The 144,179-nt window shown below is 31.6% G+C and overlaps 3 protein-coding genes across 4 annotated transcripts in view; 1 reads left to right on the top strand and 2 right to left on the bottom strand.

Moving 5' to 3' along the window:
* Positions 1–14,797: 14,797 nt before the first annotated feature.
* Positions 14,798–84,704, bottom strand: LOC147078952 (uncharacterized). 2 transcript variants are annotated; one of them, XM_085948609.1, is made up of 7 exons: positions 84,585–84,704; positions 82,718–82,832; positions 42,388–42,542; positions 40,594–40,768; positions 28,676–29,003; positions 26,483–26,668; positions 14,798–16,505 (listed from the first exon to the last, which is right to left on the bottom strand). In XM_085948609.1, exons 2-7 carry the CDS (start codon positions 82,721–82,723, stop codon positions 16,471–16,473), a joined length of 885 nt encoding a protein of 294 aa, XP_085804735.1. In that variant the 5' UTR covers positions 82,724–82,832; positions 84,585–84,704; the 3' UTR covers positions 14,798–16,470. The 2 variants fall into 2 exon arrangements, with proteins under 2 accessions (XP_085804735.1, XP_085804744.1); XM_085948618.1 differs by having other exon boundaries at positions 84,595–84,635.
* A 42,535-nt stretch (positions 84,705–127,239) lies between these two features.
* On the top strand, positions 127,240–135,263 carry Vps60 (vacuolar protein sorting 60). The gene is made up of 5 exons (XM_085951639.1): positions 127,240–127,405; positions 127,490–127,641; positions 129,410–129,575; positions 130,979–131,102; positions 134,017–135,263. Exons 1-5 carry the CDS (start codon positions 127,337–127,339, stop codon positions 134,181–134,183), a joined length of 678 nt encoding a protein of 225 aa, XP_085807765.1. The 5' UTR covers positions 127,240–127,336; the 3' UTR covers positions 134,184–135,263.
* A 7,043-nt stretch (positions 135,264–142,306) lies between these two features.
* LOC147078954 (uncharacterized) overlaps positions 142,307–144,179 on the bottom strand; it is a 3,244-nt gene continuing 1,371 nt past the window's right edge. The window contains exons 3-5 of the mRNA XM_085951648.1: positions 143,707–143,796; positions 143,128–143,238; positions 142,307–142,491 (exon numbers count right to left, since the gene is read on the bottom strand). Coding sequence (XP_085807774.1) covers positions 142,443–142,491; positions 143,128–143,238; positions 143,707–143,796 — 250 coding nt within the window. The 3' untranslated portion in view covers positions 142,307–142,442. The remainder of the gene's footprint in view (positions 142,492–143,127; positions 143,239–143,706; positions 143,797–144,179) is intronic.

The following is a 144,179-nucleotide window of genomic DNA, read 5'->3' on the forward strand; positions in this document are numbered from 1 at the left end:
TGATATTTATTTTGCAAAAAATACAGTTAGTTACTAAATATTGTTTTTGACATTTATTGTGTTTATTATCTAACTATTTTAAATATTGACCCAAACAAACTGTTTTGTGTTTGTAATACGAGTATGTACATAGGTACGAGTACCATTAAAAAAAAAAGGCGTTTTTTTTATCTCAGTGCAGCCCAGGCAAATAAATCTATCCTTACGAGAGTGTGAATATTGTTACGAATAAATCTGTAATGTAAAATGATTTCAGATTTTTTTAGACTCTAGAGGTTTTCTTCAACACCTTTGGTAGAAAAGGAGTACTTTAAATGTGTAAATACATTCGCGTTTACATTTTGACGAATTATGCTTATTACCATAATAATATAGCAGGTGGCCAATGACATATTAATGTGATTGCAGGTGGCGCTCTAAATGGAAAATTTTACGAACAGGAGCGCTAAATAATATATCAAGTGACTAACATCCATTAACCAATACGTTAAGAAACCTTTAAGTGAGGTGGCTCAGATCCACATTACATCCACAACTGTAGAGCTATTTAAAAAAGATAATTATGAATATGTCTCCAAGTCGATGATCTTTTTTCAATAGTAAAGTTAATTTTATTAATCTACATACTCGTATTACTTTTTAGAATAGCGTAGCGATAGTGTGAAATGGCGCCTTTATCAGTCAAGCATACGTATGACGTAGGCCGTTTGAAATTTTGTTGATTTGCTTCATGTAACAATTTACATATCCCCTTATTTGATATGCATGATTGATTATACTATGATTTTATTCGGAGTGGGGCTAGAATTGACATGTTTACATAATATTACAAAATACTGCAATATTGTATCAGCACGTATTTTGTTGACTAATGATTGTAGAAAAATTCTAATAGAATATGACCGATTCACTAATTATATATACTAATTATGCATAAAACAGGCAAGAGCAGAAGAGACCTACGAGATTCAAGAGAGTAAAAATTAGGCATGCCTTGTAGAAAGGCAGTCGGAAAATAATTATTTGACGAATTATCGAAAGGAAAATAGTTAAATGTCTTAAAATAAAGACATCGAAGAAATTTCTGCTTGACGCGTTCTAAAATAAGCTTATAGAAAACCGTATAAGGACACCAGATAATCGACCCATATTCAAGAATGCTACGCACTAATGAGACGTAGAGTGTCCGTAAGACATTTGGATTCTTGAAAGATAACACGTAATGTCAACAGTATATTGTGTAAATGGGCTCTAATTTTATTTTCATCTGGCTGTGATTTGACTTTAAATATTTCGAAGTAAATATTCTATTGAAAAGATAGCACGATTAAGTTATAATAGTAAATGTGTAAATAATGTTAGTTAAATGAAAACTAGATTTAAAGCAAACTGGTGAATACAACTGGAATAACATCGCCTAATCTGAGCAGTGCGATTGAACCAATGTAGGTTTATGGAACACACACTGAGTAGTAAGTACGAGCAGTATACGATAGTCCGATATTCAATATTGAGTAGGCAGGTGAATCTGGAAACGGTAAGTCTAATAATACTGAAACAACTTTGCTTAGATAACCAACATCAGTGGCGCACCCAGGAATTATTATTGAGGGGGGCCCAAGGAGGAGAATGTAAATTAGTCCCATAGGTTCTTTTTCTTCTTCATATAAATATTTTAATTTTTACATATGTTCACAATACATGGCGATATACATAGGGACATTTTCAACTAATTGAAAATGTCCCTCTGAGGCGGACGAAACCGGCCCTAATCTATTTAATAAAAGTGGAATAAGTACTAAAAAAAAAATTGCGTTTTATTAAATTAAAATAACAATACAATATTTATTCCGAATTCCACCGAAAAAAATGTTCTTTTGATTTATACCACCACCGTAGTGGGTGTAGTCGTTCTTTTCGCAGAATGTTTATCGCAGATTTTTGGTTTTTTAATATTGAGGTTCCAACATATTAATTGAAAATGGACAAAAAAAGTATTATTGCATTTAAATTGTACACAACCTACTTAATACAACACAGCCTTATATCTCGTTTATCGATCTTTTGTCTATTGCACTCGGTGAACCTACACCATGGCCCCCACATCCTAAAACGGGCCCTCAGGCTAGGGCAGTGGTCGGTAAACTGCGGCTCTGCCACAGATGCTCTCTGTCATATTTGACATGGCTACAAAGAAGAAGCAAAGAAAATGGAAGAGGATAACCGTAAATGTAATGTTGAATAGACCGAGACTTCGCGTTTATTCAAAACTTAAATGGCTTCCCGACCTGTATTTATGTGTCAGGAAAAATTGGCGCATTCAAATTTAGAGAGATACTACAACTAAAAACTAGTAATTTTGCGCTAAATATTCTGTCGATGATGCAAGGAAGAAAGCAGCTGAGAAGAAGAGTCAAGAAAAATAAAGTTCTTTATTTAATTAGGTACTGAATAAAATCTTTCAACAATGTTAATATTGCAAGTTTTGTGGTTAGTAAAAAGATTTCCAAGAGAGGAAATCAAGAGTAAATTGAGAAATCGATTTATTGATGTGAACCAGGAATCATGTTTAAAATTAAATCAACAACATACGAACCTGACTTACCCAAACATTACAAGGAGATGCAAGGCCATTATTCGCATTGAGTTTGTCAGTCATTGTCATGATTCGATTTTATGGATACCTTACTTACAATTTAATTTTTATTAATAAATAAGATCATTATTACGTATGATATTCAGTTTTATACAGTGTACCTACCTATAATTTAATTAGGACTTTAACTAAAGTTTATTAAGTAAATTAGCAGTGTACCTACTTACTACCTACGTATATAATTTAAGATTAAGAAATTTGGCTCTCAAAAGAAATCTCAATCATTGTACTGTTGATATTTGGCTCTATTGACTAATGAGTTTGCCGACCACTGGGCTAGGGTATTTGACGGGCCCCCTATCCACCGCTTAGATTAAAGGCAGTGTAAAACACTACATTAACGTTTTTCAAATTGTGTTTTAGTTCAGATTGAGGGTACTTATACAGTGAATTATTGGCGATTTTCAATACATCTACTTTAATAATGGAGTTGTCGAGTATCAACACATAATAATCAGAAAATATATTGGACATTTATATAAATTAAAATGTTCATAGTCATGAAGTATAATAGCGCTGCAAGCGACTTTTTTACTATTAAAGCTAATTTATGATGTGTGTTTATCTCACTTATCTGGTCAACCCGACACGCCGGGCCCCCCACAGCCGGGACACCGAGAATTTCATTAGGAAACGGGTTTCTAAAAAAACCTGACATTAGTGTTTCGAAATTTTTGTATTATAAATTAAAATCTAAGAAATATTACTAAAAAGGGTGCTGGAGAATTAAAAATCATTTTTGCCGTGTTTGTCTAAGCCCAAGGTATAGTTTATTGGCTTTCGATTTCAAAATGTAAAATCATTCTGATGATTTTTATATTTTGGGGGGGCCAAGGCTCCCTGCCCCCCCCCCTGCCCCCCCCCCCCCCCTGCCCCCCCCCCTGCCCCCCCCCCTGGGTGCGCCACTGACCAACATCATCGTAATACTGGGTCGATAGACTGTTCGATTATAATCCAGTGTTTCCTAAATAGGTCCGCAAAAATAGTAAATTAAAAATATTGGTAGTGCGTTTATATCTGTCGGAAAGCGCACACGCTCCAAAAATACAAATTATTTAGATTAATGGGATATTACTTCACATATTATTCTTCGTTATGGCATCATGACTAACATGACCATTTAATTTTTTCTTCAAAATGGGACATCTACCAATTATTAGGTATTAGTATATAAATTGTGTATTCAAGAAAACGCTAGTGGTCTTACATTTTTCTAAAGATAAAAATATTATTTGATTTTAATTTCAAATAAGAATGAAATTCTTAGCTGGACTTTTGGCTGGTGTTTTTTTCTATCGAGTTTTTGATTTTTCGCGCCTCTTTTTGAAATTGTTACCGTGGGTTGCACTCTTTCTAAAAATGGAACATTTCGGTCATTTAGTCATGACAGAGAATCATGGCCTGGATGATTTGGCTAATGAACAATATTTATTTATTTATTTATTTAAGAAAACAAAACATTGTGGACATAACAAATCTAAATTCAAGACGTACCTACACAGCATGAGATTTACATTATAACACATATTACCATCACAAGGCACAAGAGAGAAGAAGAGAATATAGAAAATAATAATTATATTAAAAAAATTAAAACATACTTTTTTACATACAATTTAATATAGAAAAATTAAATTTTGAAAACAAAAAACATACAATTTTATACAGAAATAATTACAAGATAAAAAGAACATATAAATTTGACTTGACTAACTTAAAGATCAAAAAAAATTGTACTTGACATGTCATATTGATCTCCATAGTAACGCACGTATATATTAATAATTAATGTGTTGAAATAACTTTTCATACAAAACAGAATTAACTGAAAATGAATTCAATTCTACTTAAAGATGGCTAAAAGTATTAAAAAAATGCATCGGTATCATGTTCTGATATATTATAAAAGTTTCAAATGTCTAGCTAGTTGAGAAATTAGCTAAAAATCGATTGCAAGATTTGTACCGGACAAAGAACCACCGGAAAAATAAGAATACGAGCTAAGAAAAACGTTGTAAAATAAAGTTTCAAAAACAAAATGCAAAGTACATCATTGAAAATGTCTATGTCTAGGGAGCGTATTTATCAACGTATATATCTTGCATCTTGCACCTCTCGCTAATGGTGCCTGATAGTCTAATTATTTCTAATATATGAGAGGGTTCTCCTCATTCTTCTCGGTAATCTACGACACGCAAAACCTGTGGCCAGCGGAAAACCCGTGGCGCTCATAAATTGGTACAACTATGTGTGGCATCTAATGTTTATTTTAATATTCCGATGTCTAAAAGACGAGACTGCGCGGACGACACAAGCGGACACTAACGATCACAATAAGTATGACCGTTGAGCCGTGCGCATTTGATAATATATTATGGATGCGATAGCTCGCAATAACACGTATGTGAACACCCTTAGTGTTATACCTGCAGGTCAGGTGTTTATCGTTGGACTCAAAAGCTCTCTACGGTTGAAGCAACAAGAAGCTATAAGTAGTAGGCAAACATAACAATAAACCGAAAAAAGTGGAAAGAGCTTTCGAGATACCTTCGTCCAATAGTGGATTGAAATAAGTTGACGATACTTTGTCATTCAGATTTACAAGCGTCGAAAATGAACATTGCCTTGAAGTAAAATGGCTACGTTAGGTGTTAGTAGAGCTCCCTTGTCCAGATGGTGCTTGTCTCTCCGCACTTTACGCTCGAGTACCAAAAATGTACTGCGTCCATATAACGCGTTTCATTTGGCAGTGAATAAACCAGGTGACGTAATTCATTATTGAATGGGCATAAAAAACAAGCGCAAGTACGAGAAGAAAAACAGACAACTCAGTCGTGACACACAGTTCCTTTGAGATTTAGTATGTCGCGATAACTGGCAAGATATATTCTCGGCAGTGTACAAACTAGGGTGACATAATTAATTTTGGAGTGGCTATTAAAACATCGTGTTTTCGACAATCTAGCGAGTGCTTGCACTTGTCGCAGCGACAGATGACATGCCACGAGTAAACGTGGATGGCTCAATGAGGTCACTTGTAGCTGGAATGCGTGCGAGTCAAATCGCGCCATCAGGACAAGGCCAAGTTCGTTAGCACCTGCTAAATTACCTCTGTCAAAATGTAAATTTAAACGTCATTCGACCAAATATAAAATATTTAAGGGGATCTCTTACTCCGTTATAAGACTGTTTAGTATCGTTTTGTAACGAACTTGGGTATCGTGTGTTTTCAAAGTCAAGCTCCGTTATACATTATTTTATTTAATTTTACCTGTTTACAAGTTTTCACCTGACGGAGCCGCGCCGATACGATATATCACCATAACAATTCAACCATAATTTTTTAATTCGTCAGCTAATAATTTTACCGTTTTAATTGCAATATTGTTAGCTAATTACTATGCAATAAATATTTAATTATTATTTTGTATTTAAGATATGCGAGCGAATAAAAATAGATGTCGTGCACGAAGTCGCATGCAGTTTTGTAATTAAATAGCAGAGAAAACATTTTTATTAACATAGCGAAGCAGATTTCCTTATTATTTAAAAAATCATTGACTAAGACAGAACATGTAAGATACTGATACTCAACCTGCGGTCCACCGAAATTTGCAATTAATTTATTATTATTTTCGAAGCAGGTTTGAGAATGGGTCTATTATTTGGACCTAGCAGTGGCGAAGACTCCATACTAGGCGATTATTTGAAGCCTACCTTCTTAAGAAAATATTTTTTAATTTCATATTGACTTATTTATATAATCACTTATATTATATATTCTATAAAATAATTTATTTTGCCAACGAGAGATGCCGTATGTGTAGGAATATATTACACAGATACTGCAAAGGTTTTAAAAAATATACCACGCCGCGCCATCTGTCTTGACGTAAATAAAGGTCGGATTATGTTTCAAATAATTCTCAATTTTTTTCATATGGACTTAACGTCATATAGACCACCCAGTCTATCGAATTGTATGAACTAATGTAAGCTCCGATCGCAGAGCCTAACACTAAATAATTAGTAATTAGATAGATAATTAATTTAAAAAAAATCTATGGTGTTTAATCAAATATTAATAAAATATAGACTGTTTTTCAAAATAAAAAGAACTTTTATCTAATGATTTTTGATGTGTATAAATGTTTTGAAAAAATACGTAATTTAAACTGATCGCTTAATTTTATGTCGTCAGTGAGTTTTTGAAGTTTCATTAAATTAGTGTGTCGTTGTCATTAGTGTGTACCTATCATTAGTAGTAATATCGTATTACTTTCTTATTTCTCGTAAGTATACCTGACAAGTGTGTTTTTTTTTATCAGATCTCCACAGTCTACCTCTTTCCAAAAGTTACCCTTTGCCACTGGGATCCGGTATCAGTTGAAGTACGTCATTATTGCGAGGGTTAAAAATATATTTTCGAGACGTCTTTACTTGACTCTATTGGATACTATTCGTGGCTTTATTCAACTGTCTATCTCTTAGGTATACGCATATCATCATCATCCTGGGTTGATTCACTGCTGGATGAAGGGCTCCTCTATATCCCCAGTTCTTTGCTGCCACGTACATCCACCAAAATTTATGAGTTCGTCTATCCAGTGGGTTTTAGGGCGTCCCTGTGGGCGTTTTGTTCCACTTGGGTACCACTGTATGACGGTATTTGTCCAGCAGTGATCCACTCGCCGAGCGACATGTCCAGCCCATTGCCCAGCCCAGCCCACTTAGTGACCGCTTTTAATCGCGTAATTTACTCCCAACTTCAGTTATTGTTTATCAATTTATGGCTACGGCCGTATGTTGTAGCTTAACCACTGGGAAATGCCAATAGAAATGGCGTATTTCAAAAAAATAGGTCAATAATTAGTATAAAACAATCATTATTCGTAGGATGTTTATCACATTTGAATGGTCAAAAACATAGCTTTTAATCAGTATCTTTATAATTATCTTCAAATGTGTTAATCGTGCCCATTTTTAAATAATAAAATGCCTAATTCTTGTCAAATTTGGGATCACAGAGATTATAAAATATAATTTTTTATCGTAATTATTTCACTATATAATGTTAACATTAATTTTACTAATGGTTTTATAAATGCGTTTAAAAATTAATAAATCTAAAAAATCTTAACACCACTGCACATGGATGTACTGAAATATGACTATATTCTAAAACATTAGATTGAGAGGTTTAAAAGAATACTATTTTATTCTATTATAGTCAACAAATGTTTAAAATAAATATAAAGGATAATAAGGCTTCAAAATTATATAAAAAGATTATCTACAACGTTTAAGGAATGTCCAGGATTATGCTCAGAAAATACCACCTACGTGGCGCACGTGGGCCCTTAATGCGTTATGTCCAAGATGCACGTTCCCATGGCACGTTGCGTTACCCGTATTTTTTGAATTTCTATTACATTAAGAGTTCGTATTTCACATGCATATATGGCCGTTGGTAGCACACATTGGTAGAATACTGTACACTTAAAATATAATGGGAGGTCACTTTTGAAGATAATATTCAGGCGCCCAAATTCACTCCATGCCAATTTGGTTCTGCGGGCAATCTCGTCATACATAGCACCGTTAATGAGCGTCATTGATGATGATTGCCTTTGCTTCAGCAAAGCAGTTTATCATTGATACTTACATAGCGTAGTCTAAAAGTGAACAGTAATATATATTAAATTTAGCTGCGTATTGTTTTGACTTATACATGGTGTACTTGAGAATATTAAGGTGAAGCCTTTGCTGAGCCGTTTTTAAAGAGGCACCTAGCGGAAAGATACGAAGCTTGCAATTTGAGATTTTTTTTTTGATAATTTACAATTTCAACTGTATTAATTAAAAAATATGTTTTTGAAAACATTGAAAAGAAAAATATTTTTTATTTTAAGTCAAAGATAAACTTACAATAGTGAAAAATGTAATAAAATGTGAATTTGTTGAATCGGACCGTACCCTATTATTACATATATTTTATGGTCATATTTATTATTAAAATTTAGTTTATTAAGTTTTCTTAGCATCACTTAAGCGATTTTTGACTAATTCATAGTTTTCATATTTTTTATATCTACTTTAAAAAACATCGATTTTTACAAAAAATATAAATGTGTATAACTTGAAATCCTTTTTATTTATATATTCTCTTTAAAAAAGGCTCAGTAAAGACTTCGCCTTAATAAGATCAGTCATCATGAATGGTTCGAAGACTTGGTGCATGACTAAAAGCATGAAAAGAGTTTTGGGTTCATTTGAGCGGAGCGTATTGCGTGGTATCTTCGAACCCATCAATGACACACAGTTGGGGTGGAGACGAAGATTCAATTATTATATTATGTATATGTGCGGCCTGCGAGTAATATTAAAAGATAATTAAATTATCCCTACTGATAAAAATGTTGTGCATCACTTTTGTAAGGTGTCTAATGTAACACATCGGTGTTTAATTGAAAAACGCATATAACTAAAGTAAACAAGATATTATCTAGTGCTTAAGAATTTTATCTTTAATTTCCAGACTTAAATCGATAAATCAAAAAATAAATAAAAACGATCGAAATAAAAATTCATTTTTTTGACATGTGAGATTGATTTATATTTTGATTTATTCCCATCATAATCAATTACGCGTAGTAAGTAAGTCTTGGCTGCTGCGGCTAGTTGAATATTTTTTGTAATTTATTATTAACGATCTGCGCTGGTTTTACTGCTAACCCAGGTTCATTCTGGCCAGTGACGTCCCAAGACAAAATGCCCCCCCATTTTTATACCGTATTTTTTATCATCCTTTCATGACACCAATATTTAAGTAATTCATTGTATGGATACATTACTAACAAGACCTATAATACCATCAAATATAATTTTTATGCCATCTCTGCTTCAATAGACAAATATTGCGAGTCAACGGTTTCAGATAGGTACATTTAAAAATACATGTAACAACTTCCAAAACTCGAGTGACTGGCAAAAATATTTGAATAAATTTTAAATTAGTATGTCCCTACCTATAATTCAAAGGAAATTCGCAAATCTGCGTATGTCATTGCCAATCACCAAGGATGCGATTTCCAAGGACAACGGAAGTAAACTAGGCGTCGCTTACCCGACAAAAAATTACAGTCCTGTTAAATCATTTATATACCTAATACACTTTGTTTCCAACCAGTGAGCTGATTTTCTTTAATGGAAAGATATTTCCGTTATTACTAAGTTCAGGTAAGTAGCTATTTCTATATATACCTAATAATTTTCCTCAATTTGCCGCCCTTAGAGTATGTGCCGCCCCCAAGCGACGCTCAATCTGCCTACCCACACGGGACGTCACTGATTCTGACAACTTCAAAGTGTTCAAGTCACTACCTACTACGAAATACTACTATTTATTATTCTTAGTTAATGACAGGGATTTAAAGATTCTGATCAGTTCGGTACATCCAGGCGCATACAGAACATGGTTTGAGGTTTGTTAATTTATAATTCGTTTGACGTCCAGGTTTACCCCGTCTACCAGTTCTAGCATCTCGTCGCTTCAACCGTGAACACCAGAACTTTCCGGATACATTCTCCATCCTAGACACTCCACAGTTTGAGTCATGTGATAAATACCCGATCTGCAGGTATAGCTAAAGATGCTCGTCTACGAGTTATAACGAGGTGTCGCATCCACAAGTGGTTATCTAATGATTATGGCCTAACGGTCATAATCATTAGGATCGTTGATGTCCGTTTATGTTATTTGTGGTGTTTTACCAATTCATGGGTGCCATGGGTCTTGCGCGTGGTTGAATGATGAGAGAAATGTCGGCCAACCCGTTGAGAAGGCTGTTCGATGGCCTAATAATCCAGATCACGATCCTCAGACATGAGATGCTGAAAAAGAGGAGGAACAAGTTATATTCAATTAACTTTAAAAAATGTATTTTTTCCATTCTTGTGGGAGGGGGGACCTAAACCTCAACACAATTTGTTGGGCACAATTATTATAATAGAAGCGACCTATGAGTAGTCCAAGAATCAGGTTATGTGAATGTCTAGAGAAGGACTGGAGCAGGATGGGAAGGTTTAGAAACTGGATAGTACTGGCGAGGAATATAAGTTAGTGGAGACCACAATATGACGTAGTACTAAGGAAAAACATTTTCACGTAATGATTTGCTTTGCAACACTAATACAAATCTGTACTACAATCAATAGTGATGTCCATAAATTATGATAAGAAAGTGTTCATCATGTATTTAGACGTATGTATTTGTTATACAGATAGTTCGAAATTTAATATGACGTGACTGGCGAATTTTCACAAAAGCTCTTTAATACAAAGGAAATCTTTCGACTAACTATTTTATAACTTTACTACATAAACATTCTTGTTTTCTAATAAGTATGAGAAAAATTAAACAGATGTCACTGCAAACATAATAATATTTATTCTCAGTATTGAATAATTATTCGGAAATTTAACATAATATTATATATTTTTTAAATCAAAGCCTCGTGAATGAGAATGGCATATAATTATTACTTATTTTTTAACACCATATAAATTAATTGCACCTATGACAGTACATAATATAGGACAATAATCGATGTTTTAAATTTATAAAAAATACATTACACAACTATCAATTTTATTTTATACCACTGCTAAAAATGAATATTAAACTACCATTGATAGAAAATATTATAAAATAAATATGTACCTACCTAATAATAAAAAAGTTCGGCCGAACGAACTCTCGAAAATATTTATTATTTTTATTATTGTTTTAGTGATAGGCACTAACTTATAAATTGTATTTTTTTTAAATTGTATTTAATCAGATGTTTTAAAAATCTATCACAATATTTCCCTAGTGCATATTACAACCCTCCACACTGTTGAAGCTTTATAGAAATATATATATATATATTGACTATTATTATGACGGTATGTAAAATTTATTGAACTGGTTAGGATCCTAAAGTTGTAACCGAATTGTTGTCATATAACCAGAGTTTTTACAATCCTCATTAATAAAAAATGGTTTCAGGTAAATATTTTGAGTAATGCCATCTCCACCTGTCATGTATATGCAGCCGCGATTTGTGCACGGCTGCCTTCCATGATGCTATAAACGTGTCAGAATAAAAAGATTTTAGGTCCACACTTCCTTGTCCCGAAACGAACCTGCACGAGACTCGTGTAACAACCATGCACCTTGGTGCTTAAAGAAAAAGTTTAAAAATTTAAAACGCGTCTTTATACCCATGTACTGACACTTTGCCGAAACAGAGGAGTCAGGAGTTGAAAAAAGATGAATCTAAGAAAGGATCGGAGTTATTTCGTCCTCCGTACGACGCAGCAAAGTTTTCAAATGCTACAAAGTTGGCCATGGTTGATATCAAGTCGGTGTGGTCCATTGGGTCCGTGTGTGGACTGAACCTGGAAAACAGCTCCGTTCGGTCGGATCTTATCAACAGTCAGTCCCAAAGAACGCGTTTAATAGTCGTGGGAAAAATCGAATAGAGGTTAGTTCCAGGGTTCATTTCCATCACATCAACAACTGAAACACTGGTAATAGGTCCAGTTCCGGCTCTTTAAGACAACAATATTCTTGCCAATAAGTAATAGGTATATTATGGATATTTTAATAAAATTTTGGTACTGTTCGGTTATCAGGAATACAGTGGAAAACACTTTTTGAAAATAGCCGATAAACTGGATTATTTGTTAGGTTAACCTAACTAAATCTAACCTAACCTAACCTAACCTAACCCAACTTAACCTAACCTAAACTAACCCAAACTAACAAATAATCCAGTGAGTATATCGGGTATTTTCATAATGTGTTTTCCGCTGTATTCCTGATAACCGAACAGTACCAAAATTTTATAGTTAGATGTCTGTTCCTATTTTTTTAAAGTATTTAAAAAAAACACGTAGGTGCTCAGTGACATTAGTAAAATTTTTATCTAATATATTATGTCGGAATTTAATGTTTAATATTATGCATAATGTTCCTGACAATTTTATTAAGGAGTCTCAGTCCAGTTAAGGTTCGGCATTATTCAAATTTAGAATTTCAAAATAATTAATAGATTCTCATTGGGTCAGGGTTTGCTTACTGTCCCATTTCTAGCTCTTTATCCCAATAGTTAACTGTCTAGTAGGAAAATGCATGTTAATTATTGATAGTTTAGAATAATCGTTTTAATGCTCAATGTCTTTATATTTGAGTGTATATATTAGTAATAATAATAGTAATAATTCGTTTCGTGTTCATTGCAATCGGTCTCGTATATGGTTGTTGATTTTGGTTGCTATGGTTTTCTACTCTTTTGTTTTGCCGCCTGTCGCCGGTGTTGCCATCTCTGCTGTCACAATAGTTTTAAATATACTGCAAATATTTATATGCATTTTGACGATCTAAGAAGTGACAGTTTTATGTATTTGCACATTCAAATAAAATTTGACAATATTAGTTTACTTTTATTTATTTCTGTGATTTCTGTCATGAAAAACATTTGTAAATAACGTAAAGGTTTGCGCCAATAGTGTTACTAATAATTGATGTAGGAAGAAACCTACTTATATGAGATAGAATATTTATTTGTGGATAAAGGTGAAGCCGAAAAATAAAAAAAACATTTTTTTCAAAATGCTAACTTTACAAAGGGACCAAACCACTATAAAATAGGAAGGTATTGTAAGTACTAATAGTAATTGTTGTTCATTGAATCAATGGTTAAACTAATTTATAATCGCATATTAATATTATGTTAAACCTATCATAAATATTCCATCGTCATAGATGAAAGCATTTTTTTGTATATTGAATTAGGGTCTAGATACTCTTCTTAATAATATGAGGTCTGGAATTTTTATTAACTTCTCAAATTATTCTTCTGCAGTCTATTTTTGGTTGTTAGCTTCTTGCTCAAAATATTTGTAAAACATATACCTATTGTTTAAACAATATCCGTTAATTCATCTGTGACAATGACATATAAACTGTGGGTTTAGGTTTGAAACATACCCAAATCTTTATTCAATATTGAGACTATTCGTTTGAAAATAATATTAACCTCCATTTCTACTTTTTTTGTTTTTTTTTCCGTAAATAGGTACGTTTTCATCAAATATATATTCATAAAAAAATCAAATCTAGCTCCTTTTTTTTGATATATAGAATTAAGATTGATCGATTGCAAAGTTGTTTATACCATTAGCCGCATTTTTTATATTTTTCGAATAACTTATACTTTATAGAATGATTTTTTTTTAAATTTTAATGACGTTAGGGACATTTTATTTCACTACTCATTTTTTCTAATTGTTTACTAATATGTTTGTTAAAAGAAAATTTTTAGTCCTACATATGCTTGACGATTTTTTGAGATTATCTCAACCAAGCTAACATTGAAACTACAGTCTCATGTTGTTTGAACATATTCTAATGTGTACATAATTATTATTGATTAATTTATTAGTGTTTTTTTTTATTAACCATACCCTTGCTTTTTTGTACAAGGCAGTTGAGAGAGTTAATTATTGCATTGAGTCATTTACATATTATTCGCATTTATGGTGATATTGAAAAATACAATTTCTATGTGTACGGTTAATTATGTTGCTCTATTTACGTCTCTTTCCTTATAGCCAAAATTAAATACTTTATCCAGTGCTCTTGTGTTGTTTTGTTGTTTAGTATTAAGTAGCATTGATTAACTCTACTCTAATATTTTCATTATTATTTTCTGACGTTTCGGTTTGTTTATAATATGACTAGGATGTTGAAAACTTGTTTTTGATTAATTTTCAATGACTTATAATGTACATAAAACCCTTCAAAATAAAACTGTGTAATTATTTTAATCTGCATATCTCAATATGTAGGTAATGGATAGTTACATTTTACTTTTAACTTACTCAATTTTGAAATCGTTTATTTTCAAAAAATGTACATATGTTCTCGGATTGTCGTTGTTGTATGTGTACAAAATAAAAATGCATTTTTACTTTTCTAAGAAGTCTTTATTACAAAAAGTATAAATGTACAAACGAGAAGACAAAAAAACCAAGGTAACTTTTTCAGAGAAAATTTCCCCCTTATATCATTTACAAAAAAGAACCACATAACTAAAATTTACATAAATAAATTATCCACAAACTGTACATCACCTAATTAAAATAATTAATTATTACTCGTCCATACGAATAAGTATATTAATCAAAATAATTTATTAAAAATGAATTAGATTCATTTCAATATAAATTTAGCCCAATTATAATGAAATTGAAATCATTTTAAATTTAATAAAAATACCCTAAAACTAATATCATGATTATCATTTTCATTTTAAACCTATACTCTACATTCATTCCATAATACTATGGCAAATTCTAAATGTATCTGATTTACTTAATTTCCCTCTTTTTAGGAAAATCAATGACACTGTTTTTTTTATTAACTTTACAATATAACTAATATTTTTGCTAATTGATTTTGGATATAATTTTGGTTAATTTTAATTTTTATATTTTTTTGAGAATGGAAATCTTGATGAATATAATGCACGTATTTTTTTAAAATAATATTACCAGTTCAACGGTAAAATTAACAGTTATTCATATATAGCACGAAAATAAATCATATTTTCTTAGAAATTGTAAGCTTGTGATACTATGGTTAGTATATTTACAATTTTGATGTTATTTATATGTAAATAGTATAAAGATTATTATAAAATTTATAAATTTTTAAAATAATATACCTACTCGTCGAATAAAATTTGAATATTTCATAAAAAACTTCGATATTATTTCTCTAATATTTTTTAAGTTTAACATTTAACATTTAGTGAAATTATCGATCTATTATTATTAGATGCAAAGATTATCCGCGTGGTTACTGCCAAAGGTTGGTAAGTCTCGAAATCATGTTATGGATTAATTATAATTTGAAGTTTGACACTCACTCAAATCAAGCAAAATGCTAATTTCTTTGTGCGTTATTTGCATGTTCTATATTATATCAGATGACATTGATTTTTTTTCTAGCATCATATTTATAGATACATAATCCATTGTTAACTCTAAATACCTAAATTATCGACTTACCAACTTTTGGCAGTAACAATTTATCATTATATATTTTGAGAAATAATGTTTGCCTTCGAAAATATATACACTTAATGACTTTTGCCTGTCAACTGGTAATATTATGTTTTCGCTGAGTAAATCATATTTAAAAAAAACCTTAGTTCTGTCTATTGAGCAAATATCAAACCAAACTCACTCTTATTATATTAAGCTTTAACACAAACAGTATTGTAAAGAGACTTTCAACAAGTGAAAATTCACAAAATTATTCATGTATACTTGCGACCTTATCTACAAACATAATCCTACTTCTTACGAATAAAACAATACAATTGAGTATTCTATTCGCTACCTACTTACATGACTTTATGAAAAACATACATATTATTATAATATTATAGATGAAGCATTTAAATAGTAAGCATGAGATTTAGTACACTTTTGATTTCTAAATTTATAGTGCCAATGAAATTAAAGTAAGAATGACAATAGATTAAAATAAATAATTATGCATTAAAAAATATTTTAAAGAAATGATTCGAAAGATTGAGAATTTTTTTAATAAGTTATACTGGGCCGAAAAAATGTTGAATATTATTTTTGGTGCGTGAAATAATATGGAATAATATTCGTTGACTCAAAGGACCGGGTCGGGGTGCCATTGTGATGATGGAAAGCCTCTCGTCCAGGGATGATCCTTCATATTTGTCTACTTCTGCCAGTGCACAACATTGGAGTAATTGTCTGAAAGTAAAAATAATAGAATAAATTATCAAGGAATTATATGGAATGTTAAATAGTGGTTAAAATTTATTTGAATTTTATGTAAACCGAGGGTTTTAATAATGTATCCACATTTAGGGAAAGAACGCAAATGAATTGCTTTATAGATTGACATAGATTGTGCCTTACGTCACACTTATGTACGTACCTACATACGAATTTGACGTATACATTTTCAATGCAGGTTGTAATAGTTAAAAGAGAACAAAACGTCATTATATAGAAGGCTGTGAAAGTATATCCCAGTAAGATACTGCATAAACATAACCTGGTGTATTCTATATTATACACTATGAGGTTTGTCATTGCCGACTGAAGTAGAAAGCCGAGACATTCACAACGACTGGTCCTACTTTTTCCGGCCCTCCCGTTGTTGTCTATGGATGACCTGTCATTGTTCTATAGCGTGCTCACACTGAAGCGTCTGTCGTGTTCACACAGGGAATGGTTTGATTTGAATAGATGAGTTACATGATAAATAATACACTAGTATTAACACACCTTCTACAAATGTAATGCAGAGATCAATGCTACATATTTTTTGGAAATCGATATTACCAGCGGTTTTTGTGTGTCTGACTTTCCTGAATAACAGGAATGTATATTATTTATAAATAACACTGATAGTTAATATGTTTGATTTGAGAATGTTATATAATTCAATTTGAAACGAGGAAGGGCGAATCAATATGTCAAGCAATCTGGGATCTGATTTTGACAGCTGGAGAGTGGACCACTCGTTGCTTGTGCAAAAAGTTATGCTCAGGCTTTATTAATCCAAAGATGGCGCTGGGTTTGTTCGACTGTCCTACATCAACCAAATTAGCATTGTTTTTTCCAGGTCGTTTGTTGCGTTTACAATGAGGGCCAGGTGTGAGACGGCATTTCAGTGAAGGTAAATAGTGGCATGGGGGGAAATTATTTAATAATTTCGTAGGAAGTAAAGAACGTATATACGAAAAAAACCTTATGTGAGTATAGAAAATGCAATTAAATTTTGACGCAGGGGAATTTTGAAAAACAATTTGAAATTTGGAATTATAATAAAAAAAGCATACGATAACCAAGCTCCCTTATATAGCAATAAACATCAGTTTTTGAGAGGAACCAGAAGAAAAAAAAGTTCATGATTTGTGTCATTTATATTTACTTGTTGCTTTTGGATTTTAATTATAGTCAAATATACCCAGCATTAATTATAATTGTTCGTAATAAGAGGATATATTATGAACACCACAATAATATCAGGATAGAATTTTCTATGATACAAATAAATTCAAAAACATCAAGTAAATTTAATATTGTTAGAGATGAGAATTGTAAAAAAAACACAGCTAAAAAATGACAAGTAAATTGTTATATAAAAAAAATGTAGATGAAGACGTGGGTAATCGAAAATATAATAGTTGGGGATGAAATAATTAAGTCAGCATAATAAGAGTCAGTCAGAAATAGTCAACAGTCGTAAACAGCGAAGACGACGACTCTCCAAGATGATGGTAATAAAAGCATTGTTATTTGAAGGGAAAACGAGGAAGAAGTGTTGTCCGCCTTGCAGCGTACGATGTTCGTTACCTTGTGTCTAGAGTCAGTCGGTCAGTCAAACGTCAGCAATACCATCAGTCAATCGAATGATCTTATTCCCTCGTAATTCATACGAGATGGATTTTTCAACTCCTACATATGTTTTGGAGCCGCTGTTATAATATTCTTGAGGTTCTTGTGTTGTCGTCGTTATAATTGTCGTTTTTTCTGTCGTCGCTGGTACTTCCACTTCTTCTTCTTCGTATTCTTTATCAGCAGCGACAGCTTCTTTTGCTAATGCCATTCTGTGATACAGATTGAATGGATTAAGCCCTGTATCATCATTTCTGTCTACTTTTTGATTCAGTTTATCAACATTCGCATTGATTTTAGCCAATGTGAGATGACTTAAAGAGCGTTGTTTCCATTGTGAATTTTTGGCAGGTGGGTAACCAGTGTGAGTTTCAGGGAAGGAAGCAAGATAAGATTCAAACGAAGGTCCTGACTCTTTCATTTGGGAAACTACAAGATTATCTACCATTGATTGGAAATTGTGAGATGATGGTGCAATTATATCATGGGAAACTGGTGCACCGTATGAATTAATTTGACTTGAATGACCGTCGCTTGAAGGGGAGCCAAGAGGTTTAAAAGTGGGGATATTATTGGAGTATGAGTTGTATGATGAATCTATTGGAGGTGGTGGATGGTAAAGTGTGTCGCTCTGTTGAGAATGCGATGGACCAGCTGTATGGCCCCCGACTATTCCTTTGAGTGCTTGAAGGGCGGTGGAGACAAATGATGATGGGGGTCCGGTCGGAGCGCTATGTGAATCAGATGCTGTGTCTATCGGCTGGAGGAGGATGAATCCGGCTTGGGCTCCCTGTTGCGCTTTCCCTCTTCCTGCGCTCACAACATTACCACATTCATTTAGTTGCTGCAGGTAAATTAGAAGGTATAATTTGCTATTTTACGATGTCGTGGTTAGCTACATTCATAAACTACATGTTGCTATTTAACACTACTGTGCATTTTAAGTTTTACTATGTTATTAACCTTGCCCATTCTGTGATTATAATATGTAACGTTACGCGGATTATTAAAAAAATATATATCAGTGTTAATAATATTATACACTGTTTATTTTAGTTATTCCTAAAATAATTAAAAAAAAACAGTTAAAAATAATAGTAACATATTATTTATAAATCTTTCTAATATTATATAATGCCAAAACCAAAATATCTACTGAAAAATGCTATTATTTTGTAAAACTAGTAAGGTAATGTAATGCAGTACATTATGAAAAACTTCTATTATAGAACGGAATTTATTTGCACAGTAAGAGGAAGGTTAATAAAAACCATATTAATAATATCTATTAATATACATGAAAAAAAAACTATGCAGATGGAACTTTTTATATACATACACTAATATGACACTAAAGTTGATCAAATAACGTTACTAAAACTAATAATTAAATTCCGCAAGTCATTTTATATTGTAAGTTCGTTTGAATAATAATTTTAATGCAATAATGTATTCGCCAAGTTGTCTGCACTATAACTAAGTTTTTTTTTTAAATTTACAACCAAAAGAAGAGACTCAATATTTGTGAAACTAGATTTATACTAATAGAGGCGGCTGTTTAAGGAATCTAAGGATACAATATTTCACGGTGAAATGTAATACGGCTAAATGCATAGGTACAAATTTCCAGAGACGATATCGTCGACGGTAACGCCATTTATATACGTACTTGAAATGACAATCATTAAAAAATGTCTTATTCAGAATAAACATTATGATATTATTTTGAATTAGGTAATGTAAATTTCAATACTAATCTAACAATCGAGGAAACTATTAACGAGCAATGTTTTGTTTCTTAAAGAAATTTTGCGTATTGTCTCGCCTGACGACATCAAAGGTCGTTTTACGCATTATTTAGCCATAAAACGGTTCTCAAATTTCAACGCAGCCACTTTCTCTTGGTCTTGGCGGATAAAGGCAAAACATATACAAATAAAAACTTAAGAGACTCCCAACTTGTGTTATGTTAAGTATGGACGAGTAAATGCTGCACAAAAGTTATGAAAAAATAGTTAAAAAGCTTATTAAGCATTTAAAAATTGTGACAATAATTATGCCATGTAGCGAGTAGCTTTGAAACAAAAAAGGATACAACGCGAGGTATTATTATTCGGTTATATGTGCACGTGGACTTCTATAATATAATTTTATTAAGAGATTGCATACTATGGTGGTAAGTTTAACAGTTTTTTAAACTCTGCGGTACTTACCGTATTGTAACAATTCAATAGTTAAAATTTATTTAGATTTATTTTACTTTTGGAGGTCGACAATAGTTGAGTTTTCCTGTTAATATTTTTTAGATACCTGTTGATTATTTAAAACCTGACCAGTGCCACGAACGAGTTAACTCGCGGGTTATTGTAAGCGTCGTAACTTCTGAATTAACTATTCGTGTATACTTTTTAAACAATATTCGTGATTTTAGTGTAAAAATATTCACGATAAACTCTAGAAACATGTTGATTTGGTAAGTTTTCGCTAATATTTATCATTGTGTTCCTATTCCATGTTTTTAAGAGATTTATTTTATTCCAAAAATAGCTGGCCTACAAGTGTCCACCTAGTAAAAATTGGCTGGCAGTGATAAGGTTGATGAAAACTATCAATAAATTATTAGTATTAAATAAATTTAGTATTAATAATTACAATATTTTCTGTTGAATCATATAAACTTCACTTGACTAGCTAGCTTAAACGATCAAAAAATTTTGTACTTAATAGAAATACTGAATAATGGAATGTCATTTCATATTGATTTCCATAGTAACACACGTATATATTATTTAATAATTTAGTTGCTAGGACCCCTAGCAACCAATAATGGTATCGAAATAACTTTTCATACAAAACAGAAATAACTAAAAATGAATTCAATTCTACTTAAAGATGGCTAAAAGTATTAAAAAAATGCATTGGCATCGTGTTCTGATATATTATAAAAGTTTCAAATGTCTAGCTAGTCGCGAAGTTAGTTAAAAATCGATTGCAAGATTTATACTGGACAAACAACAACCAATGGACAAATAAGAATACGACCTAAGAAAAACGTTGTAATAATAAAATGTCTTTTAACTATATTTTTTTAGTGAAAAAATTATGTAAGCACGCTGCCGAGGTCGATCATGGACTACTCAAACGTGTCGCTACGTCACGTGTACTATAATAATTATCATTACCTACTAATAAAAACAGGTTTAACATACATAATTTGGAAATACCTCAGAAACACAAATATTTGAAAAAAAATATGACACTGAACAGGACTCCGACTTACATTCACAGGATTTCGGCGAATATGCTCAACCAATTAAGCTACTTGCAAGTGATTATATTTCTCTAGGGTGTTTTGTAAATTATTCATTGAATATAAAATAGTTTATTATAATATTATATAATAAATTGCAACACAATAAACATTATGATTACCGATTTTAAAGTAAGAATTAAATGAAAAATGCCAAAACATAACAATAAAAGTATTTGTCTGGTTGAGCGGGCTGTTGCTATATTCTAACATTACATAATATATTAAAATTGTAATTATTTTTCGCGTTTTTATAAATAATTAATAAAAAATGCCAACGTGACTTTTGGATATTCTGTACTTTTACGCGCGCTGTCTCTTGAGTTCCGGTACAAGTTCAAGGTATGTATTATTGTGATTCGGGTGAGAGAGTATTATATTAAAGCAAATAACAAAAACTGCCGTATAAAAATATACTATAGGTGTGTAATTCGCTTGCCTATATTTTTTTCTATTTGATTTAAAAACGTTCATTTTAAACGACAGGCATGAAATAAAATAATTTTAACTCATAATGGCATCTAGATTACATATTACAAAGAAGTATGACCAGATTTTTTTAAAGTTATCGTTCTGAAATAGTGTTGTAAGCGTGCGTTTTTTGGCGATAAATTTAATTTTCTAAATAATAATAATTTACTTGTAATAAAAAAATTGATAAATAGCGGAATCTATGCACAATATTTAAAAGATTGTTTTAAATGGCCAAGACATGATTGAGTCAATACTTCCGTAGTTAGGGCATTTGACCGGTAAGCCAACTATGTGTTTGACTCTTGCCGACCCAAGATTTTTATGAGGATTTTTCTTATATATTATGTTTCAGAGTATTTTCCAAATTGTGTTTATTGGATAAAGACATAGATATAGTTTTTATCCAGATTGTGATCATACCACAAATATTGTCAAATTATGATGACTAGTTTATGGGACTGGGAGAAACGTCCTTTTTGCCTGACGTGCAACTGAAATTAAACATTGATTTTTCTTTACTCTTGTTCAGTCCTCCGCACGAGCCGATTTTAGTGAGCAATGTTTTACCAAGTGCATAGCCAATACGCCAGTGTTGCCATAATATAATTTATAAAAACATCGCTTGTAAAATTATAACATTGGAATAAATATTCGATATCTGGCAACACTACGACACGCACACTGTCACACATATTTCCGAATAAACCAGGAAAGGGTTCCGGAGGAAGCGTGAAAGGGGCGAAGCAAGTGCGTGAAAAAAGTTCGTCATGTTTTGAAGGAAAAACACATGCAATAGCTCTATCTATATTTTTCTATAATCTAAGCCTTTGTTATTAAATTCTCATTTTATTCTATGCTTGATAATATAATAAACATTCAAATTTTAATTATTTGATAAATGAAACAGAGCTGTAGAATTTCAACATTTAAAAAAATGTTGCAGATCTACTACAGTGAATGTCGATGTCGAAAAGCGGTTTTGTCGTTCTCTGGATTTAAAAAAAATCTATTTAAAACTCAAAAAAATACATACCTACCTAATTACATATATTTTATTTTAAATGATTATGTAGATGTGTATGGAGGTGATTGATTTTACGATTTATTTACTTATTTTTCCCTCCTCACATAAATAAAGTGGTACCTATTCAAATTATTCACATGAACGTGAGAAAAAATGTAACCACGGCTTTTTCCATAAATAATTTTTACATGGTTGAATGAATTATTAAATAATATGTAGTATTTAGTGGCGTCCCTGTGAGAGTATTCTATTCAGGTCATGCGTTGCTTAGGGGCGGCAAATGAAGAAACGAATATGATCATTCCAACTTTTCAAAGCAGCAGTAGACAATGCGATCGTTTCGTTAAAAAGTACAGACATATTAGTTTAAAAAAATCACAAGGGGGCCTCCAAAATTGTCAGTGCCAAAGACCTCTATGAAACTAAAACCTCCGTTATTTACCTCCGAGATATTATAGAAAATTTTGGTTGTATCTGTTTAAGATTTGCGTACAATTTGATATTAAAAATGAAAGAGGACAGCTTTCTTAGTATGTAGATATCATTGATAGTATCTAAAAAATATAGTGTATAAAAATAGTCTTAGAAAGGTTACAGAATAGTTGCAAACCCATTATTTAATGGTTTCTACCGGTTACGAAATGATCATGGGTTCGGTCCTTGATCAGTTCCCAGCTCTTGTTCTAATGGAGACAATAATAATAAAATGTGGTCTGAAGATTGAAAGGAAGAAGAATAAAAATGCTTTCGAAGAAAGTGACATCATTCAGTTCTGTTTTACGATGTGGTGTGAGTATATCTGCGAGAGAAAATTTTATGATTCAACCAGCGAACACAAAAGAAATATTGAAAAACAGATCTAAATTTTATCGTTGTATTTCAGTTATAGTTGTATTCCCATATTATATATTTTGTTTTTTATTGATAATTTTGTAGCTATTTTAAAAATATTTTTCGACACATTCAACACTTGAGAAAATCTGGTAATCATTGAAAATAAATATAAGAAATAAAAACGACAGTGACCTCACAAGAATTATATTAATAGCATCATTTTTGTTTATTTGACATATTGACATAAATATTCAAAAAACTTTTTAAATATTCATGTTTTCTTCTTAAAAAAAATTGAATATTTAATAATTCGAGGATGCGGCCGTGATCTTGCAAAAGTGACATGCATAATATTATCATAATGACGTATTCAAACGGTATGCGAAACCCGACATCCTTTCATTGAATATATTATAATGCCACCGTATATCCACTCTACTATTGCAATTTACTTTATACTAGGAGGTCACTTAAACTATCGATATGACATGGAAGAAAGAATTTAATAATATTTTCGTAGCACAAATATATTAAGTATGTACAACTAATTTAAAAAATAACAATATTCTAAATTATTGTCATAATTCATTTATCCATCGTATATTATAGTATCTTATGAATAAAATAAGTATCCTTTAGTGGCAAAGAGTGGAGGTAGGTTGAATGTTGATAAGATCCGACATAAATAGTACCCATTGAACTTTGTCAGTCAAATGTATTTGTTTTAGTGTTTGTTAGTTTTTTAAATTTAATTAAACGCTGCCTAATTCAAGCCATAGTAGATAAAAATATTCGTGTATCTATAAAACATCTATAATTATGCCATTAAACTATATATATTTTTTGATATTCTATTGATAATGCTTTAGTTCAGGTGGAGCTTAATGAATTTAAATAAATTAACCAACACCTTCTGTAATAATATTATGTATTCTTAATTCAATGAAAACAAATAAATATGACTGAAAAAGTTTTCACGATTATTGTCAGATCGCCCATAGCATACCTAAACTATTTTGGTTTGGTTTAGGCAGAGTTTAATTGATTTTTGAAAAACTAACTAGCACCATCTGCAAATTGTATTCAGTTCAATTAAAACAAATATGTTTAACTAACAAAGTTTAGTGTGCATTATTTCTGTCGTATCTTAACAGCTTACATCCACCCCTCGCCACTGGTGTCCTTACTTTTCTTGTTTATTGAATATTATTTTAATTTATATTTAATAATATTTTTGGATTACAAATAACGTATGTAGCTAATAAGATAATTTAAGTATTGGTTGATTGTTTATATAGTATTATGTAAACTAGTGGAAAATATAAAATTGTCATTAATTTAATTTAATTAAGAAATATAAAATCGTATTGAAAGAATTTGTGGATCCCAATTTAGTGTTAGATTTAAATTATCAATTTAAAAATTAAATATTATTATGATAATAAAAAACGGATTATATATTTAATAATCATCATTGAAAATACCCACGATGTGAAATCTATTGTCGGCTTTAAAATCGCCTTAAAAACATGTCAAAGATGATTGAGTTAATTAAATTTACACGATTAGCGAGAGAAGTTCAATGCTGGGATTGTCATTTGCACAAATTAAATGCTAAAAAGTGAGAGTTGTACAAATGCGAGAATTTAGAAATTTTTAATGTCAAGGTGCACCGTTAATATGTAAAGAAATCGAATGATGCCGTGTCTAAACGCCTTTGCGGAAATTCATGATCATTTTTGGTTCAATAATTGGAGTATCCCGATTCTGATCAAGAGATATCTCGGAGAGTTAAAGCTTTCGAAATGTAATTTTATAAAAGTAGTCTAAAACTTTTTTGGACTGATAGAGTGACACATTTTGATCATTAGTGTTAATTCCAATCTGGAAACTTATATATTCATTTTGTTCTGGCGACCAAATTAATCACATTAAAAATGTTTCAAAAATGCCGTCAAGTGTTTTCACGAAAGCAGTGAGAACCCTCGATTTTTAAAGGTTCGGTTCCAGGATTTGATTTAAATAAATTAAAAATCGGAATCGCGTTCATTAGTGTTCCAGTTTTTTTTTTAAAACTTACTCAATTACTTGTATCTAACTAATTGTCTAGTTTTTGTTATGGTTTTTTATTTTTATTTTAAGACTCAAAAATAGTCTGTACTTACCTACTATTTTTGGAGATATCTTTACGAGGTGAAACTTATCGCTACAATTTGTAAGTATTCAACGACGTTAGTGAAAAATGTTTGTAAGGCATTACGTCGAAATTTCTTGTTTTTAATATTGTTTTCAAAATAATTGGCTTTATACAATATATTATGTAGTAGTATAGTATGAGTTAAAATTTAACAAAATAATATTTAAAGAAAAACAATGGAACTTCTGGAACTCCAACACTTTTAAAGTATTCGGATCACGGTTTTTAAAAATCGGTATTTCCGATTTCAAAATAATTAGGCGATTCTTAGGTTCCGGGTTCGGTTTTGTTCCATTATCAGTTCTGGTTTTCATAAAGCTCCCTTTTGCTATAGTCAAATTAGTGGTCACATCATATTCAACAATATAATTAACTTTTAAAACGAATCCCTGAAAGAAAAATATATTAATTTCATGCTTCACTCGAAATATAAACGAATTAATTTCATGCTTTATCCAATACAATATTATGAGTTTGTATACCTTCGAATGGAGATGCGTATTTGGTTGGGGCGCTATAGATGGCATTGTGTGAAGGAGGTCCATATTGGTATGTTGGTGCTGGTGCGGAGGGTCCATCGTAGTGGATTGCTGGGGATGAACTGTAGCTGTGACTTGATGATGGACCGGTGGGTGGGCCATAGCTGGCGGATCCGGATCCGGAGGGACCTGGAATTTGATGCAATAATTTGTGTTTTAATAACAATCGTGTCAATGTTTTTTTAATTTAGTTATTATGATTTTTTGTAAAAAAGTAAACTATATTTACAATACCCAGAACAATTAACAAATATGAAATCATTCTCTACTAAAATTCAAATTTAACTAAAGGAAACAAATCAATTAAATGATATTCAATGCCTGTATCCAAAAGTAAATATATAATTTAATAGCAATACATAATTAATAATATAATAAAAAAAACTATAAAATTGAAAACAAGCCCTTCCTCCCACATCCTTCTGGTATTTTGAAATGCATCATGTAAAAGAAAATATTTAGAATTGGTTCTAAAAATCTAGTACACAATTATATAAGGTATAAACTAAATATAACTTGTGGTTGGAGACTATTTCCTCAGTTTGCATTCAATTAAAAGCTAATCTTGTCTTACAGGTGATTTCTAAAGCCTAGCTAAATGCATTTCTGTACTTAATTATATATTCCGTATCCAGTTTCACCATTTAAGCGAATTCTTCAAATTAATAATAAAATAATTATTACTATTTTACATAAGTATACAAATCGCTTAGTTGCATTATAATTAACAAGTTTTCCAACTGTCATATCGCAGAATCAATATTTACGGAGTGAAAGCCTTTTGGCATGCCGAGAACATTTATTATTGAGAAAAATTAGTTAATATGGTAATAATATGTAATCAATGTTATATTATATTTTATTTGATGATATCGTCAATATAGAAGTTATACGAGACACATCCTGGAGCTATTATGGTATATTTTCTTTTCTCCTTAGTCTCCTTAGGTGAATCATATTAACACCACACGGTGCCTTCAACAATCCCTATTGCTAACCAGTATTCTTGTATTTTCTCAGGATATGTCAGCATCTGTAACTCCGCCGTATATAATATGTAGATGATATTTAGTGGCTTTTTAGGATGCTAGAATTTGGTCCACTTGAAGAAAATGCAGGACAAGCTAAAACTCTCTTTATAAATCTGTAACACACGGCCGAGCCAGGACTAACGTTGCATATACACTTTCAATGTGACAAAAGGTTGAATGTCTGTTGTATTTTCGTGTTACTTTTCATTTTATATATCAATTCTATATGTTGTAATACTGACATAGAAACAAATATCAATCATTCATGTAGTTTTTTTCATACATTTCACATTGATGGACAGTAACAAAGGCGAGAAAAAAAGTGATGGCTGTTTTTAAGACAAAATATCCTGCGAAAAATCTATAACTATAACCCAACTCAAGATGATGTATTAACTGTTATAATCATCAATTTTGTACATTGTAGAAGAATGAGGCATTCCCGATGGCAAGAGAAGACCTGGATGGCCGAAATTGAGATGGCTGGACTACACTACGGGAGATTTAAAAACGCTCAGTCAAAGCAACTGAAAAGTGATGGCGCTGGATCATCCAGGATGGAGGAAGTTGTTGAAGGAGGCCAAGACTCCCCAAGTGTTATAAATGGGGAGAATGAGGGCACTCCATATATCAATTAGACGACTTCTGTGGGCACAGCGCATGGATAACGGTTAGTCATGGAAGCTGGTATTATTTTAGACGTCCTAGGCATCCATGGGCTGGTGGCGTCAGCGCTGATACATAGATAAGTTGTACTTAGTGATAAAACAATGTATGATATTTTTATCTCTGTAGGGGTTAATTTTTTGCTCGACTTCCTTGGAACGAAAGTAATAATTCAGTACGTACTCTCTCATCATGATTTTGTATTTCGTATGTTTAATAGTTGGTACTGATAATACGGTAATTATTTGATTTTTTTAAAATAACAATGCAATAATTCAATCGATTTGTGTCTGTCATCTATCTATAACGAAGAATTTGTGATATTTGATTTAGGTATCACACGTCTTTTTTTAATAATATAAACAAACCTAATTATACACAATGTCGGTATGTTAGATATAATATCTGAGCTATATTATAGCTTGTAAACAATTTTTACCGCTTGGTGAAGTGTGATGGTGAACCACGGGTGCTGGAGAGTGGTGGTGAATCACAGCTGGTGCAGTAACATGGATGGAAGCCGAAGAATGAGAAGACTTCTTAGGGACGAGAGACGCTGAGTTCACAATGTGTCTGCCAAGGTTAGTGACGCTATCTCCCTTGCTGGAAACGATTCTGCCCACTCCGCTAACCAGGGCGCCGCCTCCCTTAAGGAGTTGTCCCTTCAGGATTGTGACTCCTCCGGTGATAGCTTTGACTGCCTGGAAGAGGGTGTTGAGGATGGAGCTCTTCAGTGTCCAGAAATCGAAACCCTTTGTATGGACCATCTAGAAAAGAATACATAACTCTTTAATTTAATGATAAAGAATATCAAGGGACATTGTCAACCCTTCGAAGCGAAAAAACTGGTCCAGTTAATAAAAAAAAGTGGAATTAGTTACTAAATATTGCGTTTAATTTAATTATTAATACAATGCATTTCTAACATGAATTGACGGTTAAAAACAAAGTTAAAATTACGAGGAAAATTTCTCAGCTTTTAAAAAGTTTGCGGCAGTTTACAGCGAGTGAGAAAGTCTTTTCTTGTCGAGAATTAACCCAAATACATTATATCGAAATAGGAATCACGCACACTCTAGTGCACGCCAACCAAGGTTTTGGGAAATTGCTCCTGGAACAATTTTTAAGAGCGCCTAACGTTCGTTACGCCACGGTATATGTCTACATAGCGGGTGTGGAGACTTGGCAGGCGGTAAAGGGAAAACCATGCTAAAAACATTAAAGAAATTAATGCGTTTGTAACAATTCTTCAGGAGTCTGTAGGTTTTGGGGTCAGCAAAATTGCAGCGGTGGACTGGTGAGAGGGAGTATGGGTATTTATCGATCGTACGAATAGTTAGATCTAATATAAAATTGAAGTGGATTTTAAAAATACTAATATGTGTATAAATTACATTAAAATAGAAACAGTTTATTTATTAGTTATGTATATTATCTGTTATTTTTATCTTGTATTTCTCGCGGACGATCCCTGTTTCAATATAAAATTATCCGTATAGTAGAAAATATGATAGTTAAAATTCTGAAAAGTCAACATGATGATAATAATATTATATCACAAGGATTAAAACAAAATGACAGAAAATCACAAGAAATAAATTGTCTAAACTCTAAACTAATAATAATATGAAATATTTAAATATCGATAGTAATAATATTAAATTGAAATGTACTTTTGCTAGTTAAATTTACCGGATAAGTGTTAAATACATGCAATTCAATTTTAAATAATAATTACGTATTGCTAATTAAACAAATGTAACAAACTTCAATGTAAACATACTATAACAATGCATGATTGTAACATTGCTATACTTAATTGCAATAATTTGGTGAGAGATCACAGCAGTTTTATGTATTCTGAAAGTTGATTATTTGGGATCGAGAAAGTTAAACTGGTTTTAGAAGAAAAAGCAAATTTGACGAAATATACTGGCTTCATGTTAAAATCTCATGAAAACCGAGACTGCCAATTATAGTATACAGATCATTAATATTGCATAATCGTATTACGAATAAAAAAAATGTTATGGATATCCTCGTAACACCTGAACACAGTACTAAGCATGACATATTAATATTATTACCTAAGCAAAAAACAAAGATTTTTAATTTTAATGTTGTCTGTTTTATTTTCCGTTATAACTCAAAAACTACTAAACCAATATCGATGGAACTTAAGTCAAACACTGTAATAATGATAATAATTTACTAGTTTCATCTTGATATCTTAAAAGGTTCTGAAGTTACGATAAAACAACGCACACGAATATTGCACCGGAAATAAATAATTACGAACATAAATAAAGTAGTAAGATAGTGGAGGTGGAAAAGTGCCTACATCCAACCGTTGTCAATAATAAAATTGAATCAATCATCAGCGATGGAATGGTGAGGTAAGGTGCACTTAGAAAGGTGCGCGTTAATATTCAACCGCTGTATATTATCTCATTGATTTTAAAAGAAAAAAAAGGAATCAGTTTTTGTATTGCACGACAATTTTGATAGTTTACAACCATAAATCTTGATATATATATAGCTACTACAGTACCTTTTTTGTATTTACGAGCATATGCACATAATTCAAATAATATATAACATACATAAATAATAGTTTTATTTGACAGTAGTAATAATATCTTAAATAGGGATTTATTGTTAAGTGCTTGTAGACTGATGCTTGGTCATTTCATAGTTTAATGCACCGTCAAACAGAGTATATTTTTTCTACTTTCTTTAATGGGGCGACAGTTTTAATATTCAGTATATAAACATTCAGTGACGTGCTATCAAATAGATACCTAGCTAATTGGAATAAATATGCATCATAATAATTGAATAAATAAAAAAACGCCAACTAATTTTAGTACCTACTCTCGAATAAATTTACTTATTCACTTAGTATTTTAAATATTATGGGATAATTTGAATATTTTAATTTTCTAAACGGAATTTATTAATATATGGTATGCTGAACATTTTCAAATCGTATCGACCTATTCATAAAAAAAGATAACGACTAATATAAAAGTTTGGAATGAAACATTAAACTGTAATGACAATTATTCTTATGTTTGAGTTACTTAATTTCAGGCGTTGACTCAGTGAAACAAAAGCTTTTCAATTAAGCCGATATGAATCCAGAGCAATGTTAGTAATAGGCTCTCAAAGCTGTGTGTAGACAACACAACCTACGAAATTGAGCTTCAACAGTCTCAAGAAATACAAGAAAAAACACAGGAACACTATACAAAGTGTCTATAAAGTCTATATAAATATTAAGAGAACAAATGGAGGGATGTTCAAATTGGGTTTGTAATTTTATTAAATTTATAACTTTAATATACGCGCTATTTTGTGTATTTATAAATATAAATATAAACTATCCTTTTTTGTTTTTAATTGTCAAATCCAAGATTCAAACCAATGTTTAGTTTTTAAACATCCATTTCAAATAAAAGAGGTTAAATTTTGAACCACTTTATGTACCGAAGTTGCCGATAGTATCATAATATAATATAGGTATTATTAGTCTATGAAAATGATTATCACCTGCTCTTGGATTAGGCTGAAGATAATCGCTGTTATGGGTGTAAATACCATTCAATACAAATATGTTTCAAGTTTATATTTTTGGTTTTCCAAATTAATTAATCAGCCGTTTCTATATTAAAGAGTCAAATGTATTAAATTTTTCTCATTATTATCGTCCGTGGGAAATAATATGTAAATACAAGCACACCACTGGTAGTATTCTCACAAATTAGTGAGTTCGACCAGAGACATTGACATTTATTATGCTAGTTTTATAATAGAGAAAGTGATACAATCACTCCGACAAATAATGATATCTGTCGACTCTGTTATGTGCACTTGATTTTTTTAATCACTGGATATTTAACCACAATAGAGACAATAGAAAAATTATATCGTTAGAGTTTATTTAAAGAAAAATAATTATTGTTTATGCAAATAAATATAATATATTTATAATTGATAGATTTAAATAATGAAATAATATAATATAAGATTTGTTTTGCATGTAGATGTAACGTATTCTATTGAATATTTGCGCAGGAATCCATGCTCGTCGTATGCATGAGATTCCCAAAAACCTTATATACTGCACGTTTGTATGCATGAGTACAAACGTAATTCGTTGTTTATTGTGACGTCATCATGTGTCATGGTGTCCGTATAATAGCAATCTTATAAAATTTTATTCCCCGATCAATAATTCAAAATTTTGAAATTGTAAATGTGTCTGAAAGTATGCGAACGGTACCATATAAATTTAATAATTATAAATGAATAATTATTATGAACTTTAAATAATTTATCAGTTATTTTATCACATTTATTTTATAATTCTACTGTACGAAAGAATTAAGTATTGCCAGTAAACATTTCCATTTGGTGGAAATACTGAATACATACATATTATTATGACTAACTTCACTTCAATTATGAGATGTCAAATCAGAATAAGAATAAATGACAGAAATGCAAATGGATTTAGATAATAATATGTAAAGATCTCTGTATAATATTATCATTTATACCAATCACCGTACGACACTAATGATGTATCCAGTGTATTTGAGAGTTGTGCCTTGTTTATTACAGTTATCTTACAATGATTAACTAGGTAGGTAGGTACCATAATATTTTGAAGAATGCAGAATGCTTCCAATTGCATATTTTAATGCCAGATACAGCAGTAGGTCTCTATTTTTGCGGTCGGATCGAGATATTTTATTGTAATCTTACGTAAATCGATCTTATATCTCCATGAGAAATATTGCGCTTTGACATTTGGCATTTGAAAGTGACAGATAAAGCAGCCATTTTGAATGGCGTGTGACGTCAGATTGCTTACGTCATAAACAGTGCTATACGCTATATGATGGAAAATCGATTAAATAGCTTATAAAGAATTTGGGAATCTCATACATACGATGATAATGAATTAACATTTTTATCCCAGTGGTATTTAAACCTTGCATTATTCAAGACTATTCAAGCTTTAAGAACGCAGCATCATTTTTATTGAATATTATTAAATTAATTTATCTTGTAGTATTCTGGTGATAGATTTATTATATAGCTCTATCAATTGTTCTTAAAATTATACGATGTCACAATTAAAACAGGCCATGATGCCCAGAGACAGTAGTGTAGTGAAACAATATTGTAAGTAGTCATAGAAGTGAAACAATTACAAACACACACGGTTTGAGAAAATCACGTAAATATATTGTAACCTCACCGGAATCGAATTTGGAGCACCTAGATGAAAGGCCATTTAACGATAAACGTAGAAGGACTCAACAACCTAATGCATTATAACAGTATTAAAAGTGATACGGTCACAGAAAATTCCCAGGCTTTGCAAATCATACAAATATATTTTTACCTCACCGTAAATCAAACCTGGAGCCCCCAGATGAGACCAGCGCATGATGCACTGAACTACGAGTTCCGGTGAATTATAAATAAGTACTTATATTTTGAATTATTACAAGGTATCTTGGACAGGTGACCCTCGTAGTCTCGTGCGTAAGGCATTGGCCTTTCATCCCGGGGCTCCGGGTTTTATTCCCAGTGAGGTTAAAACACATTTTGTGATTATACCAAATCTTGAGTGTTTTTAATTGTTTCATTTAACTACTAACTGTCACCGAGCTTCATGACTTGCTGTAGTATTAAAGATACCTATATCTCTATAATTAAAAAAATACATCTTCATGATTCTAATAGATCATTTTATCTTGTAAAAAAAGTTGAGTACCAAACAGTAATTATACTCGTACATTTGAAGTTCATTCGCAATTAGACAGCTGTTGTAGTTAAATTAAAAATAATATGCAAGTGTATTTACCTCACTTAACATTATCTATTGAGAAACTGTCAATCGTAATTTCGACGACATTGTGCTGATTCTAGGATAATTATAAACTTTTTAATTCCCAGTGTAATAGCTATAAAAGTGTTGCCCAATACAAAGTTTTTAAAAGACGTGAAATGATGTCAGTCTATGGTAATAATTTATAATAATTATTGACGTACAAAGGCACCCGTTTGGCTGGTCGCAAAAAATCAGGCAAAGGTGATAAAATTACGATTAAAAGAACTCCTTTCTCTTTATGCAGAAGATGTTATTTATTTATTTTATACCATTCCCCGCAAACGTGATGGGTTTACTTTTTAATTATTTTTCCGCCTTTCATATTATTATTATTTCGGGTATAGAATATTTTTTTTAAATGCTACAGAAAGAATTAAAAAGTGTCAAGAGTTGTAAAATATATTACAACGATACAAAAACTTCAATTGCGTCATAACACAATAGCGTTCATATAATTAAAAAAAATAAGACATTCTTTTTTGTGCATAATAAGTATTTTATAACTTTTGAGAATAAGTAAAATAGACCGAAGACCATTTTTATGATATCATAAACTAAATATTTCTAAAAAGTCTAAAAAAGGGGCGATAAGGAAGTATAAAAGAAACATCGTATATTGTATAATAATTTTAAAAAAATTGGAGAATTATATATATTTTTTAAAAGATATTATGGTGGTAGGTAACGTAAAAGTTTAGTATGAATAATAAAAAAATTCAATATTTGTAATTTTGCAGGGTTGTAAATATAGTAAAGTTTTTCAGTATTTTTAATATACGGTCTCACGGTTGAGCAGTTAATAGAATATTTATCATTGAAATGATTATCTGTGGGTTGCGGGTTCGACTCCACGTCTAGAAAAAATGATTTATTGTAGTTAATTAATTACATGGTGTGTTTGATCCAAAGCTAGGCAGGATTATGTTGGTAGCTATCTAGCAAAATCATGTTCATCGTAAAAATGTCATAATTATAGTCTACATACGGTGGAAACCCACATGCATCGCTTAGGAGAAAATATCATAATATACTATATACGAAAACCTTAGTGTATCAAATTATGCTACATTTTAGTTAATTTCGTATGTCGTTTATTCTTCAATAAAATTGATACATGTGTTTAGATACAATTTATGAAACCAATGATTTGATCAAGATATTCAGACTGTGGCAGTGTATGTATTCCGAATTATGATAGAAATGCTACTTATTGATAATCTTCGAATGAAATGCGGTAACCTGTTAGCAATAAATGTAGGTTTTCAATACCGTTTTTTTGAATATGCAACAATCGTAATTTTTACAAACACTTTACTATAATATTGCATTTGAAGTTTGAGCTATAACTAGCACTACCATTGAAATTTACAGTTTCGCGCCACGGCTTAACTATAATGAGCCTTTAGTTTGAGCAAATGATAAGCAATCTAATTACTCTCTCCAGGTAGGTACCTACCTCTATATGGATTTAAGACGATTCGGCGCCGAGACAACTGGGCGTCACGCAATCGAATGAAATTCGAAAATAAATAGACGTCCGTGAATTCTTTGTTATTTTAAAATAAATAATTTATTATTTATATTTAAATTATTACATTATTATTTAATACTTAGAAAATTTAAATATGCACACGTAAATAATGATTTAAGTTCCAACGAGAAGAGATAATAAATATAAAGCCTCAGGCATCATGATTTTCAATTTGCATTAAAAAACATTATATTAAGAACAAAATGAATTTAAACTACTAAGTAGTAGATAAAATTCTTTGTCTACTTTCTGTATAAAATCGTAACGAATGCATATTTATTTCATTCGACAGTGCGGCGCCCAATTGTCCTGGCGCCCAGTTGTCCCATTCCCATCTACATTGGACGTATATTAAAATACTAAATCACACTTACTTACTATATATATCTTATGTCAATATCTGCTTACACGTATAACATTAAAAAATAAGAAGTTTTAAGCTTGAACTGTTTAAAATAAATTGCAAGTTGTTTAAACATTTCATTTTTAAATTGCCTCGCGTGTGATAGAGTAATGAATAAACATTTAAACAACAATATAAATATATGTAATATTGCGTTTTTAAGTCATTTAATACCATAAATACACACGATTAGATACAAAATAGATGAAAATTGTCTAGACTGATTACCTAAATGTTTTTTTTGTAACTGTCGCCTGTCATAATAACTTACTGATGTATTAATGATATTTATAGTTGTATAATAATTCCAGTTTTTACATTAACCACAAACATATCAATTTATAGCAAAAAAATAATTGATACATTCAATACAAATTAAATAAAATCGATTTGTAATATTCGAAGTGGTATTTATTTATTGACGCTTAAGGCATTAATCGAGTGACGTTAATGTTTTTATTTATTTTGTTATTCGTGCAAAAATTTCTTGCAAATATTAATCTATTTTGGTATTAAGTTATATTAAACGAAGGTTTATAAATTTCTCAATACTTATCGTTTTTCACCAGTTAGATAAAGTATTAATTGAACTATAAATATATTATATTAGTCTCGATAATAATGATGATAAAAGTAAAATAGCTATAGACTAAAATAGTAATATTGGGAAGTTTAATATACATAATATAATTAATATTGTACATCTATAATATTATATAACTCAATGATGAGAATGAATGCAATTAAATTAACAAATTATTGTTTAGTAGATTTAAAAGTAATATAATAAGAATATTATAAAAGCAATTTTTGGTCGAAGAAAAAATGGTTAGATTAAGTTAAATAAACAGATGTGTGTTTCTATACAGAAATATTACGAAATAATTTACCAGAATATTTATAGTGTGACCAACTTTTCTATTTTTTCAGTAGTTATCAGCGCAAATAACATACTAACAGTTATTTCGATTTAAGTTGATATATACCACGAAATTTTATTAAATTTCATTTCACTTCAAAGAGTGTTAATAACTATAAAGCAAAGTTATGTTTAAGGTGACATACTATGCGACAGTCGCATCACCAAGAAAGAGTCGTTGAGGTCACAAGAACTGCTAGTTCTTATTGAGGTAAGCTGCATTTTATGAGATGGCGTCTATAGCAGGGAACGCAGAAATAATGGGAACTGAAATACCTAACGGGTAAGGAGAAGCAGGCAACTGATCTCGAGTAAGGAAGAATACAGGATCAATTTAAACACGTGTCAAAAATACGTCATACGTCGAATACTGACAACTGCTCTCGGTTTATGCATTGGCGGTCCTTTAATATTGGTATATTACACATACTATTGCACGTATATAATGCGTGGCTAATTTTCGTAAGACAATCACACATTCAAAACCCTGCGTCAAAATTTACTGTATTGGTATATAGCCAATCGGAATTCTATTTATTATCTGTTCTGTGGTCTGTAGTTAATATTATGATTCGTTACTACTCATCATGGAGACCGTAGACTGTAGAGGAATAAAGGACGCGGGAGACGAATTCTTGCAGGGTTGTTGAAGAATACATTCTATTGGTACAGGAATTTGAGATGAACCTAGTTATTGGTTTATAGAATTATTTTAATAGAAGACATCGTTTCAATACGAAGAAAAACGAATGCTGTAGGTATAACAAACAGACACTATCAATCTAATTAAAATTGTGCAATTCGTGACACCTTTAGATATTATTAAATTATTTGATCAGTAGTCGTAAGTATTTTTTGTTTAAACATAATATGATATTAGGACAACACTTTGGTAAAATAGTAAAGATCAGTTTTTAAATGATAAGTCAATCACTGTGTTCTGATTTTTTTATACCACGTCTGATCCGAAGAGAATCATATAGATTTACCTCCAGAGGATGAATGTTGTATTAATTATGAGATTTTTGTTTCTACGATAAATATAAATTTGACCCATATACTGATTACAAATACACATTGAAAAACAAGTATTATTCTTGTTGTAAACAATATTTGCCACAACCATTGTGATAGATGATAGAAATAAGTTGTAATTTTCTATGTATAATTGCCGGACATATTAATCACCCACTTATAAGCACAGTAGGAGTAACATGCATCTCCATTACATAATAATTTAAAAAGACAAGTTAACTGCATTCGGTTCTAATAATATGCACAGTAAATTGAATAGAGTTTCTTGTCCACTTGCATTTCCTGGTGTAGAAATGCAGTTTTTGATTAGGCAGTGTTTTAGACTACATTTTATTAATGCCAAAGCAGTTATTACTAAGTTTCCAGCTAACTATGGTGTTAATGGACTTGCGTCATTATTTCACTAATAATTGCATATAATCATTTTGTGTTTATTGCAATTATATTACAATGTTGCACTATGAAAAAAGCAATTAACGATTAATATATTTACGCATTTTGTATTGGTCTATTTAAGTAATATAAATTCCTGCGATAATGTTGCTAATATTTTTATATTAATGGTACTATCTATAAAGCATTTGCAATAAGCATTTATGTTAAAAAATAAAGATTTGAACTTTATATTACAATAATAGTAACTGCAAAAAAATCGAAAATTAAATTATTAATTAAAATTAAAGATTATAAATACCATTTTTCTGTATAATTTATTAAAGAATAACGCCATAAATGACTCACTCGTCGTATTTACGTAACACCTTTGAATTATATCTTATTCAAACCCCTCACCACCCTAAAATGCATGGTGTTGCCTTTCAGCAACAAACTGTAGTTTTATTGATATATTTTTTCTAATAATAAAATTTTATTTAAAAACTTGCAGTTCTCTACAGTGGATAAAGTATGCTGACGAAATAGTTATAATTTTTATTCACAGTTTATAATAATATAAAACGTTAAATTTGATTGATTAGAAAGGTTATATATTAATGGGTTTCCATCATGCATTTATGAGTTTAAATATCCTGCGTGTTCAAGTAATCCTAAATCTTTTCAATATTGTCATCACAAAAATATTTTTATTTTACCAGTGGCAGTAAGAAGACAACTTTAAAAAAATAAAACATAATTATATGTTTTCTCTGAATGCATGGGTTTCATAATAATTTCACACTGCTTAACTAGTGTGTGACATTTTCTTGACGGAAAGTGATTTTCTTTCACATGCGATCTTGCCAGGATGGAAAACTGTTCTATTTTGCAATGCGTACATCGCGAGCTTCTGAGAAACCTGCTGCAATATTATTTGCAAATAAGAACAATTATTTTCATGCTAATGCATTTTCAACTACTCACTGCTAGTTAGTATGTATGTATCTACAATTAATTTTAATCATTTTACGTAATTTGCGCATGTTAAAATACTTACTATGCCATAAAAAATATTTTTTTCGTATTACTGTAACACAAAAAAATGTTTCCTTTTGTTACATCTAAATAATGTTTATTACTTGCGGTTACATTCACAAAGTATATTTTAATTTGCTTACGTTTAGTTATTTTTTTTATCAAACAATAATAATTATGTTATTAGTTATCAATATAAAAATCATAAATTTCAATTTCACGTAATAAAAATTATTAATAACAATAAATAATTACGACCGTAATAAACAGCAAGTATTTTTTTTTATTTATAAAAGGGTATTGGAAATTTTATTTTCAAATAATGGCAAGGTTTTTGTTTTACGACACTTTATGGAAATATTAATTTACAATGTGAGTAATCATTCGAAAAATATTTAAAAATAACTCAACTAAAATGGCAATGCGGAAGGTGACAGTATTGCTAAGATTATATTATGGCATTTTTTTACGTGAATAAACGCAATCGACTCGTCAGAAGATTTAAAAAAGGGCCATAAAACAGTTAAACCTTTAACTTTGTTAGGAGCTTGTATTTGATTAAATACACACAGTTTCAAGTAAATTGAGGGGTAAATGGCAATTAGCAACTTTACAAAAGAGCAATTATTTATTTAAAACAGAATTCAATTGGTTCTAACTACCCTGTCAAAAATTGTTGTGACTTCTTCAAATAATGACCCTTTTTGTCTACAGTAGATGGTAGTAATTGATATCTTTATCACTGTATATTGCTTTGAACTTTAATGCATATTATGTAACAGACGTACCTAATTATTAAAAATAACGTATTCTCTGACACGTGTTTATTCCATATTTTTCCATAACTGAGATTTTACCCTGTAGGGTAAGCCGGTTCCTATTAATTTTGTGTTCCCTGATTATACTCACTCAACTCAATAATCCCATCGCATATATTCCACTTGTGATGGGTATAATGGAATAAAGGCAAGACGTTTAGTTTCGGAACGATCTTTTCGTGGCGATTTCATATAAGGATTTTTCTTCACCTAACTTATGTAATTAGATAGTTTTTTATAATCTTTAGCATATATTACAATTTGCGATATATTATATAGTTAATTTGATTTATATACATCAAATATTTGGTTATGTTAGGTTAGGTAACAAACCTCAGGGGGTCCATAACTCTCGTGGTCGTAAGAGTGTGACTTGGAAGAACCTCCGCTGAAGAGTGAGGATGCTCCCGCTGAGGCAGATCCAATGAGACTCAGTTTACTGCTCAGGCCTGAAGAAATTGTCCTAGATACGTGGCCCAAGATGTCGCCAGACCCTGAACGTTTCGTTCTAAAGAAAAACAACTTATTAGTAGGCATGGATGTATATTGTTATTGGGAAATACAAATTCACCATATTTCATGAAAAGTTACTAAACTAAACTAAACTGTTATTTTTATGGCAGAATATTGTAACGTTATTATTAATTAGTATTACTACAGTATTTTAATAAAAAGTCAGGACAAATTTTGTTTTCATATATGAGATTTAAATAATCGTATTAGTTTGATGTCATTCAATAAAAGATTATCAAGTTGATTCATAATCGGCTAAAATCTTATAGTCGTCGCCTGAGGACTATAGTGGAATATCTAAAAAAACTTATTTTTTTATACACTTATAAAATTCATTATTTTTCATTGTGTTAAGTATCGTACTGAGATATTTAAAATTTCTTTGTATGAGAAATATACCACTATAACATTGAATAAAAAATCTCACTATGTAAAATGTTATGACTGGGATAACATACATGTTTTGCTATAGCACTCAAACAATTAAATGAAAATATTTTACTGACAAAATATATGGTCGTATGCCTTTGGATTTTCTTTAAATATATGAGATGATTAACAAGTTTTAATTTTATTAAGAATATAAAATAATGAATTTCTTTAAACCTCAATATCTCAATACTATCTTTTTTTGATGTCCCACTACAGTTCTCAGGCGACGTAGATTGGTGTATATTTTCCAAAAAATATTTAAAAAACATACTCCGATATCTCCTAAATCTGCCAGTGGTTTGTGCTATTACACTTGTCTTCCTCTAATTGTTTGTAATACCGAAATAAAATGAATTGCATAATGTTAGTCATCATTATTATCAGAAACTACTCTATAATCCTTGGTTCCTGGAGAGGTTTATGCACAGATTTTTTACGAAGCATGGATATTAGACATTTGTTCAATCTATCAAGTATATAACATACATAATTTTGAACACACTTCTGTCGGGCACACTCAAATCGAACCTGCATCTCTCGGGTATTGTGCCCATGCACATAGAACCACTATGCTAAAGGAGTCACACTTAATTGTGACAAATTTTAAATTTTAACTAATGGCTTTTTCAATACTCACTGAAGTGCTTTCCAAATTGAGCTACTATAATTGGCGATCGGCGTTTGTATTTTAAATCAAAGTAGTAAGTTATTACTTTAATTACTAATCGACGTCAAGGATCACTCCAAGATTTTTTGTTGTAACTTACTTGATCTTGCTAATAATGTATGTTCAATAATTAAAAAGTTACATTCTTAAATCTTGAGAATTATTCGTTGAATAAAAAAATAGGTGAGTAGTTAATTATTAAGTATATTATGTTTTGGATAGGAAAAGTTATTTTTCTTCTTAATCCTAGCGTTACAAGCTAATATGGGTATTATCCTACTCTAGTCCTTTTTTTCCAAGCAGTTTTCCTCTAATTTGGATACGACAATTCGACTATGCCTCCATTTTGCACTAGATCGATGATTAAAGTCTTCACTTTTATTTTGGCATTAACGATAGCCCAGTTTGACGAGACTCATGTTCGGGTTTCAAAAATAATGATTCATGTCTTCAAAAGCGAATGCTCTTTTACTAATCCATAGAGATATTTGATAAGAACAATGAGGAATAATTACCTGATGAGCTCCTCAGCCGCTAATCCTCCAGCCAATTGGTCAAGTTCTTGCGCTGTCATTCTTGCAATGACGTCAAGATCGATGACCGGGTTGCCTGGATAGCTGACACCGCATGATGCCGCTGCCACGAGGCCCATGACGCACAGAATTGAAAACTGAAAACAAAAGAAAAATAAATAATTAATAGACAATTTTTTATACTTGTATTTTATATGTGTAATTAAAAGGGCCTTAGAAGATATACATTCAAAGGTGCTACGTTAAAAAGATTTTAAGCTAATACATATAATCTTTTCTCGTTGAATCGATGGATAAGTTTACGATTTCAAAGTAAATGAAATGTGTAAAAATATACATTATTTTAAATGTAAAATATTGTTTAACTAATTATCGTCTACCGTCTACCAGGAGCAAAGGGTGGAGATAGGCTTAGGATCCGCCATAAATAGTACACATTAAACTTTGTTAGGCGTACAGATTTGTTTTTATTGAACTAAGACTTTAAATTAACATATGGTGTTGGTTAGTTTTTAAAAATCAATTAAGCCCTGTTTAATCCAAACCGTGATAGTTTTGGTATAATTTGGGCGATACGACAAAATTGTGCACACTTTTTCATTCATACTTATATGTTTTCGTTGGATTAAGAATACATATTACACGTATTGTTGGTTCATTTTTTTAACTTCATTAATCCCTGCCTAACCAAACTATAATATATACAAATATTATTCTATCTATAAAATATCCAAAGTTGCATAAATTTAGATATTTTATAGACAGACGAGTAATTTTTGACTATTATATATTATGACTAGGTTTTGCAGGGTTTAATTGAATTTTAAAAACAACCAACACCGTCTGTAAATTGTAGTCTTATTTCAATTAAAAACAAATACGTACGACTGACAAAATTTAGTGTGCAGTATTCATGGCCGATCTTAACAGCCTACTACCACCCTTCGCCACTGGTGTCTATTGAATATAATATATCAGAAAATTGGCATAAAAGCTTTTGTAAATTTAGATAGTTTTATAAATATATAATATGTAGGTATATAAGTGTGGGTGCCCAAGTGAAGTTAGTATAAGGTTAGTGAATGCGTACAATTTTGCCAGTGGGAAATTTAGTATGAATAATATGAATTGCAGTTGAACACATATAAGTATATATGTAAGTTATTTCACATATTATATGAAAACCAATAATTGGATTGAAAACAGCAGTTTTGTCATTACACCCTTCTGACACTAACCCCCCAAATTGCATCTGACGGTACCCAGAAATGAGGCCACTACTTAGGATATCGTAGTCAAAATCCTAAGAAATTACGTGGAAAGTAAAAAATACCATGTTGAAAATATGATTAAATGGAAGAGAAAAACAAATTATTTTTTAAACTGATACATGGAAAGGGTGGGCAAAACTAGATTCCACATAATATAGTGAGTCACTTAGGAACCACTGACTGTTGTCCTACCCAAAAAATCTGAATAAAATAAACCTGGCAATTTAAACCAAGATGATTTTGTAATATACTATTATCTCACGTTTATAATTATTCAGATATTAATATTTATTGTGAAATTGCGTGGGCACACATACAATTTTATTTTTAACCTATCTGGTGTGGCCAGTATAGACAGTTGTGTAATTTTTCATTAATAATAATTATGTGCAAGATGGCTAGGACGGCTGGTTTTTCAAAGACGAGAAAGGTGATCTGATTCGTATACAAGCTTTGTCCACCTGTTCAGTAAACGATGCGAAATAAGAGCAAAATTTTGCAAGAATCCTTGTGAAATTAAACCAGTATTTAAAATTCAAAATTTTCTCATGGTGGGCAAGATTCCAATGAATCAAAACCAATAAAATAGAGCAAGGGCAACACCAATTTATATTATAGTTATTTAAATAAAAGTGAAATTTTCTTTTCGTTAAAAAAATGCTACATTGGTGTTGTACAGTATAGCTATACATTTGAACATCTGGCACACCAAGACGATTCATCTCCATTTAATGTTATGGAGTAACAAAAAGACAAAAAGGCGTTTTTGCCGTCGAGCTTAGTGCGACTATTCCGCTATACTTATTATCCAACGAGCATCGTTAAACTGATTCGGTAATCGCGAAAGCGGGAAAAATGTTGCGGCTAAATTCCTTTATTTCTCCACAGTGCGGCTAAGAATGGTAACCGGACAAAACAGAACGTGATAAAACAGAACATGACAAAACAGAACAGTGACGGAAAACAGAACAGCCAGGGAAAAAATAAAACGTTCATTTATTAATTAAATACTGTTTAATATAATTTAAAATATTAAATAAACTTAAGCACATATTATGCAATCATGCACGACTATTGCCACTCGATTACTAAGGGTCTCATACTTTGTCTTTATAACTTCAAAGTGACCTGTATGAGCATTGTCTAATAATAATTGCTGGCTAAAAAAAATGCATTATTTTCAAAATAATTGTTTTGCAAAAATATGTATATTATACCTAATAAATAGTTGATGATTTCACTTAAAAAACATGTTTCGTTTATAAACTTTAGTTTTAGAAGTATTTAATTAATAAATAGATTCCACAAAAATGCATGTTTTATTTTTCCCTGGCTGTTTGTTCTGTTTTGTCATGTTCTGTTTTGTCACCGTTCTGTTTGGTCATGTTCTGTTTTATTATATTCTGTCTTGTCACTGTTCTGATTTGTCATTTTCTGCTTTTTCATGGAACCCCTAAGAATTACTGAGACTGTAACATAAGGTGGACTAGTAAGGTTAGGTTAGATTAGTATGAAGAGGGTTTTATCCTATAGCTGGATATGTTTTGTTGTTGGAATTGCTAAGAATCATTCCCCATATATATATATTAACATAACCTACGCAGTGAAGGGTCATTATGCTGCGCTTAGAAGTGAAAATGGTATAAATTTAAAATATAGCATATTGAATCTAAGAATGTGTTGATAATATATTCGTCGTAAGTGTAACACATTTCTTCACTCGAAACTAAAATTATGTAAAACTCAAGGTGATATTAATTCGTGTAATAATATCATATTCAATGGACAACACAATATATTAAGTAGGTATAAAAAATAATAATGCATTATAAAAGGAGTATTTTTTTAAATTAATTAACTGGACAGTTAATTAGGCATGCGTTTTAATTTTAATAATCAAGAAGTGATAGTGTGGAATTTCGATTGCAATAATTTTCATTAAAAAGTTTTGAAATCGGAATTTTCTATAAATTACTAAACTAATGTGAATAAATAGAATTAATATAATATGTATGTTAATTAAAAGTTAAATGGCGTTTGTTTGAAAACTTTCTTAAACTATATATAATTTAGTAGATTCAAATGTTTTTTTGTTTTAATAAATTTATTTACTTCAAAGATTGTATAATATTCATACGATGTCAATCATATTACATTTTACATGAATTTCTAAACAATAACGCAGTACAGTTTATCTTTATACTAGGTGAAAAGCCCATCAAGAATTTATGAAAGGTTATCTAAATTCTTGTTAATAATTATTAGTAATTTTATAGTGGATTAATCATATAAAATTACTCTACTCACTATAGAGTGGGTAACAAATCCCAGCATTGCTTTTTACACTACCAAGGAAACTGTTTTGCGTACATATGCAAATGTATTAGGTATTTCAGTATTATTGAAGTTAAAACTTCTAAAACCATTCAATAAATCTTTTTTTTTGCCTTTTTTAAGGAACCACTATAAATTAAACAAAACATTCATGTTTAATTTTCATCTATTATGTCATCATTTGACTTAAAATAAGGTTTTTAAAATTTGTTATTATGCGGAAAACTAGTACGAATTTTAGGAATTAGAATTTATATAATGTAAAATTTCTTGTATTGAGTTATCGGTCAATTCATGGTAAATAATTACAAGATAAAAAGAACTTTTTATATACAACGTTTTTAAATTTTCTGTTCAATTATTATGCTCAATATGCTCAAACTTGTACTTGATATTATGAAGAAAATAAAAAACAAACAAACAAATATAGAATAATAAAATGTCATTTTGACATTTTATTTTGATTTCCATAATAACGCACGTATATATTAATAATTTAGTTGCTAGACCTCCCCTTAGTCTTTTACTTTTTACGGATTTTTCTGAAATAAATTTCCATACAAAACAGAATTAGCTGAAATGGATTCAATTCTGCGTAAAGATGGCTAAAAGTATTAAAAGAATGCATTGGCATCGTGTTCTGATATATTCTAAAAGTTTCAAATGTCTAGCTAGTCGGGAAGTTAGTTAAAAATCGATTGTAAGATTTGTACTGGACAAACAAGCACCGGACAAAAAAGAATACGAGCTAATAAAAACGTTGTACAATGCATTGTATTATTGATTTAATTAAATAAACAGTTGAAAATGTCCAGATATTAATTAATAAAAGTCGAATAAGTACGATAAAAAGTTGCGTTTTATTAAATTAAATTAATAATGTAAAATTATGCATAAGTATAATATGATGGTAATGATGGCAATCAGAGTTATTTTTAAACACATTAATGAACATTTTTAAATTACATATTTTGTATACTTGACGTCTTGCATGAGATAACACTCTGTAAATTTATTATTTTCTTTCAGAAAATATGTAGTAATTTTCAGAGTCATGAAACAATATAATATTGTTAGCAGAAATTGTAAAAAAAATAATAATCGCTGTCAATGAAAATGAAATGATTTTGTAAAAGAGAAATGTTAACTGTAATACTCTTTTAAAGGCACATAATACAAGGTAACACTTATGCTGTAAAAATAATGAAATAATAACGACTTAAAATAACGATGTGTCAAATAAATAGTCAAGACGAAGAAGAGTTAATATACTGTAGATTTTTTTAAAAATATGTAATGATTCGTGTAGTAAAAAATATAAGCGAAAGTGCCTGTATTAGCCAACTTGATAATAGTAATATAATAATGTTTAAAACTATATTTGTTAATGTAATTTGTGTAATCTTTCCAGAGGTGTCATGTCATCTAATGATAAAACACCTTGCACCCTCGCATTGGAATGTCATGTCATAATTCATGACAGGTGTTTTTTTTAATTTGTTGCCAAATTATTTTCATTTGGAGGAGTCAGTGGTGAGTGGTAGAGGTAGGCTGTAAATATCCGACATAAATAGTGTACACTAAACTTTGTCGGTTAAACGTATTTGTTTTCATTGAACTAAGACTACAATATGTAGATAGTGTTTGTTGGTTTTTAAAATTTAATTAAACTCTGCTCAATTCATGTCAAAGTAGATAATAGTAAAAAAAATATTCGTTTATCTATAAAATATATAAAATTATGCCACTAAGCCATACATAATTTTAGATTATTTATAGAGAAAAAAATATTTTTATCTATTATGATTCGGTATTATAGGCAAGGTTTAATGAATTAAAAAAATAACCAACATCATATCTGTAAGATGTATTCTTAATTCAACGAAAACAAATAAATAGGACTGAAAAACTGTGAACTATTTTTGTTGGATGGCCCATAGCATACCCAAACTATTATGGTTTGGTTTAGGCAGGGTTTAATTGAATTTTAAAAACTAACCAGCACCGTCTGAAAATTGTATTCTTAGTTCAATGAGAACAAATAAGTATGATTGACAAAGTTTAGTGTGCACTATTTATATCGAATTTTACCAGCATAATTCTACTCTTCAAGACTGGGAGGAACTATACAAATGATAGCAAGACCTCATTAATTATTTTCATCACTCTGTCCTTATAAAAAAGCTATTGGCAATAATGGCCTGATTTAATATGATTTAATGTCGGCTAGGATTAGATACAATCTGGTTAGATTAATAAATTGATTCCAAATATGTATTCTATGTATGATTTACTTGTGTGAGACATGGATTTCTAAAGTTTTTCACTATTTAATGGTAATGCCATTTATGTTAGTTTAATTTAACGGCGATATATCTTCTAAAAACCGGGCCACGGAGACCGCAAATAACTACAAAAACGACGTCTGTGGTCAGTGTAGGTAGCATATGAAACGCTGTACAAATTCAACAGCAGGTAGATATACGTTTTGTGCTTTCTTGTGATTCATATATCAATCATCTAAGAAGCCCTTTGAAATGGTTTCGTGGTTTGAAAGAATAATTTTACTTATACTTCAACGTGAAAACCATCCACGTCTGACAGTGCAATGGATGACATCGGAAATAAACACCACCCAGGGTTGCTAATTTAGCTTGACCTAGGCGTGTTTTGACTTGTGCATTTTAAACAGAGCGTTGAAGCGGAGCTCGGAGCAGTGGAGCAATGGGGTTTTACCCGAAACAGGAGCGGAGCCGGAGTACCGAAAATTTGTAGTGCTCCACTGCTCCGGATGTTTTTTTTATTATAAAATTTTCGTCCTTTAATCCGATGAAAATATTATATTTGACACTAATTTGCAACGCAGGAATTATTTGAAATACAAGCCATAAATAACCTCACTTTTTTGACAGAAGTGGTAATGAAATACGATTTGCTGTCGAAAATTGTGAAAAGTACGTATAATAAACCTTATTTTAAAACTACTTATTTTTTAAATTTTTAGCATTTGTATACATATGACACTTATTAAAACTTTTAACCCGGAGCGGAGCAACTCATAAAAGGGTCTGCTCTAACGCTCTGATTTTAAACGGTTTCTTTATGGGCCAATACTTTTGTCAGTAAATGTATTACCTACTATATGAATTATTATTATGTATGGATACTGTAGACGACGCAATCTAAGTTGCCGATATTGGTCTCTTAAAGATAAACGGGTATCGTTTTTTTTCATTTTATGTGCCTAAGTATAGTTCTGCATTGCGTTTTAATTCGTTAAACTAAATTAGAATTGTTTCAATTTTTTAAAACTGCATCACATCAAAATTCTTCATCGATCCTAATAATGACAATCCGGTTTTTTTAAGTGAATTTTTAAGGCCATGAAGGTTTTATAGACCTCTTAGTTTGAACATACATAATTTGAAAACATCTCATATATCCAATAGAAATAACTTTTTTAAAAACAAAACTACGCCATGCGGCAGGACTTAATACCTGTAATCGCTGGGTTCGCGCAATTTGTGCTTTTCCAATTAAGCTCATGACTTGAAATGGACCAGAGCGCCCCCGGAGCGCCGTTGCGGTTCATGAAATCCACAAAATTATTGATCTGTCTCTTGGAAAAATGAATTTGACCTTCTGAGCTATATAGGCCAAAAAAATCGAACACATAAAATTAGAAAACTAAGTATGTTATTATTTTCGAAAAAATTTTGAGCGCTCTGATTTGCAAAAAATTCCATTTCGAGCGCTAATTAGGCTACGGGCATACTACTTGATTACGACGATTGTAACTAGTAGTTATTTCATGAAATGCTTATCAAATTGTGTTACATGATGCTTTCAAATCATTTACGTTCAAAATTATAGAATGTTATGTTCTCAAACCTTGTGAATTATTCGTCGAATAAAAGAAATAGTTTAAATATCCCTCTCGATCCATATTGATATTAATTATTGTTATATTTCGCAGTACCAATGCCACCAAGTTAAATAAAAAAGGACGCCTTCAACATAGAGCTTTCAACTACTATAAGCTTTTCGTTAATACTAACACAATCGTTAGTCATAAAGATGATGAAGATAACAATCCGTTTGACATTTTTTTTTACTCACATATTATAATATAAACAGGATAGGATGAAAGGTGAACTCAGCATAAGTATTTTTATTGAATAATATGTCTGTACATCCGCTTTATAATTCGAATATTTTTCAAACAAACACACACCAATGAACACATTAATTGATATACTTATTTTTTTGCTACTACAAATTTGTACGTAGAATGTTTTTTACTAGCGTATCAATTATTGAACATAATACATTGACTAATGCTATCAATTTACATCGATATTATTTGCATTACAAATATTTTTATCATACATAACGCGTTGTTTCCTTGATTCTACATATTATTATAGTATCGCGAAAAGCGAAATTCCGACGTTTCCTTTCTAAAAATCACTCATGCGTAAATATAGAGTCATACGTCGTGTCATTCGAGTTTTGTTTTGTAAATAAATACGAAGATTATCGACACGCACTGCATTTGAGAGCAATGGACCTGAATGTCTCCTGTCAAAGCTAGACGCATTGATTACATGGTATTGTATATAATTGTCTTATAATGATATAGTCATTGAATATGGGTCTAGTTTGGTTATAGGCATTGCAATATTTCAGGGTCTAATTAACGAATGAGACATAGTAATACATAATTAATAATTGCATACCCTTTTTATACTAGCTTTGTAAAAGCCATCGCAATGGACTAAAACTCTGAAGCAAGGTAGTTTATGGCCTGACTGCTATAAAACCCAAGAAAAAAAATTCGTCGAATATTAATTCACAAAGATTGAAAGCACATTACATTAACGTGGGAAACTAATATGCATATTATGATAGAGACGTAACTATTTAAAATAGCATCTTCTTTAACACATATTTCAGTTTATTTCATATTTATCCACACTCGAGATCTCTAGGCTGTTATACCACGCCCAGTAGGATAAGCCAGTTCTCATAAATTTTGTATTATCTGGTATAGACATCTGACAAAAATCTATAACGATCGCCGTTATTGCAATGTAAGTAGGGTTCAGTTTTAAGTACCCATACAATATATTCAGACTTTTCGTGTCGCGTTGGTGTGAATATCAACCAAAAGAAAACCAACGTTTTATACAATAACACTTGTCCCGATTCAGATTTTACCCCCAATAGTGACGGGAAAGAAAACGAGAGTATCGGCAGCTTTAAATACCTGGGTGTACACATCACTGTAGAAGGTGCTTTGCAACGAAAGCTCGCTATCGGAATGGGAATGGGTGGAAAAACTTTCAACTCGATGTGGAGCATGTGGGACTCACGATTGTAATCGGTTAAAATCAAATATCGCGTATTTGACGCTTGCATTAACACGGTGATGCTTTATGGTAGCGAGTCATGGTAATTTACGAAAGCTCAGAGCAACAGTATACTGAGCTTAGAGAACAGGTGTTTGCTGATTTAATATGCCTTTAGGTGTAACGAGGAGACCAAGCAGCCTCTCATTATGCTGTGAGTGAAAAGGCGACATCGGATGCCTGCAGAGAATTAGAACCTTGCTTGCCTGTTCTTCAAGCGGATTTTGGCGTGTACATCTATACAGAGTTTATACGGCGGAGTTATGGAGCTTATCTTGGAATGACGCAAGAAGACTGGCCATCAACAGAAAATGTTGACGGGTCTATGCTCCAACTAAAGAGAGGACATGGTTTAAGAAGAAAAAAATAAGTATAATATATATTATTAAAATAAAGATCCGGCATTAGGGAGAAATAAACAATAATGACATATACAAATTATTGCAATATGCAAATTGACCTTATTAAATTGCAGATAGAGTGAATTTTTCCATTACTTTCATTAATTCATATTTATATATATATATATATTAAAAAAGAAAAAAAATGTGTGATCGAATGTATGCGGTTTCGAGTCATTTTATTTTTAACACACTTCCCTCATTTATAATACATCAATGGTTTGTGGTTATTAAATATGCTAGATTTAACACTATACAAGATACATATTTTGTAAGCTAGATCTGCTTATTCAAAATGTTTGATCTAGCAACAAAAATACTATAGTAGTAACATTGATTTTCGCTAGACTATTCTTTAATTGAATGTAGAATTATTTCGAAATAATTACAAGATAAAAAGAACTTTTTATATACAAGGTTTTTAAATTTTCTATTGAATCATATAAACTTGACTTGACTAGCTTAAACGATCAAAAAAAAATTACTTGATAGAAATACTGAATAATAAAATGTTATTCCATATTGATTTTCATAATTACGCCCGTATATATTATTTGATAATTAAGTTGCTAGGACCCCCTAACAACCAATAATGGTATCGAAATAACTTTTCATACAAAACAGAATTAACTAAAAATTAATTCAATTCTACTTAAAGATGGCTAAAAGTATTAAAAAAATGCATTGGCATCGTGTTCTGATATATTCCAAAAGTTTCAAATGTCTAGCTAGTCAAGAAGTTAGTTAAAAATCGATTGCAACATTTGTACCGGACAAACAACCACCAGACAAATAAGAATACGACCTAAGAAAAACGTTGTAAAATAGTTAATTCTTCTAAAAATACAATTATTTTCATGTCATTAATAAATTATACTAATGAATAAATACGTACTAATACTGAAAAGAAAACACGAATATACCACTAACCTAGTTTAAATGGTTTTAATATAAAACTTGTTTAAAATAGATGGCAAAAAAAGTTGTTTTAAGTTTATTCAAAATAACATATCTACGCATAAAGATGCTATCATAAAATGCCAAAATAGTAAAACTCTAGTTTTTTATTCTGTTCCGAAATTTTACTCTCATTTTCTATTGCCAAGGTTAAAAACGTAAACCGCAGAGCGCCGCAGCTTCTTGAATATAATAAAATACTATTATGGTTTTTTACTGCTATTTCTAGAGTATCATACTGCTTACGTAGATATCTTTTAGTAGCGCGATTTATATTGTTAATAATAGTTTAGACTTTGATACTTACTAAAGACATTTAGTGAAAGTTTTTTTTTATCGATGTGCAAAGTTTATTAGAAGTCAGAGACGTTATACTTTTTACAACATACGTAGGTACATATATAACAAATCAAGTATTTGTATGACGAATTGATATTTAAATAAAGTATTTTGTCATAACTGTATTTTATTATTTATAATTAAATATGTTTTACTCTTTTATTATTATTAGTGTTTACATATTATTTATTAATTTTCAATGTAATACAAAATGTAACTGTTTACTAGCTGTAATATATATAAGATATCGAAATGTCATGGTTCAGAGATATGATGGTTTAAAGTTTTCATTTTGTTACGATTTCTTTGTATTGTAAAAATAAATTATCTGTCTTTTTTCATAAAAATTATTAAATTCTCTTGCTTAATTTTTGTATTGAGCTTTTGACATTTGCAGCTATTTCTCATTTAAATCTCAAAAAAAATTGCACTTATTATGGTTTTACACTCACGGTGTGAATTAAATGATAAAAAAGACATTAAATACATATTTAAAAGATGACTTTTGTTAAAATTTTTACATATTCGTTTATTTATTATAAGTAAATATATTTTTGAGAAAATGGCATATGTACCTATATGCCATTATGATTCCCAATTATTTTATATAACACAATATAAGTAATACCAAAACTTCTATTATTATAAATTAATATCACCATGTTAAGATTGAGAATACAACCTTACCATGTCTTTTACATCAGATGTTCGTGGTAATAGCTCTTTTTAAAATAAAATGAATGTTAATATGTGCAGTATATTATAACCTTATTTAATATAAAGTATACAGTAAATAGTGGTATGACTGGGCCATCTACACGGGATGGACGAGTCACGCGTGACAAATTTACTGACATTCGGGAATCCGGTAGGCAAACAAAAACCTGGTCGATCTCGTACATGAAGGAGGGATACTATCGAGTTGGATTTAAATATCTTGAGTGTCCTAAACTGAATTTGAATAGACCTTGATGGATGCAGATACTGGATGAGGTAAAGGGTTGTAGCACCAGGAAAAGAACAAGATGAACATATATATAATGAAATATATTCGGTAAACGTTTCATTGAAGTTTCTAATTATTGATCCAAAATTTTAGATAAATTGAAAAAATATTAACGAATTGCCTATCACTGAAAGTAAGATCAATTAAACATCTTCATATATTATCAGATCCTCCTGATGGAAGTAATTAGTTTGACGAAATATGTCTTAGTACGTATATATATCTGTTATGAGTCATGAATCATATAGAATAGTTCCTTGACTCCTCTTCTTTTGAATAATTGCAATAAAATATTATAGCCGCAACATTAAACGTCCGTCTGTCATAATTTATTTTAAAAATGAAAGTACGCATGTGCAGTTTATTCTGAGCAGGCTATCATTACAATTTATTTGTTTTTTTATTATTATTTAAGGTGGATATAATATGTATTTTATTCGGCCGTCTTGTTATCGGTGTTCTTTTTTTAAATCAGCAAGACCAATTGCTGACATTTGATTTTGCAGACAATGCTATTACTGTACGTAATTGATTTGTGTATTTTTTTTCTATGTAGTGTGAAATGAATCAAATAGATGGCATGAGAGTAACCTTGCATAAAGAAATAATTGGACCGTAGAGAAATTCGTCGAAATGTTCTTGACATTCGAAAATCCTATCGAGCTGAAACGCAAACAATGTGTTTATTTAATACACAAATCGTAATTGATAGTATTTTCGAAGTGTGGTTGAAATTAATACATTATTTTTGAGAGGCGGCACTTAGAAAACGCTTTTCCTATTGTTATATTCTATACAAAAAGATATTAAAACCAATATCTGTGTGTGGCTTATTAAAAATATAAGTTGTGAAAATTTTATAGAGTGAAGTAAAAACAATGATAATAGCAAAGAGTTTTTTATTACAATACTCGTTCGTTATTTTTGTATTTGTAGTCATAGAAAAAATAATAATATCGGCGTTTATATCAATATTCTAAATGTCTTATAACAGTCTATAATTTAAGGTTTTTTTTTATCTCAGTGCAACTCTGCCAAATAAATGCTAGATCGCAATCTGTGATGTTTACATTGCGAAATTACTTGCATATATGTTAATCGTTAGCTTTAGTCACATTTTTATAAAATTTCATTATCAAATATCTTGACTCAACATTCGTAGAAGGTTTTTTTAGATGAATTTGATACTTGAAATAATATCTATATTATAATATATTATGTATTGCCAATTCAATACTATTTTTAGTTCAGTTGAATTTATGTTATGGTTATATTATTATCTTTGTAATGTGATTTCGAGTTTCAGATGTTACCGCTCGTTGATGTATTTTTTTTTTTAAAGACAATAAATGTTTTATCAAACATACATACCGTCTTTATACATGTTTTAAATAGTTTTTAATATTGTTGAATTTGCATGGGCTGTTTTGTGTGAACTATTGTGAACTTTATTACAAATGAATATACAATACAAAAAGACTATTTTTCTATTTTTCAGCATTTCGAATACAAAAGCTACATCTACAAAGAAATTTTTTTTTTAAAATACATCTTCGAATAAATTCCATTATTATATAACTGTTACACGAATTGAAACCAATCGAGGATTTATAGTTAACATATTATTGTGATAATTTTTTTATTTCGAAATAAAGTGGATATAATACTATTAAATTAACGTACCTAATATTCATAATAATAAGTTATTAAAGTGATCTAAATCAAAACGAATAATCGTGTAAGCCTATAAACAAAGAGAATGTTTAATTCAGTACCAAAAAAAGTTGTTTGATACCATTAAAATCACGATTTTAACGTAATTATAACTGGAAGATACAATATTATTGCATAATAATAATTATACGTAGGTAAACGCGCGTGATGATCTCTGTTCTATTGAAACATAAGAAGTTCAGAGTTTTAGTTCCGGTATGGACTATGGAGAAAGTCACTCTCTGGTCAAAGATATACGATCATTCATAATATTATATTGTATCCACTTACTATTATAGAATACTGTTTACCTCTCATATAACTTTACTGTGTAGGTACAGTTTAAAAGTTGTGGGTAGAGACAAAATGGACGTATTTATAAGAGAAAAAAATATTAAAGAGACGTTATATCGAACTTGTTTTTGATATAACAATATTTTGAAAACGTGTATAACAGTTATTATGTATAATATGGCAAATGTGTTTTGCATAATTAACGTAAGTAATACAATTATGCAATATTGTATTTTACGAAGAAGCGATAATTATGATAAATATAATATTCGTATACATGCACTCCGGTAATAGCAAAATGCAGATGCTGACAAAATTGGATGAATGTAAGAATATATGCTATATTTAAAAAAAAATTGTCTCCTTAATATAAACTAATCGAAGTTTTTATCGTTATTTTTGAGCGAATAATATATTGATTAAAGTATTTTCCACTATAATTATAATAAATTTAAAATACAATTTTGTTGTAAGATGGCAAAACACGATAATATATGTCCGTTTTTCTAAATTGTAAGAAGAGCAATTTTTAATTTCTAAAAATATTTAAACAATGAACAAATCACATATTGGCACTGATTATTTCTCCTTACCTATAAAAGACTAGACATATCATGTAGATCTTACTGATACAAGTCTGAAGGTTTACATATTATAACTCAATTTGCCAAACAAACGGACATAATATCATGTTTTGCTATTTTACTACAGAATTAATCAATTGAAAATATTCCATACAGTATTTGTTTTCTACTGCTAAACTAGATGCAGCGTTAGTAAGATATCTTAATATAAGATCATTAGTATGATTTATTATCTATTTACTAGGAGTACATTCAAATAAAAACAATTTGTAATAATTTTACAAGTCTAAACTGTATTAAATTTATATAGTGGACCGTTAATGTTTAGATGCACAATCACGAATGCAAAATAAATAGTTCGACGTTAGATTCAACCAATATAATATTTTTCAAGAAACAATGTAAAATATTGTAACGCAAAACGCTCGTATGATTTCGTTTAATTTATTCCTAAGAGTGTAAACTCTTTAGCTAATAATATTTTTTAGATACGAGGGTGGGTCAATAATTCCTTAGAAAAAAGCATTAAAACAGTTTTTATTTTTGTATTTTTTTTTTATTTCTCAACATAATCTCCTTGGAGCTCAATACACTTGGTTAGACGTTTCTCAATTTTTTTTAAACCGTCAGAAAAATAAGTTTTCGGAAGGTCCTCAAAATAAGCATTTGTCCGATCGATGACTTCTTCATTTGAAAAAAAACGTTGTCCACTTAGCCATTTTTTTAAGTTTGGGAAAAGGAAAAAGTCACTGGGGGGCTAAATCTGGCAAATACGGTGGGTGGTCGACCAATTCGAACTTCAATTCTTCAATTTTAGCCATTGATCGTAAACATGTGTGAACACGGGCACTGTCCTGATGAAAGAGGATTTTTTTCCTGTTTAAATGAGGCCGTTTTTCTTCAATTTTGTTTTTTAGCTGGTCCAATAAAGATGCATAATAATCCCCTGTTATTTTTTTTCCTTTTTCCAAATAGTCAACGAAAATAATTTCACGTGCATCCCAAAATACAGTAGCCATAACATTACCAGCTGATTTTACGGTTTTCGCCTTCTTTGGACATGGTTTGCCTTCGCAATCCACTGCTTTGACTATTTTTTCGTCTCGGGAGTATAGTGGTGTATCCATGTTTCATCTACAGTCACAAAGCGACGAAAAAATTCATCCGGATTGCGTTGCATGAGCGACAACAGGGCTTTAGAGGCCACCACCCTATTGCGTTTATTGTCGACTGTGAGCAAACGCGGCACCCATCTTGCAGAAATATTTTTCATGCCCAATTTGTCATGTAAAATAGAAATGACGCTACCTTTTGAGATCCCTGTAACCTTAATTATCTCACTCAACTTTAATCTTCGGTCACTTAACACCATATCGTGGATTTTATTGATCATTTCTGGTGTAGTCACCTCTACAGGACGTCCTGAGCGTGGTTCATTCTTTGTTGATGTACGACCACGTTTAAATTCATTTAACCAGTTATAAATAGTTGCAAGTGAAGGAGCAGATATGCCGTGAACTAAATCCAACTCATTTTTTATTTCCTTTGCTGTTAACCCTTTTATATTAAAATGTTTAATAACAGCTCTAACCTCAATTTTCTCCATTTTCCATTTTTCCATTTTCCACAAGCAAATTTTTTTTTTAAATGTACGAGAAACACACAACAACCCGACCAATCTGATTGAAACTTCGCAGCATACTGAATCGGTAGTGCCGCTGCATGAAAACAAACCGCTTACAGTACTAGTCGCGCCACCTGTCGGCTTTTCTAAGGACTTATTGACCCACATTCGTATTTTAAATATTTTTTTAGCGTTTCATATAAAAAAGTATAAGTATGTAATTTTTCACTGCAATTTCAATGCTTACACTGTAAATATCAAAACCAAATATGGAGTTTCTTTTTAGAAAGTGAATGTATAGACTAGCAATTAAGACTAATTAGAGCCTTAAGGATGTGTACACATTTTTTTTGTTGTTCAGATACATCGTGCAGTACACCAGTATTACAAAATAAAAATTGTTTCAAACTCAATAAAAAAATATAAACGCGATTGCATTGGTATTACACGGAAGACCTGAATGGAATATTATTGGATAAGTACCATTAAATTAATATTTATACAAATGAATACACAGTGTTAGAAATTGCCAAGAAATGATGCCATCATTAAAGGCATAAATAAAAATATGAGAAATATTATTTTTTACCATCTAATAAACAATTTTTGTATTAGGTAAATAATTGTTAATTTGTAAAACACTGTGATGCAGTGATAAATTCATGAATCCAAGATTATATAGTTATAGCAATATACATAGACATACAGTCGTATTATTTTAAACACTACAACATGCCAAGAGGCTAAATAACAGTAGTCTATTGAAACAGTAGTGTTGTTAGTAATATAAGTGAAACAATCACAAACATCCAGACTTTGAGAAAATCACAATATAAATATATTGTGACCTCGTCCTTGTTTTTTCGTACAAGGTGGTTGTTAGTAATTTTGAACACTCACAAACACCCAAGCTTTGAGAAAAATACATAAATTGACCAGGAATCGAACCCATCTCGGGTGAAAGGAAAGTGCCTTACGCACTGCACCACGAGAGCCGCTGACAATGGATATATTAAACGTAGATAGATAAGATGCATATATATTTATATATTGTATTTTCAATTCAATCATGTTATTGAATGGTTTGTAATCTAAACAGTTGAAATCATTAATATTTTCAATTTGCGGTTAAGAAAGACAAATCAGCCATGTATTTTCTAATATTATTTATAATATGTTCAATATTATTTTGTAAATCTCTAAAATGAAAAGCGGCATAGTTTATCATTTTAATATAATGTAGAAAAATGTTACTGGTTTGGTGAGATAATTAAGATTACCAGAATTGAATCAGATTGAATAATTACAAGATAAAAAGAACTTTTTATGTACTACGTTTTTAAATTTTCTGTTGAAACATATAAACTTGACAATTCTATGTATTAATAAAAACTTTTTATTGTACTTGATAGAACTATTGAATAAATATTATAGAATACAGAAATGCCATTTTGACATTTCATATTGATTTCCATAGTAACGTACGTATGTATTAATAATTTAGTTGCATGGACCCACTTAGCAACCAATAATAGTGAGTAGTAAATATTAATTTTAACGATTTTTTCCGAAACATACAAAACAGAATTAACTGAAAATGAATTCAATTTTGCTTAAAGATTGCCAAAAGTATTAAAAGAATGCATTGTCGTCGTGTTCTGATATATTCTAAAAGTTTCAAATGTCTAGCTAGTCAGGAAGTTAGTTAAAAATCTTGGACAAACAAGAAAAAAAAATTACTGCAGAAGAAAAAATCTGTACCGGACAAACAAGAATACGAGCTAAAAAAACGTGGTAAAAATGCAATAATAGATTGATTTGGATGTCATTAAAATACATAGTACATCAATTTACATATTTGTAAAATAACGGTTATTCTAAATTCTATATCGAAACAATTAGTAATATCCCAAGTTTGGACACTAATTGTTACAAAAATACGATACATTAAAATTCAAAAACAAAGTTATGTATTTTAAAAAAACTTGAAATATATAAAGCGCCAGGAGAGATTCGAACCCGCATCCATTGCATTCTATTCTAGCCAAATTTAGCCATCTGCACCATACTTAATTAAAACATTACGTAATAGTCATGAAATTTTAGCGCTTCTCATATTTTATGTATGTTTCTGAGGTTTTTTAGAATTATGTTTGCTCAATAAAGAATGTTACATTCTTAAATCTTGATAATTATTTGTTGTTTAACATATAATTTATTCGATTATAATTATGAATGACAAGTGGCTAACATCCATTTGTGGTAAAAATAAAACAAACATCTCTTACTACAAACCTGTACCTACTCTGTGGAGGTCCACATGATCCTATTACGATAGAATATGGTCAAAAGAAAGAATATAATATGGTAAATATATTTAACTACCTATATAAAAATGTGTACCGACTGAAGTGACTTAAAAAGGTTTTGTTTTATAATTTATTGACGTACATTTTTAACGTACTTATATTCATTTTAATATATTATTCTCTTTTTGAATAATTGCAAAAAGAAATTAATATTCATTTTGGTCATAATTTTACTGAATACAAATTGTTTTAATCGGCTACTGATAATTAATATTACACAGTTGATTTGTATATTGTTATATTGAATTAGTCAAATATGTTTTCAATAGTAAACAAAATATTACAGGGACATAAATACATGCTCAATGAAATTATTCTCCGACATGAAGTAGCATGGCTTAGTTTGACATTAAGCTCACACTAAGTATTAAAAAAAATCAAGTGAAACAAGCTTTTTAAATCGTGTATACTTTCTTGTACGATATTCAAAGTGCATTTAATTTTGCATTCGTGTTCGGGTCAAACTTTAAAGCATGTTCGGCCATTGAACTTGAAGTTTAAAGAAAGTTGCCTAGGCTGATTTTAATTTATGGACACGTTAGTTAATAAATATTAATATGGCAGTATTTTTCCAAAAGTATTTTAAATATTTGATTATGTACATTTATGATTAAGTGGATTCATAATCCTTCTTGTATATTCATATTCCCACCAATGTCACTCGGAATCACAGAACATTTAAGTTATTGAACCCACCAAATCACACCCGCGCCATACCACACCCACATCTGATCATTCTTCTTCATCCATATTGTTTCTATATTCTGATCGAATGTATATTATTGCCTAAGGTTACAGTAGGTTAAAGCACTTTGTACTTATTAAAATTAAATCTCTAGGATAACACACATATTATTTATCGATATGGTATTACTGCACTGTAAACATCTGTCAAACTATTATGAGACTATCATTTGTTTTCTTTCATGAGCCGATTAAAATAAAGGAATCCTACAATTTTTGTTTAATATGTCTTCTCCCCGTATTGCTCTCATACAAATTTTAATATATTTTCTCACATGCGTTACAGATAATCCAAGACAAACATATACAAGGTAATTGTTTATAATCTACAGTAAAATAATATACTCTTATACTAAATATAATGTTACTCTTAATATTTTTGATACATTTAGGTAAACAATATTAAATTTAATACGCTTATTTTGAAAAAAAATACTGACAAATAAAAACAAAAAGTTTCCACATTTTTAAACAGAATATGATTGATTATCTATGAAGAAAAACCATTTTAATCAAATCAATATCATTTTGTGATGGATTTTTGTATTTTATTTGCTGTAGATAATTGATTTAACCTGAATTTATTTATTTAATTTTTGATATAAATAATGCAATTTGAAACGATTATTTGGTAGATTTTTTGATCAATTATTAAAATTGACGGTGATTTGACGTTTCGTTTTAAATAATTGAAAATTGAATATCAAATTGTTTGAATACTTATTTAAGATTAGACAAATTAAATGGTTAACCAGTCAATTATTATACTGCTTTATATAATGTAACATTGAAAGATGTCGATTTATATGTTACAAGTGGCTTGTTGGGATGATGCAGAAGTCCCAATCTAGGGATACATGGAATTCCTCACTCACTTTTAAACGAGCATGTAGTTTTCCTTTTATGTATCTTTCTCATATTAATCAACGAAACCATCAGACGCCGAAATACGTTCAGTAGTTTTTGTATAATTTCAAAGTAAAATGCGAAATGTGTATAATCAAAATAATAAAATTAAACTGATATTGTCATATCAATAATTGTTTAATAAATAACAATATTTCTTAATAGTATTTAGTTATTTTCATCAGTTTATTGCTTAATATCAAAGATATTGCTAAATTATAAAGCAAAAATTGTTTAACAGTTAAATTACTATGATTGGTAATATACTTCAACCACGAATAAAATGCTAAATATATTTATCTAACCTGTTAACAAAATCAGTATAATTTGTCTTATTTTTTATTATACTCCTAGACTTTTATTCGCTAAAAAACCTAAAAAAAATGATGAAATTCTAATAAATTTATTTCATATATGATATTAACACATAATGCTAGTATTTAATTGCTAGTATCATAATGGTTCAAATTGTTTTATAAAACTGCCAAAAGTATTACTAGGTACTGAAAAATATATTTATATAATTTTCACTGATCTGGTATTCAAATGTAATATATTATTTCTATTCCCATTGGTTGCGATCACATGTCATGTTTATCTAACCTCAAAATACTACATTAGGACGTTGGTTTATGATACGAGTGTAATTAAATTATAACATATAAAACCGACGTGCACTCGGTTGTGTTGCATGTATATTTTTTGCAGAAATTTTCTTTTTATTTAAAATATATACCACATGAGAAAGGCTTATTATTTCAATAACTATTATTGATAGATAGCTTTAATACCAGTACTAAACACAAAGTGTATTTGCATCTAACGTAACATACACAATATAATATTAATGTGTCAATATTTTATTAATAGAAAGTTTGCACACGTAAAGCTCATTTCAATCAAGAGTCAGACAATTAAATGTTTTCCTTATTTAGAGAGCATTTTAAATAAAATTTTATTTATTGTTATTCTTCTTGAAATCTATGGAGATATAATATAATATAATATATTGCAAATATGTGTGACTCAATTTAGATAAAATGATAAAGGATTTTATAAATTCGATAAAACGATCGTGTAATAAATGCACTAACAAAAAAAACAAGATGTCAATAATCGACACCTATTTTGAAAACGTTTATTTTATTGCTGTATTATTATGTTTTTTAAGTTTATGAAATATTGTGAAATTATTCTATATTCAAAATAACTGACATTTACTGTCTATTATATAGAATATATACTTAGTATGTATGGTTGAAAAGTTTTATTGTTAATAGACTGTAATTTAGGAAAAGAAATATTTTGACAATCTCGTCTACTTTTCCTGTATTATTAGCATTGTGAAATATAGGAAAAGTCTGCTTAACAATATGTGTTGAAAACGTTGTCATGAGAAATGAAAAATACACATATTCATGTTAGTTATTAATATCAGACATTATTATGCAAAGTCAAAAATGCTACAATTTACGGGTAATAATTTCACGGATCAAAATATAACCTGTCATGTAATATATCGGATAATACTGTTATATAAGATGACTTTTTATGCAGAAAGTGAATGTTTTTTGTTTGATCTCATTATAAAGTACACTATGATGATATCATAATAAAAAATATTCAAACGTAAGCAAACTTTACGTTTTTTTTTTTATTGAAAAAATATTAGAGAAATTTCAGCATTTTTTCATCTATTTTCAATGTATTACTGACATGGTTACTTATTCATCTCAATTTTTAAGTGTCATATTACTGTATATTATAATGCTTATCGATCGGGCTAATTTTCTACTAGCAGTAAGTATGTTCCAAAACCTAGAAATACTGGATGAGTTTGTATATCTGAGATCGACCATTAGTGAAAAAAACGGATGTGAAGCAGATATAGTAAGGTGCACAGAGATTATGAAAAATGCGATGACTCGTCTTACATATATAGAATAATTTGGAAATTTCAATTAAAGGGCTTTTTGACAGAATCCCATTTGTCAAATTTACCAACTTTTCAGGAAAGAGAAAAACTTTCTCACGGGCATATTATTTCATCCAGTTTTATAATCGCTTTAGTATTATTGTTATTATTAACGTTTAGTATTATTATTTTTAGTTTTTTGACACAATTTCAGAATTCATTGACAGGTGGGATTTTATCAGCAAACTGTTGTTGGCAAGTGGTGTTTTATCAGAATCAATGTTTTTTTATTGCCTTATATTCCAAACATGTGATATTTTATGAAAAAATTGTGAATGTATAAACTTGCTCCTAACGTCATCTACAAATCTTCATTATTAGTTAATTTTACTCAATTTTTGACCAACGAGATTCTGTCAATGTTCTTGTGCAAACATTAGTGTTCTCCATATTTTTGTAAGGTGTCGAGTCATGGACTTATGAGGGTAAGGGAACAGAAGGGAATTGATGTCTTCAAAACGTGGTATCTGCCCTGAATGCTTTGTATTTCTTGGACAGAGCACAGGGTGAACATCTGTTGTTGATGATATGTTTGAGACGCATTCTGCAGTCTTTATATATATTATTCGGATCGGATTGGGTAACCTGGACCTAGGGGCGGCTTGTTATATGAAAGTATGGTGAAGCAGGCAAGTATGGTAAAAAAAGTATGGTGAGGCAGGCTGGTAATCAATTTGCGACAAAATTTCCACGTTAACATTATATTTTATTGGTACATTATACTGACCAAAGTAAATCCTCCGTAATGCCTTGCATTTTTTTTTATCGCGACGCTATTTCTCTTAAGTTGTCGGCTATTGTTGGCCTGCTTCATTCAGTTGTATGAGAAAGCCGATTCCTTGCTCTTCTTTTTATTTAAACCTCTGTGACCTGGACAGACCGGTGGTTTTGGGTAGCTTCCAAGAAAGGCAAAGCAGAGGAATATCGTGAAGCACCAAGTGAAGAAGCTTATTGGAGGAAGCCTTCACTCTACCGCGGGAGAAACAAACCGAGAGTTTGGAAAGTCTTGGTTGCTCAGAAGATGACGGTATTGGTCACAAGCACAATGAGGAAACTTCCAAGTAGAGATAGTAGTATATCAATTGAGATATTAGGGATAAATGAATGATTCTGTTCATGCGTGCAAAAGAATTCAATAGTATAATGTACCATATAATTTGACCATTTTAAATAGCTATTTAAGATAACCTGATATTATTGAATTTAATACAATTCTGCAAGATCAATTTACAAGACAAGATAATTAGATTCTTTTTTATGTTTCTTAGCAATGCGTTATTAAATACCTGTGTTATTATTTATTGCTAATTCTGACATCTGAACTACGCAACGATTTTCATTCTACTACTTAACTACTCCCAACCGCAATGCCTTTGACTTTCTATAATAATTATTATCGATTCAAACCAAATGCTGTTATAGATTTATTTATAGCCTCATAATTTTATTTATCTAGGTTGATTTTTATCAAAAAAAGTAATGCGTATTGGAAAGGGCTAATGGTTATATTTATTTTAAAAAATGATTCGATCGTTTTTTGGTTTTAGATACCTTCAAATATTACTAATAACAATTAGTAATAACTATTGAGTATAAATATTAGTGAAACAGAAGCGCGTATTAAAAGTATAATTAATGAAACAAAATTATGTTTTGTATATTCTGAGATTTTTTAAAAGCAATGTTAAACGAAATATCAAAAGTTTACATCAAAATATTAAATAAACGCAATAATATATCTAACTATAAATTAAATTCTTAAAATTTTATAAAGTAAAGAATTTCAAACGCAATGCCAAAAAGTCAATCGAGTGTGACACTGGTGTACATGCATAAAAGCTTTGACTTGGATGCACGACTAGATCCAAACGTTACATACTCGTACCTCATTGATTTTAGAAAAAAAAATGGAATCAGAATATTTTGTATATGTTTACTTTTTATAATGTATAAAGTTTCATTAATTTTATGATCTATGTTTCCATATTATATGTGATGATATCTTGATATTCATTACTATATTAATAACGCGCGTCCATTTACATTGTAATTATGTGAATTTTAGGTTTTAAAAGATTTCGCTTTACGATGCCAGTTTTCAATTTTTCGTATGAATATTAATAGATTAATAATTTTCTTGTAAATAAATAATTATGTCTTTAATGTATTTCAACGTTGTATTATATGAGAATCATTCAAAAAATACTAAAATATTATTTTGAAGCATACGTAATGTGCTTATAATATTCACAGTAATTTTATATTATATTGCATAAAAAATAAAAAACGTCAGTTTTCTAAAACATTGGCAAATAATTGAATTTTTTTGTAATATTTTTTTCCATAATTATAATATTTGCGCGGATGTTATAAAAATAACACATATTATATGCGGATTTTCTCAATGAAAAAGGATATATTTTGTTGTTTTCTAATTTTTATATCTGAGCAAAGAAAAATAAATAAATTTACGAAATATTTTCAACTTCAATATAATATGACAATGTATACTATTTTTATATGTGCGTTAAAAATGCGTAGACATATTATATAAAGATTACATTTTTAATTGTAGTATTTTTTTACTATGATTGTATCATTCGTTATTGAACGTATATTATATTAAAAATATATATTAGAATTTTTCTTCCAAATAGGCATTTTTCTGAAGTATTCCATTATGTATGTAAATGAGTAAAAACTTATTCTAAAGAAAGTAGTTTATTCATCTTTATTATCTCTCATTTAAATTAAAAGGGTTTTGTAACATAATTATGTTACATTATTAGTCACAAAACAGACTACTCTATTCCAAATCGATAATTTATATATTTTTATTTTGTACACCACGATGGCCGAGCAGTAATGTATTTGTTGATTATCGCATCGGGCTCCGGTTAGAATCCCGGTTTTGGAAAATCCACACGTTGTTTTTAATATGTTTCTAGATCCAGAGTTTTATAGACTTACTAAGTTGAGCAAACGGCTAAAATTCATGTTAATACAACCTTCACTCTGTAGAATCTCACATGATCCTCTTAGAATTAAACGTGGTAATGTAATGTTATTATAAATCAATATATTTTTGTTACGTTTTTAGGAATGAAGACTTTAGAAATTTATAAAATGACTTATGTTTATCATTTTTATAATAAAACATCGATTATTTTAACAATATGTAGACAAATTTATGAACCCATTTCGTGAAATAATGGACACCGCAACCGTTTTCTGCGACAGATTTTGAATTGTTTAGTAGAATAGTTTAGTCTTTTCTATCATAATACGTAAATTAACGTTAATATTCTTTGTTATTACGGTATCAATGGACGTACGTGTTGTACGTTTGTTAGCATATAAATAAGACAAGGCGATAGAAAACGCTCGATCACAATGGGCGGCAGACAAAGTTAGTCTCACACATCGCTTTGTATAATAAGTACTTAAATAATACACAGTATGAAATTATGTATTATGTAGAGCATTTTCTACATATTTTTTCTTGTTTGAACAGTATTGGAGGTGACCAAGATTAGCTGATTACACTAGTAGAATTAAACACATGCGATATGTGAGACAATTCATATTTAATAAACCTGCACAAGATTTAAGAATTCTTTTTATTAAAAAAATAACATTACAGAGCCAACCGCTTTAAATTTAATACATCAAAAGTATTTCAGATAATCATAATAAACTGTCATAATATAATATTATATCAAGGCAAATACGGAACGCAAAATGTTGAAATTTCTCCAAAATTACGAGTCGATTACAAACTCGATTGAATAATTTACTGTAATTTGTTAAATTTGATGAAAATTGAAGATTTAATGAATTTGTTGACAAAATGATAAAACGTGGCATAACCACTTACATCTGATGTACCAAATATGGCTTTATTCTCAACTTTAGTACGGCGACCATGGGCCCCACATCGTGAAGCGGGCCCCCAGCCTAGGATCTTTGACGGCCCCCCCTACCTATCGCTAAGGATAAAGGCAGTGTGACGCTCTACAGTAGCGATGGTGTACGCGGTAAAATAAATGTGTATGTTTAGTGTTTTATGGAAACTTTGCTGGTTGCAATAACTTTTCATTATTATATTTTAAATTTTTGTAATCAATATGTAACTGTTTGTTTCCTTAATAAATAAAAATAAAAAATACATCTATTTGAATTATGGAGATATCGAGTAATGATACACAATTATAAATTGTATCGTATAATCACATAACCTTAAATAATAATATTATTGAAGGAAAATAGCGACTTTATTTACTATTAAAGAAAATTTTGAATGTGTGTTTATCTCATGTATCTGGTTGTCTCGGCCCCCAGGCTAGAGCCCTGTCAGCCCCCCCCCCTTGTGGGGGCCATTATGACGCCGTTTACAACAATATACTCTTTTATAGTATTTATATATTTTATGTGGTCATTAAATGTTAATTTATAATGTAAGTTCATATTGACATAATATTCGTTTATTTTACAAAGTCTACAGAGTATCTACGGTAAATTTGCAAAGATACCTTAAATATTGTAAGTATTATAAAGTTTACATTAATAGTAGACATTTTTGATTTACATATTTTTTCTTGAATTAAACATATGTATAAATATTATGTATTTTTTAAGTTTCTTCTTTTATACTATCAAATAATAATTCTAAGTAATATTAATTATTAAAAGATAACAAAAAGATTAGAAATGTTATTGTTTGAATCAACTTACTTCTGTACACGTGGATGTAATTAAAAATGAAAGCTTTTTGCGTATATTTCAACAAAACGATGTAAAATAAAATGTTGAATAAATGTCAAACGGTGTCATTACTCTGATACATAATTACCTTTGTTTTTTTATTATTATGAAACGCTACATACTTAAGTGAATTTTAATAGTAATAGTACCATTAAACATAATTTTGATTGAATAATTTATTCCGATGTTATGAAAGTTTGCATTATCATATGATATTATAATATATTGTTTTTATAAATATATATTATACTGTGTCAACGATTCCTTTAAATCTTTAAATCCGGCCTTGCTAAACAACCTTCGCGTGTCGTGATTAGTGTCACAAATATAAAAATTTCTTTTATTTTTTTTGTATTCTACAATATTTTAGTAATTATTTTTGTATGGTTACATACAATTATAATATACATGTGCTCAGCAGTTTATACCTAATATTTTAGCCATAGTATTTACAGTGTCAATAGCAAATATGTATTATAATTTAAGAATCATGCTTACATATATATTTTAATATATAATTCACCATACTCAGTTGTTAATATGACGCAATATATATATATATATATACATATATATCGCTTATTCAATACGTGTATATATGACATAATATATGATACTATTATTAAATATTAAATTTAATATACCTACTCTGAAAAAATTTGTGGCATTTATTCCTTCATTGTTAATACTCTCATTTCAATTTTAAATAATTGAAAAAATGCATCTAATATATACGATAAAATAAATAATATAACATGTTTTGTAATTACGCAGGCTTTTATTTTTATATCAAATTAATTTAGTGTAACAAAATATATGTTATGTTTGTACATAATTTGAAAACACTACTAGAGCCTTAAATGGAAATGGACTGGACACATAGCCCAAAGAAAGGACAATCGCTGGACAAATCTAGTCATCCAGCGATACCCAAGAGGTACAAAGTAGACCTAGACGTCACTGGATCGATGCAATGATTTTAAGTTCTACGGAAGTACGTGGCAACGCAACGCACAGGACCGACAGAGGTGGAATCAGCTCGGAGAGGCCTTCATCCAGCAGTGGATAGATGCAGGCTGATGATAATGTCCTTTACCAATTGAGCCATGTACGTCTTATCGAATTACGACAAATTCAACTTGTAGTATTTACATCTTGAAATGCTCAACAAATTGTGTTATTTTTTTAAATCAAGGTATCAGTTATATTAATTATTAACCGACGTTAGGATGTTTTTCAAATTTAGTTGTCTGCTTCTTTAAAAGATTTTTTAGGGTATGTATATATCTGAAGTGTTATCAAATTATAAATGTTCAATAAAGAATGTTATGTTCTCAAGACGTGAATTATTCGTTGAATAAAACAAAATAGTTTAAATAAGTTTGTATATGAGAGAAATGTAACTATTTTGATTAAAATGCGAGCGTAAATTTGTTGGCATGATGTAAATTATTATTCATTGAGTATTATTGAAGAAGAAATTTATACTGAGAGAGTGTTGAAGACGCAAAGCAGAAACGCGAACCGCTAGAAGTAAAAGTGACCCAGTGCAAAAGTGGAATTTGGACCAGCTGTCGTCACACGAACACATACTATCAGCGAACCAATACACACACGCAATGTAAACTCGTAAAAGTGTACATAATAAATTTTAAAAATATTTTTTATTGAATAATAATATTTTTGAAATATGAAAAAAACGCCCATTTCCGTCTGTCAGTATTGGGAAAATAAATATATGTATTTTTAAAAACTTTATACATATTATTGATAGTCAGAAAATACCTATTAATATAAATTAACGTTTGGATTAACAGGTAGATAGCTACATAAGTAAATCTTGACTACCTTAAATTAGGTCCATACTCTGAATCCAAACACACGTTAAAATAATAAAATAACAATTTCCAGAGTTCGGATATGAATCAGTGACCGATAGATTCAAACGTTGGCACACTGTCACTCGTCTATGATAAATGTTAGATAGATTGTATAAGTAATTTTACTAATTAATTAAATGTTTATTCATTTCATTCAACCTTAAAATCATTCATATAAAAGTTTTTAGACACTTCTTGAATTGGTTGAGATTTGACTGATTTGAGAACGCACATATTTTACTGTATGGGTGTGTTCTTTCACCGTTTGAGCTATTGATCACTTTAAAGCTCATGTGAAGTATTACTAATAAAATATATACTCTCTGTGGTACTTCAAATTCTGTCAAATGAGAGACGACCGGCTTTATAATTATTAATTAGAGTAATAATGGTAGTGGGTATCAGGTGTTGACCAAATTTTATAACTGACATACTTTTTACAGGCGAATAAAGAAAAATAGTATACTTCTTTAAGCGCGATTAAAGTGTATTTTTGGCGTGTGACATGTAACTCATAATTTATTTTTTCACATAAAAAAATACACTCGATTGGATTCAAACAACGATTGTTCGGTTATCAGTCGAACACACAACTATTACGCCACAGAATGAAACTGCAATAGTGACGATTATACAGTATAATAATATTATAGTTTAGAATTGTTCCGTTGCTAGGCAGCGAATTTATTACTGTCGGCCATTTACAATTCCTTACGTAAACAAACTATTAAACGTCATAGTGGTAGTTGTTACTTTACAAATAAAAACAACGATACATAATTATATAATTTAGTAATATAAGTTAAAGTGTATAGAAATAAACCAACGGCGTTCCAATAAGGGGTCCTTTTTCATATAAGATAATTAAGAGCTAGTCAAAGAATCTAGTTTATCACAAGTTTTGTTTTTGTTTTGTTACGCCAAAGAAGTATAACTTTTAACGAGCGTACATAAGTACACACACCGATTTTTTAATTCAATTTTGAATAGAACGTTTAAGAATGTTAGATTCTTTATTATTGATAATTTTGAAAAACATGTGATACATTTTATATTAAATTACGTCACCGTGTTAAAATAACAACAGTTAATGTGTATATTTTTGGGTTTTTTAAAAAAATCAATTATTTATAATTTACATTGACCAAAATTTCGAAATTTGTCACAGTGTTATCGGTGGAAAAATTATGCATTTCAGTAAAAATCAGTTAATAAATTTTATTGTGAATGCCTACAAAATTTTCTTGAAACTTGCCTTTTATATATCGGAAATATTGTGGTCTGTGGACACCATAATCAATAAATAAACCTTATTAATCCGTAAACACATACATGATGGCAATCCTTTAATTTACTCGTACATTACTTTTCTCATCGATCACTGTTACTTTTTAATATTATTATAAATTAACAATGGTAACGAATAAAAACTATAACCATTTTGTCAACTGCTGAGAACTGCAAGTTTTTAAATAAAATTGTATTCATACAAAAAATATGAAGTATAATACAATTTGTTGTTGAAAGGTAACACCTAGGGGCGGCATGGTATATGAGAATATGGTGAAGCCGGCAAGTATGGTGAAATAGGTTGGTAATCAATTTGCGGAAAAATTTCCACGTTAACATTATATTATATGGGTACGTTATACTGACCAAAGTAAATCCTCCGCGATGCCCTGCATTTTTTTTTATCGCGTCGCCATTTCTCGTGAGTTATCGGCTGTTGTAGGCATGCTTCATTCAGTTGTATGAGGAAGCCAAATCGTTGCCTATCTCTACTTTTAATACATATATGGGTAACACTATGCAATTAAGGGTTACTAGTAGAGAAAGATGGCTTAATTGTAAATGCCAAAAATAACGGTAATTATGCACGGCCCTGGTTTTGAAGAGCTGATACTGAGTCAAAGAACGGGTCACACAATGTGTAAAAGATGTGATGTCCTCATGGGAAGAAGCGATTTGCAGCTCTGCGATGAATGTGCTATTTTTGAGGACATTGTATGTATAGCAGTACAATGCCCTAAATATGAACAACACAGAGTACAGCTGCAAATTGCGCATTTCTTTGAGAATATCGATAAATTGAAAGATGCCCTGGCAGTGGGTAAGACGGAAGAGCTTGGCAAAATTGTAAAGTTCTTTAACAAAATCGGAGTGAGGACCTGATTGGCGGATCCCCTTCTAGAAGAAAAGAGGCGATATGACAGCGAGTCGCAGTCAAAGCCTCGGTAAAATTATAAAAAAACGGTAATTGTGTCATACTATGTTATGGTAACATGTTATAAAAATCAACACAGGTGTTATAAATAGATTACAATTGTGATAATCTGATTATTATTCTATGCGTTGGTGTATTGGTTTTGTAATCGGTGCGTGGTCAAATTAACTCACCGTGTATACATAATATTCTGACCATGTATATTTAACACCTCGTAACGTGGTTGACAGTACTGCCCGAGGTGTAGAAAAGTTATGGTCTTCTATACTTGTGCATACCATAACAACTTAATCTGATGTCAATATACCAAAATTACGTATTGGAGAATGGAAACTTTAGAGTACATAATCTTAATAGGTACGGGCGCTCATTATGATCGAGCGGTAATGTGTCGGCTTATAATGCCATGCATCCCGGGTTCGAATCCCGAGGCTGGAAAATTCACAAGTGGTTTTTTTCAATGTGTGCATTGGAAGCAAAGTAGGGAACTGATAGGTTGAGCAAGTGGCTAATATCCATTTCTCGTAAAAACACAACTTCCACAATATAGAGGCATATATTATGATCTTCTTAAGATCGAAAAAAGGTAAGATCAGATAATAGATTAATAAGATAGAAATGTGAAATCCAGTCACCATGGAATAACGCTTTGAAACTAGATTCGGTGTAATACCTTAAGAAAATCAAGTCATAAAACGCAAAAAATACAAAGGGTGCAAAGAAATACAATTACCAATATTAAATGCGCATTTCGTTTACGTAACTATTGAAATTAACACATTTTTTGTCATGTATTTGAGTTTATCTCATATTTCTCTACACTCCAGAATTTAACCATCTTACAGCCTTGCTTAGTTAAATTATAGTTAAATAATAATATTGTCACAAGCTCTGGTGGAAATCGGATGCACGAAAATAAAACTAGTTATAGTGGAACAACCTTGAAATTGGGCAGATTGCGATTTCTTCTTCTACGCACGAATTATATACTTAGGGTTTATTTTTACTGTTATTATTTCCGACTGTTCTTACATGAAGCTTATTGTGTCGCTCTAACTATGCCATATTTTATGTCAAAACTATCAAATTTATAGCCTATGTGGTATTTTTATAGTAACAAAATAACTACTAGTCTAGTGTTGTCTGTATAAAAACGTTCTCATATTTATATGATTCAGTATACAGTCACAAATTGTAACAGTTTATTAAATTCTGTGTTACAAAATCATTTCGAATTCACAGTATTCGGTGAAAGTATGTTGTTTAAAAGTTAATGATTATTTATTTTGTAAACATGTTAATATTATCTAAAAATAAGAGTATAATCCTTGTTGTGGCAGTCTCACTTTTAATATTAATGGATTAGTTTTGATTTTATTTAAAAAAAAAAATGAATATGATTTGCATTGGCATACTTACTAAAGCGACATTTTTGAAAGTCCGTATTGTGTGATATCCTTAAGTTATTTGAAGAAATACTTGAATAAAGTTCGCTTTTACTTTTCTCTCTGTCGCTATGAGCGAGAATTCCTAGTAAATGATGAGGTGTTTGTTGACCGACTCACACTTTCCCGGCGTCTGTGAGATTAGAACTTGTTTTGCATTGAATTTTTAGCAACGAGAGATCGATTAAAATTGTTGCATATAGAGTATATTATTAGCGAATCTAAGTGCACCAAGATTTATGTTGCTGCAATACTATAGAAAAACTACTACGCACAAAGAAAATGGACTTTACTGATGGTAACCATTTTGAGTTTTCTTAGAAAAAATGAGACACGTAAACTTGGGAATAATATATAATAATCTTCAAGATATATCTTTGGCGAGAGTCAAGCGTCGGTTAGTAATAAAGGTAATTAATATTCCTTGATTTAAAACACAAAAACCGATAGTCAACAATAACGCAAATTGATAAACATTTCATGTACTACCTACTAATTTAAATTATCGCGATTAGGTATGAGGTCCGCAAGTTAATTGGTTTAAGCATATTGGTGCGAAACAAGTGGATATACGGGTTCAAATCCGTCGCGCATCGTATTTTATTCAAATGTAATTTTTTCTATTAGGTATATATCTGAGGTGTTTTCAAGTTATGTATATTCAATATCTGATGGGGATTTCACCATTATGAATCATTGTTTATTTTACATACTCATTCGAATGCTTTTATAATCACATATTATATTGCACCAAAAAGAGCATGTATGACTAGTTTTATATTAGATACTATCATAAAACATGTCTGCTTAGAAATAGGGATTTTTTAAATTTTTTATGAGATATGTTTCATTTATAGGGATTTTATTCATTATATACCGCAAAACTGAATTTATTATTTATTTGAAATTGGAAAACAATCTTATAGGACAATAGAAGATATTTTAAAGAAAATACTTATAAAAGACAAAGCCCAACGCCCAACGTGGCCCAACGTATGGTCACCGTCACTGATACTAGAAGGAACTTTTGTTTTTTAATTAATATTACAACGTTACGAAACGTTACAATACGTTTTATGAAATGTCTTTAGTATGCAAAAACTGGTAGCCACAAAAAATATTAAGTATTTAGTTAGCGCATTGAAATATAGAGGCATTTTTTATAGCTACCATATTAAATCCTTGACAACTGACGTATACATACGATTTTTTTGTTGTTCAATAATCATTAATAAGTGGAAGAAAGAAAATTTGGATAACTCCTGACGCCAGTTATAAATCACGTTAGTAGTCAATATCAGTACCTTCATTATTTAAATATGTTATTTTTATTCAGAATATGCAAGAAGACAGGTGAGAGGAAGGAATTCTTGGAAACATCGTGTGGCATCCATTTTATCTGACTTAGGAACGGATATGGACTAATAAGAAAGAATAAGTCTTCACTTGGCAGAATTTTGAATAATTCACATGTGATAGTTATTAGCAATAATTTGTATGAATCGTAGAAGGATTAATAAATTGATTAATAAGATCACTCACAGATTAAACTCTCTGTGGTCTTTCAAAATTATATGCTATTTTTTATTACGTTAACTCTACTGTATATAATAATATATAACAATGTTGGTTGATGCTAGAACGCTTTCTTTAAGTCTCATGGGTCACTGCATTACATCTTGTGGCTAGATAAAATGAATGCAGCTCATTGTATAGGCGGATCAAATGGCTTACAATAAATTCGCGTAAAATCTACCTCAAATATCTCCGAATTCTAAATGTCTAGAATGACTGAAAATAATGTTTTTTTAAAACTTATTTAATGCAATTGTCTACGTAGTTTTTCTTTATTGTAAAATTAATTACAAACATTCTAACGAATTTATTGGCTACTGTATGTTTTTATTTATATTTTTTTAAGTAAGCTTATTTAAAAAATTCCAAGCGTAGGTATCTACTTTTAAAATCTTAAACAATTTTGGTTTACAAACAATAGTTTTTTGACATAGAAATTTGACACAGAAAATTCTCCGAACGGCTTTGTTTGGTATTATAATACAATCCATTCATTCCAAGATCAGCTATTTAAGAAATAATTCATTACCACTTTGAAGAATAAATAAATTGTAGCTGAAATTCCATAGTGTTATATTATTTAAAGTGTAAAATCTTTAATTGTTCGATTTTATAACATTACTAACTGAAGTGTAAGGTTTGGCATATTACATTAACATAATATTAATCATTACATCCTTACATTTATTTGAATTAAATATCACATATTAACTCTAATTATTTATTGAAAATAATAATTATTTAAACATTACATTTATTTTCTTCGATATTAAAATATCAAAATATTATCTAGACGTGTTAAAATGAAAATAATTTGACAGCCATGTCAAATAAAAGAACATAAAATAAAAATCTAATTTAAAATTGGAATTAGCAGAAAAGGTGATTTGAACAAATGAACATTGTATTTTTTACATTATAAAGATGTCAGTTGGGGGCAAGTAGGAAAATAAAATCAAACAAACATATTATTATTATTTTGATTTTTATACTATATAGAAATATATTTTGTGGATGAAAAACTGAGCCATTAACCAGATTAAACCGAGTGTCTTTATCTCCTCATAATGAAAGTGAATTATAATATGCCTGTGATTTTTAAATATTTGCTTACACGTCTTACCATTATATGGAAGGATCGGAGAATTTCGATTGGCACAAAAGTGACGCTTATGCAAACATTAGTGTTCTCTATATTTGTATACGGAGTCGAGTCATGGACCCTAAAGGCAACGGAGCGGAAGGCAATTGATGCGTTTGAGATGTGGTGTTGGCGCCGAATGCATTCTGTTTCCTGGACAGAACACAGGACAAACCAGTCAGTCATCCAGAGACTGTAGATAAAGGAACGGCTCTTGACAATATGTGTGGGACGCATTCTGCAGGCACTGGGGGCACTATTCATTCTGCCCTGAGAGAAGCGGATGATCGAGAAGGATGGAAAGTCTTGGTCGCTCAAAAGATGGCAAAATTAAAAAGTGGTCACGATCCTCAGCCATGAGTGTACGACCATGAAGAAGCTTATTTGCATGATATCTAAGCTTGGAATATAGTTTTTTGTCTATCTGCTATCAGTTGATTTAATTATAAAACATGCAGGTGTAACTCATAAATTACCAAACCAATATTGATAAAACTTAAAAAGCACGGATTATAGACTGCATTGTTAGTACCAATAATTGAATAAAGTTTCGTCTCGATGTCAAGATAAAAATTAATTGGAGGTTGGTAATTCAAGAGAGTTCTGGTGTGCTATTGAATAGTCGTGATCCTAATGTGATAAAGGTAAAGAGACATAATATAATGCGATGTATTTATACTATGTATATTATGTTTATATTATTACTATTTTTAATTTTAAATGAGTTACGATGACATAAAATTGTTAAAAAAAAAACCTTATTCTATGAAGACGGAGCAGCCTAGATAGAATATTATGAAAGCGAAGATGAGAAAAGTTTATTAAGGTTAATGATTAAATTTTCTCCAAGCCATTTTGCATTTAAAATGCATTTACAGCAAACTTTAAACAAGAACTCCGGATTACATTATTGCCAAGACTTCAAACATCATGGATAATTGCGTACAATCGCAAAAATGACAGTACGTAAATAATTAACCTACACATGAGATATGCAGACATTTTGTTTTTGGTTAACAAACAAATCTGCCAACGAGTATAAAAATCATCGATGGAATTTGAATTGAAATTTTTATTCATTTTATTTTTTTACGATGGTAATTGAATAATTATATTTTTTTGCAATCCTTGTTTCGCCTATTGGCATCATCATAAATTTACACGTATGGGAATAGTGTCCGATAGGCGAAACCTTGTTCATAAAGAAACTATTATATTGAAATACTACAAAATTTAAATCAATTAGAATTTAAAATACCCCGTGTGCATGGATTAACTGTTGACAGTAAGAAAATGTATGGGTAAACAAGTATTATCCTACAGTTGGTAAGATTGTTGGAAGCTTCTGAATTTACATGTGACAGTAAGATTTTTCGATCTGCGCCTGCGCAGTAGAACGTTAGTGGCGAACCTGCGGGCAAAAAACGAATTTTCAGGTTGACAGATTTTTACTAGCTTTCAAATAGTACGAAATAGTACCAAAAAATGACAACATCGCGTCTCGCCCACTCTTAAAGAATGAATTGGAGAGACATTCATTACTTTTACGTGTAAACAGTAGTTATTGTCATGATAGTTTAAAATAAGCACGTGTACAGGCGCTATAATATTAAGTCTATAATGGTTACCAACTTAACCGTGATAGTAGTAATTGGGTTGCAACCATACATTCAAAGGATCAACTTATTGAAATAATTTATTTAAATCGTCCTTTTAATAAAATTATTAAGATTAGTGTCAGTTTGGTAAACAAAAGATCATTATATTTATCTAACGGGTGTTGGATTTTAATGATGACGAATTGGCGAGTGGGATGACAATTTCTCTGTTAAATAATTCCATGGAATAGAATGTAAAGTAAATGGCATTGTGAGATAATTAGCTCTAGTTAATTACATTGTTAAAAAGTCATGAGAATCCGACAATTAATTGCGTTATTTAATTTGAGAGATCTTCACCGTGCCAAATACCGCATTCACACGATGCTCTACAAAAAGTTACGTTGTACTAATTAATTTCATATGATTTTGAAGATATACATTCAAAAATATTTAAATTAAACAATGTTATGCATGGACGTCAAATGATTGTTTTTTTTTGTCGTATAACAGAAGTTTTTAAACTTGGAACGTTACATCATAATTCATTAATTGGTGTCTTTGATAATAGATAAACAACTTATATGTTTGTAACAAATTACATAATATTAATTTAGACTAAAGTACCCTGTATACAAGACGACCACCGTAGCTGAGCTGCTTATCGTAAGTATCAGGTTCGAATACTGGATCTCGTAAATACACATTTTTTTCAATCTTACCCTTAAAATATCCTTTGAAAAGAAAAATATACAGACATTAGTTGAATAAAATATAATAATGATGTATATGCAGTTTGTAAATTGACCATTATTTTTTCCAATATTTGTTAATAACCATGTTCTTGCTTTTTCGTACGAGGTAGTTGTTAGTAAATTTTGAACAATCACAAACACGCACACTTTGAGAAAATCACATAAATATAATATTGTGTCCTCACCGTTATCAAACACAGAACTCCCGTATGGAAGGCCAGCGCCTTAAGCACTGCACCACGGGAGCTGCCATTGACTCTATATTACAGTGCATTTATAGTTATTTTTCATATCAGTTTATCATTATATATCATATATTTATTATCATTATAATATATCAGTTTGTTTCCAAAATAATAAAATTTGTACGATTGGACCCTGTCGGACTAAATATTCAATTTGCAGGGTAGTTTATAAGACATCTTTTATTATTAATCCAGTTTTGATTATCATGTTAATTATATCTAATGGCCAACTAATGCAAACGCGCCACTCTTGTTGTCAGCACTAAATGAGTTAAGTGTCATACATATTGGATAACTTAGCCTTATCAACACATATGAGAGAAAGCATGCTTCTTTAAATGAAGATATGGTTCATGGTATAGACAGGTTTTCGGAGTCATACGTAAAGATAAGAACGTACAGATATAAACTGTATGTACTATAGAGTAGTCCCTTTATCGTCACACATCAAAAATGTAACAACTTTGATGATCAGGCTATATTTCAATAATAGAAAAAAACATATTCCTTTGTGAAGGTTTTTTGATTGGATCAGTGACGTCCCTAGATAAAATGCCGCCCCTAGGCAGCGCCAAAATGCCGCCCCATTTTTTATACAGTATTTTTATCATCCTTTCATGAGTCCAATATCTAAGAAATGTGTTGTATTGATACATTACTAACAAAATATCAGACTGTAATTATTCGCAAATCTGCACGTATTGTTTCTAGTCACCAAGAATGTCGAAGGCCAACGTAAGTAAACTAGATATCGAGAACTCGACAAAACCAGTGAACTGATTTTTTTGATGGAAAAGTGTTTTCGTTATTACTAAGTTTAGGTAGCTATTTCTATATATTCCAAATGATTCTCCTCGATTTGCCGCCCTTCGAGTAACTGCCGCCCCCAAGCGACGCTCAATCTGCCTACCCCCACGGGACGTCACTGGATTGGATCATATTATTCATATATTATAAGTCAGTTTAAATGAAACGTCGCTTATTCTGTGAAGTTATACTCTTGTCTAAACCAGTGTTTCCTAATCGTCAGTCCGAAAACTCAAGCAAATCCTTATTCAATAAAGTAATCCCTTTACGGAAGACGTCAATCTATGTGCAATTAATTCTCGAGAATAAGTTGATCTAATCGAGTTGTCTTTTGATGCTACATTGGTATTCAGACATAACACACACACATTGTTAGTGATGTACGAAATCATTAACTTTCGGGCATGTTAGTAATAAAACGAAACGGAGATACTAAAAGGATGTTAAAGAAATAACTTTAAAGCTACTGATAGGTTTTTGATTATTGCAATTAACAATATAATCTTACGTTTCTTGTAAGTTATATATATATGCTCTAATATAAGATTTAAAACTATTTAACAAAATACTATAATATGGATAATAGTTTTTATTTCTGCGTTAGTGTCCACGAAATATTTCTCATATTTATATCGGTCCTCAGGTGTATAAAGGTTGGGATTCTCAATACTTTGAAAAATACTAAATTGTCATATATTATGTAGTATGTTTTTGGACCTATATATGAATGGGAGCACATATTTCCATTAATTAAATTCGATTACACGCACACATCTAAAAAATCAGACAGTACCTACTAGTGTCCATTTTATAATGTAGAACAGCAAAATAAGCTATAGTTATTATATTTCTCATAAAAGATTTCAAGTCACTGTATTAAATTGCGGTTAATATACATTCTTGTAGCAATATATTGCCAACAGATCCATTAGAAATTTCATTTTGTTTCAATGCTACTATAACATGTCTTCTCGGTTGATAGATTGTTAAGTGAAATATTTACAAGTGCATACGACATTATGTACAGTTAATTACACTTGATATTTTTAAAAAAAACATGATCGATCATAAGAAGATCATAATATGAGCTTTCACAGAGTGGAGGTTGTATTAACATTATTTTGTTACGAGAAATAGATGTTAGCCACTTGCTAAACCTTTTTTTTTTTTTTTTAGAATTATTAATAACCATGTCCTTGCTTTTTCGTACAAGGTGGTTGTTAGTAATTTTGAACAATCACAAACACCCAGGCTTTGAGAAAAACACATACATGTTTTTGTCATGACCGGGAATCGAACCCAGAACTCTCGGGTGAAAGGCCACCGCCTTACCCACCGCACCACGAGATCCGCCTTGCTAAACCTATTAGGTCCCAATACATATTCAAAAATAATATGTGATTTTTTTGCCAGACCCGGGATTTAAACCAGGGGCCCACGACATTATAGGCCAACACGTTATTTGGTCGACAATTATTACTAGTAATTATACTAAAATAAAATTTTATACACTGATATTATGTATCAGTGGTAATTTTATTTGACGCAGATGACGCAATAAATTCATCAGAAGATTTTAAAAGGAGGCCTCAAAACAGTTAAAACCAGTCATACAAATTATTAAATTATAATATCAGAATTTTAAAGAGGCGAGTATTTTTCACAAACTGAGTATAAAATTTAATATTACACAAAGCGTAACAAAATCTCTACAACTAACATCAAATTTTAATATAAATATGTACTTGCATACATAAAACTACGAGTATATTGACATGTTTACTATGTACGTTGCTAGTTAGAATAATATATTGTTTTTATATATTTTTTTATCGCGAGGGGGTTTCAAAATTAAACAATGCCTAAGAATTCTAAACCCGTCACATGTTGTTATGTTATTTTATACTATTGAAATATTGGGTGAATAATAAATTAATGTGATAAACTCACCTTCATTTTGATAGCTATCTGCTTAAAATCCTTTTTATAATATATTTCAAACTTGAAGCACTGATGTCACCTTTCTTAAGTCAGACACTTGTAAGTTTTTCAACACTGTTCACTCCTATAATAATTGTAAAAAACATAATGTTACCGGAAAAAAGAAGACTGTTTTAGAATTTAGATGGTATGATATGTGACAGATGTGTTGAATGGATTTACTTCGACTTGCATTGAGAGAGAGACGCTGCTGGGTTGGTTTGTATTATTGAGCCGGTAAAAGCAGCCGACTGATTGCCAATGAATGACACAAGAAAAAGAAATTGGCCATTTTAGAGGCAACACCGGTCGGATTTGAATCTGAGCGAAAAGAGAGTGCTTGCTTTTTTAATAAGTGGGAGGCGGTAAATTCGAACATTACTATTTTTACGTGTTAGACTATAAGTACAATTTTTTTAACAATCACGAGATGATTTTGAATGCAAACCAGAGATACCGTATAATTTATTGTACGACATTATTTCTATTCGAAACTATCTATCTCGAATGTAATAATATAAAACAAACATTACACAGATATCAAAATACTGATAAGTATTTATTCGTATATTTTGATTTTTAGCTATCACATTACATTTATTGTGATTTTGTTGGCATTCATGAAACACAACATGTAACTTAATGTACCGTCGCACAATGCATGCTTGCAAAAACAGTTGGGGTTGCATGGAACAAATTTCACGCGACATGCGGCGCAGGTATAACAACAAAATGTCGCACTTTATCATTCATTTCGTCTAGCCGTGTGACGTCACTGTCTCGGCTATGCGTGCGGAAGAAAGTTTTAATGTTGCGCCCAGTTTTGATTCACGACTATATCACAGACGATTTGGCTTATTAAGTCCGAAATATTGTGGAACATAGGATACAATAATCGTATATGTAAAGGTATGTTTTGTCTAAAATAAGAGTAAAATAATAATGCTTCTTATTATGAGGATATACTCTTAAAAATGTTAAATATGATAAGAATAAAATTAATTTAACATTAAAATAAATGCAATTTTGTAATACAATCTATTTTGTAATTACTACATATATTTAATATTTTTTTTATGTAATTTATATTCATCACAAATTATGTTTGAATATAATTATTAATATGCAATTGTTAATCTGTTTAACTGTGTTATTTTTAAGCGCTCAAATCAAGGGCGAGTTTCTGTTTAATTGATTAAGGATATGAAATATAATTAATTAAAAATCTACTCAGTAATTATTATCAACAAAACAATGCAATTTAAAATTACAAAGGCAATATTATAATATTTGCATTTTTAATCCGAAACAATGTTGCGTGTTTTTTTATGTAAGAGTTGTGTATTTAACAGAGCTTAAAATTGTTGTAAATATTCACGTTTTTATTACAGAAGTCACGACTTTAAAAATATTGTCCTCTGAAAACAATTACCAATAATATTTATATGTAATGACAATTAGTACCGTCTTTTTTTTAAATGAATGAGTGTAATAATTTATTAATATACGTCTATAAATTTAATAAAACAGAAACTTTTATATTATTAGTCAGACTATTTTAGGAAATATGTAAAATAGAATAATATTATGCAAACGTCCGGTTTGTTTGAAAAACAAAACAAAATTTGCAATCTCCACACGGATGTATCGTATTATAAAATATAACCGAACTTTCAAAAAATACGAATTGAAGAGATAAGATGCGAATTTTAAACAAGAATTTCAAGTGATATTATGCAATTGTGGACTGTAAGTAATTTTATTATATAAGATGTTTATTTTTAAAGCACTGCAGGAAAGTAGTTTAACTTAAGGATGTATGTAATAGTTCGATTACTTTATTGTACCGGCGATTTTTTTTTTAAATTCGCGACTCGTCGATTCTGCGATTTAGTACGGTGTGGTGAGATGAGTGGTTGGAGGCATTACTTATAGCTGTGGGAAGCCTCCACTCTTTTTCGCGGACCACCTTTGTGGTAGGCTTTGTACGGGTGCAACGAATCTGACGCTATATACAGAAACACAAAAGTAATGTATAATTGTAAAATATTTTTTTTTTATTCTAGGCTGAATAATATACACGATTTTAGAATAATATACACGATAGAGGCTCCTGCGTAAATAAAAGTGGCTTGATATAATAAAAATTACACTTAAGATATAACAAAGTTATTTTTTTATACAAAAATACACAATGTTGTATTCGTATAAATATAATACTGTTTAATGGTAGCAGGACTTAAATTCTTCAATTAACTGTATATTATTATAAAATATAAATAATTGGAATTGATTTATGGTCAGCCTATATATCGAGAAAATTGAAGAGTATATTTGCCTTCATTGGTAAAGATTGGTCCATAAAGTGCACCTCTACATAATTTACTGAAAAAAAAACCATTTTTATGCAATTTTAATAAAAAAAAAAATGTTAATAATAATGGACGTTTTATTTGTTTTCGTAAGTTTGACATTACTAACAGTATTTATACGATTACTAGAAAATAGTATGAATTAATTTTCATATTTTTAAATTCACGGTATAATTAATATATTTTTAATTCAATCATATAAAATAAACACAATTTAAAGAAACTCTTTCATGTGTACGCCAACTATAAATCACATCGTTTACTTTCTTTTACTGGATATATTTTGAACAAGTTCTGCCCATTTGTCTTAAAAAATATTATGTATTAGATATTTAATAGGCATTTATAATTTGTGTTTCGTAATATTTTTGTTTTGAATATTTCATTTGTATGAATATGAAATGTTTTACACATTAAAATAATTGAAAATGAAGTATGATCGTGAACCTTGAAGGCAAAATGATATGTTAAATTGATGAATTAGTAATGGTGTGACGATTCTGAATAATTCGAATTCTTATATTTTTACAAACACCGCAATGTATAATAATTCTCGATCCCTAATAAAAAATATATTAAACATATAACGTATTACAATCACTATTAAACTTTCTTGTTTATTTTCGGTGTCAAATCGCAACGTATATCTATTCCTTTGCGAATTTCATTCATCTGAGCGGCGCCCACTTGTCCCAGCGGCCAGTCAGCGAGGCCCACTCAGCCGTGCCCAATGGGCGGTGCTTGGCGGGAGAGACTCATGTTTTTGGTAACTTTCAAGTAAGATAAAGGAATGGAAGAGTGCATTCTCTTCAGGCATCTGCAGCACGTGGTTGAGCCAGGTCTAACACAGCCTCTTCAGTCTTTATATGATGAGAAACTGCTTGGTTCGCAACATTATCTCCTTGTTACTCATAAAGTCACACTATCGTACATCCATTATCAGTAAACATCAGTTATTGTCGAAGCTCAGTATACGGTAATTCTGAGTCTTTGTAAGGTGCCATGGCTCATTAACGTAATGCAGCACCGTCATAATGCAAGCGTCGAATAGGCGCGGCATTTGGTTTCAACCGAATACAGTCTTGACTCCCAGATACTGGGATATCCACGCCAGAATATCCCAGTGGCTTTATTCTTTTTGAAATGGTGTTTTCAATAAAGAATAAAATTAAACGCCTCTTTTAGGGCACTCTGTGGATTCACAATAAAAATCTAAGAAGGTTCTATAAACTGTTTAAAAAATACTTGAACTCAAATTTAAACAAGACCGACAATGCAATGATATATATAACCATTACACTGATTGATATAAAGAGGAATAAAATTAACTACCCAATTACGTGTTTGTTGAAAAAAATATCTAGAGTTTTGTAACACACGCATCTATGAGATTGCGGCGTGCATGCAAAAATTTAAAATTATTTAACTGTTGCTAGTTACCGATATTGCGTGATTTTTTCATTAACTAGATATCCATATTATTATTATTAGATAAAAAAAATGATAAATTATCTCATGTCTATATTTTTTTAAATAAAATATTTTTTTATTTAATGGATAATTCTCAAAATTTAAGAACGTAGCATTCTTTATTAAACATATATAATTTGGTACATCTTGTTGAAATGCAATGGCCGCACTGTTATACAACATTGCAAGTTTCAGAGTAGGTTATAACTACCAAACTTTGCAAGTTTCTTCTCTCTTTCGACCATGTCCGATCCCAATATGCTCATATGGGTATATAGTAGAGGTTTGTATTAACAGATTTTGTTTTTTACGAGAAATGGATGTCAGCCACTTGCTCAACCTATTAGGTCCATACCCTGACAGACACAAATTGAAAAACAATATGTGTAATTGCCAGACCCAGCATTCGAACCTGGGACCCACGGCGTGATAGTCCAACACTTAAGCCGCGCGGCCACCGTGGGTGTATGCAAGTTTATAAGGGCGAATAAACAATAGCCATGTAATATGATGCAGTACCTACCTACTGAATATTCTAACTTGATATAATAATAATTAGATACCATTAAATGACTAAATTTGTCCAACGATTGTCTCTTCCTCGAGCTATGTTTCCAGCCCATCTCTATTTGAGGCTTTTAATGAACTCTATTAGATCACAACCCTTGTCTGCTTCCTTATCCACTCATTCCTCGTTTTGTCTTTTCGCGTTATATCCAGCATGCACCTCTCCATACCACGTTGTGCTACTCACTATGTACTTAACCTAATTTAGAAATGGCGTCAGGATCTCTTTTAATTTTAGTTTTAATGTGCTTTGAGCAAACGAAAATGATGTTTGTGCAAAAACGTGTGTTCTCCATATTTTTATACGGTGTCCAGTCATGGACCTTGATTGCAATATAGCGGAAGGCAATTGATGTCTTCGACATATTATTGTAGTATTAACGATAAATGTTTCGTATTTCTTAAACATAGCACAGGACGAACTAGTCAATTATCCAGATATTATAGATAAAGAAACGGCTCTCGACAATATATATCTGAGACGCATTCTGCAGTTTTTTGAACATATTGTTTAGGGCTGACTGGATAACTTGGAGAGACTGGTAGTTGTGTGGAGAGAAGTGTCAGCGCGCTGGAGCTTCCTGGGAGCAGCCATCACTCTGCTCTGAGAGAAGTAGAGGATCGAAAGGGGTGGAAAGACTTGGTCGCTCAGAAGTTGACGATACTCAGCTATGAGGTAACGGCCAAGAAGGAGAAGAGTACAAGCAAATATTGTTTCATTCAATGAGTAATTCACAAGATTTAAGAATTATTAGGCATGGTTTATTGAACTTCCATTTTCTAAATATTATATAGGTATATAGATGAATTATGTATAGCATTCTGTTAAATTAAATTTACACTCACATAGAAAATTTTAGATGAATGGTTAACACATGTTTGATAATGTTTAAAGTGTTTTTTTTATCATGAGTGTATTCACCTTGTGACATGGTAATTATTATACCATGGTGTAAATTGATGTTTTATTTATAATTTATTTTACGGATTCTTTTAATGCTACCAGCTTCCATAAGGATACGTTTTTCAAACTAATGGTTTTAAAAACCTCTTCCAATAGAGATGGAGAGAATGAGACAACTGGACGCCAGAACAAATGGGCGCCGCACTGTCGAATGAAATAAATAGACGTTCGTTACGATTTTATACATAAAGTAGACGAGGACTTTTAATTAGTTTCTATTTACTACTTAGTAATTTTAATTCATTTTGCTCTTAATTCATTCACTATGGACATGTTAATTACTAATTAATTACCACATTTAAATAACATGCTAATTATCTCTAACGGTCATCTAAAGGCAACGCAATAGTTGCGTTGGACGCACGTAATGAATTATTACCAAAAGTTTTTTTATTGCGTATTAAAAAATATCATACCTGATACTTTATATATAAATAAAATAACTTACTTTCTTCTCGTTGGAACTTACATGTGCACAATTAAATCATTATTTACGAGTGCATATTTTAATGCTCATAAAGTATTAATTATTAATAATATAATAATTTAAATATAAATAATCATATTAAATGTATATTTTAATAGAACCTATAATTTATGAACATCTATTTATTTTCGAATTTCATTCGATTGCGTGGTGCCCAGTTGTCCCGGCGGCGCCAAATCGTCCTAGACGCGAGATGGAGCCTAAATGTACACAATTTAAGCAAAAAAAGAACCAGCGGTCACTGATTAACTTAGCTAAAAATACATTTATAGTGCAGGTTCATTTTAACATAATGTCACACTATTGATGACATTTATTTACCAATTTTCAGGGTATATAAAAAGACAATCTGTCACAATGAGTAGATAAGCAGCTAGTAATACTACTGATGACTGATGACTGATGACTGATGACTAAATTAATGTGAAACATGTGTGCAAAACATTTATATTGTTCGGAAGGATTCATCACTATGGGTTTATCCAGTGGTTTATTCCATATAATACTGAATGTAGCAATCAAACGCATAGGCATTTAATTACAAAACTAACGACATGAAGTTTATTCTTATGTATCATCGCAAATCTTTCTTAAGTCAATAATTAAGAATTTTTTAAGCTGTAACTAATTAGGTATATCAATTATAATTATATTATTATTAATTAATTATACATTTTTGATATATTCTTCAAAATACAATGTATGCACTAAGAATTTGTCATAATATTATTAACAAAATTAATTGAAAAATACATCATTTTAAAACACCTATTAGAAAAAATACGAGTGGATTCTTGCCAATGTGCATTACCAAATAAGCCTAATTTAATTACCACGAAATTAACAAACTAGTAGTTTTTACATATTAAAATGAGTATCAAATTACGTTAATTTCTAAAGATATCAATTACATACCCTAAATACTAACCGATGTCCAGAATTTAATAAACTTGTTCTTTTATTCAACAAATCAGGAATATTGTTACATTTTCATATATTGTGAATTATTCGTCAAATAAAAGAAATGGTTAATTAAAATTATAATATTAAACGATGGTTTAATTAACAGTATTTGTTTTTGTATATCATTTATTGGTGGACATACATTATCCAAATAGTCACAATTCAATCACAGGAAAGGCTCTTAACAATATTACGTCTGAAACTGCAGTTTTTTAAACATATTATTTCTCGCGGACCAGTGGGTCTATTCTGTACTTATCGACCGCTAAAGTGATAGATATTATCAAACTTAGGGTAGGTTTGTATCAAAGTATTAGCACTTATTGTAACAATTACAATACGTTGGTTGTAATTGTTGCAATAAGCGTTACATTTTAACAGCGCCTCTCTTGCTGCTAGATATAGAATAGACCCACAGAAATGGGGAGACTTGTGGTTTTAGGGAGTATCTCGGGAAGGCGACGCCAAAAAAGAGAAACCAAATGAAGGAGCTTACTGAGGGTAGAGTATATGCTTTATGATTTTGCACTCCGGCTCTAGGTTGAAAATGATGTAACATATTCAAAAAACATTTTTTTTTACATGTATTATCTATTTATTTTCTTATTACTACATTTATATTAATACGACTGAATATCATTTGATCTAATTGTATGCAAAGTAATCAGGCAAAGAGGCGTATCAGTGTAGTAAAAAGTGCAAAGTTGTAATAGGTACATATACTCTAGCTTTCAGTCTACCCTGAGATAAACAGAGGAGCATGGAGTCCTAATTGCTCAGAAGATGACTGCATTTCTGCTCGGTCACGATCCTCAGCCATGAGGGAATGGCAGAAAATAAGATACATTATATTAAACAAAATAAAACATAACTTATGTCGGACTCAGTCCTTAGTTAGTAACAGGACCAGGATCGTTCGTTTAGAATTTATATGGATATTTTAAAGGGTGGGAATTAATCGCACAATGCAATAATCAAAATTCACAAAAAAGTAACTTTAACATTTGGAAAATAGTTTTCACATATATTAAATGATTTCACAAATAAATAGATGAAATCACATAAAATAGTTTGTTTCACAAAACAAAAATCATAAATCACTCATTGTAAATACAAATTCACTCAATTTTGACAACTGCACACATTTGTAAAATTGTTTTCACCGATAAATAATATATCGCACAAAGAAAAGGTAGAAATTCACAAATGTCAAACTAATAATTGTAACAATACAATTTTATTAGAAGGCAATCGCAAAAATGATGCTTAGGTGTCAATATAATTAATGTTTAACGCAGTAATATAAATATGTATATATATTATTTGATGTAAATCTACAACCAAATAACACCACCTAGGTATACTTATCTTTTACGGTTCATCGATATAAATTTTGGTAAATGTGGCGCAGATGCCGTCATGAGATTTTATAAGTATCTTTTTTGAACCAAACCTAATCTAACCTAACCTATTCTAACGTAACCTAACCTAATATAACTTAACCTAACCTTTTTTTTTTTTTTTTCGGCGGGGGGAAATCTTCTTAAGACACCACCAGCAGTCAGCGGCGACTGACTGATGGTAGTGTGGGATTCTTACCCACTAAAACCCCCCTCCTCTTCTCAGCTGCCCCCCCGGAATCCGCTTTTATGCATTACTTCAGGGAGGCAGCTATGTCCTTGCCTTTTGTTAGGCCACTTCTACCTGTTCTCCTCGCCGAGATCTTTCGTCTTCTTCTTTGGTCTTGAGGACGCACGATGCAAATTCTGCCCATGCTGACCATGCAGCTGTGCTTTCCAGCATTGAAGAAACCATGTTCGTCAGCGACATTGCTTCCTCGCTGACAATCCCTTTCAGGGTGTTTCTGGCTTCCTCCCAAGCTGGGCAGTCAAACAGCGTGTGCGCAGGGTTATCGTCATGGCCTCCACAGTGATGGCATTCGCGGGTCACTTCTTTCCCTATCCTGTGAAGGTAGTTGGAGAAGCATCCATGACCAGTGAGCATTTGGGTCAGGTGGTAGTTCAGCTCGCCGTGTTTCCTTTCGCACCACGCGTTTAGGTTTCCGACGAGCTGATGTGTCCACCTGCCCTTTGTGGAGGCATCCCACCTTTCTTTCCATTTTTGCATGGTCAGCTCCTTAGCGTCGACTTTTTTTTGACCGTTGTACACTGCTTGCCTTTCTTTGGCAAGCAGGTCTATGGGCGGGGAGGCATTCAACACGAGGATGGCGTCCTCCGACACCGTGCGGTATGCCGAAGCGACTCTGAGTGCACTTCTTCTTTGCACCCTTGCCAGAGTGAGCCTCGTGCATTTTCATAGTGTTTATATTCTTTTACGATTAATTGGGTTACAATAGTATATTGATACGTGAAGACTACTTTTTCCTTAGTGCAAATCGATCATTTGAGTGTTGTAGTTGATTTGTGAATATCATCCATTTCCGATGTGACGAACATCTTTTTAAATGCTGTCAGCGCTTTGTGAAAACAGTCTATTCAATTGTGCGAATATAAATTCCCCTATTTTAAAGTGTTTTTTTCTCAAAATTATATTAAATAATATAAATGTATACGTAATTTTAACTAAATACTTAATTATTATACATGACATTATTTTCTCTTGTGCCAATTGTAATATGATTTGTATCGTAATGATTTAATTGTCTATGAAGGAATGTCATGTAATCTCAACGATTTATTACCGAAACATTTTTCTTTTACAAAATCGAGGCTCTATCGATATCATCAATCGTTACTTTCGAATTCTTCCACCGCGTTGACATGTCGAGCTAAACTTCGTGGCTATGTTACAAATTCAAACTATAATATCTCCGATACATTCTATATCTTATTGATTCAATACATCCAAACGTTCATTCTATTTACGACTGTGTTACGTTACGAATTGCAACTCAAACGTAAACGCTATTACTATAACTAAAACGCTTTAAATCTATACATAACATATAATTGATGTATTTGTGCATATTTTTACCGCCTATCCAATTTGCATACTTTCAATATTTTTACAACTAAAGTAATATGTGAAATACTTTATTTTGTTGTAGTGGTTATTTATTTTAAAAATATTAGTTTTAATTACTTTCGAGCACCTGAGTTATTTTCATATTATTACAATAAATTTGATAATTTAATATATAGCGTTAATGTAGCAGTAAAAATAAAATACTATATTATGAGGGTATTAGTTGCAAAGTCGGTTGGTTTTGTTTCTTATTAATATATTTTTAAAAGGTTCATTATTTTAGTATATAATATATACATTTCAACCATGCGTGAAATCATTAGTCTCATTTTATTGGGGCATTTGATATTTAGATATAAAATTAATGGTCATATTTCATCAGGTAACTTTTACAACATAAACTTTTGTTGTTTAAAATAAAACACAATATACAGTAAGTATATAATTCACAAAATTTAATTTTTGTTCTAATATGGTTTTATCCATTAATATAAAATGTATTTTGTTAAAAGTCGTAAAAATGTCTAAAAAATATAAATATTTTGGTAAGCAGTATTGTAGGTAAATAAATGGCTTTTAAGTTATTCACTTTCTGAGGGCAGAACAATTGGTTTCCTACTAAATAAAATGTCTTTTTTTGTGTTTTATATATATTTTTGAAAATTTTCCAGTTATTAATAATAACATGAGTGTTAAAGTAAATATTTTACTTAACGTCTTTTGTATGATATGGGGTATGTTGTGAATTTTATGGAGATAGTTGACTTTGAAATTAGTACTCTCATATTATTCAGGTAGATATATTGGTCAGAGTAGCACACCTGACTGCATAAACATAAATGTATTATCTATTACAATCGGGCTACAAAAACAAATGAGTGCCTATGGAAAATAAATATACTGACGTATTTAAAATTGCGCAAACATAAAACTTGGTAGCCATTATGTTCTAAATTTGAAAAGTAACTTCATAATATCTATGGATAATATTTATTAGTTAAATTGAGTATATTGTGTGTGTGAATAAATTAAAAAAAAAGAGTTCAAGGCAAATTTCAATATGATATATTTTTATGAAATCAACGAATTATCTCAAATGACGAAAAGAAAAAGGCACGTATCTTTCTTTCTATCTTTCACTGAGAGTTGTGCAAAGCAAACATCGCATGGTTATTGGTTACTTCACGTCTGATGGCTGCAGATTTTGCCATCGAGAGCCACTTGTTACATTTCTCGCTGGTCAAACCGGATTACTTTTAAAAGTACAGCTCTCCAATGCCTATCCATTATTGCCCAGACGACAGGAATATTCAATAATAATACCATATAATTATAATATATATTTACATTTTTTATAACACAAAATAATATGTTTGTTCCTTCCAATTTTGAATTTTGGATTCGATTTTAATTTTGTGTTCTTTTGTTTGACTTTTACTGCTATCAGAATTATGTTATTTTTTTATATATCGTGTGTCCTGATTAAATGGCTATTTATTACTGGAAAAACACACAACATAATTACAATTACATATGTATGATATGCTGTCCAATATAATTTCATAATTCCATTAGTCCATAATTTGTTTTCTTTCACGACCCAATTAAAATAAACGATTCTTTTATTTGCGTGTTAGCTTATTTTTCAAATTTAGAATTCAAATTTATGGGTATGTTTTCTCTCACCTTATCCTTTTTAATACGTCTTTTTCCTGTCTCGCTTTCTCCTAGATATTTACATATATTTTCTCTCATACGTTATAAATAGACAGACATATAGATAGATCAAGACAAAATATTGTAATTATTACTGTTTTATTAAGTAAGATAAATGTATATCGATCAACGAAGCGACCTCATGATAAATCAGGCACTTCAATCAGTAATACATATTACAAAAAAATATTACATATTAAAGAAATGTAATAGCCAGTTGCCATGGAGCAATGTTTTGAAACCAGAATCAGTTTATTACTCAATGACGATTGAGCCATAAATTCCAAGAATCATAAAGTGCGCCGAGTACCCTCAAATACTATCAATATTGAATGCGCGGTTCGTTTATGTGACAAACTTTAACACATACGTAACATAATTATTCATACTCGAGATTTAAACCTCACCCAGAAGGAAACCTACATCACATTTATTTTATGTTTCCTGGTCTGAGAGTCTGAGAGGTCATGAAAGGATATGTGATAGTAAGGATAACTACAATAGTGGGGTAGAAGAGAACACTACTTACACTACTTACGATTCACATGGTTCTGCATCTATACTCTACATTTACTGACGATACGCGTATAATAGCTTCAAACTGGGGCATGTCATTCGGCCACCGAATAAACTCGGGAAAGAGTGGACGTTTATATAAATGTGGCAGCCCCAGCTTGTTCATGGTATTAAACGAATGTGTTGTATATCAAGAATTTTTAAATACCGAGCTATAGACTATTAAAATTAATTATCAAACAATATTGATCACTTCATTTTTAAATGTTAATTGTATAATTAAACTAATATTGTGATTTTCTTCATACGTGACTTTCTATAATATAACATCACGCAGATATTTGTGTAATTTTAAACTACTTACAAAACGTTATGAATTCAAAATAACCTTTAAGTAGGTATCTTAAATTTTCCTGAAATTGATGCTTTCGGTGGATGCAATTTTAGCAGGCCTATTCCAATACACAACTCCGAAATCATGTAAAATTGGTAAAAATGCTACGATGCATTTAGAACGAAATAGCACTTTTAACGACAGTTATACCAGCTATGTTGTCTTGACTTATAATTTCATCTGCAGAGTTATTCTAAATAGTTAACACGGTAGAGTTGCCACTTCATAAGTTTGCTCACCGGTTCTAGGATGAAAATGATGTAATTATATTTTAAAATTATATTTTTTACATATATTATATAATTATTTATTTATTATTACATATTATATTAATACAAGTGAATATCATTTGATCTAATTTTATGCGAGTTAATCAGGAAAAGAGGCATAGCATATCATATTTTATGCGAGTTAATCAGGAAAAGAGGCATAGCATATCAGTGAAGTAAAAGGTGCAAACAAAATGCAAAGTTATAAAGCGTATACTCTACGTTCTCGTTATTTTTATTGCTCCAGAATTACATGGATATAACTCGGAGTAATTCCATAAACAAGGCGGTTATCTGCAAGAATTGATATGACACTGCGGCTTACTTGATTGCAAATGAATCCGATTTGAAATTAAGTATGACGTGTTAAAAATATTTTGCTGTACTATTCAACGGCGTTTAACAGTTCGCCAAGAACTATGACTGGCCGTGTTAAAAAACAACACACCTGATAGTTATCAGGAACCATAATAATTAAGTGCCTGAATACGAAATATTATATTTATCACTTTTTTATTGATTTTGGAGTTAGGTGACATACATTAGAATGGCGCTGCTATAGCACGAGTTAGAAAATCGGAAGAAACACGGGTACCAACTGCGAACTACAACTAGAGCTAGATAATGTCAGATAACCGTTTTGCACACAAAATACATCCCTACATATTAGAGTTATCTCGGATCTACGAAATATAAAGACATACCTAGTGTTATTATGGGGTGTTATGGAGTTAAGTAGTTGGAATCAGAATTACGTACTGTACACACTTACCATTAATTATTCCATTATGAGTAATCATTTTAGATTTCTACTACGACATTTCGTGGGTGTTAGAATTTAGAATATTTTTTGTCTTTTTTAATAAAGACTTTTATAAATAATATGGTTAAGTATTGCTACTTTACTACGTCTATCGTGGTGATCATTGTATTCTCATTCGCATTCTGTCTTGAGGGTTTGGGATGGAAGCATTTGCCAATTGGGCGGGCAACAACTATATTCAACCAAATCGCCACTAATATTGATATTTCCACCTACCTACGTGAAGATGAGTTTAAGTAGACGTTATTTTATAAAATAATGTAGATAAACTATGTACTACAATATGTTTTATGTAATACATTGGTATATAATTTGGAATACCTCAGTAACGTACTGCAAAAAAATATAACTATTGATAATGAGTGAACGAATGAGTACCGAACGTGCATCCGTGGGATTCCTCCGGCTTATCTGTGAAAAGATCTACCAGTATGTTCAACTTTTGTGAATTATTATCTATTGAATAAAAATATAGTGTAATTTAAAAATACTATATATTATTATCTTTTATTTATAGAACGGTTTCTTTCCTCCAAGAAGTGATATATTTTTTAAAATTAATGCTCACCTTTTAAATATACTGCAACGAAATCCATTATTTAATTTTTAGAAACATTTTTTTTTGCGTTTCGCCAAATAAAAGTGAACGCATGGGATTATTTTTTTATTCAAATCATCTAAGTACAATAATGAATCATATTATAATGTAGTTGTGGATTATAATTAAACATCATAAATGCATTTTAATTCCGTATATTGCAACAATAGATCTAATATGATTTGTGAGAAAACCCTCACTATCCTAACAATAATAAGATTTAAAATAAAATAATGATATAAAATTAGAAACCAATTGTATACGTCACGTTTATTCATTTTGATGATCCTCAATTTGTGGAACTGTATGTGTTCTCAAACATAGTAATGTTTAACTAGTACATTTATGTTATTATTAATGATAACGACTCTGGATCTGTAGGTTGCTTGTTCTAATCTCTCCCTATCTATTCACACTTGCAATATCTCCACTTTGCGAAGTAAAAATGACGATATAATTAATTGTCGTAATATTATTGTATTATATTTCAATTTACCCCAGAGTATCGTGAAATCATTTAATGATCTCGTACTGGGTCGTGATAGGAATGGTTATTTTGATTGTGTAATGTTTATAAGTAGACTTGTCATATATATTTAAAATTCTGAACAAATTGTGAACGGTCTAAATCAGACATAAATCATTTTGAATTTGACCATTCAACATATTCAAAAAGAGATATTTTTTCTTTAAAGCATCAGTAAATCCATATTTTCTTTTTCGTATTTTAGAATCTAATTATTGAAAACTAGATTTTTATCTCAAAATAAATAAAATTTCAAAGACTTAACCTCACTTTTCTACTTATAATGTGACGGCGCAAAATAAACAATAATAATCTTACCTTAATATCCACAAGATTATGTCGAAGCACCTTGATTCAAAACCCCCTAAAACGGTTTTATATATTTCTGAGAAAAATGAGAAAAACGATTTTAGGTAGTATAGCTGATAGATATGAGAAAAACTCATAATATCTATTAAATCTGCAAACTTTATGTATTCATTATTTAATTCGTACATTCTAAAGAGTATTTTGGCTTGTCCATTTTAGGGGTATTTGAAAAGCACACCCAACCATTTTAACGGGTTTTGAAATTTACCCTAATTTTTGATCATACCTATTGACGGTTTTTGGCGTTTTTTAAAGTTTAATCTTTGGCTACCATATAGGTAACCAAAATGTCAGTCTAAATACATACATAACTCAAAAATTTTCAAAAACCGTTTTAGTGGGTAACTAAGAGTTTCATTTTACTCTCTATAAAAGTTCTTAATTTAAAAAAGATACAATATAATAATGGCGTTTTGGGGGTCAAATTATCGATCTTTTGTGTGTGGATTTGAAAATACGTAGGTTCTATAAACTTTACTCAAGCCGGGACAATCCCGGTCAAATCGGGACGTATCGTAAGCCCGTGTATGAGTGATCTGTAACAGCTAACGCCTGTAATATATGGCCTAATGTTATGGGACTCGTGACCTCGGTGAAATGTTGCACATGTCATTGGTATGTAGTAATCTTACAGAATCGAGTTGATGATATTGACAGCTGCTCAATTCCAATTAGGTATGTGAAATCAGTCGGCTTTTTATAACCTGATGGTCACGTATTTCCAGATTAATTACTTGGTAGTCGGTTAACCGGGTAAGGTTTTACTTTTATTTTGAACGCAAAAACCAACAATAGTGATTTTTTTCAAATGTATTGATTTATTGTTTATCCCAGACGCGAACCCTGAAACGGAAAAAAATACAAACTATTTTGAAATATTACTTCTTCACTCAGGATTTATACTACCCTGCTAAGTAAAATGACAGTGTTTTTGGTTTTAGTGGAATGAGAACCCAAGTTTTAAACTACACTTTCTCTTATATTATGTAAAATTATTGGATTGTTTTTTTTTGCCCAATAATAGTGGTAAAACTTCCAGGCTTGAGGAATTTACATTTATTAGATAATGTAAATATATTTTGACCTCACTGGGAATCGAACCCAGAACTCCGTGATGGAAGGCCAGCGCCTTGCGCACTGCACCACGATATCTCTAAATAAACAATGTATATTGTACAGAAGCATTTTTCGTCGAATCTCCACATCCTACTTCAACCCTTCGCCACTAATTGTTATAGATAGATCTCGTTGAGATAAAGCTGTAAACACCTAACCAATGTAGGTAGGTTGGATAGGTAGTTCGTACGTTCCGAAATGCTGAAGATCGTAGACTAGCAGACTAACGCAGTTCGGGCTTATCGTAAGTACCCTCACGTATGCTCTCCTGTATCCTGTTGATAATGTTCATCTTTATACCTCCAACTGGACATCTCTTTTCCTATAATTAGTTGCCGAGTTATGTCTGTTAACAATTAGTGGCATTGATTTCATGACACCATGACTCCAGGATAGCACACCTCATTAAACTGTTTTCAAATAGATATTCTACGTCAATATTTTACATTTCAAGAATATCTTGTCAAATAACACTATACAAAGTAACACAGTACTATTGGTGATGTTATATGCGTATGTTATGATAGTAAAATCATAAGAAAGTGGAGAAGACTAGTTACTAAACGATTGTTTTTTCCATTTATAATGACATATTTTCTTCTTGGTCGTACCCTTGTGGCTTAGGATTATGACCTCTTTTTAATCTTGCCACCCTTTGAGCGACCAAGATTTTCCATCCTTCTCGATCTTCCGCTTCTCTCAGGGCAGAATGAATGGTGCCCCTAGTCAAATCCTTCACTTGTTTGCTCCAGCGCGCAGACGCTCTTCCTCTGCTTCGCCTTCCCTGGAGGCAACCCAAAACCACCAGTCTCTCCAGGTTGTCCGGTCCGCGCCAGACAATATGTTCAAAAAACTGCAGAATGCGTCTCAGACATATTCTCGAGAGCCGTTCCTTTATATGCAGTCTCTGGATAATTGACGAGTTCATCCTGTGTTCTGTTCAAGAAATACGAAGAATTCGGCGCCAACACCGCATCTCAATGGCATCAATAATTGCCTTCCGCTCCCTTGCCTTCGAGATCCATGGCTCGACTCCGTACAAAAATATAGAGAACACTAATGTTTGCACAAGCATATTGACATAATATAATATGTATAACGAAATTATATGACATCAAATTAATAACAACCACCGTAGTCATAGTAACAAACAAGAACACTTTGATCACATTATTATCTATGTCAATAGTACCTATAGAATACAATATTGTCTATTTGTAACTGGCAATTGTTAAAATAGATACAATACGTATATGTGATTAGGCGATTATTTATTTTATTAATATTGCATGAGTAATAAATTAAATATGTGTGATAAATATTATTAGATACACGTAATATCAGTAATTTGATTTTTCCTTCTGATAAACTGGTTAGTAGGTATGGTATTATTTTAATATTTACTCATCTTAAAATCATGTGCGGATAATAATTGTACGTATGTATCAGTGAGCTGTTGTATCGGAAATAGATGGCCGTATGGTATTCAGATCAAATTCATGTATAAATAAAACACTTAAAAATACGTAATAAAGACCATCGGAATACAAGTAAAAGACAGAAGAAAATATGTAAGTAGACAAATTAGAAATACAATCATATTGAATATATTTATATAAAATTCTGGTAGGTGCTCGTAGGTATCAAATAATATCAAATTAATGTTCTTACATACTGAATCCAATTAAATTGAAACATTAGGTACTGTCAGTAATGATCCACGAACAACGTGTATTTTATTATCTCAATTCTATACAGCCATCTCTTTCCTGTAAGACTATTCACGGTGAACTGTGATACGGCTAAATGCAATACGTACAAATTTATATGTAACTATTAAAAATGCTAGATTTATCAACACAAACATAAATACTTAAATGTCTTTCGTGGATAGGTAATAATTTTTAATGGCATTGATTTTAGAATATTTTAGTGCATTAAAGAATTCAGTAATCGATAAAAAAAAATACTGTCTCATTTTGTCTACAGCCTTATGCCAGATCAGAAGGCCAGTGTCCCCAATTGGATAGTTATCTCAATGATGAAAAATATTCCTCTAATAATCAGAACTGCAAGAGTAATGTTTTTTTCTCTCTAATTTACGTGTTGGTTATCGACAAATTTAGCTTACGCGAGGATGCATTTTGATGAATGCTGTTTTATAAATTACCAGCGATCACTCACAACTTCAACCACGTTAAATACTGAAAAACTGATTCGTATTAATAATAATTATTTGATTTCTAAGATATCTAAAATCGAGATGAAAGCATATTAGGTTATTCATTAATTTTTGAATGATAGACTTTCCGATATAAACGAACAAACAGACAGACACTCTAATTGTATAATTTAATTATTAGTATAGACGAGTAGGTACATACTATGCTTCATGATATTAATATATAGTTTTTTTTTTATTATTGTTATATTAAAGTTTTAAATACTAAGTGTCCACGTATAAATGACTACTTGTAGGTGCGACGAGACGCAGCGACTTTATAGTCAACCATAATTTATTTCCACTGTGTGGATAGAGATACCAACAGAAACGTGGTAAACTTAGTTTAAACTTCTATTAAAATAATTTATTGTACACTAAATTAAACAAACAACAATTTTTCCATATGTGCAAGTATACCTAGTATAGATAGATTCAAATTATTTAAATATTTAAATTGCACATAATACGTAGAAATTTTTGACCACACATTTTTTTGACCGCAGGGTAAATCTTGCCTAGATTTCACGTGACTCTGACTATTAAAAAATCCCATCATCGATTACAAAATGTATTAATAATAAATTATTACTAATATTGATCCATTTTTATAAATGTTGTTTCATTATTTTTTTCGATGACAACACCGTGATATGTAACGTTCAATTTCTTTACTAAAAACGCCTTCACATAAATATTAAAACGTTCTAATTATAAAGCGCACTCCTTGGTCATTATTGTGGAGCATTAGCGGAATAATAAAAAATGGAGTATTATTATTACATTCAATTTTAAAGGCCCCTGAAAAATTATGTGACAGCTATTGCAGTAATTGTGGATATTGCGTAGTTTACCTAGATAATTTAGAATTATAATGATGCGTTTGATATAAAATAAAATAATACACCATTTTGTTGAAGTGTATATTAAAAAAAATCCGATTGAAGATAATATTATAACATAATGCAAAGACCTTCTCTTACAAGGTGTTTTTTTCTGTGAAATTTATTTATTACAACTGCTTGCATTGAATGAAAGTTTTTTTACTGTCATAGTATTATTATTAGAGGTGTTTGTACGTTATTATAATATTTAGCTATAATTATTTGCCTGATAATTATTTTTATCGTCTTCATATATTTATTGCAAAGGAACCGATGTATCAGAAATAGTTAAAATATGAGTAAGCTTCTAGGATTCATCATGCGATAATCCAAATGTCTTACATACACTCTACGTCTCATTAGTGCGTAGCATTCTTGAATATAGGTCGATTATTTGGTTTCCTATAAGCTTATTATAGAACGCTTCCAGAAGAAATTTCTTCGATGTCTTAAAATAAAGACATATAACTATTTTCCTTTCGATAATTCGTCAAATGATTATTTTCCGACTGCTTTTCTACAAGGCATGCTTACTTTTCACTTTCTTGAATCTCGTAGGTCTCTTCTGCTCTTGAAAAACTTTTGCCTGTTATCGCGAGGGATGGTTTCAAATCCTGGTATCCTAATGAATTTGAATTTGCATGCGCCTGTCAATTACCTACGTGTTCGCAGCCATGATTTATTCTGGATCGGAACCGTTTCAATGTAATAATATAATATGTAACTGTTTGCTTGCAATAAGGGATATAAGATGATATCTTAAGATTTTCCCAGAAGTCCAATAAAACATCCCCATATGTTTTTCCAAATGCACCACGTTGTCAACCTCTGCTTTTGAGTATACTTATAAGATAGTAAAATTATGTCATTGCAATTTGTCTGACTGATATAACAGAAATTTTTCATACATGCCATTTTGAAATTGTTTCGATATAATATTGTCTTTTGTTTTCCTTCTATGATGCAAATTCTCTTTCTAAGTGTCGTCAGTAGTGAGTGTTAGCACGAATGCATTATGGATACTTAATTACTTTGCTAATCTACTAGCGCAAAGACAGAACAATGCAGAAACAGCATTCTAAAAATTGATTAGACCCGGTTTCATCCCGTGTCAGTTCTTTTTCTTGTCACCGGATTACTTAGATTGGTTATTAGTGCATACTGTACTTTGTTTGCTGAATCGTTCACACGAGATAATTTGTTAATCTATTACTACTTTAGGTAGATAACTAAATATTATGAAAATTCAAACAACACAGTTATTATTATTCAACTAGACAAAGATTTTTTAAAAAAAAATACAAGTTTTTAATATTTTTATATGATAACTAAGCAATCAGAAAAACATAACTATATATACTTACTAAAGTTTTCCTCCACTCCATGTATAGGCAGACTTGGCAATAAGTGAAGTCATCAGCTTAGTGAAGTTAAATTATCAGCAGTCGAAATGGAAAATTTTACGAACCGGAGCGCTCATTCGGTGTGTGTTTTATAAGAAATAAGTTTCTTCGATTTTTTGCTATTTATGGCCATTCTAGCTCAAATAGTAAAATTATTTTTAAATTATTATTTATGGCGTCGTAGGTCCCAGGTTCGAATCTTTGTCTGGCAAATACACATATTGTTTTTCAATTTGTGTTTGAGTCGGGGTATGAACCTAATAGGTTGAGCAAGTGGCTAACATCCATTTCTCGTAAAAACAAAAATTTGTTAATACAAACTCCCAATCTGTGGATTCCCAATGATCTTATTAGGATCGGACATGGTCGAAAAAAAAAGTAACAAAAATCATATAATAACAAAACTATGCAGTAGGTATTTTACCTATTGGATACCAGTGGATTTCTGAGCTGTCAGAGGAGCCTGATGAGACCCATAATAGCGAATGACGGATGATTGTCGAGATAAACAGAGCTCTTTCGATCAGTGGAGATCATGGTGTCCACACCCTGAAACAAGCCTCTAGGCCAGGATCTTTGGGCCCACCCACCTATCGCTAAGGTTAAGGGCAGTGTAATGCTATATATATACTATATAGCAGTGTTTCACAAATTCTACACGGGAATTATCATTTAAGTACATCAATCATCATATCACATCAAATTGCAACGCATAACCACATATTTAAAGTATTTAATCATCCTGAAGTAAAGTAGTGCCGCAGGTGACTTTTTTGTACTATTAGAGTAAATTTTCTATTTGTGTTTGTGTCACTTATCTGGTCGACCCGCCACGCCGGGCTTCTCCTATTCCCGGGCCCCTAGGCTAGAGCCCTGTCAGCCCCCCTTGTGGTAGCCATGATGGAGATCATAACCATCTGCAATGAAGATAACGATTCAATGACGTCCCGTGAGGGTAGACAAGTCTACCATTCAGACTACTATCATTATACATTTTAGAAGCAGGGGCGCTTTACCATGAAGTAAACGATGCGGTGGGTTCGTTAGAAAGTACCGATATCTTAATTTTAAACGATCACAAGGGGTCTCGATACTCGTCAGAGATTCAGACTTATATGTCTCTAAATCTACCGCTGTTTGGGTGGAAGTTTCGTGAAAATGCTCTAATCCTCAGTGTGTGGGTACTTACGTCATTTTTTTATAAAGATTTTTGTTGTTTGCTGTTTAGTTAAATATGATAACATAGGCAGGTACGCTGCTAACAATTTTGCTTTAAATTTGAGACTAAAAATGAAAGGGGATGGTATTCCAAGTCTGCCTAAGGGTGGCACTTTGCCTACGGACGTCGCTAAAACGATTATAATGAATTAATTTGTCAACTTCACAATGAATAATACAACCAAAATATGATATTAATATAAAAATTAAAATTGAGTGACGATGACTGGTGTCTATGTGCCGGTTACATATCTAAAACTGTGTGGCATGTTTTCAACGACTGCCCAATACTAGAAAAAGAGCGATGGACACTCAGAGCTCTGTGTAGACAGCCTTACCATGAAATTGACTTCAAAAAACCTCACGAAATACTAAACAACACTACAAAAAATATTTAATTCTTGCCATAAAGAAGATTAAAGGCATACATGGAGAAACATTATTAATTGCAAAGTGTGCACACCAATGTAATTAATTATTAACCCTCTCAACCCACCTTGTACAAAAAAGGAAGGGCGTGATTAATAATAAAAATGATATTGTGAATAGTAGATATTTTGATATTCTGGTAAAGTAAAAAATAATGTGTACATTTCCATGTATCCATATAAATATCGATGTTTATTCAGTATGAGATATGACAGTGACTGAGTTATGTGATAACTTGTATTCTCATTACTTTCATAGTAAATCGTTGACATTACTAATCTAACATTTCACTTTCTACAGATATGCGAGTAGGCTTATCTTATGTTACTTTTCAGGTAAGAAAGTTTACATAATAATACACCTTTGCGGTATTTCAGAGCAATCTATAATCAAAGCTGAGCTTTGTTTTAATGGTATATTCAATTATTTGTATTAGTTCAAATTAAATCACTCGAAGAGATTTCTTTGCAATCTTGATTAAAATTCAGTTATAACTAATTTTCATTGAACATACGATTTAAAAAAATGTTAATATACTTATTTGAAAATAACTACATTTATTATATAATAATATTTTATCCGACAACTGCATGCAGATAATTGTATCAAAGGCGATTTTGGACTGTATACCTACCATCAGAATGATTTTTCACAAATTATTCATATCTATCTTTGTAATAATTGAAGATTTATATTATAGCCTAATAGCGCCTGTACACGTGTATGGATTTATTGCCAACAATATTAAAATAATGTCGTGTAAATTAAATTAAGTATCGTGACAATAGCTGTTTACACACAAAAGTGCTGACTGTCTCGCCAATCTCAGTCCTTAGTCCTAATCTGTGTTGATATCTACACCACCACCGTCATTACTAGTAGCCTAAAAACCAAGGGCGGTTCCTAGCCTCATCCAAGAACTTCGCTCATCTCCCCCTATTCTGGGTCAGTGTCATCTAGGCGTCTGCATCGGCCGCTGTAACATCCTAGTTGACACTGTTCAACCACTGGAGTCTGGACCTGCCAGTAGACTACCAACCATCCGGTCTGGTATCCAAGATGCCAATCGGAGTCCACTACGCTTAACGAATGTGCAGATACATTCTTCTCAGAAGAGGTTATAGAGTTAGTATCTACGTATTTACACCCACGGTGGCCGCGCGGACTAAGCGTTGGACTATCACGCCGTGGGTCTCAGGTTCGAATCCTGGGTCTGGCAAGTACACATATTGTTTTTCAATTTGTGTAAGAGTCAGGGTATGGACCTAATAGGTTGAGCAAGTGGCTGACATCCATTTCTCGTAAAAAACAAAATCTGTTAATACAAACCTCTACCCTGTGGAGGCCCATATGATCCTATCAGGATCGGACATGGTCGAAAAAAAATCTACATAATTATGATTGGTTTCAGTGAACACACTTTATAATATTATGTTACTAGTTGAAGTATCCGGCTTCACTCGAGTCGCTTCTTCGATCAGTAAACATTAAATTTATCTTACTTATCGAACAATTATTTGTAAAGTAATGTAATATGTCAAAAATATGCAATATGTTAAAATAAAAATAATTCTGACAGCAGTCAAAGTCAAACAAAAAAACACCGAATAGAAATCGAATCCAAAATATTATGCCATCTGTGGTAAAAAATAAAAATTGGAAGGCATAAACGAATGCTGTGATTACATTATGATGCACGTTACATACTGTCATAGTAAGCTGCCAGCAACGGGAAAAAAGTGTGTAATGTTATTTTTCGTGATGCTTAAAATATTATCAGACTGATGCTCTCATCCCGTAGCACATTTAAAACCTTTATACGAGTATTGTCAGTTAACAAAATCTGCCGAAATCACCAGAACAACAATGGGATCACCTCACACGTACCGCACTGCATCGACACATGCATGACTCAATGAACGTTTTTTGATAATTTTCTACATGCATACACAATATTTTCGACTCATGTCAAAATCGCGTGGTTTTTTGGTTTTAGCGGTTGGCACTATGTATCTATAAAAATGTTGTCTATTATCTATGGTCTACAGGTTGTGTCATGTTCAAAATATTAAATATATATATAATCGCAAGTAATTTTAATATGCACACGTAGAAACTGTTAAAATAAATTGAAATTAACGTAAATAATGAATAATAATTCAAAATATACATTAGAGTCGGCACTCTCCGTCATTGAACTTATAGAGATAGTGATCGTTAAAAATATTCTGAAGAATGACGAAACCATAGACTAAATTTGTTGCCGTAGCATGACAGTACGTGACGTGCATCATACTAATGTATTTTAACCTTTACATAAGTTGTATTTTATGTAATTAAATATATACATTGTCTATAATATAAACATAGAATTTAACAGTCCGTATTGATAATAATATCTAGTTTAATAAGAAGTACCTGTATAATTATTATGAGCATGGATGTATTTTCTCTACGGAAGGCAGCAATATTCATGGTAAGGTGATGTTAATGGCTATATTTTGCATCGCTCTGAGATACGAAAAGACATTAACTGCATTCGATTGCATAAGATGCAGAGAAATTAAGCACACGTCGCATAATTATAATTGGTAGATATAATAACTGTCGTTTTTTCACTTACAATGAAGAAAATTTTGCAACACGTTAATGAGTAGCATTTAAATGGATTAACAAAAATAACAGATAAGTGTTTTGTAAAATAAACATTGCCTAATCATCGAAAGAAGTCAGTCATTAAAATTAGTAAAATAATACATATATATATATGTTACACCGAATGTGCGAAATTGACTATTACATGAAATAGGCAAAATTTCAACTAATTCATGTAATAGTCAAGCCCGTTGCCTTATTCATGAATAAGGTAGATTATCTGCTGAGTGCGTGAATTCGCCAGGGTATGGAATTCTTAAACTGTCAATATGACAGTAGAAAAAGTAAATTTAATACGGATGGATGGTTTTATTAGTTATAATTGTGATACCTCCACGTTTCTACCTGAATGGAGGACCCCTTTAGGGCAAAGTACGAACAAAGATATGGATGCCACATTCATGGTTCTTATAGTCCGCCAAGCCAAAGTTCTTCTATCGCCGCTCTATGAATAAGATGCTTTGTATTAATTAACTATAAATGTTCAAAAAAATACTAGATGATTGAGATAAAGGTTGGTCACGTAGGATTAATATTTATAGTCGTTTTAGAATATTTAAAAAAAAACCATACCTAATGCTGTTCCTTTTGAGCCCAATTCCCCGAATTCAGTAACACGGCTACCTGGCTGGGAAAAAACCCATGGCGGGTAAAAACCGAAGGTACCCGTCGCGGGCGAGAATGATAGAGAGGGGTGAATGTTCGGGGGTAGATTGAGAGGGACAGCGATAAAACCAAAAAAAGGAGACATGGCCGCGGCACGCGGTAGGTGTCCAGGCTGGCAAGGCAGTAAGATCCAGCCTTCGTGACCCGCTTAGAGCCGACTTTGTGAAAAAAATATAATTTGTGCTGTTTACCTACTTTCTTTTAAAACGATTTCTGTATCGACAGGAATCTATCCGGTTAGTCAAAAGTGATCGAGTACGTACCGACTTCTCGTATCAGTTAAGTGACGTGGCTCGCGATTTGTTCATTTTTCGTTGTCTACACAAGGCGCCCATAGCTGTCTGAAGAATTTAAAAATCGAATAAATGAACTCAGATAACCCTTCTATAAATAATAGTGTAGCCGAGCGATCACTGTGAAAAAAAATATAAATGAATCGACCCGTAAAAATTTAATTAATATTCAGCGATCTTTTGACCGACCTTTGATCCCAAATGTGCCTGTAACGTTATAAACTGTGAGAACTTAATGATTGTGTAGTGTGTTGTGTATGTAACTTTTTGTGAACCCTAATTAATACTAAAAACTGTTGACCTTTGCGTCGATTAATTGGTGCGTTCATCATTTTTATCACCCCGACGTCCTATATTTACCCCAACTGTCAAGACCTACCGTACACTGAACGTGCTCTACCGAACTAAAAACCAGCTTCTATTGACCGCCCTAAGCTATTTAAATCACTGAGCTAGTCGAAGGGTGGAAGCTGGTCGTGTGACTCACTCGTACTGACCGAAAGCACGCTATCGAGGGCGTCATTGACGCCCGGTCGACCGGAGAGTTGAGCGCGGAGGTCGGATCGGGCTGTGCGGCCCCGACTCCCCTCCCTACCCGGACTTCCGGGGTGTCAATTGGACATAATATATTATTAGGTTAGGTTTTGTTTTGTAATTCTGAATTCAACTGAATGTCCATTTTGAGATTAGCTAACAAGTGTCAACAAACTATCACAAACAAACAATCGACCATTGCACGATTGATAACCAAGCACGAATCAAATCGCGAAAATACCTTTTAATAAAATTCTTGCGTTATCATATTATAGTTATATATTGGTATATTTTTATATAATCAATGATATTATTTGACACATTTGGTTAGTTTGATTAGTTGCAAAAAACACCACCGGAGCACGACCATATATTTTGACCAATGCATGAGTATTTGACACATTTGGTTTAGTTGCAAAAAACACCACCGTAGCGCTACTATTTAATTTGCCCAATGCAGGAGTTAGGCAGAAAAATTACTGCCGAATTCACGCACTTGGCAGATGTTTTGCCTAATTCATGAATAATACAACGGGCTTGCATTTTTCATGATTTTGGCAAAATTTTGCCCATTTCATGTAATAGTCAATTTTGCACATTCGGCGTAACATATATATCATTATTGGGTACAATATATGAATATACTATACTAACCAATGCCTGAACAAAAACGAGCTATAAGTGCAAGTGAGTAAGCATTCGTCCATTGATATACTACTGGATGAATCATATGCTTCTTAAAATGACGCCCGATTTTCAGCGACTCGGCCTTTGTTAAAACTTACTGAGTAAGCCCGCTCTAGCTTGCATCTTACTCTAACTAATAGTCAGCGCATTACGACTTGCTCTGTCTGTTTTGCGTTGCAGCACCCTTAGGTTCACTATTCCAAGAACGCAAATTTAGTTTTATAGCCAGGGCAATACGGGTGAAATTCGGGAATCCATGTTAACGGTCTTAACGCATTATACCTACAAGGAAATATTATAAGACGATATTCGTAATATCTTTTGTGGTACATTTTTAAAATGACACTTGTATGGGAACTGCTCATCTAGTAGTATATCAATGCATTCGTCACGCTTATATCTCCGCATGCGTTAGAGTAAGATATAATTTCTACAGCTGAATTAAATATTTTTTGGAAACGTCGTCGGTGAATATAAATTTGACTGATTACATTCATTTGAAAACTGCGAGCACGTGTTGCTGAAATTTATTGTTTTAGTATTAAAAATATAAAGTTAGTGGTAATTATTTTTAGATATTTTAGTAGAACATATTATGGTTAACTATGTTGTGTTTAAATTTGGTAGACGTACTGAGAAGCAACACGATGGTATAACGTTTCATAGTTAAGTTGATAATAAAATCGAGGTCCTACAGTGCGTTATACGCAAGAAACACAGCCTTATTTTGCCGAACAATAGGTGCTTTCTATATATCATTACTCTAAGATACTAACCTTCCATCGGTGGTGGCACAAAAGGGATTAACACAGAAAGCAGTGCCAGGTAACACGCGTGGAATTTAATATCTCAAAGACTACATACGCATTTGTTTTATTATTATAATCCATATGAAAAGAGTATTTGGATTTTGTTTTAGAAAATAAGCTCACGACTACGGCTATGTTTGAAGCGCCGCAGGATGATTTTTATCGCTAATTCTGTAAAAAGAAGTATGCCTCTGCACAGTGGGTAGTTACCATTTGTACATAATAATATTATCTCCTTGAAACTAATGAAATCTTACGAGATTTCACTTGGAACATAGCAGATAAATTTAATATGTAACCTGTTATTATTAATATTAACCGATTAATTTTAATTTAAATTGCAATACCTAATGAAAAGATCTATGGATACCGGTGATTTGATTAACAAAAATATATAGGACTACAATATTCGGCTACAGAAAAAAAATCTTTAAATAAATAAATTGAATCGCGATTTCAGATCTGGCGCCGCAAACTGTAGGGGTGCCACTGGCGGGAGCGTCAACTGGGCCAATCCTAGTGTGCGCGTAGTTCTATCGGCGCCAAGACAGCTGGACGCCTGGACAACTGTACACCAGCATAACTGAGTGGATATGAAATGAGAAGTAAAATGCATGGGCCACAGTAGTTCCGAATCTTTGGAAGCCCGATGTCTGCCACCGTAAACTTCTCAGTTTTAGAAGCTTGACGTCTGCTGCCACAGGAGTTCTCAGCCTTTGGGATCTGACGTCCACATTCACGATGTTATCAACCTTTCAGAGTATAACGTCTACCTTAGAGCCCAAACCCTACCATAACAGATATTCTCAATCTTTTGGGAACCTGGTGTCTGCCAATTCTGACGTTCCCAACTTTTTTTAGGCCTTATATTTACTACACTTGAAGATTATCAGCCTTTGGGGGTGACTAGATCTAAACCAAAGCATTTAAGTAAATGATTTACAAGTGTTTTTCACAAATCAGGCCATAATTTTAATTCCTTGTTATGTTAATTAATTAAATTCATTTTGCTTTTTGGATTTTAAAAACTGGTGTTTCGGTGTCCATAAATACCAGGAACCTGTCAATAGACTATGACCCATGGTAGGATAATATGTGGAAATGGCGCTTATCTGATGACCAAACTCAAAACTGCGATGAAATAAAAATATTTTTTCATATATGTGTCACTATATTTCGAAATCAGCTAAGTCCACCATTAGGTATTTTTTACTTTTTTGTGAATTGCTGAAGAACTACTGCTTTCTAACATTTATAGATAATCAAAATGTGGAATTTATTAATTTTAAATATTCTATACTCGAAATGATATAAACTTTCACCCTTTTGACTGTGTATTTGAGAAAACAAAAAGCTGTTTTTCTCCTATTCATCTATTATGGACTTGGCTGATTTTGAAATCTAGCGACACATATATGCTTACTCAAATGAAACATTAACGAGATCGTACAAGCTGAGTAGCTACAAATGACATGGATGCATTAGCTTCCTTACATTTGATACATAATTAATATTAATATTCCAAATAATAAATCCTGATATTTGGCACATGTCCTACAATCCCGAGCGGACCAGCGCTAGATGGCTACTGCTTTTCATAATAGGTTGAAGGCGTTGACGGCAGACAACATCACTACCTATTTATTATAGTAAAGCAAGTAAACTTATGCTGTAATATAACAGCGTCAATAGCTTTTATTTAAATTATAAATAATTATATTTTATTGTAAACCGTGTAAACGCCAGTTTACTTAGATTTTTGTATTGCACTCTGTAATAGAACCAAGGCGTGAATATTATATTACGTAAATCTTATGCACATCCCCGAAGCTCTAATTGGCCGAATACTGATCCAATTATTGGTCTACATTCACTTAATTTTAAATGCAATAAACAATATTAATTATTTCGTTATGATTATACTTAACTATGTAATTAACTAGTAACTATACTACCTACTACATAAATACCTCTTAATCTGTTTTTTTGATTGATTAAAAATATGTAATTTAAATAGGTATGTCATATAATATGTGTGTTGCTTCAATTTAACCCTGTGATATAGCAGTTTTGTGAAAGTTGTATTATTATAAAAAGGACGACTTTGAGACCAATAATTTTGTTGCATAAAATACAAAATGGAGCGGTTGGGTAACAACCAGTATTTACAATCATTTTATAAGGGACTTGACTGGGGACACAATTCAATAAATATTTTTTTCATGTTTGAGTAAATGATTCAGTATCAAAGCTGAAAAATATTAAATATATACATATTTTAAATTGAGTTTTATTAGTACTGTCATAATCAGTTAGTATGTAGACTTTCACGGTTGTTTGTTATCATAATTATAGATTTATGGGTAGTCAATGTGTTCACTTCTTCCTTCTTTCTTTCTACGTTTCGGGCTCGTTGGAGAGGCAATTCTCAAGGGATTATATTATGATGAAGTGTAGTGTAGGTGTATGAATGCAAACACTGCTTTCAAAATCGTCGCTGTAGGATTGGTTTCCCGAATAGACCAAATGTTCAGGAGATGAAAAACAAATTTCATAATCCTATTTTTAAATACATGGAGATATTTAAATTGTTATTTTTACAGCATATGAATGATCTATTCATTACCATTACAAGTACAAAGTAATTTAAAGAAAGGGATGGTTCTCGTCCAATTAGATACAAAAAAACATTCTGCATTAAGAGGTCGATTTCGACAAAAATGGATATTCGGGAAACCAATTCTATAGCGACGAAATGTCAAAACGAAGCCGATTAGCTGAGAGCAAACGTTTCTCAGAGTAATGTGTTGTATCAGTTTTGACGACCAGAGATACCGGATCGAATATTGGATTTTGCTGACACTGACGGAAGCCATGACGTTTTAAACCGTAGCCTACCATCCCTATTAATATTTTCAGGGTTACTTTGTATTTCATTGGCCTCCTTTACCGATCGTGAGAAATACCATTATTCCGACCCAGTAGGAATAGAAATGAATACTTTATTAATCGTCGATTATTTCAAGGGATTAGACAGCTTCTAGTGGTGCATTATTACAATATCAATAATAAAAACAAACTCCTCTAAAATTCAAATTAGTAGGTAAGTATAAAAAATAAACAAAAACAATTTTACAAAATACTGAAAGAGGTTTTCCTCTGCGCATCTTTAGTATGAAAATAATACAAAAAATCCTGTGTGTTGAGTAGAGAAGCAAATTAATTAAAATTTAATATTTTCCTACGTCTTGTTGTTAAGTAGACGCACAAAGACGTATCGCATTTTATTATAAAACGTATCCTTGAGTTTTAAACGTTGAAAATAACATGTGGTTGATATTCAATACAGCGTGAAAACAATGTTACCATGTTTTTCAGTAGATATAATATAATAATATTATGTTAGTACACATTGACTATCATTAGTATAGGGTCAATAATCGACAAATATTTGAAGGACATTATTTTTCAATGATACCAATAATTACAAAATGTAAAGATTTTTTGTGTGGATAGATTACACGCTAATTGTCGTTAATAGATATTTGTATACAAACAATAAGATAAAGAGTCTCAGGCATCTTTGTAATTATTATATAATATATTTTTGTTTATGGAAGTGTTATTATCGTTTAGCTATGTAATATTTAGGCATATATAAGGTCGCATCATTATACATAGTTGATATTTGTTTTTGTTTACGTCCTACGATACACATTGTCTTCTACAAAGAAGTTTGGTTGATATATTTAAAGCATCACATTCATCCCAGAGCTGCGAATCGCTTCTTCCGATGAGGACATCAAATATTTTACCCATTGTGTGCCCTGTTCTTAGCCTCAGTACTGGCTTAAGCTCGTTCCTCTTCAAAGGAGACTACAAACCAGGGCACCAATCCTGGTGATGGTAGAATAGACTTACTCCATTCCCTCTTTTCTAATGATGCCCTATGGTGACAATCTATTCACATGCTTTGGCACATTTTCTTTATATCCTCATTCCAGTACAGGATTTCTAGTATCCACTGATATGGCACCATTGAATGGCCAGCTTCCTTTGCCAGATCATTCGCCTTTTCATCATTGCCCTCAATACCTATGTGCGATGGGATCCATTGAAGGCATAGATCTCCTTCTCTATTTTTCTTGGCGTCGAAATGGTCAAAGATGTGGTATGCTATGCTTTTACTGTTATGTGAAATAATTTGATTTTTATATCTATAATTTGATATTAATTATTGAGTTAATTAAAAAAAGCCAACAAAAATAATGGTTAAATCGTTTTTCCAACTTACTTCTTTCTTTTTTTTTTAATTGCTAGTTAAATTTAGATAATAAATCGGCACTTGCAGCTTACAACGTGTACAACGTTATTATGCAATAAAACCTATTTTGAAAAAACTGAGAGTTACGCCTTTTTTACTTTCTACAGTCGATATGCATTATTTAAAAAGTTAGTGCCCGCCACTGGTAAACATGTATGCATAATAATGATATTAATAATAAAATTTTTGTGTGCCTCATATATAAATACTACAATATTACAAAGCAAAACCCACGTTCATAAGCGTTTTTATGAATTGGAATGAATAATTAAAAATGCATGGTTTCAATAATGAAGGATAAAGATAATTAGTATTGGAAGTGATAAATATGAACAAATAAAAAACTGAAGGAAGTAACTATTTCCATAAAACAAGTATATTTTTATATTGTTTATACATTTACCTCGTATTTGGCTTTAGATAACTCTATCGAGCACAGTGCTTATATCCGACACGCCACATTTGAGCCAATTTAAAGTAATGTTAATTATGTATAATTATTGTTGATGGGTAATTACATATTAAATATTTACTGGCAATGCAGTAAACTTATTTGCAAAATATTTAGCCTACAGAATCCCGCACGATTTCCGTTAGCTTTGATGAAAACGCAATAATTCTTCAATATACTATAATATTATATCATTTTTTTCAGATGATCGGAAAAATACATAATTTTATTAAGTATTTTTTTCGACCTCTTAGATCAGTGATCGGCTAACTGCCAAGTGCGCCCTTTTGAATGAATTTAAAAAATTTATAGAAGACATTCTTTTATTTTGTTATATGATTTTTTTTTGTCTTTTATTATATGCATCTTTCTAATTATCTCCATATTATTCAAATTTAAATATATTTTAAATACGGTGAACATTACAAATTATAAATTTAAGACGTTCACAACGTGACATTTAAAAAAAAACAAAGAAATAGTACTAAAATAGTGTAACGAAGAAATAAATATGATATGCAGTGTCACAAAAAATAGTATAAAAAGTAAATAGGTACAAAAAATTATAAAGCATGGAAGCACATCTGAGTCTAAGTAGTGAACCCTATTTTAAGAATTTATAAAACAATGCCTACCTATAAATACTCATACTCACGTAGGTGGAATATATCAACACCCGAAGCGATTTATTGCCCTCCCAATTGGCACTACTAATGGGAGGTTAGTTCTGCACCTTGGACGAACAAACAACTGATGATCCCGATTTCTAAGATAGTTATCAGGGACACACAAGTCAACACCACCAAGAATAGCGTTCTCATTTACACTACGTACACTTACAGTCGTAAAAAATACGTGGCCAAATATTTATATCTTCTAGGATTTAAACTACAGTATGTAAGCATACAGCTGTGTTGGTATGATTTTAGATGTTTTATAGATAAACGAGTATTTTTTATCTATTATGGTTTGGTTAGGCAAATGAATTAAAAACAAACTACCCTACACCATATGCAAGTAATGTGTATTCTTAATTCAACGAAAATAAATAAGTATGACTGAAAAAGTGTGCACTATTTTTGTCGGATCGTCCATAGCATATCTAAACTATTATGGTTTGGTTAAGGCAAGGTTTAATTAGTATTCTAAAAACTAACCAGCATCATCTGCAATTAGTATTCTTAGTTCAATGAAAACAAATAAAGTGTGACTGACAAAGTGTAGTGTGCTTTATTTATGTCGAATCTCTATAGCCTACTTCCACCCCATGCTAATTTGTAATATAGAGATAGATCATTCTACAGAGGCACCATAGGCGATTCTTAGGTGTATTGGTATTGTTTACTAAAATGCCTGTTACAATGCTACCAAATATAATACCATTACAAACTGCAAATCACTTTGCTATACCCATATAGTGCCACTATTGAATGATTTATCCATACGAAAGTACAAATGGTTCCTGAATAAATTACCAACAAGTAAACGCCGAGCGCATAATGTAGTGACGTCCCTAGACAAAATTCCGCCCCTAGGCAGCGCCAAAATATCGCCCCATTTTTTATACAGTATTTTTATCATCCTTTCGTGACTCTAATACCCAAGAAATTTGTTGAATGGATACATTACTAACAAAATATTATATACTTACCACTAAATCTAATTTACAATATTGCGAGTCCACGGTTTCAGATACATTTAAAAATACACCTGACAACTTTCAAAACTCTGAATTAATTAAATTAATTAGGTAAGTATGTGCCTACCTATAATTAAAATATAATTCACAAATCTGCACGTGTCATTGCTTGTCATCAAGGACGTGACATCCAAGGACAACGGAAGTAAACTAGACATTACGAAACCGACATTAAAATTACAGTCCTGTTAAATCTTTTATGTTAATTAATACATTTTGTTTCCAACCAGTGAGCTGGTGGAAAGATATTTCCGTTATTACTAAATTTAGGTACCTATTTCTATATATACCACATGATTCACCTCGATTTGCCGCTCTTATAGTAACTGCCGCCCCCAAGCGACGCTCAATCTGCCTACCCCGACTTGACGTCACTGGCATAATGTATGGGAAAAACTTGAAAACGGTTTGACTGTAAAACATGCGTAATATTATTCTGTTTTACATAACAGTTGTAAATAATAATTACAAATGAAGTACCTATACATATAGTGCAACTTTACTCCATTACAGACATTATAGTACCTACATCTAATACCGGAATTACCTTTCAAACCGGAAGCTTTACCAGTGGTTAAACTTAACGAATGTAAAACTCGGCGACCGTATGTTACATTTACGATTCTAGAAATTTATAAATGCAGGGCATTCGATTTTATTACTTTATCGTTGTAAGTAGGGATTCCAATCCCGGGTTCCCGAACAATTTTCGATACCTATGAATCCCGGGATTGGTAAACATAATCCCGAAACTTTCGGGATTGAGTTTTTTTATCAATTTTTATGGAAAATAAAATAAAAACGAAAATATAACAGAAAAAATACCTTTAATGACATACAACTACATTAGAAATAAACTGAGTTTGAATGAAGTTTGATCTATTACCCATGTGTCGCCAATTCATTTTATTTTTTCACATAAATTAATAACAATGAGAAAGATTGGAAGAAAAAATGCTTCGCACTTTTAACAAAGTGAATCCACCATGTTTTTTAATGCATTTGTCATTTTTTATTTTAATTGAACTTGTATTTGTCATCTTTTCATAAATAAATAAAACTGTTTTACTTTCACATTATTATTTATATTACAATATTATTTACTCCATTAAGCCTATGTATGTATTTCCAAGATTGAACGTACACAATATTAACAATAAATGTCTTAAATAGTATAAATTATACTAGATTTATTTTTGACCGATTTTATCAACGTTATTTGTATATATAAAAATTTTATATCAACTATTGAAAAAAATGCCAATCCCAGGACCAGTCCCGGGATCGTCAAATCATAATCCCGAAATCCTGGGATCAAGATTTTGGCTCGGGTTTGGATTCCCTAGTTGTAAGTAAATTTCATAAATATTTGAAGGAAGATTTACGTAAATAAAATACAGTAGATTTATTCATGCCTAATACGATATAGTAACAATGTGATGCAAATACGTAGTTATTTTGACAAAGCCTCAAACATAATATCCAGGGAACTCAGAAATAATTTGAACTACTGAAATACCTAACGGGCGTGGAGTAGCAGGCAACCGATCTCGAGTGTGGAAGAATATGGAATAAACTTAAACACGTGCTAAGAATACGCTTGTATTTCGTTCTGACTACTGCTCTCGGTATATACACTGATGCTCATACGATATTGGTGTATTTGAAGGTTGCAACACGTATATAATGTGTGTTATAACACAGTTAGGCAGGCAATTAGAGCTATTGATGGAAAGAATATATATAAGCTGATTTTAACAGCTTTATAAATGTTATATTCTTGGTATATTATAATGGTGATGCCTGGAGTGAAATTTCTATATCTACGATGAGTAACGTATGCGATCAGCTCATCCCCCAATTGATCGAGGTTAGGTTAGGTTAGGTTAGGTAAACTGAGAAGTTGAGAATGTTATTAGCGAACTAGTCAAAATTACCAATGAACTGAACCTAAAAAAGGGCTAAAAGGAAAACAACACTGGACTAACTACTTTAATAAGTAGTTTATTCTTAATAATGTACCTATGCACGCAGAGATTATTATGTACCTACAAATTATGTAAGTAGGACCATCATATTCACATATCATTTGAAACTCACACATAATAATATTATTATTTTAAAAATTGCATGGTTTTATGTTTTATTCGACTACGCGATATTTCGATTTAAACGAAAATTTTCGGATTGAATTAATCAAGTCGAAAACTTATCGCACCCCCAGTAAAATACTGTCGTAAGTCTGAAATGGGCGTTTTCGAGTTATGGATGTGGTTGGATTCGTATTTTTTTTTGCTATTTTAATAAAATACTATCGTATCTCAAACTTAAATAGTGTCGGAGAGAAAGCACTTAATACAGTACATTACTTTCCGAAAACTGTTGAATAGATAATAAAATAGTGTTGTAACTAAGTTACGACAGTATTTTACAAGAAGCTTTCTAAAAAACTAAAACAATACTTTTCAAAAAAATACTGTTGTAACTCTGTTACTACAGGAAAATCTTGAGATACAGCGTAATTTTCTCACTAATTGCATGGATATTATTGTTCTAAAGTATTCAAACAAAAAAAACTGGAAGCAGCAGAGGCAACAATTTTTGTTATCAACAACTAAATGGAAGTAAAATACAAGAAGTATGCACAAAATACTTTATCAACACATTTGGGGTGAGTGAAAGGTACTGCTCCACTGCATGGAAAACAAGAGATCTTCTTTCCGGAACGCCAATTCCAGAACAAAGAGATCACAAAAATCACAAAAAAATTAGTGATGTTTAAAAAAATGATATAAGAGCTCACATTAAGTCTTTCCCAGTGATCGAGTAACATTATTTGCGTGCACAGACGTCCAAATTGTATTTAGATGGTAAATTAACAATTGCTGAAATGTATCGGTTATACAAAAAACAACAAGCTGACAGCAATATGCCATTTGGAAAAGAACACTATTATACGCATCTATATTTAATGACGAATTTAATATTGGCTTCTTTAAGCCTAAAAAAAGATTTGTGCGTTGAATGCGACCTATACAATAATTCTTCACCACCAGATGAAAAAAAACAACTTCAAGTAAAATATGAGACACATCAACCTGGAAAAAAGAGGCAAGGGATGAAAAGATCAAAGACGTAGCAGAGTCCCGAACTAATGGCCAAAATAGCGTCATTAATGTAGCTGTATATGATTTGTAGGCTGTTTTACCGTTTCCTTGCGGAAATGTGTCAACTTTCTATTATAAACGAAAGTTTGGCAATGTACAATCGTACAGTCTATAATATCACTGAAAATATTGCAAACTGATACATGTGGGACGAGTGTCAAGCTGCATGAGGATCCAATAAAATTGGTAGCTGTGTACTCGATTACAATGCATGTAAAAAATATCACCACAATGAGCATTTTATTTTTTACAGTGACAATTGTGCCGGGCAGAATAAAAATAAATACATTGCTGCAATGTATTTATATGCCACCGGGAATTCACAAAAAAATACAACGATCTCTCATAAGTTTTTGGTCACCGGGCATAAACAAAATGAAGGCGATATCGTCCATTCTACAATTGAGCAGCAGAAGACCAGGGCTCTAAAAAGTGGACCAATATTTGTGCCCAGCCAAATGATTACCATTGTACAAACAAGTAAGAAAACAGGACAACCATACATAGTTAAACCCATGACGACAAATAATTTTCTCAACATGAAAAAACTAGCAGATGAAATCGGTAAAAATTACAACACGGATGAAAATGGAGAAAAAGTTTTGTGGCAGAAGATTAAAATTATAAAAGTAGACAGAGACTATCCATACATTATTTTTTTTAAAACCAGTTATCATGAAGAATGTAGGAAATTGAATGTTCGACAACAGCAAATAGGCAAACCGTTACCAATGGATGGTCTCAATATATCCAAAGCATATCAAGAGTGGCCAAAAATAACGACAATTAAAAAGAAGGATTAGCTTTCCTCTGCACCGCTAAACATCGTGAATTTTATTATGATTTTTTGCTTCTCTTCCAAGTGATGTTTAAAAATTAAAAATCGTGTGTAAAAAATTTATTTTCCCATTAAATTAAATAATTAAGTATTTTTTGTTGTTTTGAACTAATAATTGTATTTTTCTTTTTTTTTCAATAAATCTTTAAAGATTGTACCATAACTTAATATTTTGAAAACCTTCCTTTACAGTGCCCAACAAATTAGTTGAAATTATTAGAGTGATGGTAGGGAAATTTACATAGAAAGTATTGAGTTGATTCAAATTTTAACATGAAATTGTCAAATATCCTAATAAAATACAGTCGTAACTCAGAAATATTCAAATATCTCCGTTTGTATATGTTTTAGAGAAAAATGATGAATACAGTTGAAAATAGATCATGTTTTTCCATAAAAATGAGTACTGTGACGCCCCCGTATGGTCCCCATTTGGGTGTGTCTTTATGTACCTGGAGACGCCCGAATCGGTATCAAAGCCAACAAATAATAACGGCTGATTGCGAAAATAATTAAATAATGTATAATACCACTAATAAATAATATCTGACCGGCAACATTGTCCAAAAAAAAAACACGTATGGCAACGTCGCATTGTGCACAGCTCGCGAGTCCAACGGTTTTTTTTTTTTGGCGCTGAGATCGCGACAAGCAGCAAAATCGCGAACGCGTACATTTTGCGCTCCGTAGAATTAAATGATAAAAAATGTAACCATATAGTATATATTAACACCAAATAAACCTCGTCGTTTCCGAAACCATTCCAGTGTGTCAATTATCCACCTTCATCCCAAATACAGACGATAAAAAAAGAAAACTAAAAATAAAAGTGACAGTTGAGAAAAATCCACACATATCAAAATGGAGGGGAGTGATAAGTGGCCCCAGTCAACGTGGGACTACGCTTCTTGATTTTGATCGTCTGGAATCAAGAAGCAGGTGGAATTTCTTTCACCCGGACACACAACCCTGAGATCCAAACACCGGAATAGGAAACGGCGAGGAAGAAACATCCAGAGGCTTGCCTCTGGTGGCGCTCAACAAAGTATAATAATAAGCAGTAGAAAGAGGATGCTGCCAAAGCCAAGCCAGTGAAGAAAAGAGCAGAAACACCCGGATTGCGAAGTCATGGCTCCCGATGTACTCCCGACCAACTGCATCCGCCAGCGAACTTGGCCCACGGACGAGTGTATCGGGCAAGACCCTGGCTCCAACGAGGGAAAACGGCATCAAATGCCCTGCATCATCAGCCGCTTGAGCCCTCTTCGTCAACAGCAGCGTGTCTGTGAGCCTTGCAATCAGCCCTGGCCCAGATGCACCATGATGAAGAGAGCTACAAAGCGGCCTTCTTCAGCTGAGCAAAGCAGCCTCCATCAGCGGAAAGCAGCCAAGCAGCATCCTCAGCCATTAGCATCATAGATTAGTTAGTTTTAAGTGTTTTGTGTTTGGAAGCGATGTATATTAAGTTATTTCAGTGCTCGAAGTGGAAAATTTTACAACCCGGAGCAGTTGTATGAGGCAGAATGGCATTCCGGTCCATTTCGGGCCCTGATATATTTTTAAAAATTATTTTTATAAACTCTAAAGCCATTTTAAGTATAAAATTAAGTTTTCGCATATTATATTAGTATAATATCAGTGCAGTGCGTGTAATTCGATAGCCGCGGCAGGGCAAGCGAGCAAAAAAGGGGGTCGAGTAATGTGCCGGTATGCACTTTCGTGAGGGATCGACTGATTTTCGGACGGTCGCTGTTGGGAAGGCTGGGTGCGACGTCCTCTCTCAGCATCCGCCCGTACGGTAGGCCTGGGAGCCGCGAACCACTACGCCCACAAAGCGGCGTAGTGCTGCATCCGAAACTCTCCGTTTGCCGACGGTCCGAGGGTGTTGAGAGGGCTGGGCGCGACGCCCTCCTCTCTCAGCAGCTTTACGGTGGGCCCGGGAACCGCGAACCACTATGCTACAGTGCTGCATCCGAGTCTCTCCGGCCGCCGACGTACCGGTGGGGCTTCGATCCTTCAACGTCTAGAGACGCAACCACCCCTTATCAAGCCACCGCACTGTCCAGTTACACACGCTATCGTAATCAGCCCTTAGTTGGCCCGACCCCATTCGGGCCTTTCCAGAGAGGTGCGCTTGTGACGCCCCCGTATGGTCCCCATTTGGGTGTATCTTTATGTACCTGGAGACGCCCGAATCGGTATCAAAGCCAACAAATAATAACGGCTGATTGCGAAAATAATTAAATAATGTATAATACCACTAATAAATAATATCTGACCGGCAACATTGTCCAAAAAAAAAACACGTATGGCAACGTCGCATTGTGCACAGCTCGCGAGTCCAACGGTTTTTTTTTTTTGGCGCTGAGATCGCGACAAGCAGCAAAATCGCGAACGCGTACATTTTGCGCTCCGTAGAATTAAATGATAAAAAATGTAACCATATAGTATATATTAACACCAAATAAACCTCGTCGTTTCCGAAACCATTCCAGTGTGTCAATTATCCACCTTCATCCCAAATACAGACGATAAAAAAAGAAAACTAAAAATAAAAGTGACAGTTGAGAAAAATCCACACATATCAAAATGGAGGGGAGTGATAGTACTTAATAATTTTTACATTCAGACTTTTCCTGTATTTACAAAGAATATTTGAAACTTCAAATGGCTCTCCTGCAAAATGCCAATTTTTGACTTACTACAGTATTTTACTGGGGGTGCGTTATAACGCCTCTACACGTTATAGATTTACTGGCAGCAATAGTGTGTATTTGAAGCTATCGTGACAATAACTGTTTACACGTAAAAGTGCTGACTGTCTCTCCAATCTCATTCTTCAAGAGTAAGCGAGGCGCGATGTTGTCATTGCATGGTATCTACTATTTGACAGGTCGTAAAAATCGGCTAACCTCAAAATGAGTCTCTCCGCGGTGTAGTTCGTTTTTTTACCGACAGGTTTTCCACTGTCGTTCTCTGCTACTAATCCCAACTGTCGCATGAAAATTCAGAAGCTTCCGAACTTTTTGTGATTCATGCATGCAATCTTGCAACTGCAGGATATACATATATATGTTTTCACGTACATTTTATTGTTATGGCCGCGATGATACGTACTGCCAGCAGTTAATCCATACACGTGTAAGCAGGGTATTACTAGTACTAGTAGACAGGAGTTTCTCTTTTATCAAATAATATGATAGGAAGAAATTGGAATAAAATAAAAAATATCTGGCAATGTATTTTATCATTTCGATTTACGTAGTCTTCGCCACTGCTATAATGTAATCTATATAATATGTTTTGTCACGACTCCATTTACAAGATTGTTATCACAGGTCTCGAGAAAATGATGACGATGATAACATTGATAACATTATTCTTATCAACTGTTTTTAGATTCCATACTTCAGTTAGGTACTTACCAGTTTAACATAATATATTATTATGCATTGACAGTCCTTCTTTCAGAAACCGCCCATCTTACACACCAGTTAACTCATTTTTATTTTTCTTTTAATTCTATATTTTTCACGTATCATAATTATTATTATATTTTCAGGGGCATCTGCATAGCTACAGGGCTCGATCTCTTGGAATCTTTTAAGAGGGCCGCGCTGGTTTACATTGTAAGATTTTGAACCTGTCTGTCAAACGAGTGTTGATTATGATTTGCAATAATGTACCTACGAGGTTTTCTACTATGGATTTATCCTTCGACTTAGTGACATCTGACAGATATCACAATAATTAATATTTAAAATACATTTTTATCTATGAAAAAATCATTTTTCTGGCTGGAGGATTTTAGTATCTTCAAAATAATAAATGTTTAGTTTAAATTAATTATTTTAGCTGATAAATCGGGAGGGTAGTCTGCCTGGTTCCATGTTATATCTATTTCGAATACATTTTAATCAAAACTGTGCAACATTCACCTAATTGATTCAACATGAAATATCACATGACGTGAATCATTACTTATGGTACCTACCTATATGAATATCGGAAAAATCGCTTTGTGTATTTGTTTCGCGATCGATTGAAAATCGCTAAACAATCAACCGGTTGTATACCTTCACAGCTCTACCGACTGTAGGACGATGTGACGCCATTTCATTGGTTTCTGCTCTTATTGAAAAGTACAGAGAGTAGTGAAAGGTACGTAACTGAAAATAAGTATTGCTTTTATTCTGCTTTCATCGAAACATAATATTATTAAGTTACTGGTTATCGAAGATCCGGTAGCCAGCAAAGAAAAATACCTACCTAGGTAATATCAATTAAGTACGAATGTATTTTTGAAAATGAAGATTGACGTGTCCACGTAATTATTGTGAAACACCTTTTCTTTTTGAGGCGATTCAAATGTTGATTAGGTGAGTGGTGAAATTCGATGGTTTGATTAGGCAGGTACCTATCTTCTTTTGGGTAGAATAACATTGCAGAAGCTGCTTTATTGATGATGACCCGGTACTCGAAATGAACCGGAATGCACCGAAACGGAGCTCCATTTCGAGAAAGCCTCAAGACTATCGCTCCGTCTTGCAAAAAAATGTGTTTTGGTTTATAAATTATTATTTAAAAAAAAAACAATTTAATTTATTCCGTCCAATATCGGCCTTTTGCGAACAAACTTTGTTTTTTGTAGATTCCACAAAGTCTGTTTTATCAGCGCGTGTTAACCAAACCGTTATCTACTCTATCAATAATAATTTTATTAGATAGGTAATGATTTATATAAATATACACGGATGCACGTTACTATTATTTTGTTATAATCAATAGTGTAATATCTAAATAGGTATATAGAGTTTTATATCAGTCTATGATTAGGCAGACCATGCATTGCTTATGGGTGGTAGATAGAGGAGTAAAAGACAATTAATAGTAGAATGTTTGTTAGTTTATATTATAGAAACGAGTTTTTTTCGCCTGTGGAGCTGATAGGTATTACGTCGCCTACATAAATCCTCGGTGGATAGGTATACATACCTGTGGGTCTATTCTATACTTATCGACCGCTAAAGTGATAAATATTATCAAACTTAGGGTAGGTTTGTATCAAAATATTAGCACTTATTGTAACAATTACACGAAGCTGGTTTTTATTGTTGCAATAAGTGCTATATTTTAACAGCACCTATCTTGCTGCTGTTAAAATATCGCACTTATTGCAACAATAAAAACCAGCTTCGTGTAATTGTTACAATAAGTGCTAATATTTTGATACAAACCTACCCTAAGTTTGATACTATTTTTTACTTTAGTGTTCGATAAGTATAGAATAGACCCACTGAAGCTTCAAAAACGTTATTACATTATTGTTTGTCCAAGGTAGGTACTTAGGTTTTCTAGATACCTAACAAAGAATCTTGTACATTTAAATTTGTACGGAAAATTATACAACGCTCCGGTTCATAAAATTTTCCATTTCGAGCGCGATGAAAAGCTTTGAGTTTTAGTTTTAGCGCTATGAAGAGCGTTTAGATTATATTTTTCCGAGTGGATGAATTGCATGGTCCAAGAGTCCACCCTGCGGGAGGGTTGGGAGTCGCTATCGGCCATTTGCTAATAATATGTAGGTAACTATAAAAAAATAATTACAACCTTCACGATATTTTGTACTCATTGATCAATGTTTGTACTAGATACGATTGTGAATTCTGCAAATAAAATTAATATATACTGACATCTATGAACTTTTTTGAAATCCTAATATTTGCGAATAGCTTACTGTGGTTTCGTACAGATGACACTAAAACAAATAATAAAGGCGGAGATCATAGAATAAAATACTTTTACGGCGACCGTGCCCACTTTTTCAAAATAAGTGTTACTAAGTGATAATATTTGTATTATTTTATTTTTATAACAAAAAACAAATCTTTTTATATGAAAAGATAATTGAAAAATTAATCATAATAAACTTTTCCTGTTCTGCTACAACATATATTTTTTAGTTCAGGAAAATAATATTCTAGGTATATTCCGGTTCGATATTTTGATGGCATCCGTGTGTGTATACTTGGTAAAGGAAGATTTATATTTACATACTGGTAACAATATTTTATATGTCATATTGTCATTGAAACAATTTTGTGTTGTGACGTGAGTCATTGAATTAAGATATTTTTGCTTCATTTTCGTCATAAAATTCACATTAATTTAGCAAAATGAATCGATTATTCGGTAAAGCGAAACCTAAGGAACCCCTTCCAAGTATTAATGACTGCATTGCCGGTGTAAGCATATTATGTTTATTAACATTTGCTCAGACAAATTTACATTGTTAGGAACGACACTAAACCGGAGTGTTTTGTTTTTAGGTGGATAGTCGTGCAGAAAATGTCGATAAAAAAATTCAACGACTTGATGTCGAGCTGCGTAAATATAAGGACCAAATGGCGAAAATGCGCGAAGGGCCCGGCAAGAATGCAGTAAAGCAAAAAGCCATGCGTGTTTTAAAACAAAAGAAAATGTAAGGTCACTGATAATCACTCTACTCAGTATTAAGTAATTTGTACTTTTTCGAAATATACATTACCTGCGTTTCAATCACTACACAATCAGTATACAGCACAAAGACGTAGAAAAAACCTTTGCTAGACAATTGACTCAAAATATAATATGAAAGTGAAGGTAATAAAAATATTATCAACATTAATTTCTCATTGCGGATTCATTTGTAGCAAAAATCACACTATTAATGTCCGCATCTGTCAAAACACAAGCATCTCAACACACTTTAGGACTACTGCCCCAGAGAGGCTTGACAACTGCAAAATCATACCTTGGTTATAGCGCTGCAGATGACCGCATGATCATTTATCATTTTTTTTTTGGTGGAAACAGTTTATCTCATGTAGACAGTGGGTCTTTTTACTGGTTCTCCGCCACTGCTCGCTGTCATCTGTCAGTGAGCGCAATTTTGCCAACCGAACTATGATTATAGTACATTTTGGTTCGCGTACTATTTAAAAAGTAACGTTTTCGTCCGCGTACTATTAAAAAAGTATAGTACGTCAAAAATACCACAATTTTGATAAATGGAATTAATTGAATTCGCCGGTTGTGCGAATATTTCCCATTGCTTATTTCATTGCGTTTTAAAGTTGTCTATATTGTCTATGTTTAAAGTTCTGTAAAATGTTCGTACTTCAATCACAGCAAATCGTAATAACGTGAAGCGAGGGACGTAGTAAGTAAGTAAGTAAGTATAATCTATATAATACAAATAATATGTAAGATTTCAGTGTGCGATATTAGTCTATGGACGTAGTCTTGCGTTGTATACTAAAAATTAACGTGACAGTTAATGACGGTCGGCCGGTGTTCGTAAAAGGTGTTTAGATAAAGCAGGGCATCGGAGTTTCTCGAATTCTCCGTTATGTTTATGTGACAAACAAAAAACTTACATTTTCAACACGTCCTGTAATTTTTGCCGAAGTACTATAATTCGATGACAAAATGATAGCTGAATTCCAAAATGGCGACTGACAGATAAAGACGTCGGAGAACCAGGAAAAAGCACCTAGACAGTTACTGTCCGAAAATATTTTCTTGGCTACGTGTTAAAACTGTGCACTAACATGCTCAGCCCATTTTTAACCGGAATTCCATTTTAAGCTCCTCCCATTTAGTAAACAACAGTGCCTGGAAACATAGCCAAGAAGATGTTTTCGTACAGTATATTAAATACCTTTTTCTGCCGGCGCTGACGCTTTTCAATCCAATAAATTGTTAATTTGAAATTTGATATTTTCATACATTTTGATGCATAATAATCACACGCTAAGATTAGGTTAGGTTAGATTAGGTTGGGGTAGATTAGGTTAGGTTAGGTTTGGTCTAAAAAGTAAGTTATAAAAGGTCATGCGGTCACCTGCGGCACGGCACTATTACCTTGGTTTTTTTATTAAATTTTATTGACAAAAATTATATAGGTATGTAGGTATACAGTCAAAAGTTAATAAAACCCTTCCAAATGTAATTCTCTGTAACAAAACTATAAACAAGACCAAAGCAACTATACATGGTCTAAAGTTAATTCACGAAGGATTTACGCACTCGTATAACTTCAGCTTGTATAACTTATTTATTGAATCAACATTTTGATCTCTGACAAGATACACAGCAAATCATGTTAATGTGATAATGGTGCGCCTTGCTATTTTTCAATTCATATTAAGTATATAATAATATTATGTATAATATACTATATTATAATATGTGTTGTATTTTACCAGGTATGAACAGCAATCTGAAAACCTGCATTCACAGTCATTTAATATGGAGCAAGCAAATTACGCCACGCAGACACTAAAAGATACTCATGCTACTGTAACCGCGATGAAGGATGGACTATCACAGATGAAGAAAGAATTTAAGAAAATTAACATTGATCAAATAGAGGTAAGAAAAAGACAATGAATTATGAGTTTGAATTTCTTCACGTGTTTTATACACTCCTGAAGTTGGCAAAGTTGGTTGCTTGTTGATCAGGTGGCTGCTCTAAATACATCCTGAGAAATACCGGTTCATATTTAGGTCTTCTAATTCGGAGAATTGTATCAATATTGCTAAAATCAACCGATTTAGGCACTCTTCATTAGACAAATCATTTTTTTTACATATTTTTATTATTTTATACGGTTAATAGGAGCATGTCAGATACCTACATTGCTGTGTTTTTCTCTCCACCACCCGCATATCACTCACTATGGGTGGCGGTGGTGGTGGGATGGGGGCAGTGGCAAAGGGTGGAGGTAGGCTGTTAAGATCCGCCATAAATATTGCACATTAAACTTTGTCAGTCATACGTATTTGTTTTCATTGAAATAAGACTATGATTTACGGATGGTGTTGGTTAGTTTTTAAAATTCAATTCAACCCTGCCTAATTCAAGTCATAGTAGATAACAGTCAAAAAAATACTCGTTTATAAAATATCTAAAATTATGCAATTAAATCATACTAACTTTGGACATTTTATGGATAGAATAATATTTTTTTTTTTCTATTATAGTTTGGTTTAGGCAGGGCTTAATGAATTTAAAATATGAACCAGCAATATTTGTAATATTGTGTATTCTTAATCCAACGAATACTTATTTAAGTATGAATGAAAAAGTGTGCACAATTTTGTCGTAACACCCAAAATATACTAAAACTATTATGGTTTGGTGTATGTAGGGCTTTATTGTTTTTTAAAAACTAACCAACACCATCGTAAATTGTAGTCTTAGTTCAATAAAAACAAATAAGTGTGACTAACAAAGTTTAATGTGCACTATTTGTGGGGGATCTTAACAGCATACCTCCACCCTTCGCTTCTGGGGTGTATATAGCATAACAAACGTTACACACTCTTCAAAATTGTGCCAGTAGTTTCGGGGAACTTTTTTCAAGATTTTTATTGCTATGCATTTAATTCATATATTGTGTTTAAACCTTGATGAGAAAACATCTCAATCGCCATAAGACATTGCAAAAAATTAAACTTCTCGACTTGCTCGACTGATTCAACCGAGGTCCAGATTGACTGGACAAGCTTTTCCATTTAAACTGACACTCCCAGAGAATGTGATTAGCATCCTCCAATTTACCATATAAGCAAATAAAAAATGCTATTGGCCCGATCTTATAAAGCTTGTATCCGGTTGAGAACTGAGAACTCCAATAGTTTGAGGTCAATGTAGGCATGTTCGTGTGTCACTTTTTATTGGGAAAAAAATGAGTTTGTCGGCTTTAGTAAGGGAAGGGAATTTGTATGTCATATCTGTCATTAAATTAATTTACTTCATTTGATTTTTTTAGGATGTTAATGATGAAATGGCAGATATGTTGGAACAAGCAGATGAGGTCCAAGAAGCTCTCGGCAGGCAGTACGGAATGCCGGAGATAGATGATGATGAACTGGCTGCTGAACTTGATGCTTTAGGTCTGTATTCAATGATTTCTTATGAAAATAAATTAATTATAACATTGACCCATATGAAGATAAGATATCACAAATACCTTATTAAATTTTAAGTGTCAATTTTATGTGTTTATCAATGCAATATGTCATTCACATTGTGTAAAATGATATTGTAATAATGTAATAAGGTATAGCATTTATTTTATTTATTGTTCTTTAGGTATTCATATCAACCGGGACCTGGTGTGGAAAATTGGAAGAATATCTATTTTCGAATTCTGCATCTTGCAAATGCATATCGACTGCTCAATCTGCATACCAGTTAAATCCATTTGGGCAAATTGTTCTGGAAAGAGAAAAACAATAATTTAAAAATACACTTGGAAATTTTTGTTTTTTACAAATATAAGAGCGGGGTGGGGTCATTCCATTTACGATATTGTAAATTTGGAACCTGCAGTTGGCTGTTTTGTGTGAAGAACGATAACGCATTTATTTATAGGTTTAAGAGTTTGAAATTTTGTGTGAGCATAGAAAACATGCTTTATAACAAAATACTATCAAAATCTAATTTTTGGTCAAAAGTGCAGTTGGTTGGTTTGCAGATTAAGCAGTCGATAATATGGTGTTTGGATCTAGAATGTTGGTGCAGTGAATGGCCAACAACTATTTCTCATAAAGAATCTATTCGTAAACCTCGTAGGGAGGCGGCTGAAATCCATTCTGGATTATAGAGGCAATTATGATGATACGTAGTACGTGATTATATATTTATTTTTATCTGCATACATCGTTTGCCTTTACTTTGGTGCCAATGGTCTTAGTGATGATTCAATAAATATAGTTTGAATTCTAATTATAAGGATGGTATAGAATGTCACCAATCGTTAAACAGTAAGTAACCGTTATTCAGCCATTTAGTGTTTAGTGTTTAATGGAGAACAATAATTATTGTGCATACTCAAGTTGCGTAAGGTTGCTGCAGACTGATAACGGTAAACGCCGATTTCTTGTCTTACACCTCATGGTTGCTGGTGACTGGGTGACAGTGCATAAGGGGCCATAACAATATACGCACGTGACAGATGACCTGCAAATCTGATAAAATACATACACCCACGATGGCCACGCGGCTTAAGCTACGGCCTATAGCGTCATGGGTCCCTGGTTTGAGTCCTGGGTCTGGGGAGTACACATATTGTTTTTCAATTTGTGTATGAATCAGAGTGTGGACCTAATAGGTTTTCCAAGTGGCTGATATCCATTTCTCGTAAAAACAAAATCTGTTAAGGGGGGACATGCTCGTCGAAGGTCAAAATTGAGTTTTTATTGTATTTTCAAACCATGATCCTGGACACTCCTTAAACGTTGTAGATAATCTATTTATATAATTTTGAAGCCTTATTATCCTTTATAGTTATTTTAAACATTTAATGACTGCATAAAGTATTTTTGTAACATAAAATAGTATTCTTTTAAACCTCTCGCTCTAATGTTTTAGAGTATAGTCATATTTCGGTACAAAACTGTGCAGTGGTGTTAAGATTTTTTACGTTTATTAATTTTTAAACGCATTTATGAAACCATTAGTATAATTTATTACGAGATAATTTTTGTAAAATATTCACGATAAAAAATTATATTGATAATCTCTGTGATCCCAAATTTGACAAGAATTAGGCATTTTATTATTCAAAAAATCGGCAAGATTAACACATTTGAAGAAGATTCTAAACATATTTATTATAAGCTATGTCTTTGACCATTCAAGTGTGATAAACATCTTATGAATAATGATTGCTTTATAAGAATAAGGTAGTGTTTTTTTGAAATACGCCATTTCTTTTGTCATTCCCTAGTGGTTAAGCTACAACATACGGCCGTAGCCATAAATTGACAAACTATAATTAAAGTAGGGAGTAAAATTATGTTAACGCGCGTGTTTGAACATGTACCTAACTGAATTTTTTTTTATTTTTTTTTAAACGGTACATGTTCAAACACGCGCGTCAATATCATTTTACTCCCTACTTCAATTATAGTTTGTCAATTTATGGCTACGGCCCTATGTTGTAGCTTAACCACTGGGGAATGACAAAAGAAATGGCGTATTTCAAAAAAACACTACCTTATTCTTAGGTCAATAATTATTATAAAGCAATCATTATTCATAAGATGTTTATCACACATGAATGGTCAAAGACATAGCCTATAATAAGTATCTTTAGAATCATCTTCAAATGTGTTAATCTTGCCGATTTTTTGAATAATAAAATGCCTAATTCTTGTCAAATTTGGGATCACAGAGATTATCAATATAATTTTTTATCGTGAATTTTACAAAAATTATCTCGTAATAAATTATACTAATGGTTTCATAAATGCGTTTAAAAATTAATAAACGTAAAAAATCTTAACACCACTGCACAGTTATGTACCGAAATATGACTATATTCTAAAACATTAGAGCGAGAGGTTTAAAAGAATACTATTTTATGTAACAAAAATACTTTATGCAGTCATCAAATGTTTAAAATAACTATAAAGGATAATAAGGCTTCAAAATTATATAAATAGATTATCTACAACGTTTAAGGAGTGTCCAGGATCCTGGTTTGAAAATACAATAAAAACTCAATTTTGACCTTCGACGAGCATGTCCCCCCTTAATACAAACCTCTATCCTGTGGAGGCCCATATAATCTTATCAGGATCGGACATGGTTGAAAAAAAAATTAGTGACATTCTATGCATCAAAGTCTTACTCAATAAAATATTTATTTGTGTTATTCTCACCTTTTGTGGTAGGTACATAATATCTGAATCCAAAAGGTGAGGGAAGTTGGTCAAAGAGATTATTAGAAAATGACTATAGCGAGAGATAAAGTGGGATATAACTGGTCACATAAAGAAACATGTTTTATTTATTTTTCAGGAGATGAGATCGCCTTGGATGATGATACAAGTTACTTGGACGATGTTGTGAGCGCGCCCGAGGCACCAAGCAAGGAACCCGGAGCTGACAGTATCAAGAACAAAGATGGCGTTCTTCTTGATGAGTTTGGCTTGCCGCAGTTACCGAGTGCTTCCAAAACGCACTAGACATATTACAATGCATGTTTTTCACCAATGTGTTGTGTTATAGTATGATGGACGATAGCTTAGCTGCCTGTACGTTGCCACTAAAATACAGTTAATACTGGTATTTACACTACATAATATTCACCTTTTTTATTAATATAAAATCTGAAATAGAAGATGATAGAATTGCAACATTGAAGGTGTACGTATTTTAGCCTTCTCCAATATTTACTTTTATACAGGTCTGTTCCGTCCACCTACAGTGGAGTAGTTGTCAGAACGCTCATGATCCGTGAGTCGTCAGTTTGAATCCTCCTACTTGATAAAATCTACATTTTTTTTAAATGTGTGATGGTCAACAATCATTTCTCTTCAGGTCCATCTGTTATGATAATCTCTACTCTGTATTTATCAAGTCTGTACAATAGAGTTTCTTACCTCCAGTGGACTTTGAGTCTGACTAAATATTGCCCATTCATCTTGTACGCGATCGACCAGGTCTTCCTCTGCCATCCTACTTCCGAGGCTGTCCCTGCTTTCAGTGTTGTTTTTTTTTACAATACGTGACTCATTCATTTTATGTACATGTTTCAGACATTTCTTCTCCCTCATTTTCCTGTCCCTCACTGTTAAGTATTGTGATTCCTATCAAATGTCCTACTTATGAAGGGCCCTTAGCATTATTCTTGGTCACAGTGAGTATTTCCATAATACTATTTTCCCTTCTGGCCATGTGCCTAAAGAACTACTCGTCTCTGTTCTGGCAGAACACACTAACTGGAGAATACTAGTTTTGAGTAATTTGACTTTGAAGTTGTTAAAATGTTTGAAATAATGGTCTATCATGTGAGTTTATTAAGTAATCGTAAAAAGGATGACTTTAAAATAAAGACTGTTTATTTATTAAGAAGGTTTCCAGACGGTAAAGTTTGAAATAAGGAACATTTTGGTACTAAATCAATATGTTATTTTTTCGAATTAGTGTTTTCTGCCAGAACAGTGACGACATAATATATACAGAAGTTTTTGGAGACGCATTTTAAGAGCCGTCTTTTCATGTTAATTTCATTCGGAAAGTTTTCATCCTCTTTGACGTCCATGAAATCTTTGGCACACGCCTTTAATACTACATCTCAAATGCATCAATTTTGCATCAACACCATAAAGGAAGATAGAGAAGATCAGAGTTTTGACTGGGTGTACTTTGATCCATTTTGGTATGGAACTATGTATTTCCCATATTATATTCAAGTCGATAGATTTCTCCTTTACAATGGTTATTCAGTGATGAATCGCAACCTTCAGTGTTTAATGCAAGAGTCAAGATAAACAAAATCGTCAAACATCTCCAGTTCTGAAGTGCATTATTATTGTGTAACCGACTGCTATGATTTAATGTCATAATATTATTATGACTCCAATTTAATTTGATCTTTTGTAGGATGGATATGCCCTCGTATGGAGTACGGTTCTGTATTGTATCAATGTCTCCATTATGGCTGTACGTCATATAAATGAATGATAAATGTTTACTATATTTTTACATAGGTACCCAACTAAGCTTTCGTTTGTCATATGATGAAGTACTCTATTTGATAAGTAAAACACAATAATATAATTGCTAAGCGTTGTTGAATATTGTATTTTTGCATTTGTAAATTTTGTAATATAATATATTGGCATTTAAATACAAAATTGCACATATAAGTGTCATGATAGACAATTTATACAGATAAATTTAATGTTAGCGCGTATTGTGAAACACAAAAATGCTGTTTAGTTTTAAAGATCGTAGTTTTTGAAACATCTGTTAATAATTATTAACAAAGATCTAATGTAATTAAATGTTTTTTTTTTTAAATTACTGAGGCGTATATTTCTTTGATATTTTGGCATCTTACAGTGATCTGTATACTTACATGAAGCATGAGGTGGTCGTCAGAAAGTATGAAAATCTTAAAAAGATACATATTTTTTTACAATCTGAGTGAATAAAATCAAAGTACAAATTTTTTTAATAAAATAACTCAGGAACCTAATCGCAAGCCTAATACTACAAGGTTCTAAGTGCTCATCGTTGTCAAAACAAACCCAACCCAGTAGTATTCTGAGCTGCCTCATTGTTACTTTTGTTTCACGCTTTCACGTCTTTACAAACTCTTAGAACCTTATAGTTCTACACTCGCTTAATGCTAGAAGTGTCCGATTTTAGTAATTTTGACTTTCATGGCAAACAGAAAATATGTGAGAAACGCCTGTCATCTCATGTACAGATCTACAAACTTTTCTAAAGAATGGCCAAAAATGAACTACCATAGGACGCAATTTTGAAAATGTCAGATGTTGTCCAGTTACGAGTCTTGATTGGGTAGTTTTCGATAGTGGTTCCCCCATCCCATTCTTCAGATATGTTTGTAGGTCTGTAATATGAGTGAAATAGGAATACAGCTAATGTGTATGTCAAAATAATTCTTTAACATATTTTACATCAACAAATAAATACTTATGTTATACGATTTGATTTAAGATTTATAAATGTAAGTGCCCATGTTGACTTACATTGTATTACATAAACAATTAATCGTCTGTACTGAACAATTTGTATATTATTTAACATAGACACTTCCGTCATTAGGCCCCAGAACTATTGTTTCTGTATTACATAGTAACAATGAATGGAGGCTTATCGCATGGCGCATGGCCAAGGAAGCTTCCAAATCTGTAAGTGCCTCGAGTGCTTTAGCTAGATTTTAATTTTCATCTGATATTATGGAATAATAATTATATCAATAAAATATCTATTCTAAATATTCTAGTGTTGTTTTTCTATTAATTACTATTAATAGTGAAGCTTTTTGACGCTAAATCAATCATTGATAATCACACTACGATGAAATGAAAACACTTCCATTAAAATTTTTCGTATGCACCATTATAATACTTAATAAATATTATTAATGTGTTTTATTTTCTTTTTGATTTAATAACAGAATTCTACAATAGTGTTGCATAGCACATTTTTTGAAAATGTAAGATGCAGTTTAAATTATACATTACACACCAAAAATACTTTTACATGTGTATGGATTTACTGGTGGCAGTACGTATTGTCGCGACCATAACAATAAAATGCAAATGTAAACACGTATTATGGATCAAATAAGTTTAACGGCTTCTGAATTATCACACGACAATTACAATCTGCACGAAGTGTGCGCATGTTGCAATAGAGGCGAACCTGCCGGGAACAATACCAAGTACACACGCATAGTATTTTGACCTTTACCGATCTTTCCAACTTTTCAAAATCTGTCAAATATCACCACATAATGAAAACAGACGTGTTCGACTTCGCTTGAAGAATGAGATTGGCGAGACAGTCAGCAATTTTGTGTGTAAACAGTTATTGTTGCGATAGGTTGATTTATACTATATTGTTGCCAGTAAATCCATTCATGCGTACAGGCACTGTTATTCTCTATTTCCAGTGTATATAAGAAATAAATATCTTATCGATTTGTTATTGATAATTCCAGTTCTCAATAATACCTTAAAAATGTAACATTTAAAAGAAAAAAGCCGGTGATACGACTGTTGACATGATTATGATATTCTGATGCCTTATAAATAATATCTTTTTGAAAAGAATATTCTTTTACGAGAACCTACCGATCATTTAAAATGTATAAATTTGAATCACTGTCGATCAACTATAAAGTTAAGGTCATTGTATGCATTTTTATAATTAATGAATGTTTTGCTTGACTGCCTCACAAAAAAATGAGCTGATGTTATGGTTTCAACATTGTGTACAATTATTATTCCTCGACTGCATACTTCACATTCGATTATAATACATCTGAAAGTGTTAAAAATACATAATTGCTTGTGATCTAAATAGTGTGTATAAATGTGTAAACTATGTCGTGAGTCGAGGAATACCTGTGTAATATGTATGTAACTATTTTTTGTTTCTAGTGCTAAAAATGCTATTGTAATTTAGTCAGATTCACAACGATTATCTCAAAGAAATCAATAGCCTTAAAGTTTATTATCAATATTCCATAGTACATCAACAAAATAAAGCTCAGTTTGATATTATACTCACAGATAGATATAAAAAAACTAAAAACTTACTGTAATGTTTACACATATTGATTGTGAAATGGTTTAATATCCATCCAATGTTAAAAGTTTTTTAGTTTAGATCTTTTTTATTATTTAATAAGTAATCGTTTATTTTACTCTATGTAATAATAATATTAAATTAATATATAAATACATCAAAGCAACATTTTATTATCTTTTGCCTAATAAAAATATAAAAGAAAACATTGACTTTATAATTTTATATTGCATGTACAGGGTGGGGCGTGGGAATTTTTGTTATTCTTATTTTTTGCCTGTCACAACATTTAACATATTTTGATTTTACACCGTTTTAAAAATAATATCTTTTAAACGACGCCCTCCATTGTCAATACACTGATTCAGTCGAATTCGGAAGTTTCGGTTTACTCTTTCAAGCATTCCGACTGGTATATTGGCAATTTCAGCTCTGATGTTGTTCTATAGGTCTTCCAGTGTCTGTGAACGATCGTTATAAACCAGGGATTTGAGATAACCCCACAAGAAATAATCACAGGGGGCTAAATCAGGCGAGCGCGCAGGCCAGTTTACATCCCCTCTCAGGGAGATCAGCCGCCCGGGGAAGGCTTGTTTCAAAAAATCCATTATAACCCTGGAGGTGTGGACTGTGGCCCCATCCTGCTGAAACCACACATTGTCCAGTGCCATTTCTTTGTGAGAAGACAAAAAAAACTCATGGATCACAGTCAAATAACGGTCTGAATTCACGGTTACAGCATGAACGTTTTCTTGAAAAAAGCAAGGGCCAATGATCCCTACTCTTGAAAATGCACACCATACCGTGACACGGTCGGAATGAAGGGGTCTCTCATGAAGTACTCTGGGATTTGTTTCACTCCAGTACCGCAAATTCTGTTTGTGAACACAGCCACTATGATAAAAATGTGCCTCGTCAGAGAAGAACTAAAGTGCGTCATTGGGTAAGGTGTCAACCAGCAGCTCACATGATGTTTGTCAGGTTACATAATTACGAAATATGAAATGTATGGGGGGGAAAATTTTGAATTTTCTTTTTTGATTTTCATTTATTTCGTTTACGATCATAGATGTGCCTACCAAAATTCCGATACAATTCTTTCAAATTAAAATCTGTGCAAATAACATGTGTCATTAATCCATTAATTGAAGTTACCAAGTAATTAATGTAGATAGGTATTTACCACCATGTGTTGAGCTAGAATTTGTTAACACAATTATTAGGCATTGGTTCTCTGGTAAAACTGTAAAAATCCAATAAACAATCATCGATTCAATACCTACAGTCCTGAAACATGTGAGTTATTGTTGTGTTGATGGGTCATAAAATGTCAGGATTATTATTATTACCTTATAAGATAAGCAATTTATGTTTTAAAAAAAGTCTGTCACAATTTTCAATGACTGGCTCATGAAATAGTGTACTTTATTTCGATTTATTGAATATTTTCATATGCCAGGACTCTGAAATCATTTCGAATTATGAAATTCAAATTAAAGGTATGGTTTTATATGAAAATAATGTTAAAGGGACTTTTTTTTCGCGAAAATTTTGATTTACAGCAAATTTCGAATTATCAGTGTTATTATTAACGAAGTTTTACTGTATTGAAGGCAGAATAATGCATCACTCGGATATATAAAATGAAAAATACCTTTGGTTTCTTTAACAATTATTACAGACACAATGTGATAGGTTTATGGATCTTTTTGAATCTCATTTTTTATACGGTTGAAACAAAACATGGAACAGTTTAATGTAATAGGGATAGTGCGAGTTTAAGTTCATTTGTTATTTTTGCGTCATTCTTCGACGACGGCAACATTCTCCTTCAACTCCCAGAACTGACTCAACCGCTGTTCCTGGTCTCCTCAGAACTGTTTGAAGTCACGCAGGAAACGCAGCTGGAACATTTCGTCTCCCGTAGCAGGAGTGTTTGACGACCTAAACTTCTTTGATACTATGTGCTTCCATGACCAAATGAATCCCATCTAAGCAGACAATGAAAATTATATGAAAATGAAATATTATTTCACTGACTATACTCACACAATTAAAAACCTTCTCTACTAGATAGACAAAGCCTAAATATATTTATGAAAACAAAGTTGATAAAAACGGCTCTACCGTTTAAATTAGCTGCAATTTACTTCATATTGCGGATTCATCTGCAGCAAACTTCACTATTTTTGCTTGTATAGTGCGAAATATATTATGGTGCATGTCGCGGACTATCACGTGACGTCAAAGCAAGCTGCCACTACGGGAAAAAAGTGTGTAATGTTGTTTTTCTTGGTGTTTAAAATGTTATCAGCCTGATGCTCCCATCCTGTAGCACATTTTGTATAAATATATTGATGGCTCTCAAAAAAAAACCAATTCGTCTGTCCCAAAAGTAGTTTGCCGACCCCTGATCTAACCCATTGGCATAGTATATTTTATCTGATGAATGAAATATGTCAGTATGCCTACCTTAATAATTGAAGGTTATTTTTAACACTACCTTCACTGTAAAGGAGAAGTTTAGACCAATATACGTAACATCGTTGTCATAGGCAATGAAAATTCAATAAATAATCGCTTGCCAGACTTATTGTATCTTCCTGGGTCTGTGTAAGTTATTATTGGCCTTCTAGGATGACAGAATCATTCAGAAGTTAGGAAACTCTCCGAGGCATTTAGCATTTAGTAGCATATTGCTGAGACAGCATCTTCACCTGCATGATTTGCTTTTTTACCTCCTCATTAATGACAGTCATACTCTCAGACATGTAGCATCTTCCACAAACACCTGTTCTCGTATTTATTTAGCAAAGATGCTACAGCCACTACATTCGGTTCTGACTGAGGCACACTCACATATGAGGCGTTTAATTCCAAAAAGCGATAAGTCCACATTTGGTCAAAATGGAGAAAAAAATACGCACGTATTCTTTGTATAATTGATCTATAAATTCCAAAACGTGACATAACCCTACGAAAAAAAATATTTTAAGTCTCGATTTATTACAAAAAGCGCAAAGTCCGTGTTTCATATTATTTAAAGCTTGGTTGATTTCGCGCGTGTTTAAGTCCACCAATAAGGGAACGTTAAATATTGAAAAGGGCGTCTACCATGCTGTAGCATCTGGTAAACTTATGACAGTGCCACGGAAATATATGCTTTATGCGGGATAAATTAAAAAGTGAAGTACGAGTAGCGCTAAGTCCAATTTTATTTTGCCTATATTTATTACATTTAAGAGTTTATCGACTGAAACAAATTGTCATTTGGTTCTAATTTCAACATAGAATACATTGGGAAAAAAAATTCTCACGTTAATACAAATAATTGAAGCCAGAAACATAAAAACGTTGTTTCCCGATAATATTGAATTGTGGACTTGTCACTTTTTGTAATTAGACGCCTCATATCCTAAACTTTTATTTTTATACCAAACCAGCAATGTCATTGTACAATGGAAATTATTATGATTAGCTCGGTTTGACCTAATTAGGTACTATGTTATGCTAAGCTTTATAAATGTGGTGGTTCGAATCGATTTATTTGAGGTAGGAATGACTAATTGATAAAATAATATGCCAAAATCTACCGAGAGACAAAAACTACACAATTATTTATAGCGACAATTTAACATGACATATTTGTTTCCTTATAACATAACAAATTAAAAACAACGTGACAAAATGCCATTAATCTTTTAAAGAAACTTACCTAATATACTTAATGGCACACAGCTACACATTAGTGTATTTATAATATGTGAGACTTTCAAAGAGATTTTTGGGCTTCCACTGTGTGTTCTTCCTTCTTCTTTTCTCTCGAGTATGGCCTCCGCAACGAGCCTAAAACACCGAGGAAAGGACACATGGTGGAAGCACAAAAATCGATTACGATAATTATTAGTGTATTGGTATACTTTATTTTCCTATATCTGTAAATAATTACACATGTCTAATAATTCCATTTTAAGGTGAAAGGGTAATCAAAGCCAATTTGGATAAGAATAAAATAATCTTTGTTTCACTTCATTAATCCATTTTATTAAGCAAATATCGTGGATCAACTAACAATCAATAATCATCAACAACAAGCAAATGTGGTGGATCAAATTTTATCTCCTGGATTTTTCAATTTGAAGTTGATGGTATATTTATTCGTCTGCTGACTTTTCTTGGGCTGTTTCTGTTTCACTGGTTTTCCTAAAGACGTAAGAAAATTATTAAGCATTAATTGATAATAATCATCTCATTGCCGGTATTTGTAAAATCAGTCACCAGATTGCTATACAAGGGGACATCCATCCATAATGAAAGAATATGATTATACTTAATGATATTTTCCAAAACACAAAATAAGTGTAGGCCAACCATGGCCCCCACATCTTGAAACGGGCCCCTTGGCTAGAATCTTCGGCGGGCCCCCCTACTTATCGCTAAGGTTAAAGGCAATGTGACGCTATAGGTACAGGCATTTTCCAAATGGTATTCAAGGTAAAATTAAGGGTACCTATTAAGTGTAATTTTAGCATTTTTGAAAGCATCTACCTATTTACTAGGATTATAGAGTTGTCGAGTATTGACACACAACCATCAAAAATTGTTGCATTGCATAACCAAATATTTTAAAATGTTAATATTCTTGATAACAATTTCGCAGGCGACTTTTTTCACTATTAAAGCGAATATTTAATTCAAATTTATATCACTAATCTGGTCGACCCGCCACGCCGGGCCCCTCCTAAGCCCAGGCCCCCAGGCCAAAGCCCCGTCAACTCCCCCTTATGGGGGCCATGAGGCCAACCACTTGCAAGATATAAAAACAATGTTGAAGAATACCTCAGTTTGCCTATTCTTGATTTGTATACTGAATATCGCTCCAATACTTCATCAACGTGGATCATCCACGCGTCATATGATTTTTCCAGAATCTCCTGGTATTCTGCAGTTCTAAAAAAAGATTATGGTGATATAAGAAAACTACACTAGAAAATCCATATCGACAGACTTCCATAACAATAAAATCCTCAGCGATTATAAAGCATCAAATTTATTTTAGAAATTCATAATAATTACGGAGTTAAATAATAGGATATTATTTCTTTACAACGATTTTTATGCTTGGAAGAGCTACTCATGACTCTTGGATAAGAAATTTTAATCCTGATCATTTGAGTTGAATAAAATGGTGCTAAACGATGCATTGTGCCAAATGCAAGGGATTACAGGATTTTGAGTAGACGTTTGAGTTTTATCATTTACTCTCTTTAATCTCTGCCATAGATAGAATGCATATTGCATGGGCCCATCAGTCAAAATATAGAAGTCGCATTTTATTATTATTTTTATATCTTGGAACCACCGAATATCTGCAGATTCGAGTCATAATATTAACAATAAGGATAATCAGATTTCAACCTGGTGGAGCGCTTCTCAAGCTTCGCCAGCTTCTGCTCCATCTCCTCCTTCTGCTCCTCACCCCATACTATGGGCGGCAAAACTTCATTTCTAAAGAATAAAAATAAGTAAGTAAACAGAAAAATCTCGTCAGATGGATATTTATTCGAAGTTATCGAATTAAGGGGGGACATGCTCAGCGTAGGTCAAAATGGAGCTTTTGTTCTATTTTCAAAACATGATCCTGGACATACCTTAAACGTTGTAGATAATCTATTTATATAATTTTGTAGCCATATTATTAGCTTCATATTATTATTATTGATTTAATTTAGTAAAACACATTTTTTAGTATCTACATATTCCACTTTTAATAAATAAATCTGGACCGGTTTCGTCCGCCTCTGTTTTTCTGCCAACTGTTTTCAACAGTCGAAAATGTCCCTCTAAGGCGGACGAAACCTATCCAGATTTATTTATTAAAAGTGGAATAA

This window comes from Rhyacophila brunnea, unplaced genomic scaffold, assembly GCF_057557595.1.
Source record: "Rhyacophila brunnea isolate RB1 unplaced genomic scaffold, BYU_Rbru_1.0 scaffold_10, whole genome shotgun sequence".
NCBI classification, from domain to species: Eukaryota; Metazoa; Arthropoda; class Insecta; order Trichoptera; family Rhyacophilidae; genus Rhyacophila; species Rhyacophila brunnea.

What these genes read in the sequence shown, in the direction of transcription:
- LOC147078952 (XM_085948609.1), bottom strand. An exon ending in GCGGCTGAGGAGCTCATCAG is followed by an intron (nt 40,769 to 42,387) that starts GTAATTATTCCT and finishes GTTTTTCTTTAG; the next exon opens with AACGAAACGTTCAGGGTCTG. An exon ending in CCATCACACTTCACCAAGCG is followed by an intron (nt 26,669 to 28,675) that starts GTAAAAATTGTT and finishes ATCAAATTCCAG; the next exon opens with GTCCCTCCGGATCCGGATCC.
- Vps60 (XM_085951639.1), top strand. Translation starts at nt 127,337, where the DNA reads ATGAATCGATTATTCGGTAAAGCGAAACCTAAGGAACCCCTTCCAAGT. An exon ending in TTAATGACTGCATTGCCGGT is followed by an intron (nt 127,406 to 127,489) that starts GTAAGCATATTA and finishes TTTTGTTTTTAG; the next exon opens with GTGGATAGTCGTGCAGAAAA. An exon ending in TGCTGAACTTGATGCTTTAG is followed by an intron (nt 131,103 to 134,016) that starts GTCTGTATTCAA and finishes TTTATTTTTCAG; the next exon opens with GAGATGAGATCGCCTTGGAT.